The 125337-nt window shown below is 42.0% G+C and overlaps 1 protein-coding gene across 3 annotated transcripts; it reads left to right on the forward strand.

The window, feature by feature from the left end:
* Nucleotides 1-8793: 8793 nt before the first annotated feature.
* LOC133258393 (phospholipid-transporting ATPase IB-like) lies at nucleotides 8794-104878 on the forward strand. Of its 3 annotated transcripts, none has more exons than XM_061434929.1 (37): nucleotides 8801-8978; nucleotides 16121-16264; nucleotides 19315-19414; nucleotides 25223-25321; nucleotides 26411-26456; nucleotides 29026-29066; nucleotides 30671-30744; nucleotides 34318-34387; nucleotides 38779-38906; nucleotides 39247-39358; nucleotides 39668-39833; nucleotides 41622-41749; nucleotides 42871-42948; nucleotides 45896-45984; nucleotides 46258-46299; nucleotides 46965-47040; nucleotides 50331-50436; nucleotides 51020-51102; nucleotides 51442-51491; nucleotides 53650-53719; nucleotides 55814-55898; nucleotides 59538-59677; nucleotides 61181-61319; nucleotides 67422-67486; nucleotides 70713-70885; nucleotides 72673-72856; nucleotides 77673-77783; nucleotides 80055-80129; nucleotides 83032-83154; nucleotides 84421-84499; nucleotides 88635-88696; nucleotides 89624-89680; nucleotides 92495-92602; nucleotides 93082-93170; nucleotides 96942-97034; nucleotides 102189-102283; nucleotides 104389-104816. In XM_061434929.1, the coding sequence occupies exons 1-37, from the start codon at nucleotides 8962-8964 to the stop codon at nucleotides 104505-104507; spliced, it is 3516 nt and encodes a 1171-aa protein (XP_061290913.1). In that variant the 5' UTR covers nucleotides 8801-8961; the 3' UTR covers nucleotides 104508-104816. The 3 variants fall into 3 exon arrangements, with proteins under 3 accessions (XP_061290915.1, XP_061290913.1, XP_061290914.1); XM_061434930.1 differs by lacking the exon at nucleotides 8801-8978 and adding an exon at nucleotides 11547-11650 and having other exon boundaries at nucleotides 104389-104815; XM_061434931.1 differs by lacking the exons at nucleotides 77673-77783; nucleotides 80055-80129 and having other exon boundaries at nucleotides 8794-8978; nucleotides 104389-104878.
* Nucleotides 104879-125337: the final 20459 nt, after the last annotated feature.

The following is a 125337-nucleotide window of genomic DNA, read 5'->3' on the forward strand; positions in this document are numbered from 1 at the left end:
GTCCGCTCCCCGCCCCGGGGCTCCAGAGGTTGCCTTCTGACCCCTGAGCTTCTGTTGCACTGGGTCCACTTAACACGTGTGATGCCTGTGATGTATGACTTTACAAATTTCAGGAAGGGAAGCTGACTCTTCATTCCAGGAAGTGCTGATTGCCTATTTGCAACAAACACCTAGGGGTTCCCAGGTGGAGCTTAGTAGTAAAGAACCCTCCTGCCAAAGTGGGAGAATAAGAGATGCAGATTCAACCCCTAGGTTGGGAAGATGCCCTGGAGTGGGGCACAGCAACGCACTCCAGTATTCTTGCCTGTAGAATCCCATGGACAGAGGAGCCTGGTGGGCTATGGTTCATGGGGTCGCGAAGAGTCAGACACGACTGAAGTGACTTATCATGCATGCACATGAAACATTCCCTTTTAAGATTCATCCAGGGACACAAAATTTCCTCAGTTGAGGTGATTACAGGGAATCAGAAGCCAGATTTGTCATAGCACTTGGAGCACTGACGTCACTCCAGCCGATATTCTAATTCTCAAAGAGCCTGGTACCTGGCAGTGGGAAAACTCTATTGTGATTACAAGAAGAAATTAAAAGTGTGTGTGCACTCCCAGTTTGCCTAGGAGTCAAGAGGGACAGGAAGGGTAGGACAAAAATAAATAACTTTTGCGGGGGAGGGGGTAAAAGAGCTATCAAAGTCTTCTGTCCCTCTGCAGTAGACAGCTTTATAGAGATCCCCGTCACTGATGTGGTCTCTCCCTCTCATGAGCCACACAAGGTCCATATCAGTACTAGTTGTGCTTGTTTGTTCATTAATTCCACAGGGGTTTATTGAGCTCCTTCTAATACTTGCTAGATGCAGAAACAAATCTTAAGGCATGATTCCTGCCCTTGAGGAAGCCAAGGTCTGGCCTGGTGAAAAATCCCTCCACTGGGAACACTAATATGTCAAGGTAAGGTGCCAGGTAGGAGAGAGCCATACAGGATGGCCAGAGGGCCAGGGAAGGCCACAGAGAGGAAGGGGCATTTGAGCAGGAGTTTGCCAAGGGAGGGAAGTGTTAGACAAGGTGGCCTGTGCATGGAGAGGCGTGGGGCGTGGAGGGGCTTTGTGTGCTCCAGGGATGCTGACTGGTCCAGCTTTTGGATTCTGTCCACCACAAACTGGCACTGCCACGGGTGCTTGTCTTCTGCCTCTACAAGGATTACCTCACATGCCATGGCAGCTGCTTTCCTCCAACACCCCCTGAAGGAGTTCAGGGTGGAGAGCAAGAATGAGGTACTCTGTGTTCCAGGAAGCTGGCAGGAAATGTCTTCAGATAGCTAGATATCCTCAGGAGCTCATTTTGTGAGTTCAAGTCTTTGTATCATATCTAGGAAAGCACTAAAATCCTTCACGGTGACGACTGTTTCTCATGACTATCAAGCTTCACAAGACCAGCAGAGACTTTCTACAGAAAAAATATGTGCTTGGTTGCATGTACTCCCCCTTTTACCAAAATCACATATATACTGTCTTTCCCCGCTATGTCTTTGGAACAGTTTCTCATCTATCTGAGGTGCTGTCTCCCAGGCTGCAGTTCTCATGTTGCCCTGGATAAAACCAGCTCTCACGCTGTACATTTTTTTAGTCAACAATACTCATGTGAAAAGATGAAGTGACAGGAGAGAAAACCAGATAAGGGGCCAGTTGGTGAAGCGTCATATATATTGTTAAAGATTGTGTCCTTGACACCACAGACCCCTTCACAGGGTGAAGTTTTGAACTGAGAGTTTAAATATACAAACCGACATGGCCAGACCCATATGTAAAGACAGAACTCCCACCATAGTCTGCAGCAACCAGCCCAGAAATCAACATATTATGTACAGTAACCATCCCAGGAAGCCAGTCTGCTAGCGACAAATCAGACTTTGAGGATGTCAGACCTCCATCTCTAGTAATCCTCCAGGAAACCAAACAATAACCTCTGTAACAATTGCCCCCATACGACCAGGACTTGATTCCTAACTGACAGCTTCTCTAATTTTTGTCTCCACTCCCAATTTAGGACCAACTAAAGAAAGTCAAGTGGAGTTGCACAGAGTCGGACACGACTGAAGTGACTTAGCAGCAGCAGCAGAGGAAGTCAAATATACATTCATAACCACCCACATGTGAAGCCCTGCTTCTCGCGCACATCTGCAGCTTCTCAGTGCCAAGAGCCTCCCGTTAGGGTGCACCTGAAGCCTTCTCATTTTTCTACTATGAAGCTTTTCCACTCCTCTGCCTGCCTTTCAGTCTCAACAAAAATGCCAGCGATGCTGGCTTACTCCCCTCAAGGAGCAAGTTCAGAATAAGTGGCCTTTGTTTGTTCTCATCTGGTTGTGAAAGTTGCTCAGTCGTATCCAACTCTTTGCGACCCCATGGAATTCTCCAGGCCAGAATACTGGAGTGGGTAGCCTATCCCTACTCCAGGGGATCTTCCCGACCAGGAATCAAACCGGGGTCTCCTGCATTGCAGGCGAATTGTTTACCAACTGAGCTATGAGGGAAGCTGGTCTTCAGTTATTTCCACAGAACCTGGGGAAGACAAAATAGTGTCGAGAATAGACAGTTGGCTGCTGCCGTCTCCTATGCCTTGGGCTGAACTCTGCTGAACTAGTAACTTACTCTTGCTTATTTGTGTTTCATTTTTTTTTTTTTCTTGGCAGGTCCAGAAAAGGGGCCAGGGTCCAGAACTTGAGGATAAAGGACAGGACTCAATGACCACCCCCATCTTGGGGAGATAAGGATTCTCAATAGTGGTGTTCCAGGTCAGGGCTAAGAGAGACATCCAGGCAGATCTGGGGCGAAGCTGTGGATAGAGCACCATCCAAGCAGCTGTGTGTGCGCGTGTTTTAAATTGGTGTGTGATTGCCTTGCAATGTTGTGTTAGTTTCTGCTCTGCAACAATGTGAATCAGCTATATGTATACACACATGCCCTTCCTCTCGAGCCTCCCTCCCGCCCACCATCCCACTCCTCTGGGTCATCCCACAGCACCGAGCTGAGCTCCCTGTGCTGCACGGCAGCTTCCCGCCAGCTGTTTCACATATGAGAGTGTGTATATGTCAGTGGTGCTCTCTCAATCTGTCCCATCCTCTTCTTTCCCCTTTCTGTACACAAGTCTCTTCTCTTCGTCTGCATCTCTATTCCTGCCCTGCAAATAGGTTCATCAGTACCATTTTCTAGATTTTATATATATATATATATACACACATTAATATACGATGCTTGTTTTTCTCTTCCTGACTTACTTCACTCTGTATGACAGTCTCTAGGTCCATCCACATCTCTACAAATGAGTTTCAAGTTGTTCCTCCCTCTGCTTTAATTTCCCTTTATTGTGTTCTGAAAAAGCGAAAGTGCTATTTGCTCTGTTGTATCTGACTTTGCGACCCCGTGGACTGGGATTCTCCAGGAAAGAAGACGAGTGGGTAGCCATTCTCTCCTCTGCAGGCGGCGAGGGTGAGGGAGCAGGTCTTCCCAACCCAGGGATCGACCCTGGGTCTATCTGCATTGCAGGCAGATTCTTTACCATCTGAGCCACCAGGGAAACCCTTATTAGTCCTGAGCCCTCGGCAAAGCCTATCCCCAAGATAACCTTGTATCACCGTTATTGTGGAGAAGAGGAAGGTGCCTGTCCCGCTTTAGGAGGTGCTGAGAGCTGCCAGCTTGGTGCAGAAGGCTCGACAGCCCCTCAGCACTTGTGCGCCCACCAAAGCTTGGGGGACTTGATAGCACTCTGGACACTCAGCACTTAGGATGTGTTGCGTCTGTTTCTTTAGTTATTTCAGTCATACGATCATATATGCGTCAGAAAACCTGTGCTATTACTTCTATACAATCACTGATTTTGACTGTTTCTAGTAGTCAACTCACCTATAGTTAAAATGTGAAGTGTCTTTTTTTTTGTACTTTATAAAATATTAACAGCTTGATGAATATACCTATGAATTTTTACTACTTATTATGATATATTTCCTTAATGAAATGTAAGGTGGATGCATTTTAATATATTTATTTCAAGATTTGGGGTCTTTTTGTGGGCAGTGCTCTCGAACCATGGTGGTGGGGGGACCATAGCATTCAGGACCCTTTCTTTCTCATCCTTTCTCATGGATTGTAACCTGTCCATGAGATAGGTTTCTCATCCCTTGTAACCTATGCTCAGGGGTTACTATCCAGACATGTGGTTGGCGCTGGAAGCCAGCATGGAAAAGAGTGAAAGATTGGCAAAGTCCAGACCGTCTGCTGGTGAGTCGCGGGAAGCTGCTCAGCTAAGAGGCTCCTGGAAGTGGCCTGAGAAGCTCTCCTCCCACCTTAGACCGAAAGCTCCACTGAAGCTGTCACGCTTATCACCTGTGATCAAGTCTAAGCCAGTGGCTCTCATGTTCCAGGTGCTCAGTAAGTATGTGTTGATTGAGTGAGAACTTTCAGGTGCCCTTGTGATCTGCTCTGGTTTCTCTCTCTCCAGTTCTCCCTTAGGACATAGGGTAGTTGAACAGAGCAGAGGAGGTTACCTAATATATAATATAAATCTGTATGGATGGAATATCATCTCTGTAATGTCAAGAATAATCAAAAGTAAGATGATATGGAAGTTGTATGACTTATAAAATTTTCCATGTATTCTCTAGCTTCTTACATCCTGTAAAAAATTTCAGACTCACACATACCTAATTAGAATGAAAATTTGTTTACTTGTTCCTTTGCCCAAAATGTATATTAAAATTATTTTGCTGATACAAGGTAACTTAGAAAAACAGGGTATTAGTTCAACACAAGAAATTTTATGTCTTCAGCATTGTCTTGAAATGCCCTTTCATATTATACAGTATTTTTAAATCTCATTTTACTTGGGAGAATAAACTGGTCAGCTAACTCATGAATCCTGTGTGGGCACTTACTATATCACGTCCCATGAGTAGGTGTCACATGTAAAGAAATGTTTACATAATCTCAGCAAGTCTTTTTTTTTTTTTAAACTGCACTGAGTGGCATGGGGGATCTTAGTTCCATGATCAGGGATCGAACCCATGCCCGCTGCCATGGAAGCATAGAGTTGTAATCACTGGACCTCCAAGGAAGTCCCAGTGAGTCTTAACAGTCTTTTCTGCTCATGTGAAATGACTCTTCTGTGTTTTAAGGACCTCAGATACTGAGAATCGAGTTAGTCATCATCAGACTCTTTATTCACGACATAACATCATTGGTCCAGAAAGGCTACACTTTTCTCTTTCATTTTCCTTTGGTCGTTTTCTTCATCTCCTTCGTGCAGTTCCATACCCCCAAGCCATCTTCTATATTTTGAACATATTTTCTTAAAAAATATATAATAATATTTAAAGTTTAAAATTTTTGTATAAATTACTTTGTGATATACATCTCAACTAGCTTCTAAGTTTCATAAAATGTTGGCTTTTTTTGAGAACTATTTGTGTTACTTGGTATAACATGCTTCTGACTGGCATGTATGATTCTGCAGCAGTCATGCGCCATAGCTTATCTCTTCATCATCGATACTTTTGTTGTTCCCAGCTGCTCCCACTTCTACAGATCTATGCATGTCTCCTTATGAACCTACCCTGTGGTTTCTTTGCTAAGTATGTCCTAGAGTTGAGTGGCTGGGATTTGGGGGTATATGCATATTAGCTTCAGTAAGTAGTGCTGACTTGCTCTCAAGAATGGTGGTACTGTTTACTGAACCCAGGTCCCACTGCTTGCCGTCCAAAAGCCATTAAAGAGGCCAGGTTGGTGGAATTAATAAAAGTTTGCTCTATTTTGGATGCTTGCAACCTGGGGATGGAGGGAGGGTGGATCCTTGTCCAAAGGCTAACTCCCCTCTGACAATCAGGGGGCAAGAAATTTTATAGGCTGCGGGATGGGGCTACATGCAGAAATAGCAGTCAGTTCTGACAGTCATCTTGAAATTAGTCATGCAGTGGTCTGACCAGTGTCATCTTGTTTTAAGAACTGTTAGGTTTTAGTTCCAGGGTTGGTTTGGTTCCATTTTTTGAAGCCAGTTCTCAGAATTGTGGCAGCTTATATCATGGTTATAGTCTGGTCATCTTGTAGTTAACTTCTTCTACCTGGTGGGGGTTTCATTCTCTAAGATAGCTCATATATTATGGCTCAGAACATTATAGCCCTTGAGGAGGAACTAAAGGTCCTTAACTATGCTTAATGAATAAAGTGTTATTTGGTCTGCTGTGACTATTTCCCTTTGTTTCTGCATGTTCTCACTTCTCTGATTAAACCTATTCTTTGGCTAAAGCTTTTCCACAGACAAAAGGCAGTTAGAGAACCTGGCTTGGCTTTCTCTGCCCACCAAAGCAAAATAAAAAATACACAGAGAGAGTTTGGAGGAAATAGAAAGATGGCTTAATTCTCAGCCAGCGGAGAGGGCAACACAGTATGCTCAAGCTTCAAGAACTGTGCCTCCCAACCATGAGGAGTCTAGGGGCTTATATAAGATGAGGGTTCAAAGTCAGGGGTTGTGATGAGGAACAAAAGTGTTCGGATCTTGATTTCTTCCTCTTGCATTGTTTCAAAGACAGTCATAGGCTGGTATCAGTAACCCAGTAATTGGGTCTGGCGGTTTGATGCCTCTGCGGCCTTCTTTCTGATGTAACTATAGGGGGAAGGGTTGTAAGGGTCAACACCAGATACAGGATGTATTTAGCATGTAGAACCAAAGGAAAATAGATGTGAAGTGTAGCTCCTGCTGAGTCGGGGGCAGAAAAGCAAACTTAGTTGCAGGCATGCGGACTTAGGAGCAGTTAAAGTAAAACACTTTCCGTGAGTTCAGGTCTGCTCACTGTTCTCTTTATTTTCTTCGTTCTCAGAAAGGGAAAGAGAAAAACCCATTTCTCTCTTTTTTATTTTTTTCCTTTTCACTGCAACAGGACTGTAGGGCCTGTTCCATTTCAGTACCTATGTAGATTCTAATATGGTAAAGACTGATTGATAGAAGCCACATAAACAAAAGCTCCTTGGGTTCTTTGCATATGAAGAGTTCCTGAGATCTTCCAGTTTGAGAAACAATGATTTAGGCTACACCAATCCTGGCAAAAATCATCAATTATCAAATTTACTTTATGTCATGTTAAGTGAGGTATTGTCTTACCCTGATGCATTCACTCATCGATAAGGTATATTATGTATTTTTTCACCACTTAGGAGAAAGGTGAATTGGCTTCTAAGTGTCGAAGGCCTCCTTTTCAGTCTGTGAGTGAGTAAGCATGAGAAGCTTGGCCACCCCATCTCAGAAGTGCAGCATGGAGGGAAGGCGCTGAGCCCTCACAATTGTCAGAACTCTCGGAGGCCAGCTGCGGAGGTTTCATCTCATTCCTGGCGAAGGCCAGGGGCCAGTCGGGGATTACAGCTGTTTGTGCTGAGCTACAACATACATTCAAGATCTTTCTTGAAAGGATCAGCAATCCTTTCAAGGTCCTAAGTGGTCCTAAGTGGTCCCCATGGCCTGAGGCTGGTAAGTAACTCTGCAGTGCCTTCCTTCAGCTTGCTGCCCCTTTAAGCCTGGCAGCTGTCCTGCAGCAGTTACAGTAACTGAACTCAGTCAGGTCTGGTTGCTCTGCTCTGGCAGTCTGCCACTGCTCCCCTTTCACCCCAGGTTCTTGCCCTCCAGGTATCATGGGGCAGGTGATGAGAAGCTCAATCAGGGTCCTGTGTGAATGGCCAGAGAAATAATCAACTGAGATGATGGATTCAATTGTAATTTACATATTGCTTAAACATACTCTAGTGTGTGACTTGTCACTGTTAAGTGGACGCTAGCGCTATGAGATATGTGATGATGTGTGTACAAAGTTCATCACTCTATTTTCACCCTATAGAATAAACAACCTTTATCATTTTGTCACATTTGCTTCCAGGATTTTCTCTTTACATTCTTTCAAAAAAAGGAATCGTTAGGATAAAGCAAAGTAAAAGCCACCTTTAACCATTACCTCTAGGCTCATTCCTCCTGTCCCCCCTTTCCCACCTCCCACCCAAAGCAATGATTATTATAAGTGTACTTTGCATGATTGTTACCAAAAATGTAAATCCATGTGCCCAAGGCACAGTGAGGCCAATCAATACTAAAACATTGGAGTCTGGAACAGAGAAAGGTTTGTTACAGGGCCACACAAGGAGATGGGTGGCTCATGCACTAAGAACCCCAAAGTTATTGAAGGCTTTCAGTAAAGCCCTTTTCTAGGAAAGGTGAGGGAGGGGCCTTGTCAGTTGCTGCAGAGTTCAGATCCTTGTTTTTGAGGCCAGTTCATGGTCAGGTGACGATGTTCCAGTAAACCTCTACCAAACAAATGTTATTCTCTGTCCTGACAAGAAACAGCCAGGTCCCAAGCATAGCTGTTGCCCTCCCAGGTCCTGGTCCTGGCTGAGAGGAGGCAGAGCTCAGCTGGCAGCACCCTTAGGGCCAGGTCCCCAGACCCTGCCCAGTTGTCATCCCTGAGGGAGACAGGCACCCAACTCAACTGGCCCTGGGACTCCTCAGGCCTCCCACAAAGTGGGGGCAGTTCCCACAGACTATGACCCAGGCAGACAGCCGCAACCACTGAGGTCACATAGACAGTAATGAGAGAGAGGTTCACTGCTGCCTCAAGGCCTAGTCCTGGCCAATGGATGGCCCTGGCAAGGGCTCTGGAGCCCTGCAAGACACAGCCCCCAGCCTGTTCGCTGGCCACTCCCTCTCCCCCCAGCTCACCCTCTGGCCCAAGGCTAGGCAAGCTGGAGGGTCTCAGGGAGAAGGCAGGGATCTGCCCCTTACCTCATTCTCTACCTGAGGACCACAGCACCACCAACTGTTGACTGAGTCACTTCTCTAATGGCTCCTCATTGACAGTTGGTTGCTTGTGGATGGGGCCCACCAAGGGTCTGACCAATGGCTGAGGAGGACCTGTTGCCTGGTAACAGGGTGCTGAGTAATGATGCCCAGCAATGGGTACGTGCTAAGGGATGTGCTCTGTTACATGATTTTAGTCCTTTTTTAATTTCTAAAATCACATTTATAACTATAGATCTATAAACAGGACCTAATATTGTAGTTATGTATTTTAAAGCTTACATAAATGATTTAATGAGTTGGTGATGGACAGGGAGGCCTGGCATGCTGCGATTCATGGGGTCGTAAAGAGTCAGACACGACTGAGCGACTGATCAGATCTGATCTGATGTATCATTTTTATGGGCTTCTCAGGTGGCTCAGTGGTAAAGAGTCTGCCTACAATGCAGGAGACCCAGGTTTGATCCCTGGATTGGGAAGATCCCTTGGAGAAGGGAATGGCTACCCACTCCAGTATTCTTGCCTGGAGAATCCTATGGACAGAGGAACCTGGCAGGATCTAATATTGTAGTTATGTATTTTAAAGCTTACATAAATGATTTAATGAGTTGGTGATGGACAGGGAGGCCTGGCGTGCTGCGATTCATGGGGTCGCAAAGAGTCGGACATGACTGAGCAACTGAACAACAGTAACGTATCATTTTCACATCATTCTTAGGTTTTTGAGATTATCTATCTATGGATATAAGAAGAGCTGTTTTTCAATTTGTTTAGCTTTTTTTAATTTGTAAGGATAAAAGTCTTGACTCCCAAATTCTTTACACATCACACCAGAACAACTTGTAAAGTAGGCTCTTTGAGAATATTCTGTAGAGGCCATCATGTTGTTTTCTAATACAGTTCTATTTTTCCCTTTTGACTTGTTTTTCTTACCTTATTGTACTGACTAAAGCCTCCGGTACAACACTGCGTAGACACTGTGAGAAAGGACAGCCTCGTATTGTCTCCAGTCTTACAGAGAAAGCATTCAGTCTCTGGCAATTAAGTATGATATTTGCTGCAGGTTTTTCATAGAAATCCTTTGTCAGGTTGAGGAAATTTCCTTCTTTTCTTGGTTTGCTGAGAGGTTTTATTGATTAATGTTAAATTTTGTCAAATAGTTCTTCAATATCTACTGACATTATCACCGGGCTTTTCAGTCTTTTGACGAGTTTCATTATTTTGGTTTCAAATGATTCAACTTTGCTTTCTAACCCTAACCTTAACCCCACATGTTGTTCACTCAGTCATGTCTGATGCTTTGCGACCCCATGGACTGCAGCATGCCAGGTTTGTCTGTCCATCACCATCTCTTGGAGCTTGCTCAACTCAGGTCCATTGAGTTAGTGATGACATCCAACCATCTCATCCTCTGTCATCCCCTTCTTCTCCTGTCTTCAATCTTTCCCAGCATCAGGGTCTTTTCTAATGAGTCAGTTCTTCTCATTACTACCCAAAGTATTGGAGTTTCAGCTTCAACATGAGTCCTTCCAGTTCAGGACTGATTTCCTTTAGGATTGACTGGTTTGATCTCCTTGCAGTCCAAGGAACTTTCAAGAGTTTTCTCCAACACCACAGTTCAAAAGCATCAGTTCTTCGGTGCTCAGCCTTCTTTATGGTCCAACGCTCACATCCATACATGACTACTGGAAAAACCAAAGCTTTGACTATTTGGACCTTTGTCAGCAAAGTAATGTCTTTGCTTTTTAATATGCTGTCTAGGTATGTCATAGGTTTTCTTCCAAGGAGCAAGCGTCTTTTAATTTCATGGCTGCAGTCACCATCTGCAGTGATTTTGGAATCCAAGAAAACAATGTCTTTCACTGTTTTTATTGTTTCCCCATCTATTTGCCATAAAGTGATGGGACCGGATGCCATGATCTTAGTTTTTTGAATGTTAAGTTTTAAGCCAGATTTTTCACTTTCCTCTTTCACCATCAAGAGACTCTTTAGCTCCTCTTCGCTTTTTGCCATAAGGGTGGTGTCATCTGCATATCTGAGGTTACTGATATTTCTCCAGCAATCTTGATTCCAGCTTGTGCTTCATCCACCCCAGCATTTCGCATGATGTACTCTGCGTGTAAGTTAAGTAAGCAGGGTGACAATATAGAGCCTTGATGTACTCCTTTCCCAATTTTGAACCAGTCCCCACATGGTTATCATTAGTTTCCTGACACAGGAAAGTACCACAAAATTGCTGATTTAGGACAGCAGAGATTTACTGTCTCATGTTTCTTGAGGATAGAAGTCTGAAATCATGGTGTCATCAGCCCATGCTAGATCTGAAGCATGTAGGGAAGGATCATTCATTCTTTTGGTTTCTGGCCTGTGTCAGCAGAATTCCATTCTTTACGTCCATCTTCACGTGACATTCTCTGTCTCTGCACATCTTCCCTCTATTTGTGTGTCTGTCTCTGAGCCCAAATTTCTCTCTTTTATAAGGACACTAGTTACATTGGATTCGGGTTCATCCTAATGACATCATCTTAATTTAGTTAAATCTGCGAACAACTTATGCAATGGTTTTCAAGTTTGTGTCCTGCCTCCCATTCATATGTTGAAATCCTAACCCCCCAAAGGTATTTGTAGGTGGGGCCTTCGGAAGGAACTTAGTCATGAAAGTGGTGCTCTCATCAATGGCATTATTGCCTCATAAAAGAGGGTCCAGAGGCACCATAGACCCTCTTCCAGGTGAGAACACAGAATGCGCCAGTTATGAATCAGGTGGATGGTTCTTATCAGAACGTGATCATGCTGGTGTCTTGATCTCGAACTTCTCAGCTTCCAAAATTGTGAGAAACAGATTTCTGTTGTTTATAAGCTACCCTATCTGTGGAATTCTATTATAGTGGCCCAAACAGATCTAGACAATATATTTCTGAATATGATCACATTGAGGTACTACTCCAAGGTCAGGATGTCAATATATTAATGTTTCCTTTGGTGGGGAAACACAATTCCACCTATAAAAATTATGATGTATACTCATTTTGCATAGTGGTAGATTTTAAATACTTTGCTAAAGATTTTTGTGTCCATGTTTATAAAGTATTTTGTACCATTTTTTTCTTGTAATGACTTTGGTTTTGGTATCACTATAATGTGGCTTCATAAAATATTTTGGGAAGAGTTCCTGCTTCCCCTCTTATTTTTCTGTGGCTAACTTTAAGATTTTCCCTTTGACTTTTGTTTTCTGTATTTACTGCATGTGTACGTATGATTTTGTTTTTATTTATCTTATAAATATTTGTTGGTTTTCTTGCTTTTGTAGAAGAGTCGTAGCCATTGGTTCTTCACATGTTGCTTCTGCTCCATTTTTTTTCCTCCTCTCTTTTCCATGTGAGACTCCAATTAAATTTTTGTTAGATCATTTTACTTTATTGACTTGAATTTCTTTATGTATATTCCATCTATTCCCTTCCCCAAGCTGTATTTTTCATAATTTCTCAGATCTCTATTTCATCTTATTATTTTCACTTTCAGCAGCAGCCTATCTGCTGCCAAATTTGTCCACTGAATTTTTAAGTTTGACTATGACTTTCCTCATTTATAGAGGTTTTGTCTGATTCTTTTTCACACTTGTTGGATTACTTCTCATAGTTTCTCTCCTTATAGGTATGTTAAAGCTTATCTTTTTTTTTTAATATGGTTATTTTCTTTCTAAAGAAATCTGTACCTTCTAACTCAAGCATTTGAAATCTTTAGTGGGTAGTTTCTGCCATCTTTTATTCATAATGCTGATTATTTATGTTGCTTTGCTTCCTTTTTTGGCTGTATATTACTCCTTCCCCTCCATAAGTAATTTGTGGGGATTTTTTGAGGCTTAGGATGATGGTATTTTTCTTTGGAGTGGACTCCTATTTGTTTCAGTCATTTCTAGCCCTACCAGTGCTGAACCCTTTTAAATGAAGCTTGAGGTTTCTTTCAACTCTGGTGATGCCAGTTTGGGTTATTTTGCTAGACAGCCAGCCCACCAGAAGTTATAGCCTCCCAGGCTGTGTTCTCTGTATCCTTCCTTCTTTACTCCCTCCCTTCCTTTCTCTTTCCCTCTTCCCTTTTTCTCTCTTCTTCCTCAGGAGATGAATCTGTGTGATCATAGGGTTCTTTCAGATTCCCTAAGCCTTTCAGGACCTGAGCCTTGATTTATATACCCTCTATTTCTCTATAGTTAACTTTAGTAGGACTTTGCAAATTTCTTCTTGGAAAAAGTGCTTTTTTATTTTTTTTTCACCTATTTTTCTGGACTTTTTGCTTTTGACTGAATTTTTGCCCAATAATAGCTCTTATCTTGACTATTCAATGCATTCAAAAAACTAAAAAAAAAAATTGTTTTTTTTAGCATTTTAAAATGTTTCAGTAGAGAGTTTGGTCACAATAAGATTGCCCACCATTATCTAAAGCCTTACTTTTGTGTCTAAATAAATCACTGCTTAACTACTAGTCTTGATTACCAAAGTTTTTCATTCATTTCTTGGTGGGATATTCAATCTTCTGTCTCTGGCCTGAATGTTTCAGTGGTAGAGTATAAGTGTGGCCCCAGGATTCCCTTTCCTTCCAAACTTTGTAGGTGATTAAATTGGTTTCAGGGGACTTCCCTGGTGGTCCAGTGGTTAAGAATCTGCCTTGCAATGCAAGGATGTGGGTTTGATCCCTATTCTTAGAACTAAGATCCTGCATGTCATGGCAACTAAACCTGTCTGCTGTAACAACTGAGCCCTGGCGGTCCGCAGCCTGCACAACACAAGACACAGGGAGGATCCCCAGTATGCAACCAACACCCCACACAGCCAAATAAATGCATTGAATAAACTAGCTTTTGATTGAGAATAATGATTTAAAAAAAAAAAGAATAATGATCTGTTTTTCATTATTCTTAAAGTCCAGCAGACTTTGTCAGGAAGTGTCTTGGCATTGGGCATTTATTGTTTTGTATCAGATTTTCCTTAATCATGTCATACCCCTTAAACGTCTTTAATAACAAGCTTCTTCTACCATGGCTTTGAATATTTTTATTTGTATTTTTTTATTTGCATTAGTAACTGCTTAGTTAATTTTTTCATTTTTTGTTTCTTTTTCAAGGACAACAAATATACACATATTGGATATACTTTGTCCTAAATTTATAATTTTTCTCCAATTCTTTATCCTCTGTGCTCTTTCAAATTTCATCTTGCTTAGTTTTCTGTAGTATGTGCAGCACACCCCCTCTCTTCAGTTATTATTTGAGTTGCTTCAATGTAGCTTTTCATTTTCTTAAGGTATTTTGCTCTTTCATTTCTTCCCTGAGCTCTTTCAGGTCAGTTGAAAATTCTTCTGAAGTTTTATTATCACTTTACTTTTTGAAGATTTTTTTAATGTGAACCGTTATTAAAGTCTGTATTGAATTTATTACAATATTTCTTCTGTTTTATGCTTTGGTTTTTTGGCCAGAAGGCATTGTGGGATCTTAGCTCCCATACCAGGAATCGAACCTTCACCCCTTGAATTGGAAGGCAAAGTCTTAACCACTATACCACCAGGAAAGTCTCTATTATCACTTTAAAAATGATTTGTTTTGAGCTCTTGTTTCATCATGGCTGTATTTAATTTCTTTTAAAGCAGATGCGTTTTCTATGTGTTTTGTTACTTAATTCTTTTGATATGCAAACCACAATTCCCTTTGTCTTTTGTTCCTTCGACTTTGTCATATTTTGGGCAAAAGCCTGCATGACTTTGCATTGATCCTGTGCTGGATCACTTTTTCCTGCTGCTCAGTTTCCTGGACCACTCTCCAGCCCAGGTACCTGCTGAGGAAGGAGGTGAGCAGGGGCATCGCCTTAGGCTTGGCCCTTCCCCGTGGGAACAGTCGGCCACTGGCAACCTTCCCTTAGATTGCAGGTCAGCAGGCTTTACGAGGTAGCCCTGATGACACAGGTCTCTGGTTGGGTGAAGACCCAGAGCTTTGTTTACTTCCATCAGCAGCAGCTTAGCTGTCAGTCACCTCTTTTCTTGTGTTTGTCTTGTATCTTCCCCTCACTCATGGATACTTTGTTAGTGAAAGTGGGAAGAGAAATACCTAGATTAAGCTACAATTATGAGGGTCCAATCCCTGAGGCAGAGAATCTGAACATCTACTTTAACCCTGAGCTGAAAGAATTTTGACAAATCTGGGCAATGTGGGCTATGGACAGATACACAGTTACTTTCTCCATGTGGATGGTGCACAGGCCAGAGCCCCTCCCCAAGCTGGCCTCTCTTTCTCACCACAAACAAAGCTGCCTTTGGCCCTTTGGTCAAAAGCCTGCCTTCTTCTTCAATTAGTAGATGTCTGAGTAAGAAAGCTACATAGGCAAGGAAGACTATTCAAGACTCTTACAGAAAGAAGGGAGACAGAACTCAACTCAGCTGACACAAAGGACTGGAGAGAGATTTTTAAGAGCTGAGGTGGGGAAGAGGGGGATCATGGACAATCCAGGGTTTGAACATTCACTTTACCCAAAGAAAAAGTACAGCTTCTCCCCTTTCACAATAGGAGGGAGTTTTCCAGCTTTGAGCAGGGCGTCAGCTGAAGTCAGGAGTCTATGGTCCTGGATGATTGCATTTCAGAGATATCCCAGGTCCTTGAGAAAGATTCCCTGAATCTTAAAGTTGGTAAAGGTCTTTTGAGATTTACATACATTTAAAAGGGCATAGAGTAAGTTTAGTTACAATTACAGGTTATCTAAAGAGAATACTTTAGAAAAAAGAAAAGTGACTTCAAGGGCCTGCAGGCAGAAAGACACCCTGTTTGGACTTTAGTCTAGATGAAGGTCATCTTGGTCAGGGTTCAGGTTTCTGATCTGGGAGCCATTGCTCCTTAGCCAAGACACTCTTCAGGGGAGCACCCATCCCATACCCCCCTCTGCTTCTCTTTCTTCTGTCTCTTGCCTCCACCTCTTTCTAGGTCCAGCTGCTGGGTCCTAATTCATGGTCCCTCACCCCTTTCTTGGGCCCTGTGCCCACCCAGAGCCTCTAGGGCAGGGGAGGGGTGGGGTATGTGAGCTGTGGAGGAGTCTGGCTGCCCCCTCCATGCAGGACAGCAGGGGAAGGCTGCCCTATCTCTCTTGGCCCAGGTCATGATCCCTGGAGGCAAAGAACGCTGTCCTCCCCAGGGTACTCAAGAGAGGCTGTGTGTGACCCCTCCACACACACACAGACACACACACACAGAGTCCCCGCTGCCCTCCCTGGAGCTTGCCTTCACCTGAGTTTCCATGTAATATCTTGGTGCCTTCTTGTCACAGGACCCGTTCGCTTCTCTGGGGGCTGTCAGAGGTGGAGGAAAAGATGGGCTGGAGGCAGTCTCTGCAAGGAGCAGACGTACCAATGGGCCGCACCATTTACCTCAACGAACCCCTTAGGAACGCTTTCTGTGAAAACTCCATCAGGTGAGAAGACTGTGGAAGTAGGAGGAGAGGAAGGAGGAAGGAGGCTGTGGTCTTCTCCACAATAAACAACACTGTGTGTGGATGCTCCAGGCTAGAACAGCATTCTTGAACCTGCAGGAACTCACTGCAGAGAATAGGATTTGTCTCCACCTCCCCTTCGAGGCTTCTTGAAGCCGCTCTCTGCTCTGACTTGTCCCCATTCACAGGCACCCACCCACCAGCTGAATGTGCTCTAGTAAAACCACTTGCTAGGGAGCAGGGGAAAGCCCTTGCCAGGGGAGCCACCCACCAACATCACCCACTGGGGAATGAGCAGTAGCTAGGAAGAGTTCTGCTTCCTGAGGAATTCACTGAGCTGAGTACTGAAACTCTGCAGAGGCAGTTTAGATGAAAGCCTAAAAGGGACTTTTTTCATATATATGTTTATAACTTCCCCGGTGGTTCAGATGGTTAAGAATCCACCTGCAATGCAGGAGACCTGGGTTCTATCCCTGGGTCAGGAAGATCCCCTGGAGAAGGAAATGGCTACCCACTCCAGTATTCTGGAGACTTCCATGGACAGAGGAACCTGGTGGTCTATAGTCCATGGGGTCGCAAAGAGTTGGACATGACTGAGGAACTAACACACATACGCACACACACATATATATGTGTATATACGTATACACACACACACACACACACACATACACATATATTCTTTATTTTTTTAAAACCAGGCTCTAAGGCCAGAGGTTGGATACATGAGCTCAGTAGTCAGTAAGCTTTTTCACTATTAACTAACTAATCAAAGAGCTTAAAAATGTACATCACTGACTTGGCAAGAGAAAGAGGATATCTCTGAAGCCAAAAATGAAGGCAAAGCAGGAACCCAAAGAGGTCAAGGATGCTGATGTGGCTGGTTTCTGAGGACACCTGCCCAGTTCTAGTGACTTAGGGCTTCAGATTTCGTGCTCAGTGGGAGGAGGGAACTCAAACCTAAGGCCACACCTGGTGGAAAACAGAATTGGAAACCCACCACCATAATACTGGGTCTTTGGAGGATAACCTCCTAAATGAAGGGAGAATAAACATCTGATTTTTAAAAGACACATGATGAAGAAACTTAACTTCTTTTAAATTTGGCTCTGGCTTTAATATTTATAAAATTATTTTATATATCAATAGTCTTAAAAGTTATTAAATGTAATGAACTTGAAGAACAGTTTTGGATTGCTAATTATTAATTCTATTTAGTTCATGAGTCTTTCAAAAACATCCTGCCTAGGGAATTCTTCAAATTCGATGAGGATGAATTAAAAGAAGAAATATTAAATTTCCTATCTAAAAACTCCAAAAGTTTGGTAAAATAACATGCATAATATCTGGCAAATCCAAACATAATAAAGAATATAAGGAGTATATGAAAAGAAGAAAGTATTAAAGATAAGTGAGGTACCCAGAACACATTTTTTTAAATTAACCATACTTCAATAGATTTTACAAAGATATTTGAAGAATTTGATTCTTTATATTTTTGGATTTATAGTACTCTTGCTTGGAAAATCCCATGGACGGAGGAGCCTGGTAGGATGCAATCCATGGGGTCGCTAAGAGTCAGACACGACTGAGCGACTTCACTTTCACCTTCACTTTCATGCACTGGAGAAGGAAATGGCAACCCATTCCGGTGTTCTTGCCTGGAGAATCCCAGGGATGGCTGAGCCTGGCGGGTTGCCGTCTATGGGGTCGCACAGAGTTGGACACTACTGAGGCGACTTTGCAGCAGCAGCAGCAGAGCTAAAATTTTTAAACCAGTCACATCTACCTATCATCTCTCTGTCATGGTCTGAATTCCCCCAAAGTTCATATGTTGAAATCCTAGCCCTCCAATGTGATGTTTTAGGAGGTGGAGCCCTTGGGAAATGATGGGGTCATTTGGGCAGAGTCCTCATTAGTGGACTTGCGACCTTATAAAAGGGCCCCAGAGAGCTGCCTTGCCCCTTCCACAATGTGAGTTTACACTGAGAATGTCGGTGGTGAAGTGGACACCCACCAGACACTGAATTTGCTGGTGCCATGATCTCAGACCCCCAGACTCTGGAACTGTGAGAAATAAATGTTGGTTGTTTATAAGCACCCAGTTTATGGTATGTTTGTTACAGCAGCTCAAATAGACTAGACGCTATCCTAGACCAGAAGACACACTGTCTATACTTTTATACATGTTAAATAGCCTTCACCAGCGATGATGCCAGTTTACACCTACATCATCAGTTTGAGAGCTCATGTTTCCTTGTGTCCTTGCTGATAATGCTGGGATTGCTCAGTCACTCAGTCATCGGTGTGAGATGTGAAAGCCTCTCTTTGTTTTTATTCCTTTGATTAGTAAAGGTTTATTTGCTTGCTTTATGTTTACTGGCCACTTGTATTTATTCTTTTGATAATTACTTGTTTATGCTTTAGATCCATTTTTATATTATGGTAAATGTTGTTTGCTTAATGGTTTTTAAAGACTCACTGTATACCAGAGATATTAGCCTCTTTTTCCTATGTGCTACAAATATATTTTTCCTAGTTGCTTATCATTTTTCAGTCTTGTAGTGCTTTCTTTCTGAACAGAACTTATATTTTTATATATCAAAATTTTGCTCATTACCAGGTTGTGTTCCTTATTATCTTCTCATTTGCATGTGTTTATTTTTTTTTCTTTTGAATTTTTTGCTATGTATTGGAGTGTAGCTGATTAACAATTTTGTGATAGTTTCAGTTGAACAGCAAAGGGATTCAGTCATGCATATGTCTAGATAGCATGCTGCTCTCTGCTTTCAGATCCCTGGTTCTCCACATCTGCCTATGTATTCACAGTACTTCATGAAGTGGAGAAATTTTTCTTCTACCTTGGGTTTTTTTAAAGGTAACAATGAATGCTGTGAAAAAAGACAGTATCTCTAGAAAAGGCACAGCATTTTAAAACAATGTTTTATCCACTTCTGAGTTGTAACCAAATTTTGTTTTCCATTGATGTTTCCTGAGTTCAGAAGGTTAACTTTCTACCTTTCTACCCACAGCACAGCCAAGTACAGCATGTGGTCATTTCTCCCTCGATATTTGTATCTGCAGTTTAGCAAAACTGCCAACGCCTTCTTCCTGTTCATCACTATATTGCAGGTGATGTTTTGAACATGTTGTTAGATTCAGATTTCTAAGAAGTACAAAAGGTACAACAATCTCATGAGTGTGACACAGAGAATAAGTTTAAGCACTATAAAGAAAGAACTCTCTTCTTCAAATATTTAACTTACTCAGTGAGACACTAAACTCCATTTCTGGGCTGAAAGACATGTTGGTGAACAGTAGATGAATTAATGAGATATATTTGAAGTGACTTTTGTCATTTGTGCTACCTCCATAATACGATGATTTTACTCTATTTTGAAAGATATAATTCACTCTCTCATGTTAGTTTAAAATAACATCTTCCCCGCCAATAATGATAAGAACACTTAACATGAGGTCTAGCACCTTAACAAACTTTTAAGTCTCCAATCTCCAATAAAGTGCTATTACTGCAGGACCTTTGCTGCCCAGCAGATCTCTAGAACGTCTTCATCCTGCATAACGGAAGCTTTCTACTCACTGAGTAACAGCTTCCCCCCCACCCCCCCCCACCCCCCTGCCATCACCAGCCTCTGGCACCTACTGTTCTCCTTGATAATTCTGTTAGTTTGACTGTTTTAGATACCTGATATCAACAGAGTCATAGGATTGTCCTTCTGTGACGGGCTTTTATCACTTCCATAATTTTCTCAAGGGTCATCCATGTTGCACATATGACAGAATTTCCGTCTTTTCAGGCTGAACTAGGTGTGTGTACTATTATACACAGAAATAATAAGCAAGCAAAAGTACTAAGGCAGCATAGAGAGTGTACCTAGGCCCATGTCTAGAAATATAGTCTAAATACTGACTTAAAACTCAACATTAAAAAAACAAAGGTCGTGGCATCTAGTCCCATCACTTCCTGGAAAACAGAAGAAGAAAACATGGAAGCAGTGGCAGATTTTATTTTCTTGGGCTCCAAAATCACCGCAGATGGTGACCGCAGCCATGAAATTAAAAAACGCTTGCTCCCTGGAAGTAAGGCTGTGGCAAACCTACACAGCATATCAAAAAGCAGAGCCATCACTTTGCTGACAAAGGTCCATATATTCAAAGCTATGGAGCTATCCCACATTAAAGGTCAGGAAGGGTGGTGGTGAGGAGATACCCCTCGTCCAAGGTAAGGCGCAATGGCTGCGCTTTGCTGGAGCAGCCGTGAAGAGATACTCCACGCCCAAAGTAAGAGAAACCCAAGTAAGACGGTAGGTGTTGCAAGAGGGCACCAGAGGGCAAACACGCTGAAACCATACTCACAGAAAACTAGTCAATCTAATCACACTAGGACCACAGCCTTGTCTAACTCAGTGAAACTAAGCCATGCCCGTGGGGCAACCCAAGACGGGCGGGTCATGGTGGAGAGATTTGACAGAATGTGGTCCACTGGAGAAGGGAATGGCAAACCACTTCAGTATTCTTGCCTTGAGAACCCCATGAACAGTATGAGAAGGCAAAATGATAGGATACTGAAAGAGAAACTCCCCAGGTCAGTAGGTGCCCAATATGCTACTGGAGATGAGTGGAGAAATAACTCCAGAAAGAATGAAGGGATGGAGCCAAAGCAAAATACCCAGCTGTGGATGTGACTGGTGATAGAAGTAAGGTCTGATGCTGTAAAGAGCAATATTGCATAGGAACCTGGAATGTCAGGTCCATGAATCAAGGCAAATTGGAAGTGGTCAAACAAGAGATGGCAAGAGTGAATGTTGACATTCTAGGAATCAGCAAACTAAAATGGACTGGAATGGGTGAATTTAACTCAGATGACCATTATATCTACTACTGCAGGCAGGAATCCCTCAGAAGAAATGGAGTGGCCATCATGGTTAACAAAAGAGTCCAAAATGCAGTACTTGGATGCAATCTCAAAAACGACAGAATAATCTCTGTTCATTTCCAAGGCAAACCATTCAATATCACAGTAATCCAAGTCTATGCCCCAACCAGTAATGCTGAAGAAGCTGATGTTGAATGGTTCTATGAAGACCTACAAGACCTTTTAGAACTAACACCCAAAAAAGATGTCCTTTTCATTATAGGGGACTGGAATGCAAAAGTAGGAAGTCAAGAAACACCTGGAGTAATAGGCAAGTTTGGCCTTGGAATACGGAATGAAGCAGGGCAAAGACTAATAGAGTTTTGCCAAGAAAATGCACTGGTCATAACAAACACCCTCTTCCAACAACACAAGAGAAGACTCTATACATGGACATCACCAGATGGTCAACACTGAAATCAGATTGATTATATTCTTTGCAGCCAAAGATGGAGAAGCTCTATACAGTCAGCAAAAACAAGACCAGGAGCTGACTATGGCTCAGACCATGAACTCCTTATTGCCAAATTCAGACTTAAATTGAAGAAAGTAGGGAAAACCACTAGACCATTCAGGTATGACCTAAATCAAATCCCTTATGATTATACAGTGGAAGTGAGAAATAGATTTAAGGGCCTAGATCTGATAGATAGAGTGCCTGATGAACTATGGAATGAGGTTCGTGACATTGTACAGGAGACAGGGATCAAGACCATTCCCATAGAAAAGAAATGCAAAAAAAGCAAAATGGCTGTCTGGGGAGGCCTTACAAATAGCTGTGAAAAGAAGAGAAGCAAAAAGCAAAGGAGAAAAGTAAAGATATAAATATCTGAATGCAGAGTTCCAAAGAATAGCAAGAAGAGATAAGAAAGCCTTCTTCAGCGATCAATGCAAAGAAATAGAGGAAAACAACAGAATGGGAAAGACTAGGGATCTCTTCAAGAAAATCAGAGATACCAAAGGAACATTTCATGCAAAGACGGGCACAATAAAGGACAGACATGGTATGGACCTAACAGAAGCAGAAGATATTAAGAAGAGATGGCAAGAATACACAGAAGAACTGTACTAAAAAGATCTTAACGACCCAGATAATCACAATGGTGTGATCACTGACCTAGAGCCAGACATCCTGGAATGTGAAGTCAAGTGGGCCTTAGAAAGCATCACTACGAACAAAGCTAGTGGAGATGATGGAATTCCAGTTGAACTATTCCAAATCCTGAAAGATGATGCTGTGAAAGTGCTGCACTCAATATGCCAGCAAATTTGGAAAACTCAGCAGTGGCCACAGGACTGGAAAAGGTCAGTTTTCTTTCCAATCCCAAAGAAAGGCAATGCCAAAGAATGCTCAAACTACCACACAATTGCACTCATCTCACACGCTAGTAAAGTAATGCTCAAAATTTCTCCAAGCCAGGCTTCAAGAATATGTGAACCGTGAACTTCCTGATGTTCAAGCTGGTTTTAGAAAAGGCAGAGGAACCAGAGATCAAATTGCCAACATCTGCTGGATCATGGAAAAAGCAAGAGAGTTCCAGAAAAACATCTATTTCTGCTTTATTGACTATGCCTAAGCCTTTGACTGTGTGGATCACAATAAACTGTGGAAAATTCTGAAAGAGATGGGAATACCAGACCACCTGATCTGCCTCTTGAGAAATTTGTATGCAGGTCAGGAAGCAACAGTTAGAACTGGACATGGAACAACAGACTGGTTCCAAATAGGAAAAGGAGTTCGTCAAGGCTGTATATCGTCACCCTGTTTATTTAACTTATATGCAGAGTACATCATGAGAAACGCTGGACTGGAAGAAACACAAGCTAGAATCAAGATTGTCGGGAGAAATATCAATAGCCTCAGATATGCAGATGATACCACCCTTATGGCAGAAAGTGAAGAGGAACTAAAAAGCCTCTTGATGAAAGAGAAAGAGGAGAGTGAAAAAGTTGGCTTAAACCTCAACATTCAGAAAACGAAGATCATGGCATCCAGTCCCTCCACTTCATGGGAAATAGATGGGTAAACAGTGGAAACAGTGTCAGACTTTATTTTTTTGGGCTCCAAAATCACTACAGATAGTGACTGCAGCTGTGAAATTAAAAGACGCTTAGTCCTTGGAAGGAAAGTTATGACCAACCTAAATAGCATATTGAAAAGCAGAGACATTACTTTGCCAACAAAGGTCCGTCTAGTCAAGGCTATGGTTTTTCCTGTGGTCATGTATGGATGTGAGAGTTGGACTGTGAAGAAGGCTGAGCGCCGAGGAATTGATGCTTTTGAACTGTGGTGTTGGAGAAGACTTGAGAGTCCCTTGGACTGCAAGGAGATCCAACCAGTCCGTTCTGAAGGAGATCAGCCCTGGGATTTCTTTGGAGGGAATGATGCTAAAGCTGAAACTCCAGTACTTTGGCCACCTCATGTGAAGAGTTGACTCATTGGAAAAGACTCTGATGTTGGGAGGGATTGGGGCAGGAGGAGAAGGGGATGACAGAGGATGAGATGGCTGGATGGCATCACTGACTCGATGGATGTGAGTCTCAATGAACTCCGGGAGTTGGTTACGGACAGGGAGGCCTGGTGTGTTGCGATTCATGGGGTCGCAAAGAGTCGGACACGACTGAACGACTGATCTGATCTCTGATGGTATTTCCAGCAATTATGTGAGAATTGGACCATAAAGAAGGCCCAGGGCTGAAGAACTGATGCTTTTGAACCGTGATGCTAGAGAAGACTCTTTAGAGTCCCTTGGACTGCAAGGAGATCAACCAGTCAATCCTAAAGGAAATCAACCCTGAGCCTTCACTGGCAGGATTAATGCTGAAGCTGATGTGCCAATACTCTGGCCATGTGATGCAAAGAGTTGATTCCCTGGAAAAGACCCTGAAGCTAGGCAGGATTGAAGGTAAAAGGCGAAGTGGATGGCAGAGGATGAGATGGTTGGATAGCAACACCGACTCAATGGACATGAATTTGAGCAAATGCCCAGAGATAGTGGATCCTAGTGTGCTGCAGTCCATGGAGTTGCAAAGAGTCAGACCCGACTGAGTGACTGAACGAGAACTTGTCTAAATCTGGAAAACTAAAGGGTCAGACCCCAGACCTCACGTACCCTTGCATCCATCAGAAAGCAACTACAACCTCAGTTTCAATTGCTTTATTTTTCACAGTTTAGACAGTAGGGGTTAGCCCTAGAGCACTGTCCACAGGTAACTTGTACCCAGGAAACATTATTCTTCTGGGCCTCCAAAAAATTTCTCCTCTTTCTCAAAAAGAAGTAAGATTAAGATAGCTGACCATTTGGATTTAGCTATTTTGAAAAGATGCTGTTTTATTATTTTAAAATTTATTTTTTGGCCGTGGGGCTTGTGGAATCTTAGTTCCCTGACCAGGGATTGAACCCAAGCCTTTGGCAATGAAAATGTGGAGTCCTAACCTCTGGACTGCCAAGGAATTTCCCCCAAAGATGTTATTTTAAACATTGATGTTTTGAGCTGTTTCAACCAAAGCATAATAAAATGTCTATTAGAAAGGTAACACAATGACTGAAATGTTATTAAGCAGTTGCTCTGGGGACTTTTCTGTAGTGTATAACATTTAGTGTCTGGGCTTCCCTTGTGGCTCAGATAGTAAAGAATCTGCCCGCAAACGTGGGAGACCAGTTTTCAAACCCTGTGTCAGGAAGATCCCCTGGAGAAGGGAATGGCAACCCACTCCAGTATTCTTGCCTGGAGAATTCCATGGACATAGGAGCCTGGCAGGCTGTATAGTCTATGGGGTCTCACAGAGCTGGACACAGCTGAGTGACTAACAGTTTGACTTTTTGACTTTGAGTATGTAGTGTCACACTCTGGGGTGATTTTGGTATCCTGAATCCTTTTCCTTTATATTTAATGTGTCTGTTGTTGTCACGTCCTGGATCATGCTATTAGCAGTGTAACTTTCAGTATATGCAAAATATAATAAGGACTTATGAAATTAATAGTGTAACTCTATTTTGCAGCAAATTCCAGACGTATCTCCGACCGGAAAATACACAACTCTGGTGCCTCTGCTAGTTATTCTTGTAATTTCAGGCATTAAAGAGATTGTAGAAGATTATGTAAGTGTACTGTTAGTAAATGCTCTCAAAAACACTGCCTTGAATGTAAGAGGTGTATTTCTTGGTCTTTTTTTTTTTTTTTTAATTTCAGGCTACTGGTTGGAACTGTATAATTATTTAAATTCATATTTTATATGAGTGAATTAAAGTTTTGAGGTTTCACGATTTTAATCGTGTGTGTATTTGAGAGACCAGCAGGACTTCATATCAATTCTGAGAACTGTGATAGTATCTGTGGGGACACAATCCAGCCAGAGGAGAGAATCCTAGATGGCAGAGAAGGATGTGCACACAAATTGTTCTCTTACTTCGTTACTCCTATAACCTTGGCGGAGGAGTGATTTTACAGGCGCCTGCAGATTTCAGTAGGAAAATAAAAGAAGACAGATAGCTAACAGTGTTTTCTTTTGCTGCTGCTGGGGTCGCTCTAGCGTTGTCTCCTCCTCACCTACAGTCCTAATGCTCGTTTCTAAAATAACCAGTGGTGGTCATTTGTATGTTTCTGCCTCAGTCCTACCGGCTTGTTATGTCATCAGTTAAATCTGTTAGGCCTTTCAACTGGTTTACAGTATGAAAGAATTTTTCAAACTTAAAAGCTTTTGGTTAAATTGGGGCAATATTCAGCATAGCCAATTATGTGTTTTGCCAAATAGTCATTACAAACATCACATGAAATGTTAACCTTTCAAGGAAGCACTTTACTATGCAGCAGGCACTGCGCTGTGTATCAATATATCTGTGTGTGTGTGTGTGTGTGTGTATGTGAATTCATTTAAACTGAGGCACAGACAAGTCAGTGACCTGATGAGGCTGTCTCAGTCAGGGGCAGAGTTGGGACGTCAGCCAGGGCAAGCTGGTTCTAGAGGTCCCACACTTGACCACGTTGGTGGTCAGCCTCCCTTAGTGCACACCTCAGTTTAGGAAGTCATGTAAAGGAGAAAAGAAAGTGAAATCAGTTACAGCCAAAAACCTGCTTTATAGTTAGGTTTACTACCTGTATTCTTTTTAAACCCACTGTGTCTTGTATTGTGATTTGAATGATTCATTTCAAACTTTTGATATCATGGCTTTTTTTTCCCCCTGTAACAGAAACGACATATGGCAGACAAATTAGTTAACTCAAAAAACACAATAGGTAAGATATTAGATTTAGCTTTTACCCTATTTCACTCTAAGAAAATATTCAAATTCATCAAATAGATACTTTTTTTTTAATTTTTAATTTTATTTTTTAACTTTACAATATTGTATTGGTTTTGCCATATATCAAAATGAATCCGCCACAGGTATACATGTGTTCCCCATTCTGAACCCTCCTCCCTCCTCCCTTCCCATACCCTCCCTCTGGGTCGTCCCAGTGCACCAGCCCCAAGCATCCAGTATCGTGCATCGGACCTGGACTGGTGACTTGTTTCATATATGATATTATACATGTTTCAATGCCATTCTCCCAAATCATCCTACTCTCTCCCTCTCCCCACAGAGTCCAAAAGACTGTCCTATACATCAGTGTCTCTTTTGCTGTCTCATATACAGGGTTATTGTTACCATCTTTCTAAATTCCATATATATGCATTAGTATACTGTATTGGTGTTTTTCTTTCTGGCTTACTTCACTCTGTATAATAGGCTCCAGTTTCATCCACCTCATTAGAACTGATTCAAATGCATTCTTTTTAATGGCTGAGTAATACTCCATTGTGTATATGTACCATAGCTTTCTTATCCATTCATCTGCTGATGGACATCTAGGTTGCTTCCATGTCCTGGCTATTATAAACAGTGCTGCGATGAACATTGGGGTACACGTGTCTCTTTCAATTCTGGTTTCCTTGGTGTGTATGCCCAGCAGTGGGATTGCTGGGTCACAAGTTCTATTTCCAGTTTTTTAAGGAATCTCCACACTGTTCTCCATAGTGGCTGTCCTAGTCTGCATTCCCACCAACAGTGTAAGAGGGTTCCCTTTTCTCCACACCCTCTCCAGCATTTATTGCTTGTAGACTTTTGGATTGCAGCCATTCTGACTGGTGTGAAATGGTACCTCATAGTGGTTTTGATTTGCATTTCTCTGATGATGAGTGATGTTGAGCATCTTTTCATGTGTTTGTTAGCCATCTGTATGTCTTCTTTGGAGAAATGTCTATTTAGTTCTTTGGCCCATTTTTTGATTGGGTCATTTATTTTTCTGGAATTGAGCTGTAGGAGTTGCTTGTATATTTTTGAGATTAGTTGTTTGTCAGTTGCTTCATTTGCTATTATTTTCTCCCATTCTGAAGGCTGTCTTTTCACCTTGCTTATAGTTTCCTTTGTTGTGCAGAAGCTTTTAAATTTAATTAGGTCCCATTTGTTTATTTTTGCTTTTATTTCCAATATTCTGGGAGGTGGGTCATAGAGGATCCTGCTGTGATGTATGTCAGAGAGTGTTTTGCCTATGTTCTCCTCTAGGAGTTTTATAGTTTCTGGTCTTATGTTTAGATCTTTAATCCATTTTGAGTTTATTTTTGTGTATGGTGTTAGAAGGTGCTCTAGTTTCATTCTTTTACAAGTGGTTGACCAGTTTTCCCAGCACCACTTGTTGAAGAGATTGTCTTTGATCCATTGTATATTCTTGCCTCCTTTGTCAAAGATAAGGTGTCCATAGGTGCGTGGATTTATCTCTGGGCTTTCTATTTTGTTCCATTGATCTATATTTCTGTCTTTGTGCCAGTACCATACTGTCTTTATGACTGTGGCTTTGTAGTAGAGCCTGAGGTCAGGTAGGTTGATTCCTCCAGTTCCATTCTTCTTTCTCAAGATAGCTTTGGCTATTCGAGGTTTTTTGTATTTCCATACAAATTGTGAAATTATTTGTTCTAGCTCTGTGAAGAATACCATTGGTAGCTTGATAGGGATTGCATTGAATCTATAAATTGCTTTGGGTAGTATACTCATTTTCACTATATTGATTCTTCCAATCCATGAACATGGTATATTTCTCCATCTATTAGTGTCCTCTTTGATTTCTTTCACCAGTGTTTTATAGTTTTCTATATATAGGTCTTTAGTTTCTTTAGGTAGATATATTCCTAAGTATTTTATTCTTTTCGTTGCAATGGTGAATGGAATTGTTTCCTTAATTTCTCTTTCTATTCAAGTAGATACTTGTAATATGTTTTATAACATGTTATATTTAAAGAAATATAGAAATAAATAACAAAAACCAGAAGGAAACTCAATTTCCATATGTTAGAATTATGTGAATACATCAACTAGAATAAAAGGAAAGATAAAAGATGGGGAAGGGAAGAGTATTCAGGATAGGAACAATTCTTTTTTGTTTTTTAACAATTCTTACGTCTGTAAAAGAGATCTGGGTGTTACATATTCTCTCAGTCCTAGTTTTGATATGTGCTATCTCTGTATTTGATTGGAAAAATGCTGCTTTTCAGGCTACCGCCAGTATTTTAGCATGTAACAGCAAACTGTTTTCCCTTGGGGTTGGAAGTGACTTAACACAGCCTCCATCTGCCTGTCTATTTATATTATCTTATATATATCATTATCCTATCATGTTATGTTATGTATATTGCTCTTTTTGATAAAGTGCATATTAATCATTCAGTTTATATAAAAATTAAATTAACAAAGAGAATATAAAGAAATGCTTGTAGTTTTGGGGAAAATGTGTCTTTATTACACTGAATACATAGCTGTTTCTTTTTCAGTGTTAAGACAGAATGCATGGCAAATGATTCTGTGGAAAGAGGTAAGAATGTATTTTAATGCTTAACTTAGTCATAAGCACCTACCATATTTAAAGCTAACAGATTTTTATCTGTGAAGCATGTCTTTCAAAATCATTATATTGTCCATTTGTTGTTGTTGTTTATGAGGACATAGAGAATCAAAGAGAACGAGCCTCTTGTTCAAAGTTATGTGGCCAGGAAGGAGTGAAATGGATCTGAACTTAAGTTGGCCTGGCTAGAGGTCTACACACCTCCACTGTGCCTGGGTGTTACCTCCATGTTGCGGCATGGAACATTTAAAGTCAGTTCAGTTCAGTTCAGTTACCCAGTCTTGTCCTACTCTTTGCGACCCCATTGACTGAAGCACACTAGGCTTCCTGTCCATCACCAACTCCCGGCGTTTACTCAAACTCATGTCCATTGAGTCAGTGATGCCATCCAACCATCTCATCCTCTGTGGTCACCTCTTCCTGTCTTCAATCTTTCCCAGCATTAGGGTCTTTTCCAATGAGTCAGTTCTTCACATCAGGTGACAAAAGTATTGGAGTTTCAGCTTCAGCATCAGTCCTTCCAATGAATATTCAGGACTAATTTCTTTTAGGATGGACTGGTTGGATCTCATTGCTGTCCAAGGGACTGTCCAGGAGTCTTCTCCAACACCACAGTTCAAAAGCATCAATTCTTTGGTGCTCAGCCTTCTTTATGGTCCAACTCTCACATCCATACATGACTACTGGAAAAACCATAGCTTTGACTAGACGGACATTTGTTGGCAAAGTAATATGTCTGCTTTTTAATATGCTGTCTAGGTTGGTCATAGCTTTTCTTCCAAGGAACAAGTATCTTTTAATTTCATGGCTGCAGTCACCATCTGCAGTGATTTTGGAGCACCCCCTCCCCCCCAAATAAAGTCTCTTACTGTTTCCATTGTTTTCCCATCTATTTGCCACGAAGTGATGGGACTGGATGTCATGATCTTTGTTTTTTGAGTGTTGAGTTTTAAGCCAGCTTTTTCACTCTCCTCTTTCACTTTCATCAAGAGGCTCTTTAGTTCCTCTTTGCTTTCTTCCATAAAGGTGGTGTCATCTGCATATCTGAGGTTATTGATATTTCTCCAGCAATCTTGATTCCAACTTGTGCTTCATTCAGCCTGGCATTTCGCATGATGGTACTCTGCCTGTAAGTTAAATAAGCAGGGTGACCATATACAACCTTGATGTACTCCTTTCCCGATTTGGAACCAGTCTGTTGTTCCATGTCCAGTTCTAACTGTTGCTTCTTGACCTGCATACAGATTTCTCAGGAGGCAGGTAAGGTGGTCTGGTATTCCCATCTCTTTAAGAATTTTTCAGACTGTTGTGATCCACACTGTCAAAGGCTTTGTTGTTGACTTAAAGTCAACGGTTCACCGCCTGTTGCTGTGGGTACAAGACAGCATTTATATGGAGGATATCACTGAAAAATGAAAGCATCAGGAGATTCAGTTGTTCTAATGTAGGTGGATTTATTAGCATGGCCCCAGGATTTTCATCTTATACTTTTTCTTGAGAATATATGATAGATTTTGCTTTTAATTGTGATTTTAAAAATTCATGCTTCTGTGTTTTCTCTCCTGGTTTAAAAGGTTAATGTTGGTGACATTGTGAAGGCCACCAATGGGCAGTTCCTTCCTGCAGACATGGTCCTGATTTCTTCCAGGTTAGTTATGTTAGTGGGCATTTAAGGAACTTTTGTTATGAAATAGAAATTAAACAAACAAACAAAAAAAACAAAGGCCTTTTCTTCTTTCAGTCCTTTCACCATCCCTTTATACTGGAGACCAGTGATTGCAAACATTTTCTGTAAAAGGACACATGGCAAATATCTTCAGCTTTGTGGGCCGTGCAATCTCTGTTGTAGCTACTCAGCTCTTTTTCTGTACTATCAGAAACAACCAAAGGCAAAGTATAAACAAATAGAATGATTGTGTCCCAGTAAAACTTTATTTATGAAAATAAGCAGGGGCCAGGTTTAGCGTTTGGGTCATAGATTGATGATTAATATTCTATACTTTTATGATCTTTTCTTTCATTTCCCTGGACATATTTTCTTCTATTCTGATTCTTAGGTTAATTCTATCTCTTCTACAGTTTCTATAGATATTCAACAAATCTAAAATATTTTACACTTATTATCTTATTTTATTCTCATGTAATAAAAGGATATATTTTACAATAGAAACAAAAATGATAGGGTACTTAAGAACAGATCTGAGAAAACATATGCGAGTGCTTAATGGAAGACCTAAATGTATGGAGAAATATATCATGTTCTTGGATAGGAAGATTCAATTTTATAAAGATGTCAGTTTCTGCCAGACTGATCTAAAAGCTTCCTGCCATTCCAACCAAAATCTCAAACATATTTTAATGGGAATCGATGAGCTGATTATAAATACCTAATTTGTACCTGTGGGATTTGAGCTTGTGCAGGTGACTGAATGATGACTTTCAATGCCATTGAGAGAAGAATCATTATACTTCCCAAGAGAGGGCAAGATGCTCTGCCATGCAGGGTCAAAGGGGAGGCATTGAATTTGGTCAGGAGGCAGAAATGAGAGAGAGAGGAAGCCAAAGTCAGAGCCTTTAGTGAGATGTCTGGAGGAAAGTCAGGGCAGGACAGAGTGAACCATTTAGGACTGCTTAAGCTCTTATGGCAGAAAGTGAAGAGGAACTAAAAAACCTCTGGATGAAGGTGAAAGAGGAGAGTGAAAAAGTTGGCTTAAAACTCAACATTCAGAAAATGAAGATCATGGCCTCTGGTCCCATCACTTCATGGGAAATAGATGGGGAAACAGTGGAAACAGTGTCAGACTTTATTTTGGGGGGCTCCAAAACCACTGCAGATGGTGACTGCAGCCATGAAATTAAAAGACGCTTACTCCTTGGAAGGAAAGTTATGACCAACCTAGATAGCATATTGAAAAGAAGAGACATTACTTTGCCAACAAAGGTCTGTCTAGTCAAGGCTATGGTTTTTCCAGTGGTCATGTATGGATGTGAGAGTTGGACTGTGAAGAAGGCTGAGCGCCGAAGGATTGATGCTTTCGAAATGTGGTGTTGGAGAAGACTCTTGAGAGTCCCTTGGACTGCAAGGAGATCCAACCAGTCCCTTCTGAAGGAGATCAGCCCTGGGATTTCTTTGGAAGGAATGATGCTAAAGCTGAAACTCCAGTACTTTGGCCACCTCGTGCAAAGAGTTGACTCATTGGAAAAGACTCTGATGCTGGGAGGGATTGGGGGCAGGAGGAGAAGGGGATGACAGAGGATGAGATGGCTGGATGGCATCACTGACTCGATGGACATGAGTCTCAGTGAACTCCGGGAGTTGGTGATGGACAGGGAGGCCTGGCGTGCTGCGATTCATGGGGTTGCAAAGAGTCGGACACGACTGAGCGACTGAACTGAACTGAAGCTCTAATACTTTGGCCACTTGATGCTAAGAGCCAACTCATTGGAAAAGACCCTGATTCTGGGAAAGATTGAGGGCAAGATGAGAAGGGGTCAACAGAGGATGAGCTGGTTGGATGGCATCATTGACTCAATGGACATGAGTTTGAGCAAACTCCAGGAAGTAGTGAAGGACAGGGAAGCCTGGCCTGCTGCAGTCCAGAGTCATGAAAAGTTGGACTGGAACTAGCAACTGAACAGCAAAACAGTCTTGGCTTATTCTGCTGGGCTCTGGGCTATAGGTCTCCTGTTTCTGGGTACCAGGCGCTGGGATGATTTAGGGCACAAGTGTGTGAAAGTTAGATAAAGTAGGTGTTTAGGGAGCATAGACTCAGGATTGGTTGGTTTGCACATGATGGCACACTCCTGGTAGAGCCCTACTCTGTCTCTAAGGATCAATTGCCCTTGAGAGTTGCAGTCTCTCTCCAGCCAACATGATTTGTAAGATGTCAAGACATCATAAGATATAGAAATTCAAAGACAATGTTAATAGAAATGTATTTGGAAGAGCAAAGGGCTGACAACAGTCAAGGCACTTATGAATAGGAATAAAGACTCAGACAGAGAGAGCAAACTCAAAGCAGGGGAAGAAGAGGGTAGGATAAATTGAGAGAGGAGCTTGAAATATATACTTAACCATGGGGCTTCCCAAGTGGCATTAGCAGTAAAGAACCCACCTGCCAATGCAGGAGACGTAAGAGATGTGGGTTTGTTCCCTGTATCGGGAAGATCCCTTGGAGAAGGAAATGGCAGCCCACTCCAGTGTTCTTGCCTGGAGAATGCCATAGACAGAGGAACCTGGCAGGCTATAGTCCATAGGGTTACAAAGAGTCAGACATGACTGAAGCAACTTAGCACACATGTGTAAAATAGATAGGTAATGGGAAGTTGCTCTGTAACACAGGGAGCTCAGCTTGGTGCTCTGTGACAACCTAAAGGGGATGAGATGGGTTGGTGGGAGGCAGGTTCAAGGGGGAGGGGACATGTGTATACCTGTGGCTGATGCATGTTGATGTATGGAAGAAATCAATGCAACATTGTAAAACAATTATCCTCCAATTAAAAATAAATTTAGAAAAGAATAATTTGAGGGTAGTTGTCTGACTTCACTTAAAGAGATGATTTTCAATTTGTAGCAGTTTAGATGGGTTAATATTGGCACAGGAACACAAAAACTAGAATCATGGGAGGTAATACAGAATCCAGAAACACATCTGTACGTGTTGGAGCTTTGATGTGCAACAGTGGTGGCACTCTGCTTCAGTGGTAACAGGAGTTAGAGTTAGTTGCTCAGTCATGTCTGACTCTTTTGTGACCCCATGGACTGTAGTCTGCCAGGCTCCTCTGTCCATGTAATTCTCCAGGCAGTAGTACTGGAATGGGTTGTCATGCCCTCCTCCAGGGGATCTTCCCAACTCAGGGATCGATCCCAGGACTCCTGCACTGCAGGCAGATTATTAACCATCTGAACCACCAGGGAAGTCAGTGGTAACAGGACGGGCTGTTAAATAGTAATGTTTTGGAACTGGTTACCCACACAGCAAAAAGTGAAATTCCTTTCTACACAGAAACCAACCGTAGGGAATTCCCTGACGGCCCAGTGATTAGGACTCTTGGGCTTGTAGGATCAGACTGCTGAAATCCACTGGCAAGGTGGTGGTTGTGGTCCTTTCTGTTCTGAAGAATCCTTACTGATGTAGACCATATTTCATGGTTACAGTTATTGGGAAATTAATTTGTTTGAGAGATGTTGATTCAATATCATTCATTTTATTTTTTTTAGTGAACCTCAGGCAACATGTTTTGTTGCAACATCTAATCTGGATGGAGAGACGAATCTAAAAATACGGCAGGTAAAGACACCTTGATTTACCTGTTTGGCTGCACCTGGTCCAAGCTGCGGCACCTGAACTCTTAGTTGCGGCACATGGGATCTAGTTCCCTGACCAGGGATGGAAACTGTGCCCCCTGCATTGGGAGCCCAGAGTCTCAGACACTGGACCACCAGGGAAGTCCTGAGATGTCTTTCTAATTCCTAACTTTATACTTGAGTCCACAGTGTCGAGTTTTGCCATGTACAAAACTTACTTTTTTTTCATGATGAAAATGGTCTCACCACTAATAAATGGATGTAATTTATCCTCATGAGATATTTAGAAGGTTCTTTCAAAAGAATAAGCAAGAACTACATGAATGTGTCACTCACTACTGCAAGAAAAATCATAGTGTATAAAATTCAGGTCATAAAGGATGACACACCTTTATGCATTTTGTTTTGAGTTTGGTATTTCTGCTGGTGATTTGATGATAAAACTGTCCTGACTAAATATAACTAGATCAAAGTGTGTTACTCACTCAGTCATGTCCAACTGTTTGGCACCCTGTGGACTGTAGCCTACCAGGGTCCTCTGTCCATGGAATTCTCCAGGCAAGAATACTGGAGTGGGTAAGCAATTCCCTTCTCCAGGGGATCTTCCCAACCCAGGGACTGAACCCAGGTCTCCTGCATTGCAGGCAGATTCTTTACTGGCTAAGCCACCAGGGAAGTTGTCCATAACCAGATTAAAAGGGAATATAAATGAACACTGGGTGATCTTATATACCATTGCTTTTAAAACTACCATTTGAACTTTAGATTAGCATGTGATTATGAGTGGGCAGGAGAAGGCAATGGCACCCCACTCCAGTACTCTTGCCTGGAAAACCTCATGGATGGAGGAGCCTGGTGGGCTGCAGTCCATGGGGTCGCAAAGAGTCGGACACGACTGAGCGACTTCCCTTTCACCTTTCACTTTCATGCATTGGAGAAGGAAATGGCAACCCACTCCAGTGTTCTTGCCTGGAGAATCCCAGGGATGGGGGAATCTGGTGGGCCTCTGTCTACGGGGTCACACAGAGTCAGACACAACTGAAGCGACTTAGCAGCAGCAGCAGTAGCATGAGTGGGCAGAAGCAGTGTTCAATTATCTTTTCAGTAATGGAAAAAAGGGCATTGATCTTTGCTCTGTTAGTTTGCTTAACTAAGGAAGTCCCTGGTTTTATATTTGATTATTTGCATGTCTGTTGCTATCTTTACTGCAAACTTTAATTTGATTTGAAAACAGAAAACAGGTTTAGAATTTGTTAAATCTATCATCTTTGTAAAAGTAATTGAGAAAATGAGTTTATTTTGCCTCCGTCACTTTCCAAATCCCACCTTTGTCTTCAGTGCTAATCATAGTAATAGTTTGGTACCTACCTGATTTTTTAAAAATTCAATTACAGACTTCTGTTTCTGGGAAGATGGAGTAGACATTGTTTTACCTATTTTTTCCTGCCAAGTACAACTAAAGACTTTGGCTTTTATATAAAAAACAAACATAAGACTCTGAAAAACTGAAAGAAGAAGCCAGATAGCAGGACCTTGTGACCCTGGGAACAATGTGATGGCGAATTCCCTGTTCTTTCTTTGGCCTCATTTATCTCAGGGTTCACATAGTCAAAGCTGTGGTTTTCCCAGTAGTCACACACGGATGTGATGGTTGCATAATAATGAAAGTTGAGCACTGAAGAATTGATGCTTTTGAACTATGGTGTTAGAGAAGAATGTTCAGAGACCCTTGGACAGCAAGGAGATCAAACCAGTCAATCTTAAAGGAAATGAACCCTGAATATTCATTGGAAGGACAGATGCTGAAGCTTCAATACTTTGGCCACCTGGTGCAAAGAGCTGACTCATTGAAAAGACCCTGATGCTGGGAAAGATTGAAGGCAAAAGGAGAAGAGGGTGGCATAGGATGAGGTGGTTAGATAGCACCACCAACTCAATAGACATGAATTTGAGCAAACTCCAGGAGATAGGAAAGATATTCCTTCCAATGAACATTCAGGGTTCATTTCCTTTAGGATTAGGAGACCTTGTGGACAGTAGTAACAAGGCATTGCAACCCATTTAAGCCAGGAAGGTGTTGTTGAAGGTCTACAGGGTGATCAGGGCTCTCACCCTTGCCCAGCTATAACTGACCACCCCCCCACCCCAACTTGGACATCAAAAGAGGTAAGTTTGCAACTTGTATGCTTATCCCCCATCATACAGTAATGAGACAGCACTTTCATCCCCTGTCAGAGAGGTGCCAGAGGAAGCCAGCTAAGGTTTAAATGATGTCTAGTATCTCTGAGAAGGCAATGGCACCCCACTCCAGTACTCCTGCCTGGAAAATCCCATGGACAGAGGAGCTTGGTAGGCTGCAGTCCATGGGGTCGCTACGAGTCGGATACGACTGAGCGACTTCACTTTCACTTTTCACTTTCATGCATTGGAGAAGGAAATGGCAACCCACTCCAGTGTTCTTGCCTGGAGAATCCCAGCGACCAGGGAGCCTGGTGGGCTGCCGTCTATGGGGTCACACAGAGTTGAACACGACTGCAGTGACTTAGCAGCAGCAGCAGTATCTCGTAACATAATACATGTAACAGGCAAGCTGTCTGGTTTCAGTCAAAATTTATTCATCATACCCCAAACCAGAAGGATCTCAAACTCAATGAAAAATGACAACCCATGATGCTAATACCAAAATAACAAAAAATGTAAGCATTATCTGACAGAGACACTACAAGGGACATTAGAAAAAAGGCTTTCATGAGCAATGACAAAAATGCTTGAAACAAAAGTCTCAGCAAAAAAACAGTCTCAGCAAGGAAATTTGGAAATTTAAAAACTTAAAAATACAATAACTAACCCCCCTTCCCCCACAGACACACACAAAGCAACCCCCAAAGCAACCCACCAACCAAATGAAAAAAGCTCAGGGGTTGGGCTCAACAGCAGAATGTAAGGGCTGGAGAAAAGAATCTGTGAATTGAAAGATAACACAATAGAAACTACCTAATTTAAACAACAAAGAAAGAAGATGAAAAAAAAAATGAACACAGATGTATTTGTTCTTGTTGGGGGCTTTCCTAGTGGCTCATACAGTGAAGAATCTGCTGCAATGCAGGAGACCTGACTCAGTCCCTGGTTGGGAAAGATCCCCTCGAGAAGGGATGGCTACCCACTCCAGTATTCTTGCCTGGAGAATTCCATAGACAGAGGAACCTGGTGGGCTACAGTCCATGGGGTCACAAAGAGTTGAACACAACTGAGTGACTAACACTTTCATTACACTTTTCATTCTGTTCTCTTTCTGATTTAAAGAATTTCTTCATGCACTTTCAGTACATAAGAATAGGTATATCAATTGTATGTGTTGCAAATGTCTTCTTCAAGTTGGTAACTAGCTTTCAGACTTTATTTAAGGTACCTTTGAACGGAAGTTCATCCCAAACTGTTTCAATGTAGGTCCTTGAGTGTCAAAACTTTTAATACTTTGTATGCATGCCTGAGAATATTTGTACTAAACTTTCAAATTTATTTGAAATTAGAAAGTTGTAACATTCTAGATTCAAAGGTCTCTTAATTAAGTACTTAAAAATAAAATCCTCTGTCTTTAAGTATTTCCTATTGTTAGACTAATGACAATTTGATTCCAAATTCTTTTGGAGGTGATCTGCCTTTTCTCTCTGCAAGGCTGAGATCATCTCATTGGAATGAGGCATTTTCTCAATGAGTGATTCTCAAAGTGTGATCCTTGGACCAGCAGCGTCACCATCCTGTTAGAGTTGTTAGAAATGCAAGTTTTGGTGCCTTACCCCAGACCCACTGAATAAAAAAACTCTGGGGGCACAGCCCTGCAATCTGTACTTTAACATGACTCTAGGTGAGTCTGATGCACACAGAAGTTTGGAATCATTGTTCTAGATCCTTGCTAGTCAGAGTGTGAGCCACAGTTGAGCATCATCAGTTGTAGGCATAAATCTATCAAATACTATATGGTGTTTGATTGTGATAATTATAATTTCACTTCAAGGCGATGGAAACTAAACTTCATACCTCTTTTGATCTCACTAAAATTATTTGCAAAATGTTGGTATGGCAAAGCCTTCTAGCAAAGTTTATGTTAGTGTTTGATATAATTTTTTTTTTTTGTTTGGTAAGTGCAATACATTTTCAGACACTGACTTTCATAATATCCTTTTATTAGCCATTATGGCAACCCTCTCCAATATTCTTGCCTGGGAAATCCTATGGACAGAGGAGCCTGGTGGGCTACCGTCCATGGCATCGCAAAGAGTTGGACATGACTGAGCGACAGAACGACAACAACGAGACATTGAACTTTGCCATGAAAATTCTGTTTTCATTTTTTCCTGTGATTTTATTTTGTAGGCTTTATCAGAAACAGCTACCATGAAAACAGAAAAGCAATTGTCAAACCTATCTGGAAAGATAAAATGTGAAGAACCTAATTTTCATTTCAACAGTTTTGCGGGAACTTTATACCTAAATGAGAAAAGGTATCATTTTTTTTTCCTTCTCAAACATTTTTTTGTCCACTTAATCTTCCCTGACAATTACTTTTATAGTCACTCTAAGTGTAAAGAATGTTTTACTCTCTAAAATTTTTAACCTACATATCTTTGGAATGATGAGAAATGGATAACAAAGCAATTTTTTCCTGTGCTGTTTTAGAAATAGATACTTTCTTTGAAGACACATTTGTTTTTATTGCTATTTGTCCAGAAAGTTGAACTTGACAAAAGAAATTTATATATATGGTGAAAGTCTAGGTTTGTTTGCCTTGTGAAAAGAAAAAGTTCTGTGGTAATTTACTAATACTCTTTTTATTTTTTTTAGCCCTATTTCAATTGGGCCTGACCAGGTCTTGCTGAGAGGCACACAGCTTAAAAATACTGAGTGGATCCTGGGCATAGTCGTTTACACTGGATTTGAAACGAAATTCATGCAGGTAAATAATCTATGGTGACAAATAGCATTGCCCCAAGTCACAACATTTTGTGTTTTTAGGAACCCTAGGACTTTGGATTTTGAGATGATAGATCTGCTATGTGGATATGTTTCCTGTGAACTAGAGGCTGATGCTCCAAGAAGCGAGGTGGAAAACCATGGGCACACTTTCAGTCCATCCGTGATGTGGCCAAAGATGTTGTACTTTTTAACCATTGCAGTTTTTGACCTCCTTCACCATCAAACTGTAATTCACCTGTCTTGCTTGTTTTTGGTCCTTTTTGGTGTGTGGTTTCCTGCTATCATGCAGAATGCGGTCAAGTCACCCCTCAAGAGATCCAAGGTGGAGAAGGTGACCAACATGCAGATCCTGGTGTTGTTCCTGCTGCTCTTGGTCATGTCCTTGGTGAGCTGTGTGGGAGCCATATACTGGAAAGACAGATACAGAGCAGAGCCCTGGTACATCGGGAAGAGCGGTAAGTGTCAGAGCATGGGAGGAAAACGCCACTTTTGTAAGTTACTTCTCACGTTTTCATTTAAAAGGGACGGCTCTCGTTCTAACTGGAGGTTGGTCCTTTGCTTTATTTGTTTGTTTTCAGAAACTAAAGGTTAATGAGTCTTAGAAATAGAACATTTCCTTCTTAAGATTTTTTGGGAAAGATTACATGCCAGTGTCATGTAATCCTGGCATTCTGGAATGAAGCAGAGAGAGGGGGCAGACAGAGGCATGAGATGGAGTCAGATGGAGGAGGCCCACACCCTTGCATCTGTCGTGCAGTCACCAGAAGGGCTCGGACAAGGTGTTCACTTCCCTGAGCATTGCTTTCCTCCTTTGAAAGGGGACAGTAGCTGCTTCCTTCAGTCATTGCAGGGCTCCATGTACAGCGAGTGGTGACAAGGAGCTCCGAAGGGATTCAGCGGCCAGAGTGGCCTTCTGTCAGTAAGAGGTTTAAAGGTGAACTTAAAGGGATTTGACATGAAAAGTTCAGCAGTTTTGGTTCTGTCTTTCTGTGTTTTCAGGGTAAACCATCTTACAGCTTTCCACCTTTTCTAATCTGTCACCTGAGGATTCTGTGTTGCTCTAACTTCCCCTGAGAGGACCTGTTTGCGAGCATTTTACAACTTCCTTTGTGTTTAGTTAGAACTCCTTCCTCCCATAATTCAAATATGTAAATTTAATGTGTAAGTCTGAGATGCAAGTTGTCAGGAAGACATATATAAGGCAGTGCATATAGATCCTCTGAACAATTTCTAGATATTTTTAAGTAAAATATCTTTTACTTCTTTCCCTGGGTTTTAAAAAATCATTATAATAATTATCTCTTTAGCTTCAAATCTACAGTTGTTGTTGTTACTTTAGTCCCTAAGTCATGTCCGACTCTTTTGCAACTCCATGGACTATATAGCCCACCAGGCTCCTCTGTCCATGGGATTTCCCAGGCAAGAATACTGGAAAGGATTGTCATTTACTTCTCCAGGGGACTCTTCCTGCCCCAGGGATCAAACCTGGGTCTCTTGTATTGGCAGGCAGGTCCTTTACCACTGAGCCACCAGGGAAGCCCTCAAACCTACTGTTACATTAGATTAAAAAGTCCTCCTCATTAGCCCCTCCGTATCTCCTGTGTTTAGCAACGTCCTCTCTTCAATGCTTTGCTTACCGCCTTTTCTAAGACCCATTTTTTGTGCCTCCAACTTTGTGTTTTGCTGCTACATACCTCACAGAGCTTGTCCCGCTGTAGTTCCTGACTCCTCCCACTTTCTCAAGCTACATCTGAAGTTCTCTAAGGGCAGGATCTAAGTCTTGTTAGAACTTGTATCCCCATGCTTCTATGCACCCTGTTACATGGTTGATTGGTACTTAGCTAATATTTTAAAAACTATTTTATATCTGTGTCCACTTAATTATACTCTTAATAAAACATGTAAAATATCATGTATGAAACAAGTTGCCAGTCCAGTTTCAATGCATGATACTGGATGCTTGGGGCTGGTGCACTGGGACGACCCAGAGGGATGGTATGGGGAGGGAGGAGGGAGGAGGGTTCAGGATGGGGAACACATGTATACCTGTGGCGGATTCATTCTGATATTTGGCAAAACTAATACAATTCTGTAAAGTTTAAAAATAAAATAAAATTGTAGTTGGAAAAAAAAAATTTCCATGGAGAAAAATTCCACAATTTTAAAAAGTAATAATGAGAACACAGATGAATAAAGATATCGCCTGAAGCTGCAACGTGGTTCCTCTGATTTTTCTTCCGCAGATTATGACTATCACAGCTTTGGGTTTGACCTTTTGGTGTTCATCATCTTGTACCACAATCTCATCCCTATTAGTCTGCTGGTCACTCTGGAAATTGTGAAGTACATTCAGGCCCTGTTTATAAACTGGGTGAGTAGTAAATTCAGGAAATTAAGACAGTTCTCTCTTGGGTTATGGCTTTGGTTTTGAGAATCAGTGTGACTGAGTCCTTGTGGTGGGGCCAGTGCAGCTGACAGGCCAAGAGCCAAGGCTGACTCAGCAGTGCCTTGGACGCCTTTGACTCGCTCTTGAGGACACATTTTCCCTATATATATATTTTCCAGACAATCAGAAATATTTAAGAGATAGAGGCTTAGTAGCAAGTGTAGAGAAACAGTCCACTGTTAAAACTTAAGATACTCACAAAGGAGAGTCCAATAGACTTACAATAGATTTACAGAGCTTGGCAAGCATGACAGAAACAATGGCATTTCAGCATTCCTTCAAATTAAGAAAAATATTTCTTAGGTGACAACCATGTATTGACTGAAGTTGATACTTTGTCAGCTGTGACTGAACAGATTTTTAAATCTGTGTGTAGGGTTGTCACTTTTAGTTTTTTTTTTTGTCTTCATATTGTTCTTTTTTCATTGGAGTATAGTTGATTTATAATATTGTGTTAGTTTCAGGCATATGGCACACAGTAATTCATAGTAGTTTGCATTTGCTGATCTGTATTATTATTTTTTTTAACTTGAGGACAGTTGCTTTACACTGTTGTGTTGGTTTCTTCTTTGAAATAAAATTCTTTCTGGATGTCACCTTAACAGGATCCTCCCAATATGTTGATGAACTACCATCATTTGAACGGGAGTATTATTTTAGCAACCACAAAATTAGACAAAGTGCCCTCACATATGTTCTCATCTGATCTTTGCAGTAGCTCTGAGTAGTGCCGGGAGGGAGGTCCCTGTTACTACCCTTATCTGATAGACGTAGTAACTGAGACACACTTAAGGCCACACAGCGTGCCTAAGGCACAGCCAGGATTGAAAGCCACATCTATGGCTTTGCTTCTCCTGAATTGACTCTGCCAACCCGTGTGTAAAACTAGCATATATGTGTCCCAAACCAAGTATTCTGGACTCTCCACTGTGAATTCTTTATAAATGTCAAGCACATGAGAAGATCAGTGGAAGTATGGGCTTCCTGAAGAAGTTTTGAGCTTAGTTCTGTCTGTGTGGCTTGGCTATTTTGTTTGTTTCCTGCAGGATGAAGATATGCATTTTAAGGGAAGTAATGTCTATGCCATGGCCAGAACATCCAATCTTAATGAAGAGCTTGGGCAGGTGAGGGCCCCTCCAGGGCTGGGCAGTGTGACAGGAGCGCCGCAGGAGGTGGGTCTAGGGAGAGCGTGTGCAGAGCTGAAAGGCCAGATTTAGCCATGGGCTAGAGGTGATATGGGGCTTCCCCAGTGTCTTAGTGGTAAAGAATATGCCTGCAATGTAAGAGACCCAGGTTCAATCTCTGGGTCGGGAAGACCCCCTGCAGAAGGGCATGGCAACCCACTCCAGTATTCTTGCCTGGGAAATCCCATGGATAGAGGAGCCCGGCGGGCTATAGTCCATGGGGTCACAAAGAGTCGGACATGACTGAAGTGACTGAGCATGCACATAGATAATGTGACACCCTTGTGAAGCTTTAGAAATATAATTTGTTCCAATTCATAATATTGCCTAATGGGTTACAAGTAGAACACATCTGATACAGGTTATTATGTGCTTATGAAAGAGTGAAAGAGCTGGGGGGCAGGTAGGAAAAGCTACTGGGGGCTCCCAGGGCTTCAGGAACTTCCAGGGAGCCACAGGGACCCTGGAATCTGGGGGATGGCTGGGTTTCTGCTTCTTTAAGGCAGGTGACTCATAGGGGTGCATCCACAGGCTGCTGTGAAATTTCACACCAGCCAAATCCATGCATCTGCCCACAGCTCCCAGAAGGGAAGCAGTAGAGCTTCTGGATCTTCACTGAAAATGTCTTTCAATGGTGGAATCTAATTTGCAGACCAGAGAAACGTAGCCTTGGGCCTCTAGACCCTGCCTTAGAATAGACAGGCGGGAATGATGCCCAGTTACCAACAGACAGTTGTTGGTTGCCTTTTAGATGACAATGGCATCTTTACAAGTTTAAATGCAGTTTTAAAAACTCCCAAGATTATTTGTCAATTATACTATTAATATAATGAAGCTGAAAAAAAAAAACAACAACTCTCACAGTTGTATAGAACTTGAAGGAAGAAAGACTTGTAATTGTTACTTTTTTCTATCTACTTTTTGTTCTGTCTCTGTATATGTATTTACTAGATTATGATTTTCTACCTTTCAATTAAGTAAAGGCCACATATAAACCATGGTAAAAGGCAGAATTTTGAAGTTAAACATCATGAATGTGAATCCTGGTTTCATCATTTACCAGCATAGACAAAGATACCTCTGGAGAGGGAAATAGCAAGCTACTCCAGTATTCTTGCCTGGGAAATCCCATGGACAGAAGAGCCTGTGGGCTACAAAAATCCATGGGGTCGCGAAGAGCTGGACATGACTGAGCATGCATGGATGCACAGGCACCACGAGAAAAGAAAATTACAGGTCAATATCCCTTATAAACTCAGATGCAAAAATCTTCAACAAAATATTAGCAGATCAAATTCAACATTAATAAAGGACCATACATCATGATTATTTATTCTAAGAATGCAAGACTGGTTCAGTATGCACAAATCAACCAATGTGATGCACCCTTTTAACAAAATGAAGGATAAGAAATGTATGCAATAGATGCAGAAAAAGCATTTGACAGAATTCAACATCCATGTATCATAAACGTATCAGTAAAGGGACTACAGAGGGAACATATTTCAACATAATAAAGGGTGTGTACAACAAGCTCACAGTTAAAAGTATACTCAGTGAAAACTGAAAAGGTTTTCCTCTAAGATCAAAAATAAAACAAGGATGCCTCCGCTTATTAGGGTAGCATTAAAAAAATGCTGCTTTTATTCAACTTAGAATTGTAAATCCTAGCCATGGCAGTTAGGCAAGAAAAATAAATAAAAGGCACCCAAATCAGAAAGGAAGAATTAAAGCTGTCTCTTTTGACATATGACATGTTATGTATGAATGAAGTCACTCAGTCGTGCCCGACTCTTTGCAACCCCATGGACAGTAGCCTGCACCAAGCTCCTCCGTCCATGGGATTTTCAAGGCAAGAGTACTGGAGTGGGTTGCCATTTCCTTCTCCAGGGAATCTTCCCAACCCAGGGATCGAACCCAGGTCTCTGGCATTGTAGACAGATGCTTTACCTTCTGAGCCACCAGGGAAGTCCACTATGTTATGTATAGAAAACCCTAAAGACTGCACCAAAAACCTGTAAGCAATAATAAAAAAAGAACCCAGGAAAGTTGCATGATACAAAACCAATATACAGAAATAAGTTGTTTCTAAAAATAAAAATAAATGTTTCTGAAAGCAAAAGTGAAAATTTCTGCCTTTTATTATCATTTCTGGTGACTTTACTTACAAATAGCTGGCGTCCATCTTGTCTATCCAAATAATGCAAAGATCTTAAAACTTAAAATCCACATTGCTTTGCAGTATTCATTGGACAGAAATGATCACCTACAAAATGTCCATTTGTCTTTAAAATGAGCATTATATTCATGATCATGATTAAAATGGTTTTGAGTCTGGTTTTCTTTTTCATCTGAGGTGTACATATATTGGTATATCAATACCAATCTACCTACTTAATGTTTTCTAGGTACTTTTAATGAGATTTCTTATGTCAGGAAAATGAACTTGGACTTCTGAATTTCTTAGGTTTGACGACTTGAAGTTTACTTTGCATATTACTATAGAATTTCATCTCCAGTGTAAAACAAAGAGAAGAGTATGGCTTCTGAAAGAAGTAAATATTAAAGATAGAATTCTTATAGATTGAAATCCTTGTTTTCTAAAAATTCATATAATTTGAGGATTTAAAGAGAAAGAATGCCATCTTTGCTCTCTAAATACATTTTAGGTTATGTCATTTATTATGCTAAGTTTTTCTTCATTTGAAGTGAAGTGAAGTGAAGTCACTCAGTTGTGTCTGACTCTTTGCAACCCCATGGACAGTAGCCTACCAGGCTCCGCCATCCGTGGGACTTTCCAGGCAAGAATACTGGAGTGGGATGCCATTTATTATGTTAAGTTTTTCTTCATTTAGTTCAATTTAAAATGTATTTCTTCTTTGTGTAGGTGGAATACTTATTCTCTGATAAGACAGGAACCCTCACTTGCAATGTTATGACGTTTAAGAAGTGCAGCATTGCGGGTATAACGTATGGGTAAGTGTTTTTATTGCCATACTCTGTTGAAAGTTCCCATTCTTTTTTCTTAACAAAATTAAGTAGCCTTCATTTACTCTAAAACTTATCTGAACTTCTAGTACTATAGCTATATCTGAATGAGATTGCAACTTAACATACCTTAAATGAAAACTTGGAGTGTTTTTATTTTCTAAAATACAGTTTACATCTACTTTTAAACATGATTGGAATTCCTAAAGAGTTTTATATTTATAACCTGTTCATCATATTTCCTCCCTCACTTTCTCTTAGAGATCTGTCAAGCAAAAGTGATGATGGTGCAAAAGGCTTAAGGTGACTAGACAACGTTCTCTCTTCCTTTGCCGGTGTTCCTTTTCCCCGGATGTTTTATCATGCTGGAACACTGACATGCAATCACACAGCCCCCATTGTTCAGACCCCCAGTGGCAGTTCTCAGGAAGCTCCCTTGTATGGATCTTTCCCATGTTTCAGAGAACCCAGATCTATTCTTCACTTTACTGTGTTGGTTGCAAATTACTCTGCCTCAAAATCTATATACCTATACCATTTTCAACACAAGTTTAAGCGTTTTCTAACGCAGCGTGAGGTCTGGGAAGTTGTATAATTTGACGGGGCCCTGTGTGTTCAGTCATGTCTGACTCTGTGTGACCTCTGGACTGTAGCCCCACCAGGTTCCTCTGTCCATGGTGGTTTTCCAGGCAAGAATTACTGGAGTGGGTTGCCATTCCCTTCTCCAGGGGATCTTCCCAACCCAAGGATCTACCCATGTCTCCTGAATCTCCTGCATTAGCAGGCTATTTCTTTTACCATCGAGCCACCAGGGAATTATAATTTGACAGAACACTGAATATTTACTAGTTGTAAGTGTGATTTAGGGAAAACAGAAGATGGGGCTATATTTCATTGGGTCAGTGTGATTGCTGACTGGTACTACCAGGAACTTATAGTTAAAATGAATCTTATCTGTTCTTCTTCAGTCAGTCTCCTTGCTTCATCTCAGACGCCTACGAATTCAATGACCCAGCATTATTGCAGAACTTTGAGAATGATCATGTAAGTCTGCTATTTTCCCTCTATGTTGACAGGGTATTGCGATATAACTTTCAAACATACATATATTTTCCTAAAAGGAAAAGAGAGAGAGTCTTGAAAAGTTCTTGGTATTAAAATAGTAAGCAAGGGATTTAACATGATAAGTATGAGCTATGCCTTGACTTTGGAGAAGGCGATGGCACCCCACTCCAGTACTCTTGCCTGGAAAATCCCATGGACAGAGGAGCCCGGTAGGCTGCAGTCCATGGGGTTGCTCAGAGTCGGACAGGACTGAGTGACTTCACTTTCACTTTTCACCTTCATGCACTGGAGAAGGAAATGGCAACCCACTCCAGTATTCTTGCCTGGAGAATCCCAGGGATGGCGGAGCCTGGTGGGCTGCCGTCTATGGGGTCGCACAGAGTCGGACATGACTGAAGCGACTTAGCAGCAGCAGCATGCCTTGACTTGAGTGTGAATGAATTCAGACGTTATATAGGAATATTATACTATGTAGCAATCTGTAAAATCCTATCTCTATGTGCTTTTAAACTCTTTTGGTTCTATAGCATGCAATCAATATCTTCACTTATCTATTTTAAGATATTGATCTAGCTGATGGGAAATCTTGATCTTTTTTTTTTTTCAATTTTATTTTATTTTTTTCAATTTTATTTTATTTTTAAACTTTACAAAATTGTATTAGTTTTGCCAAATATCAAAATGAATCCGCCACAGGTATACATGTGTTCCCCATTCTGAACCCTCCTCCCTCCTCCCTCCCCATACCCTCCCTCTGGGTCTTCCCAGTGCACCAGCCCCAAGCATCCAGTATCGTGCATCGAACCTGGACTAGTGACTTGTTTCATACATGATATTATACATGTTTCAATGTCATTCTCCCAAATCTTCCCACTCTCTCCCTCTCCCACAGAGTCCATAAGACTGTTCTATACATCAGTGTCTCTTTTGCTGTCTCATATACAGGGTTATTGTTACCATCTTTCTAAATTCCATATATATGCGTTAGTATACTGTATTGGTGTTTTTCTTTCTGGCTTACTTCACTCTGTATAATAGGCTCCAGTTTCATCCACCTCATTAGAACTGATTCAAATGTATTCTTTTTAATGGCTGAGTAATACTCCAGTGTGTATATGTACCACAGCTTTCTTATCCATTCATCTGCTGATGGACATCTAGGTTGCTTCCATGTCCTGGCTATTATAAACAGTGCTGCGATGAACATTGGGGTACCCGTGTCTCTTTCAATTCTGGTTTCCTCAGTGTGTATGCCCATCAGTGGGATTGCTGGATCATAAATTCGAACCCAAAACAATCAAGTAAATGGTAACGGGATCATACTTATCAGTAATTACCTTAAACGTAAATGGGTTGAATGCCCCCACCATAAGACAAAGACTGGCTGAATGGATACAAAAACAAGACCCCTACATATGTTGTCTACAAGAGACCCACCTCAAAACAGGGAACGCATACAGACTGAAAGTGAAGGGCTGGAAAAAGATTTTCCATGCAAATAGGGACCAAAAGAAAGCAGGAGTAGCAATACTCATATCAGATAAAATAGACTTTAAAACGAAATCTTGATCTTCTTAAAAATAAAAGTGATCTTTGGGACTTCCCCAGTAGACTAGTGGTTAAGATTCTGCCTTCCAACACAGGGAGCATGGGTTCAACCCCTGGTCAGGGAATTAAGATCCCAAATGCCTTGGGGAGCAGCCAAAAATTAAAATAAATAAAAGTGATCTTTAAAATGTAAAACCTGTACATGTTCTTCCTTTGCTTAAGACCCTTCTGAGGACTGGTACCACATTTAAGTAGAATCCTGACTTACTACTGTGGTCCTCTCTCTGTCTCCAACCTCATTCTGTGTCATTGACCCCTACACTCAAGATGCAGGAGCCACATTTATCTTGAAGCTCCACTAATGATGAATCTGTGTCCTGATTTTGGGTCCTGGGAAAGTGCTACAACCTTTGGTGTGTGCCACCACACATGTGAACACAGACCCACAACTAACCTTTCCATTTAGGTCTTAATTTAAACATCTAAATATGCTTTTTTCCCCTTATCAGTTCAGTTCAGTTTAGTAAGTCAGTTGTGTCCGACTCTTTACAACCCCATGGACAGCAGCATGCCAGGCTTCCCTGACCATCACCAACTCCCAGAGCTTACTCAAATTCATGTATATTGAGTCGGTGATGCCATCCAACCATCTCATCCTCTCTCATCCCCTTCTCCTCCCACCTTCAATCTTTTCCAGCATCAGGGTCCTTTCCAATGAGTTAGTTCTTTGCATCTGGTGGCCAAAGTATTGGAGTGTCAGCTTCAGCATCAGTCCTTTTGGTGAATATTCAGGACTGATTTCCTTTAGGATTGACTGGTTTGATCTCCTTGTAGTCCAAGGGACTCTCAAGAATCTTCTCCAACACCACAGTTCAAAAGCATCATTTGGTGCCCAGCTTTCTTTATAGTCCAACTCTCACATCCATACATGACTACTGGAAAAACCATAGCTTTGACTAGACGGACCTTTGTTGGCAAAGTAATGTCTGCAAAGCAAATTCTGCTTTTTAATATGCTGTCTAGGTTGGTCATAGCTTTTCTTCCCAGGAGCAAGCATCTTTTAATTTCATGGCTGCAGTCACCATCTGCAGTGATTTTGGAGCCCCCCAAAATAAAGTCTCTCACTGTTTCCATTGTTTTCCCATCTATTTGCCATGAAGTGATGGGACCGGATGCCATTATCTTAGTTTTCTGAATGTTGAGTTTTAAGCCAGCTTTTCACTCTCTTCTTTCACTTTCATCAAGGAGTCTTTAGTTCTTCTTTGCTTTCTGCCATAAGGGTGGTGTCATCTGCATATCTGTTATTGTTATTTCTCCCGGCAATCTTGATTCCAGCTTGTGCTTCATCCAGCCCAGCATTTCGCATGGTGTACTCAGCATCACCTCCCTAAAATAGGCCCCTGACTTCCCTATCACACCCCTTCCTTGTTTCTTCCAGCTTTGTGAACACCTGTGTTCCCAAGGAGAACAAACATCCCTAGACAGCAGGGTCTTCCTGTTCCCTGTGGTCGCCCCAGCCCCCGCCTCTCCCCCTGACTCAGCCTCCACTCCACAAACACATTCTGAATGTGTAGTATGGTTTCTAGCCAGTGCGTTACTCTGTATGGACCTGAGGTGAAATCTCACTTGGTATATATATATATATATATGCAGATTATGTAGGACTTTTGAGTTGAGGGGCAGGTTGGAAGAGACTCATTAGCTGTGTTCCTTTCTTACAGCCCACGAAAGAGTATATAAAGGAATTTCTTACCCTGTTGTGTGTGTGCCACACTGTTGTTCCAGAGAGAGAGGGAAACAACATAAGCTACCAGGCCTCCTCTCCAGGTAGGTGCTGTGTGCCCGTGAACGCCTGGCAGGCGGTGAGCCCACAGAGGAAGGGGAGCCATCACGGATCCCCAGTTGCGCCTGCCTTTCTCCTTCCCTGAAATTCTTACCTGTTTGGGGCATTCGTACACAGCTCTGAGCCACTTTGAAGCTCTGGGGCTCCCACTCTCCACATACCCCATACACCCCCAAAGTGCCCAGAAGGCTGCAGGGTGTGGTCTTGGAGCAGGGGCTTAGAAGCAGGTTACAGTCAGTAAGCAGGCACAGGGCAGGTTAAGGCCATGCAACATTTTATGGAAGTGCTACTAATGTTGTAGAGAACAGAGAAGACCTCAGTGAGCAGGAGGAAAGTGTTTCAATTCCAGGCTGGTGGATTAGTCCCACTGACCGAGGCCCTGCTTAACCAGATTTCCTCTACTGTCAACACTCTGTTACCTAGAAGCACTGATAAACGCATTTGGCTAGAAAACCCCAAGTTCTAAAGAATGACATGATATTTTACTGCTGGAGAAATCTGTATTAAATTAAATATAATGTTAATACACTTGCTCAATCTCCATTAATACAGGCCTTTTATTGACAGATGAAGCAGCTTTAGTGAAAGGAGCAAAGAAACTTGGCTTTGTTTTCACTACAAGGATGCCGAACTCAGTCACCATAGAAGCTGTGAGTAATACTTGATATACTTTCTAGCGGTTTACATGCACCTGCTCATCCAGAGACACACGTGTACAATTTTTCTAATCATGCTGATTTTAGATTGGAGAGGTGTTTCAATCTTAATCTGTTGCTATAGGAAGCACTTTTGTTAATACTGTCCAGGTTGCAAACAATATTCTTACCAGAGGAGGGCACTGTCATCTCATCAGACTTGCAGGAAAGCTTTATTTTGAAAAAGATATGTATTTGGAGGGTGAAACTTGTTCATGATTGGGAGAGTGAGTGACTTTGTGAGACAAATACTTTTTTCCTAAGGTAAGAATATGTTGTCTTATTTTCCTGTAGATGGGAGAAGAACTCACATTTGAAATTCTTAATGTACTGGAATTTTCTAGGTAAGCTATCTTTTCGATCTGTATGTGAATTTTCCAGGGCTCTTCTTTGACTATTCAACTGAGATTTGGCTGTAAATGAAAACCTAATAACAGAATCCTGAAATTCTAGTTAGCTTCTATACACCCTTGCATCTCAGTTCAGTTCTTGCTTCTCTAAGGCCTCATTATAATAATTGTTTTAATTGGAACACTCTTCTCTGAGGCTTGCTGCTGCTGCTAAGTCGCTTCAGTCGTGTCCAACTCTGTGCGACCCCATAGACGGAAGCCCACCAGGCTCCCCCGTCCCTGGGATTCTCCAGACAAGAACACTGGAGTGGGTTGCCATTTCCTTCTCCAATGCATGAAAGTGAAAAGTGAAAGGGAAGTCACTCAGTCGTGTCCGACTCTTAGCGACCCCATGGACTACAGCCTACCAGGCTCCCCATCCATGGGGTTTTCCAGGCAAGAGTACTGGAGTGGGGTGCCATTGCCTTCTCCATCTCTGAGGCTTAAGCATTTCAATTTTACCAGGATTTTCTTCTCCCTGAAGGATATCCTCCTCCTCTCTTTTGGCCATCATTTCTATGAACTTCTTACTTCTCTTCCAATCATGGACATCTTTTTCTTGATCAGTATTATTCCTGAGGGAAAATAAAGTTCTTTTTTTTTGAAAGAGCTTGAAAACATGGAGGAATAATGACTGAGAGCCCAGCTGGTCTGTGGGACATGTTCAGAACTGTCCTCTGAGGCCCACGGTGACCATACCACGTGGAGGACTTGCAGTTGGGGCTCAGTTTAAATGACCTTCCCAATGTCTATAAGCAAATATGTGGCAGAATCAGGTTTGAAATTCAGGTCTACTGGTTCCAAAGTCCTTGGTATTGTCAACCAATCTGTGCCTCCAGAGGTGAAAGAAAACTTGCTGTTTGGTCGTTAAGCCGCATCCAACTTGTTATGACCCCATGGACTGCAGCACAGCTGGGTTCCCTGTCCTTCACTGTCTCCTGGAGTTTGCTTAAATTCAAAGAAAAGTTAAAGAATTTTTTTAAAAATGTATTTTCATCTCCACGGCGTGCATTGCAATGTATAAAGCTAAAAATATTTTTCTAGAACACTGTTCAAGGAGTAAGGTGGCCTTGATGACCGCCTGTTTGTGCGGCCTCTGCTCCAGTCATGTTGAGGGCGATAAAGAATATTGAACAGTATGACTTGATGGGGACTGTGGTGCTCCAGGAGGTGGCGGTTTACCTCTGGGGCCTGGGAGCCTGTGCCGGGAGGTGGGGTTTGGGCTGGTGACTGAACGGTGGAAGGAGAGTTAAGAGTGGGCGAATGACCTGGTTAGGGGGAAGGACTGTCTTGGCCAGTTTACCGTGACCGTGTGTGGAGGACAGAGGTGAGAGGAGATCTTCAAGCCGATTTGGGCTCCTAAATCAGGAACAAAAGCAGTGAGTTTAGGTTCTATGATAGCTATAACACACACACACACACACACACACACACACACAATCCAGAGGGTTTTGAGACGGAACTATACATTCAAAAGATTCTGGCATCTACCGAGCCAGCAATTTAACATCTCTGTGCAGGAAAACGGGGCCAGAAAGGTCTAGTTGATGAAGATGGTGTGAGGACTGAAAAACACACAGGACCAGGCCTGCTTTCACCTCCTCTCATCAGTTTTTAATCATTATATTAAACGCATTACATGTATATAAAGTTTGTGTATTTTAAGTAATATACGTGTTGTATAATGCTGCTGCTGCTAAGTTGGGTCAGTCGTGTCCGACTCTGTGCGACTCCATAGATGGCAGCCTGTACATGTGTATATATAATACATAAAGATGTTACATTATATATACATCATGTGCTATATTATAATAGTACATATTAATCTAATATATCCTAATATAATCTATTGTATATACTTGTGTCAGTAAATTCCCAAGGAAGAAAAGAATAGTAGTAGACAAAGGTGGAGATTTATAATCAGAATCTCAGTTAAAGGAAGTCTATAAAGAAGGAAGAAGAGGAGGCTGGCAATAAACGTGCCAGCCTTTTCAGCCATAGGCAGCTGAGGATTCTAACAATTAGAGTTCTTTTGACTTTGAGTTTTTGCTTGAGTGGTAGCTCCATATACTGAGGAAAGCAGAAACTAACAATGCTTTTGATATTGTTTTAGTAATAGAAAGAGGATGTCTATAATTGTCCGAACTCCTGAAGGACAGCTCCGGCTCTACTGCAAAGGGGCTGTAAGTACTGGGATTCATTATTATGTAATGAATTTTAAAATGTCGTTACTTTGTATGTGCTGTTATCACTGGTGGTTGACAGCATTAGATTGGAAAGTCCGTCTCAAGGCCGTCAAACCCACTGAAATGCCACCAGAATTTTATTAAACTTTGATGTCAGTGAAAACGTGCCGTCAGTTATTTTTCTGAGAACCAATGATTTGCAGTTTGGGCTACTACAAGTAATGCTCTTGTGACCATTTGTTTGCAACTCTCTCTATGCACATATAGTTTTATCTCTCACTGGTAAATATCAAGGAGTAAAATTATTGGATCACATGGGAGCTATATATCAACTTCTTAAGAAACCACCAAGTTGAAGTTACATTCTTACCAGCAGTTGTTGCCAACATTTGGCCTGGTTAGTCTTTTTAATTTTGCCGTTCTGATAGGTGTGTATCTCACTGTGAGTTTAATTTACATTTCCATGATGACTGATGATAGCAAACATCCTTCCATGTGTTTGTCATCTGTGATGAGGGTTCCCAAGACTACTGCTGTGCTTTCGGTGAGTCTCTAAAAGGATTCATGGGACTTAGCACATAGTCATGGACCTGAGGTGGAAATATTATTCATAACTTCAAATTCAATTTCTTTAATAATATAGAGCTCTTCAGAACATTTTTTCTAATTAGCTAGTTAGCTTTGATTTGTGGTTTTTATAGAACTTTTCTATTTCATCCAAGTTGTGGAACTTACTTATTTCATCCAAGTTGTGGAATTTTTCCTAGTTGTGGAAAAATTGTTCATCACAGTCTCTTTACTGTTTTAAATTTTACTTATTTATTTTTGGCTGTGCTGGTTCATTGTTGTGGATTACTCTCTAGCTGCAGTGTGTGGGTTTCTCATTGCCATGGCTTCTCTTGTGGTGGTGCACGGGCTTAGTTGCTTCACGGTAGCTGGAATCCTCCAGGACCAGGGATGGAACCCGTGTCCCCTGCATTGGCACACAGATTCTTAACGACTGGTTAAGAAAGTCTTAAGACCAGGGAAGTCTTCTTTGTTTTTTTTCAATCTTCATTTTTGTTTATGTGTGAACGTGTGTCTTTAAAATGTGTTTCTTCTAAGAAGCATGCCATTGGTTCTAGTGTTTTAAATCTGTTCTGGAAATCTCTGCCTTTTAACTGATGTTTAGCCCATTTATATAGTATGGTTATCTATATGACTAGGTTTGAATATATCATCTTGCCATTTATTTTCTCTTTGTCCCAGTTATTCTTTTCCCCCCATATTTCTTTTTTATTTTATACTTTCTTTTGGATTACTTGAATATTTTTTTCCAATTTCCTTGTTTTAAAGTTTTTATTTTAGTAGTTGCTTTGTGGCTTATAATAGGTATCTTTATTACATTTCTCCTTCAAGTGATATTATATTACTTCACATATAGTGCAAGAACCTTACAATTCTATATTTCCATTTCTCTCTCCTAATCCTTCTGGTATGCTGGTCATACATTTTAATTTTACAAATGTTACAAGCTTCACACTTTACAGCTAATCATTTTGTCCAATTTCTTAGAATAAAAAGAACTAGATAATGAGAGAAATAATGTATATATATATATATATGCCCATGCCAACACCATGTTCATTGCTTTTCAGACTCATATTTCCATCTGGCATAATGATCTTTTGTCTGAAGGAGTTCCTTTACCATATCTTACAACATAGATCTATTGGTGATACATTTTTTCAGTCTAAGTCAGAAAGAAAATATTTATTTCATCTTTATTTTTTCTAACCTTTTGAAGTAAATTTTTGCTGAGTATAGACTTCTAGGCTGACCATTTTTTTTTTCTTTCGGTGCTGTACAGACTTCGCTTTACTGGCTTCTCACGTGCATTGTCCCCATGAGATATTTGCTCTGTTCCTTGTCTTTCTTCCTCTGTATGTAACATCTTTTTTTTCCTGGAATTGTGCTTTCACTGGGGCTTCTGGAGCTCCTTCACTTCTATGAGCTATAACAAAAAAATGATAAAAGTTTTCATAATTCAGATGATTAGGCTTAGATAAGATGTTAATCACAGTGTGTGTTTGTGTGGCTTTTTTTCTATAGGATTCAGTGATTTATGAGAGACTTTCAGAAAATTCTCTCTTTGTGGAGGAGACATTAGTCCATCTGGAAAATTTTGCTAAAGAAGGTAAGTGAAAATTATTTAGAATTGAGTTCCCTTTTGTAATGCTGTCCTTAACTGTTGAAATTATACCTCAATGCGTGCTCGGGGGAGCTTGCTGGTATGTGAGACTTTGTATGCCTTCTGTTTGGTTAAAAATAAATGGTTCAAAAAATAAACAACTAAAAATAAATGGTTCCCCAAACAAGCCCTGTCCAGGCAGTATTATTATTTTCCCTTTCTTCCCCTCCAACAGTATTTTGTGCTTAGTTGCATACACTAAAATGTATGTTTTTACTGTGGGCTCTTCCTTGATTCCTAAAGCAGTGTCTTCAGTCTATTATCTATTTCTAGGCAGAGGATGAGATGCTTGGATGGCATCACTGACTTGATGGACATGAGTTTGAGCAGGCTCCAGGAGTTGGTGAGGGATAGGGAAGCCTGGCGTGCTGCAGTCCATGGGGTCCCAAAGAGTCAGACACGACTGAGGGACTGAACTGAACTGGAAATATAGAGAGGTTTTTTGGTTTTTTTTTTGGTTTGTGTTGTGTGTTTTGAAGTTAATCATTTTGTGTATAACTCAGAATGCTGGCATAGTTGATATTTTCCTGCATTCTTTTATCCTTCTGATTTTGACTTATCACCCATCTCTTTATGAAATATATTCCTTGAGTGAGTTTTGAAGAAGAACAACATCCATTGAAAGGTTTATAGATGCTTTGAAAAGCAAAGAGTAATACTGATTAAGATTACCTTGAAAAGTATAGTCTACTTTCTCTTTTTAGTTTACAACTGCTGCTTCCTACAGACACATGTGTGTCTTATGTGAGAGTATGGATATTTTGCAAGTTTACATTTTGGATCTTTTAGTAGTCTCTGAAAATATACCTGTGCTGTAGGTTGGTTACAATAGGTAGAAGCATATGGGAATTATATTGATCACAACTTCTATAGGTCTTCTGCAGAGAGCTGTGTGTGTGTGTGCTCAGTAGCTCAGTCATGTCCAACTCTTGGGACCCCATGGACTGTAGCCCTCCAGGCCCCTCTGTCCATGGGATACTGGAGTGGGTTGCCATTTCCTCCTCCAGGGGATCTTCTTGACCCAGGGATCGAATCCTTGTCTACTGCTTGGCAGGCAGCTTCTTTACCGCTGAGCCACCTGAGAAGCCTGTTCTGCAGAGAAACAGGAAATTCTCAAGTGTTTGAATGTTTTGCCAGAATTAACCTAAAATATTACAATCCGATTTAAAATTTTTTTCAGGCATGTCATTGTAGTTCAGTTCAGTCACTCAGCCATGTCCGACTTTTTGCGACCCCATGGACTGCAGCCTGCCAGGCTTCCCTGTCCATCACCAACTCCTGGAGCTTGCTCAAACTCATGTCCATCAAGTTGGTGATATCATCCAACCATCTCATCCTCTATTGTCCCCTTTTCCTCCTGCCTTCAATCTTTCTCAGGGTCTTTTCCAATGAGTCAGTGCTTCACATCAGTACCCAAAGTATTAGAGTTTCAGCTTCAACATCAGTCCTTCCAACTCAGGACTGATTTCCTTTAGGATTGACTGGTTTGATCTCCTTGAAGTCCAAGGGACTCTCAAGAGTCTTCTCTAACACCACAGTTTATAAGCATCAGTTCTTCAGCGTTCAGCTTTCTTTATGGTCCAACTCTCACATTCATACATGACTCCTGGAAAAACCATAGCTTTGACTAGACAGACCTTTGTTGGCAAAGTAATGTCTCTGCTTTTTAATATGCTGTCTAGGATGGCCATCATGGGAAATAGATGGGGAAACAGTGGAAACAGTGGCTGACTTTATTTTTGGGGGACTCCAAAATCACTGCAGATGGTGATTTCAGCCATGAAATTAAAAGACACTTACTCCTTGGAAGGAAAGTTATGACCAACCTAGATAGCATATTCAAAACCAGAGACATTACTTTGCCAACAAAAGTCCATCTAGTCAAGGCTACGGTTTTTCCAGTGGTCATGTATGAATGTGAGATTGGGACTGTGAAGAAAGCTGAGCGCCAAAGAATTGATGCTTTTGAACTGTGGTGTTAGAGAAGACTCTTGAGAGTCCCTTGGACTGCAAGGAGATCCAACCAGCGCATCCTAAAGGAGATCAGTCCTGGGTGTTCATTGGAAGCACTGATGCTAAAGCTGAAACTCCAATACTTTGGCCACCTCATGCAAAGAGTTGACTCGTTTGAAAAGACCCTGATGCTGGAAAAGATTGAAGGTAGGAGGAGAAGGGGACAGAGGATGAGATGGCTGGATGGCATCACTGACTCAATGCACATGATTTTGGGTGAACTCCAGGAGTTGGTGATGGACAGGGAGGCCTGGCGTGCTGCGATTCATGGGGTCTCAAAGAGTCGGACACGACTGAGAGACTGAACTGAACTGAACTGAGGATGGTCATAGTTTTTCTTCCAAGGAGCAAGCATCTTTTAATTTCATGGCTGCAGTCACCATCTGCAGTGATTTTGGAGCCCCCCAAAATAAAGTCTCTCATTGTTTCCTTTGTTCCCCCATCTATTTGCCATGAAGTGATGGGACCACATGCCATGATCTTAGTTTTCTGAATGTTGAGCTTTTAAGCCAACTTTTTCACTCTCCTCTTTCACTTTCATCAAGAGGCTCTTTAGTTCCTCTTTGCTTTCTGCCATAAGGGTGGTGTCATCTGCATATCTGAGGTTATTGATATTTCTCCCGACAATCTTGGTTCTAGCTTGTGCTTCATCCAGTCTGGCATTTCATATGATGTACCCTGCATATAAGTTAAATAAGCAGGGTGACTATATACAGCCTTGATGTACTCCTTTCCCAATTTGGAACAAGTCCATTGTTCCATGTCTGGTTCTAACTGTTGCTTCTTGCTCTGCATACAGATTTCTCAGGAGGCAGGTAAGTGGTTTGGTATTCCCATCTCTTGAAGAATTTTCCACGGTTTGCTGTGATCCACACAGTCAAAAGCTTTAACGTAGTTGATGAAGCAGAGATAGATGTTTTTCAGAATTCTCTTGCTTTTTCTGTGACCCAGAGGAGGTTGGCAATTTGATCTCTGGTTCCTCTGCCTTTTCTAAATCCAGCTTGAACACCTTGGAATTCAAGTTAATTTTCTGTTATCTCAGCATTTGTTGGGCTTACTTTGATATTGGAAACTGAAGCCTCTTATTCTTTCCTTCATTTGACAAATAGTTATTGAGCATCTATATAGTGCCCTGCAGTGTTCTCAGCTTCCAGGGCAGAAGTGAAGAAAACATAGACAGCTAATGTCCTGCAAGAATATGCCAGTGATAGATGATGTCATGGGGTGAGGAGTGCTATGGAGAGAAAATAAACAGGGAAAAGGGACAGAGCGACGAGGTGCTCTCTGTGTAGGGTGAGTTAGGTAGAGCCCGCAGGAAGGGAGAATGACAAGCCCTCAGGAGAATGCGTTCTGGGTGTAGGATGTTCAAGTCCAAATGTCGGGGAACACGAGGACCAGCGAGGGTACTACAGTGAGCAAGGACGAGGGGAGGAGGGAAGATGAGTAAGAAGACCAGGTGGCACGAATGCCTTTATTGTCCCATGGGCTCCGAAATACTTTTGGATTTTGTTTTCAAATTCTCTACTTCTATCCAATCACTGGAAGCCTCACCAGGTGATCTCTCTCTTGCAGGTCTGAGAACTCTCTGTGTTGCCTACATAGACTTAACTGAGATAGAGTATGAGCAGTGGCTGGTCATGTATAAGAAAGCCATCACAGTGGTAAAAGACAGAATGAAAACTCTGGAAGACTGTTACGATAGTATTGAAAAGGTAATGTACCCCGTATGTGTTGTCCATGCCAACACATTTGAAGAAAATGAGCTTATCAGTGTAGTCATATCTTGGTGTCATGTTAAAAGTTCAGGTAAATTTTTTTTATGAAGTATACATCTGTCTTATTGTATCGAGAATTCATAAAATGTCTTTTAAACTATTCAAAATATTTCTCCCTGTTTTGAATCATATCCGAGTCACTTCAGTCTTGTTATCCTCTGTATAGTTTTACCCACATGAAAAGAAATACATGTTTATTATAGAAAAATAAGCTAGAATAATATATAATAATCATCTGAAATGTTGGGCTAATGACTGAGTTCCAGTCTCTTCCCTTTGTTCTTTTGTGTGTTTTATATATTAGTATTCTATTGTATGTATTTATGTGTGTGTGTGTGCTCAATTGCTCAGTCTGGTCTGACTTTTTATGACCCCATGGACTGTAGCCCACCAGACTCCTCTGTCCTTGGAACTCCCCATGCAAGAATACTGGAGTGAGTTGCTATACCCTCCTCCAGGGGATCTTCCCAACCCAGGGATTGAACCCATGTCTCCTGCATTGGCAGGTGGATTCTTTACCACTGAGCCACCTGAGAAGCCCCTAACTTAACCTAACCCTCATTTAATTGGTATATTTAGACCACTATAAACATTTAGGCCATGTTTATAGTGATGATTAGTTTAATATATACTGTATTTGTAACTGTTTTTATTTGTTCCCACTTTTTAAATTTTTTTTCTTCACTCTTTTCTGCTTTCTTTGGTTCTAACTGAGCACTATACATGATCTGCTTTCTTGCTCTCTTTTTTAGTATATCAATCATACTTCCTTTAAAAATGTTTTTAGTGATTGTCAGAGTTTGAAAAGTCCACTTTTAAGTAACACTGTAACCACTTCTCTCTGGTGGTAGGCCAATACTTCACAATAGGAAGAAAAACTATAAAATAAACCATCTGGTGATAAGAGATTTATGGAGAAAATTATGAAATTTTTCTTACAGACAAAAGTAAGGACCCATACATGTGTAAGGGTTTATATATTATATGGTGGTGGTGGTTTAGTTGCTAAGTCGTGTCTAACTCTTGCGACTCCATAGACTGTAGCCCACCAGGCTCCTCTGTCCATGGGATTTTCCAGGCAAGAATACTGGAGTGGATTGCCATTTCCTCCTCCAATGGAAATTCCCAACCCAGGGATTGAACCTGTGTCTCCTGCATTGGCAGGTGGGTTCTTTACCACTGAGCCATGAGGGATGCACTATAGTGAAATAGGGACAAACAAAGAGACCAGTGGAAGATACTAGAAAAAATGTATGAGTGTATGCACATGTGGGACTTTGCATAATCAGTTATTAGATAGCATGTCTTTTATCAAAATTTGCTCTGTTTATTCCATCTTAAAATATTATCTTTACACTTGATCTTAGCCCAAAGGCCAAGAAACGATATATTTTTATCTTTAATTAGCAGTAATGACTATCTTTCCCCAAAAACATCTAGAAGTTTCTACTACTTGGAGCCACAGCCATTGAGGATCGCCTTCAAGCACGTGTTCCAGAAACGATAACAAGTCTATTGAAAGCGAACATAAAAATATGGGTCTTGACAGGAGATAAACAAGAAACTGCAATTAACATAGGTAAGAGACACAAAGAATGTTTTTTAAAAGCCTGGTTGTACATGTATCCTAAATATGGCCTACAGTTAAGAGTATATGGTTGAGCTGCCTTCAAGTAATAGTTTTTTATTTCTTCAGGAAAGTACAGAGCAGTGAAATCTTGCCATCATGTGGTACAGAATTCAAACAAACTAAGCAAAGCAAACTCTTAATCTTTCCTTCACTGTCTTGAAACAATAGATTGCAGAATGCCCATGAGTCATATATAATTTCTTGTTCTTTTCCTTTGATTCTTGAAGTTATGACATTTTTTCTCTAATGAAGTATATATTGGGTTGGCCAAAAAGTTCGTCTTGGTTTTTCCATAAAATCTTACAGAAAAACCCGAATGAATCCGAATATCTGTGTTTGAATTGTATGTTTATTCATAAACATTTTAATCATTATCAAAATATTGAGTTAGTTTTTTTCCTAAGCTCTGATGTCACTTGTTTGACTTTATAGTTTTATTATTATTATTATTATTTCACTGTTTGATGGTATGTTAGGGTTCAGATGTGTGGAAAAGGAGTTGAGCAACTTCCCTGGTGGTCCAGTGGCCAAGACTGCACTCCCAATGCAGGGGGCTCGGGTTTGATCCATGGTCAGGGAATTAGATCCCACCTGTGGCAACCCACTCCAGTACTCTTGCCTGGAAAATCCCATGGGTGGAGGAGCCTGGTAGGCTGCAGTCCATGGGGTCGCGAAGAGTCGGACACGACTGAGCGACTTCACTTTCACTTTTCACTTTCATGCATTGGAGAAGGAAACGGCAACCCACTCCAATGTTCTTGCCTGGAGAATCCCAGGGACGGGGGACCCTGGTGGGCTGCTGTCTCTGGGGTCGCACAGAGTTGGACACGACTGAAGCGACTTAGCAGCAGCAGCAGCAGCCACAACTAAAGAGTTTGTATGTCACAACTAAGACCCATTGCATCCAAATAAATAAATATTTAGAAAAGGAAAAGGAGTTTTAAAATCAACTTTTAGCCGTGAATATGTAAATTTTGATCATAAGAAGGGATTGAAATTATTATTTTTTTCATGATTATCATGGTATCCAGCTCTGGTTGGATTAACATGTATTATGAAATGACCCTGTATTCATCAGACACCCTTTAAACTATGTTTCTGCTAATTTGTCTACTCTATATTCATTCATTTAACAAATATTGAATGCTTGCTATGGTGCCAGAAAATTCTAGGATCTGGGAATGAAAAATTGAGTAATAAAGTCTCTGTCCTCAAGGAACTTACATCTACAAGACAAGACAAAGAATTAACAAGCAAATCACCAACTGTTGTAATATTATTGCAGTAAGTGTTAAGACTGAAAACAAAGCAGGGAATAGTCATGGATAGAGGAGTAATGAGACAGAAACACATTAGGGAGGTGACATTTGAGGCAGAGACCCAGATTGGAAGAAGGAGCAATCACTAGGAAAGTTTCAGGCAAACGTATGGTGAGCACATGGCTCTGGTGTCTTGTCTGAGCAGCAATGGAAAGGCCAACATGGGTGGAATATGGGGAGCAAAGCAGAGGTGAGAGCTTGTCAGGCCGCAGGAAGAAATGTGTAGGGTTTTGAGCAGGAGAGTGATATAATTTGTGTTTTAAAAATATCTTCTTGTTGTTGTGTGGAAACTGAACTAAATGGAAGGCAAGAGGTCATTTAGGACACCTTTGTAGAAGTCTATACAAGAGATGGCAGTCATTTGTACTGGGATGTAATGGGGAATATTGAGGAGGACTCCATTTGATCCTTGAATCACATGATTTGGACTTCATGGGTCTGCCTGTACTCAGATTTTTCCCCCTCAATGGCACGTATGACAGTACTGCACCATGCAGAACCACAGATTGTTGTTCAGTAGCTCAGTTGTGTCCGACTGTTTGCAATCCCATGGACTGCAGCACACCAGGCTTCCCTGTCCATCACCAACTCCTGGAGCTTGCTCAAACTTATGTCCATTGAGTCAGTGATGCCATCCAACCATCTCATCCATCCTTTCTCTTTCTCTTCTCCTCCTGCCTTCAATCTTTCCTAGCATCAGAGTCTTTTCCAATGAGTCAGTTCTTCACATCAGGTTGGCCAAAGTATTGGAGTTTAGCTTCAGTATTAGACTTTCCAATGAATATTCAGGACTGATTTCCTTCGGAATGGACTGGTTGGATCTCCTTGCAGTCCAAGGGACTCTCAGAGTCTTCTCCAACACCACAGTTCAAAAGCATCAATTCTTTGGCACTTAGCTTTCTTCATAGTCCCACTCTAACATCCATACGTGACTACTGGTGATTGAGTCAGTGATGCTATTCAACCATCTCTTCCTCTTTTGCCTTCTTCTCCTCCTGCCCTCAATCTTTCCCAGCATTAGGGTCTTTTCCAATGAGTTGGCTCTGTGCACCATGTGGCCAAAATATTGCAGCTTCATCTTCAGCATCAGTCCTTCCAATGAATATTCAGGGTTGATTTCCTTTAGGATTGACTGGTTTGGTCTCCTTGCTGTCTAAGGGACTCCTTGCAGCCCAAGAATCACAGATATGGAGTGTTGATTGTAAAGATACATGTGGATTTCTGACTGTGTGTGGGTTAGTAGCCTACCTCCACCATTTTTCAAGGGCCAGTATAAATTTGGGGTACATTTGGTGGGTTAATCTGTCAACCCTCATTGATACGACTGCAGTGAGAGTAGATGACTGTTTCAAAGAGTTTTACTGTGAAGGGAGCAGAGACCTAGCATGGTAGCCCGAAGAGAACAGAATTGATGAAGTGTTGGTTGTCTTTGAAGGAGCTATTTCATCTTTAAACATCAGTTTCCTGCCTGCAAATTGGGGATGATAATAGTTTTTACTTGATAGAGTTGTTGTGAGAGTGCCTTGAGGTAACTCCCGTGAAGTTGTTGCAAAACACTTAGCAAGTCCTCTGGGAATGTTAGATATTAATGTAATATGAAAGACTCACAAAGCAGGTCCAACCACCATGCAGTCACTTATCCATCCGGCAAACATTTGAAAACATACCATCCACATGATCTCCTTTTTCCAGCTCTCCCACGTTTCTGCTTTAATGTGCCTTGCCATGTTCCTTGAGAACCATGCACTCAATGACCACAGTAACTTAGTGCGTATCTTGTGAAGAGGCTCAGCGGGCCCGGCACCATAAAAAGGGACAGTTGCTTTCTTACCACCTTCCTCAGTTACATCTTTGCCAGGCCCACTACCTGAAACCATTGGTTTTACCTGAAACTTGAACAGTCTCTTTGGCTCAGGACTGAAACTCAACCTAGATGAGACCCAGCGGTTACTGTTAAAAGCAGAGTTTTTATCCTTATAGAATGAGACTTATTTTTGTTACCAGAAATCTACAATTCACGTGAAGGACCCCTTACTCAGAATAACTGGATCATGTTAGATAACTGCTTTATTGAATTGTACCCATTTTCAAACGACTGTTTCGTAACCATGGTGCCTTTGAAAAAAGAAGGGAAACTGTCTCCAGTTTCTTAGAGCAGGGATTGAAAACACGGGGAAGAACCAGCAGGACTAGAGTGAAGGGCAACGTACACATGTAGTGGGCAGAGGACAATCATACATGTGTAGGGGAAAAGGCAACACACACGTTGGAGGGGGAGACCATGGGGGAGCCCTGGCCCCCCGGAGGGGCAGCCAGAGCAGCCACGCCTTCTGGAAATGAGTACCCACTGTTGGCACAGGTTTTTAGCTCTTAGAAGATAATCAGAATTCTGTGCTTTGATTTGAAATATCCTGATTTATAACCGTTGCTTAATGTGTAACATGTTGTAAGGGCAAAACAGTACATGTCTGTTGACTGAGTGCAGCTTGCTATCCTCTAACCTTAAGTTCTGGGTTCTAGATTGGACTTTGCTGCTGCTGCTTCTAAGTCACTTAAGTCGTGTCCGACTCTGTGTGACCCCATAGACGGAAGCCCACCAGGCTCCTCTGTCCCTGGAATTCTCCAGGGAAGAATACTGGAGTGGGTTGCCATTTCCTTCTCCAATGCACGCATGCATGCTAAGTCGGTTCAGTCGTGTCCGACTCTGCGCAACCCTATGGACAACATCTCACCAGGCTCCTCCGTCCACAGGATTCTCTAGGCAAGAATCCTGGAGTGGGTTGCCATTTCCTTCTCAGATTGGACTTTACTGCTCCCCTTAGAGGCTACTCATGCAGAGGAGACCAGTTGAAAGATAGAATCAGTCAACTTTGCCTAGTGTATGCTGATATAATTTGTTTTCTTAGAGGCTTTCTGAGCTCTTGCTTTTACCCCCAGAAAAGCAATAGCCTTTTGTTAGAGAGCTTTCGTGTTCCTTTCATGAGTTCGAATGGCTGAGGAATAATTCAAAGAGAAAAAAGATTGAGAGCTGGTTCTGAGAGCCAACATCATTGAAGAGAAATGCATAGCAAGCATGGTGGTTGAAAAGTCAGGCTTCAGAGTTATAAAGACCAAGGTTCAAACCTGAATCTTCTGTCTCTATAAGCCCGTGCCTTTGTGGACTTTTCTAATCCTGTTTTCTCATTATTAAAACAGTCGCAGTACCTCTGCTGGTTGTGATAATTATGTGGAAGGGAGTCTGTGAAGGTTTTTCTTGGCTGGTGTATTGGATAGAGTGAGGGCTTCGTAGATGTTAGCTCCTGCCTTTATGAATATTGTGGCAGTTTTAACTACCATCACCTCTCCAGGAGCTAAAGTTGGCTAAAATGGTGCAGTTAAAAGGCTACATATAGTCTTGGACACCGGTTCCAAACAAAATTTGGCTAAGAATTTAGCAGGAGGCTTACTTTCAGAAACAAATATGTTAGGATTGTTTTTTGTCAACAGCAAGAAATGAAAACAGAGGTTACTGTCCCACATTTTTAACATATTTCCTAGACCAGCTTCTAGTTCTATTCGCTTCTGAAAGTTTTCTAATAACATGATTTGACATGGATCTGCGGCCTCTTGACCTCAGCAGCATATGTACTGTTACATTTGGTTTACCAATGAATGTGTGCGTGGTTTTTTTCTTTTGTGTTAGCTTTGCTTCCTTGGGTTTTAAGAGACTTATCACACATTCTGTTGTAAATCTTCCTTTGCACCCAGCATAAAGCTGGGTGCCAGTAAGCACTCAGAACTTGCATGCTGATTTGATTTGCATTTTGGTCATAACACATGGAAACTTTTCAGCCTTTGTTTGGATTCAGCCAGTGCGGGCAGCAGTGGCTTCAGGGAAGAGGGATCCTCATGGGGGCAGCACCAGGATCCTTGGTGGGAAGCTGGCTTGCCTGTCTATGTCTGGTTTGTGTCCCTGAGCACCTGCACAAATGTTAACTTTTTAACCTGAGTGGTAGGACAGGAGCTGCCGGCATTCAGGCAGTTAACTTCCCCAGTAACTTACTACAAAATATAAGTGGACATTACAATAAAACATGTCAGGAAGTCACTAGAATTCTTTGAAAAGCTTAGTATATCTAGTTTTGAAAAATATAGCAAGGCAAAGCGAATACCTACAAGTTTCAAAATTGAAATTTAATGACAATCATATGCTATGGAAAAGAACACCTTAGATAGGAAGTGTCAGATAAACCAACAATGAAGAGCCTTGAAAAATTATTTTCTCCTTGTATTTGTGCTGACTACAGTGGAATACATACATATAGGCATTTTGAATTATATACAAATCAGGAGACTACTTTTGTTACTGAAACCTACACAAGTTTCAGGAAATTTCAAAGAAAACATTAAAATGATATTGTATAAATTTATATTTAAATTAAATTCCAACTCTCATAAAACTGATTTGTATGAAGATTTAAATCATTTTAGAAATTTTTTCCCATAAGAATCATCAGTTATAGATGTACAGAATTTAATTTTCAAAATTATCAGAAATTTATCCATCTGCAACCTCTTGCTCAGTTTTTGTGCTGAGCCACTGGGCTTTTAAATAGTCATGAGGCAGAAAGTATGATAAAGGAAGAATATAAATAGGCTTTTTTTTTTTTTTAATGAGCTCATGTAAGGCACTGGAGCCTTCAGATATATGACATCTAAAAGATATATGACATCTTTATTTCTTTCTTTGTAGCTTATTCCTGTAAACTGTTATCAGGTCAAATGCCTCGTATCCAATTGAATGCAAATTCATTAGAGGTAAGTAATTTTTAAATATATATTTAATATGAATGTAACCAACTTGTTACTTGAAGGTTACTCAACTCCTTAAAACCTACATAAGATTGCCATTAACTCCCACTCAATTCCATTGGGAAGTCTAGGTTTGTCCCAAGATTCTTTTCACAAAGCTAAAATTTTTACTGGTTTTCTATTCCTTGTCATCCGTGGCTCTCATTATTCTTCCCTCTGAGTTAGTCTAGTCCTTTAATCACCACCACCCTCCCACCCCCCTGGTGTCACACCAAATCCAGGACTCAGATCCTTCATTTTTATAATGGAAAAAATTTTGTCTGTATAGCAGTCATTATGAAAGTTTGAAAAGATCAATGCATTTACATTGCAAGAATGAAAGGAATTTGGAATCCAATATTGAACATCCTTACCCTTAAAAGGCTAGTTTTATGAAGTATTTTTTACTATATAATTTTCTTAGACTCATTTTAAAATAATTTTAAATAGATTTCATTTATTCCTTTTCTGACACACTTGCTTTTTTAAAAAATGTAGATCTGAGTTTCCGACATAGATCATTATTCTTCTAAAATCTTTTAAAATATTTCTTACGGAGCAGATCTGCTAGTGAGGAGTTTTCTCAGTTTTAGTTTGAGAAGGTTTTTATCTCTCTTTCACTCTGAAAGATAATTTCCTTGGGTATAGAATTTGAGGTTGGGATTTCTTCTTCTTTCAATACGTTAAATATTTTACTTTACTCTCTTTTTGGCTGCAAACTTTCTGCCGAGAAGTCTGTCATTTACCTTCATTCCTCTACAGTTAAGGTCTTCCCTCCACTCTGGATTCTTGTAAGATTTCCTCTTTGTCTTTGGTTTTGTGTAGTTTTATTATGACATGCCTGGGTGTAGATTTTTGGCATTTACCCTGCTTGGTGTCTTCTGAACTTCCTGGGTCTTCGTTTCGTGTCTGTAATTAATTTTGGAGTATTCTCAGTTATTAGCACTCAAACTTTTCCTTCTGTTCTCTATTTCTTTTCCTTCTGGTATTCCAACAGCTTGTATGTTAGATCTTTAGAATGGTCCCACCATTCTTGAATATTCTGTTCTGTTTTTTTCTCTTCTTTTCCTCTTTGAGCTTCAGTTTGCTGCTGCTAAGTCACTTCAGTCGTGTCCGACTCTGTTCGACCCCAGAGATGGCAGCCCACCAGGCTCTGCCATCCCTGGGATTCTCCAGGCAAGAACACCGGAGTGGGTTGCCGTTTCCTTCTCCAATGCATGAAAGTGAAAGGTGAAAGTGAAGTCACTCAGTCGTGTCCAACTCTTAGCGACCCCATGGACTGCAGCCTACCAGGCTCCTCCGTCCATGGGATTTTCCAGGCAAGAGTACTGGAATGGGGTGCCATTGAAGTTTCTATTGACATTTCTTCAAGTTCATTAATTCTTTCCTCACCTGTTTCCAGTCTACTGTTTAGTCCATAAAAGATATTTTTCATTTCTGTTACAGTGTTTTTCACAGTGTTTTTACAGCCCTTTGGGGGTGGTGTTAAGGTATGTGGGCAGGGAAGTGTTCTACAGTGAAGTAAAGTCACTCAGTCGTGTCCGACTCTTTGTGACCCCATGGACAGTAGCCCACCAGGTTCCTCTGTCCACGGGATTTTTCAGGCAAGAATAGTGGAGTGGGTTGCCATTTCCTTTTCCAGGAGATCTTCTCGACCCAGGGATTGAACCCGGGTCTCCCACATTGTAGGCAGATACTTTACCGTCTGAGCCACCAGGGAAGCTCTATAATCTTACGTTAAATCTCAGTCTTCAAGAGATACTGTACCCCTTTGTCTTAAGTGTTTCTTAGTGCTTTCTTTCTCCCTTTAGGTGGGACAAGGAGACCACATGGGGTTGGAGTTGGGTAAATGACTTTCCCTCCAGGTGGGATAAGGCTCTGGTAAAGTTTTTAACCTCAGAGGCTAGGCTTTTGCGATGGAGAATGCTCTGGGCATATTTCCTTCTCCCTTAGAACCTTGATACCCAATTTTATGGAAGTTCACCCCATTATTCTGTTCCCATCTTTAAAAAATTTCCCCAAATTTCTCTGAACTTCCTCTTTGCTATTAGCACTTTTCCATATTTTCCAAGTAAAAATTCTCCTACTTATACGCCTTTTCAAAAATAGCTTTATTGAGATGTAATTCACATGGCATAAAATTAACCTGCTTAATATAATTTAAGGGATTTTCCTGTATTTACAGATACATGCAATCAATGGCAGAATCATTTTAGAAACTTTTCATCATCTGCAAAAGAAACTCTGTACCTTTAGCTGTCATCTCCCTGACCCTCCTTGCCCCACCCCTAAACAACACTCCTCTACTTTCTGTTTCAGTGAATTACTTATTTTGGGCTTTTATGTTAATCAAATCATTTAATAGGCAGTCTTTTGTGACTGGCTTCTTTAACCTACCATAATGTTTTCAAGGTTCATCCATGTTGTACCAGGCATTAGTACTTCATATCTTTTTTAATAGCTAAGGACTATTGCATTGTATGTATACACTTTATTTATCAATTCATCAGCTTGTTTCCACTTCTAGGCAATTATGAATAATGCTGCTGCTTGTACATTCATGTACAAATTTTTGTGCAGACATGTTTTCATTTCTCTTGAGTGTATATACACTGATAAGTGGAATTGCTGGATCATTCACTGACTCTGTGCTTAGTTTTTGGAAGAATTCCTGGACTATTTTCCCAAGTTGCTGCACCATTTCACATTCTGACCTTCAGTGTATGAGAATGGTGATTTCTTCACATCCTCATCATCACATTATTATCTGATTTTTAAATTCTAGTCATGCTAGTGGGTATGAGGTAGTATCTTGTGGTTTTGATTGGCATTTACCTGATGACTAATGATCTCAAGCATCCTTTCATGTTATTTATCTACTTTTAAATTTAATTTTTGTGAGATTTTCAAAGGGAACAAGGAGGTACACATATGCCTTAATCTACTATCTTTTTTAAAAAATTTTATTTATTTTAGTTGGAAGCTAATTACTTTACAATGTTGTAGTGATTTTTGCCATACATTGATATGAATCAGCCATGGGTTTACATGTGTTCTGCATCCTGAACTCCCCTCCCACCAGCCATCCCATCCTTCTGGGTCATCCCAGTGCACCTGGCCTGAGCACCCTGTCTCAAGGTCTTTTTATTTATATTTAAAATGGTAAAAGATAATCTCCCCCTCTTTGTTTCAGGCAACACAACAAGTGATTAGTCAGAACTGCCAAGATCTTGGAGCACTGTTGGGTAAAGAAAATGACCTGGCCCTAATCATAGATGGTAAAACATTGAAATATGCCCTCCATGTTGAAGTTAGGAAGTGCTTCCTTAACTTGGCCCTCTCGTGCAGAACAGTATTATGTTGTAGGTAAGAATATATTCACTGTTGGTTTTTTCCCTGCTATATTTCATATTTTTTATGGAAAGAAAATATAAACATGGAAATATAAGTTTTTTTCATAGACAAACTACCTTATTGGGAAAATATACACTCAAACTGAAATGCAAGATCTGAATTTAATTCTACTTGTCAGGTTTAAGATTTACTCAAAAGCAGTTTATAATTTTTCAGTGGCACATTATTTTGGTATGTTGTTTATTAATGTATTGGTCAAATGAAAGAAATCTTTCAGGCACAACCAAAGGAAAGGAAAGGAAAGTGAAGTCGTTCAGTCGTGTCCGACTCTGCAACCCCATGGACTGTTGCCTATCAGGCTCCTCCATCCATGGGATTTTCCAGGCAAGGGTATTGGAGTGGGTTGCCATTTCCTTCTCCAGGGGGTCTTCCTGACCCAGGGATGGAACCTGGGTCTTCCACATTGCAGGCAGATGCTTTACCGTCTAAGCCACAGGGAAGTCCAGGTACAACAGAGGCCCTGGTCATTTACATGGAGAGGTAAATTTGAAACCAAACCACTGAGACCTAGAGGAAAATGAATTTATGAGTGGTTATTGAGTTAATTGACTGTTGCTCAGTTAACAGATAGTTATTATAAGACTAATGTTATTTTAGGCTATATTTTCATACATGAGTGAGAAGATCCAAAATCAGAATAGTGATCATCCAGTTCTCTTCTTAACTGGTCAGAACTGACTTGGAGCTTTGGTAAAGCGTGCAGAACTGCATTAAGGACTGAGTGAAGAATTTGAGGATATGTGGAGAACTTGAGTGCCAAGAGGATGGAATTAAGATTTAAATTAAGATATGAAGAGTCAGGGGCTTTCTTAGGTGATGCTAGTGGTAAAGAACTCACTTGCCAATGCAGGAGATATAAGAGACATAGGTTCAATCCCTGGATTGGCAAGATCCCCTGGAGAAGGACACGGCAACCCACTCCAGTATTCTTTCCTAGAGAATACAAGGACAGAAAAGCCTGGTGGGCTACACTCCACAGGGTTACAAAGAGTTGGACACAACTGAAGTGACTTAGCATGCACTCACATGAAGAATCAGACTTGAGATTAATTAAATTTATTAGTTTGTTCCCTCTATAAATATCATAGTCTAAACATGAAAGTGATCATCAGACTAAATGGTGAAGCTATTATCAGTGCAAGTATTCCAGTAAAAGAATCAGTGTCTCTTGATGAGAACTAGACTTACAAATGGTTTCTGACCTCCTGTACTTCAGAAAATGTTTATATTATACCCATAATGTAGTGATGTTAACTGAATGTATTCTCTTCATTATGAAGCGAAGTTGTTTTTTTTTTTCCAACTGTGTTTCTGCCTTAAATTTTGGAGCATGTTCTAATCAAAGAAACCTCCTATCTACTCAGTTTATAATAATCTCACCTGAAGTTTGAAAAGGTTAAATTTAAATTAGTTATTAGGAGTTGTTTTGAAGGAAGAGAATGATAAGTGAGGTCATTTGCTTACTGGAATATGAAACCCTGTGTGCCCTTATTGTTTTTGATAGAAGTGTGTGTCTAACTTGCTGACTGAGTGAATAAATGAGTGATGAGTAGGGACTTCCTTATATCTGTAAAGAAATTAATGAATGAATTGGAAAATTTACCAGTAACTGCCATTTAAATGTGACTGTATGTGGATTATTGCTGACTCCTTTGTAAAGCCTTTTAGAACAGGATGAATAAAATGAACCAAAATAAAACAAGAAAACATGGTTGTTTCTTTCTTTCTTTTTTTTTCAGGTTATCTCCCCTCCAGAAGGCTGAGATAGTGGATGTGGTGAAGAAGCAGGTGAAGGCCATCACCCTGGCCATTGGGGATGGTGCCAACGATGTGGGGATGATCCAGACGGCCCATGTGGGTGTTGGCATCAGCGGGAATGAAGGCATGCTGGCCACCAACAACTCTGATTATGCCATTGCTCAGGTCAGTGGTGAGGGTGGCCAGCTGGGCATGGGGAGTGTTGAAGACCTCGGGTCCACCCCCAAAGTTTGGCCCAGTCTCTAAGCTGCTTTCAGTTTGAAGCTATCAGCACCTCTTTGAAGGCTATACTGCTCACTGATCAACAGGCTGATAAATGGAGAGAGGAGTTGTTAGGGCAAGAAGTAGTGGCTTTATTGGGAAAGTCAGCAGACTGAGAACATGCTGGACTGGTGTCCCAGAGAACCATCTTGCCTGAGTCAGAATTCAGGCTTATTTTATACTAAAAGGGAAGGGGATAAAGTCCTGGTTCTGGTCAGCCTCTGGAGGGGGATGTGTTAACTTCTTTCTCCCTGCAGCCATTCACAGGTGGGCTGTGAGCTGAACCAAATGGTATTTTAGCTTCCCCTGGGAGGCAGGGTTCCTAGAGATGGGCCATTATGTGTAATTTAAACTTATGGGCCAAGAGGAACTAAAAAGCCTCTTGATGAAAGTGAAAGAAGAGAGTGAAAAAGTTGGCTTAAAGCTCAACATTCAGAAAACTAAGATCATGGCATCTGGTCCCATCACTTCATGGCAAATAGATGGCGAAACAGTGGAAACAGTGTCAGACTTTATTTTTTGGGGCTCCAAAATCATTGCAGATGGTGACTGCAGCCATGAAATTAAAAGACGCTTACTCCTTGGAAGGAAAGTTATGACCAACCTAGACAGCATATTCAAAACCAGAGACATTACTTTGCCAACAAATGTCCGTCTGGTCAAGGCTATAGTTTTTCCAGTGGTCATGTATGGATGTGAGAGTTGGACTGTGAAGAAGGCTGAGCGTCAAAGAATCGATGCTTTTGAACTGTGGTGTTGGAGAAGACTCTTGAGAGTCCCTTGGACTGCAAGGAGATCCAACCAGTCCATTCTGAAGGGGATCAGCCCTGGGATTTCTTTGGAAGGAATGATGCTAAAGCTGAAACTCCAGTACTTTGGCCACCTCATTCGAAGAGTTGACTCATTGGAAAAGACTCTGATGCTGGGAGGGATTAAGGGCAGGAGGAGAAGGGGACGACAGAGGATGAGATGGCTTGATGGCATCACTGACTCGATGGACGTGAGTCTGAGTGAACTCCGGGAGTTGGTGATGGACAGGGAGGCCTGGTGTGCTGTGATTCATGGGGTCGCAAAGAGTCAGACACGACTGAGCAACTGAACTAACTAAACTAAACTTATGGGCAACATCCATTTAGTGATTAGCTTGTAATGGAATGCAGAGGTTCTACCCTATCTCCTTGGTTTTGAGCTGATGCATTTTGCAGCAGTAATGCATGCATACAAGCTAAGTTGCTTCAGTTGTGTTTGACTCTTTGGGACCCTCTAGACTGTAGCCTGCCAGGCACCTTTGTCCATGGGGTTCTTCAGGCGAGAGTACTAGAATGGTTTACCTTGCCCTTCTCCAGGGGCTCTTCCCATCCCAGGGATCGAACCCACATCTCTTACATCTCCTGCATTGACAGGAGGGTTCTCTACCACTGGTGCCACCTGGGAAGCCCTTGCAGCAGTAAAGGCCTTCCCTTTCCAGCTTGGAAGTTTTCAAAACTGCTGCTGCTAAGATTCTGTAGTTCTGCTCATATAACCAGGTCCCCAGTCTCTCCAATCTGTGTGTGCTTTGCTTTGTGGTATCTCTTGACAAAGACTTAAAATATCCCTATTCTTTCCCCCCCACACACACTTTTTCTTATGGAGATACTACTGCCTTTTGAGAGACATTTAAAAAAATTCAGCTTTGTTTATTTAGAGCAGTTTTATGTTCACAGCAAAATGGAACAGAAAGTACAGGTATTTCCTGTACACCCCCAGCCCCCGCCCCCTCAGCCTTCCCTGTTAACAACATCCTTTACCAGAGCAGTTCATGTGTTATAACTGATGAACCTACAGGACAGGTCATTATCACCCAAGGCCCATAGTTTACACTAGGATTTTCCCTTGTGTTGTACATTCTATGGGTCTGGACAAATGTACAATGACATGTATCCACATTATAGTATCACACAGAGCGGCCTCACTTCCCTAAAACCCTCACCTATTCATCTTCACCCTTTGCAGTAACTCTTGGAAACCACTGATCTTTTTACTGCTTCCGTAGTTTTGCCTTTTCCATAATGTCTAGTTAGAATCACACAGCAGTGTTTTCACACTGGCTCCTTTCACGTAGTTACGTGCATCTTAAAGTCCCTCTATGTCTTTACAATGTATCCAATTGTACATCTCTAAACACTATGTTTTACCTTGTGTGTGTGCTCAGTTGTGTCTGACTCTTTGCGACCCCGTAACTGTAACCCACCAGGGTCCTCTATCCATGGGATTTCCCAGGCAAGAATACTGTAGTGGGTTGCCATTTCCTCCTCCAAGGAATCTTCCTGACCCAGGGATCAAATCTGTGTCTCTGGCTTCTCCTGAATTACAGGCAGATTCTTTACCACTGAGTCTCCTGGGAAACCCTTTCTTTTAAACTTGTTGTTCAGTTGCTAAGTCGTGTCTGACCCTTTGTGATTCCCTGGACTGAAGCACGCCAGGCTTCCATGTCCTTCACTGTTCCCAGAGTTTGCTCAGATTCATGTCCACTGAGGCAGTGATGCCCTTCAACCAGCTCATCCTCTGTTGCCTCCTTCTCCTCTTGCCCTCAGTCTTTCCAAGCATCAGGGTCTTTCCAATGAGTTGGCTCTTCCCATCAGGTGGCCAAAGTGTTGAAGCTTCAGCGTCAGTCCTTCCAATGAATATTCAGGGTTGATATCCTATAGGATTGACTGGTTTGATCTCCTTGCTGTCCAAGGGACTCTCAAGAGTCTTCTCCACCACCACAGTTCGAAAGCATCATTTCTTGGGTGCTCAGCCTTCTTTATGGTCCAATTCTCACATATGTACATAACTACTGGAAAAATCATAGCTTTGACTATATGGGCCTTTATTGGCAAAGTAATGTCTCTGCATACACTGTCTAGGTTTGTCATAGCTTTCCTTCTAAGGAGCAAGCATCTTTTAATTTTGTGGCTGCAGTCACCATCCACAGTTATTCTGGAGCCCAAGAAAACAAAATCTGTCACCGTTTCCACTTTTCCCCTTTCTATTTGCCATGAAGTGATGGGACTGGATGCCATGATCTTAGTTTTTAAAACATTGAGTTTCAAGCCGGCTTTTTCATTCTCCTCTTTCACCTTCATTAAGAGGTGCTTTAGTTCCTCTGCCACTTCTCTTTTTATACCATATCTTGCAGGGGTTTAGAATTGCAGCTGCAATCATGATCAGACAGAAAGTGCGGGATCCCAGGGCTTTCTTTTCTCCCTTCCACCCACCTAAGTCCCCTCACGAAGCCAGGCACTGATGCAAGCCACTGGTCTGACTCATGCTCTGCCCCCCTTTTTATTAACAGGCTATTTCAGGTTAAGGAAACCACTTTGAGCCCCATCAGATGTTTTCTGTCTCACTTTTCCTTGAAAGTAACTTTGACTGGAGAGAGGGAGAGGGTGTCCGCCATGGTGTGGGCCATTTCATACTCCCTCGCATGTTGTCCTCAGCGCCATAGCGGACATTCTCCTATGTCTGTCCCATCCCCCCGCCCTTAGATGGGCTTCTGCCGAGGGTCTGTTGTCTTTCCTTTTCACCTCTTGCAGCACATGACTCTCACTTCCTCAGAGAGGACCAGTGTAACACTTTGCTCACAGCCTAGATCTTTTTATTTTCAGAAAAGGGTAAATTTTTCCCTTCTTCCTCTCTAAACTTCTTAATGTTTTAAAACCATCCCAAGAAATACAACTTTGACTTAGAATGTCCTTTTTTTCTCCCTGTAAATAAATCATTGCAAAGCCAAAAATAGTAATGTTGTCTATAATGACTTTTCATATCAAGTTCTAGGTGAAAACAAAAGCCATCCCTCTTGAATTCACTTGTTTCAGTGTAGCTATGTATCTTATGACTCATCATGTCCCTCCCCATCCTGACCATCCTGTTCCAAACTCTTGAGCAATCTTTTTTGAAAAGCTGGGTTTTTTTCCCCCATGTATACGAACTTATGTCACTCTAAAGTCAGTATTTAATTTTCATAGTCACTAAATTACTAAATTGCCTTGTTTGGTAGAATAATGCTCCTGAATATTCATTCATCCTAAAAAAAAATGTTTACTGAATGCCTCTCACACCCTAGGCATGTTCCTGGGTGTTTGGGATCCATCAGTGAACAAGGTGAACAGTGAGCCCTGCTCACTTAGTTTGAAGATGTTGAGTGTTACAGAAAAGGAAAACCCAGATGAGGGAAAGCAGCTGAGGGGTGCTGCAGAAATCACATGTTACCTCCTTTTTAACTTTAATTTTTCTCTTTATATGTTTACTATAGGAAATGGGGGGAACTGATTCCTATAAGACTTTATTACATGCACCTGATCAGACAGAAAAATCAGTGACTGATGTTCTTGCTTCCAGGATCTTATTTCATTAAGTAATTCTGAGTCCCTTCTCACAATTAAGGTCCTAGACGTGGATCAGATCAAATTCTAAGCCTTGTATGTGACAAGTGAAAATGCAAGCAAGATTTGCTGGGTAGAAAAGTGATGTTTATTTATTTATTTTAATAATAAGAAAAGTTAATTTCACAGAGATCTGAAAAACTCCTTTATAGTGAACAGTCATGTCAGGTTGTCTGGGAGTAGGTTTCATTCTGCTCTGTCCTCGGGAGTGGGAACTGCTAAGGTGCAAACCCTGGGAAAATGACGTTTTGTGGGGTTTGTCACTAAATGGTAGGTTCCTTTGAACTTCATTGATCGTTATTTCTGTCTTTTAGTTTAGCTACTTGGAGAAGCTTCTGTTGGTTCATGGAGCTTGGAATTATTTTCGAGTGACCAAATGCATACTGTATTGTTTCTATAAGAATGTCGTGTTATACATCATCGAGGTAAGGAATGCTTTCTTTCCTTGAGGTGTGAGGTCTTGTCTTTGATGTGGAGCTTGATAGTTTAGCGTTTTCCTTATTTATCTCCCTAAGTACTGTTACATAATGCTGCCTTAAGTTGTGGCTCACATAAAATTGATTTAATAAAAAATGGCAAGCAAAATATGTCACAACATCACGATGACTTAATCTGTTGTTTAAAAAAATAAGCAAGTCCTATTTCGAACCAAAGTGTGTCTCTGCCAGCTCCAGATCCTTCTAGTGATCAGAGGCATCAGAAATCTCTGGGTTTTTGAACTGTTTTCCTCCTGACGCTGGAAATCTGGTTCCAAGGCTATTGTTGTCTTCCTAGCATCCCACTAGGGGCCGGGATGGGCCTTGTTCTTCCAAACACCAGCTCTTTCCTTTTGTCTCGGCTGTACTTAGCCCTGGTGGCTAAAGCAAGTGGAACAAGAAAACCTCATAAGTGTTGCTTCCATGTCAAGAAGATAACATGGAAAGAACCTGTACCCGCTCTCCTTCCGTGCTGGGGGCTGCGGAGCTGTGGCTCCCATGCTGCAGCCAGCCCTCCGCCTGCCCCGGCTCCCAGCCTCTGCACTGGCAGAGCACCGGGCAGCAGGGCCTCTTTTTTTCCTGAAAGTGGACCAAAGAAGAGTTCCATAACTGCATTTTTCATGGAATCTGAGTGTTTGTCATGCCTTTATTGCCTCTGAGAAAGCGTGTTTTCTCTAGTGTGTCGTGTATAAGGGTAATGGGACTTTGGGGTGAATCTTTTATTACTGAAGGATCATTGATTCACAATATTACAGTTTCAGGTGTAGAACATAGTGATTCAGTAGTTTTACAGATTATATTCCACTTAAAGTTATTATAAAATAATGGCTGTATTTCCTTGTACTAAACAATATATCTTTGCTACTTATTGAATTTAAAATGATTACTTATTAGTTTTTAATGGATTAAAATTCATTTTAATGGTTGATTTACAGTATTATATTCATTTCAAGTGTACACACTTATTTTACACAGTGTAGTTCGTGTCTCTTATTCCCATGCCCCTTTCTCACCCCTCCCGACTTGCCTCTCCCCACTGGTAACCACTAGTTTGTTCTCTGTATCTGTGAGTCTGCTTCCTTTAGTTATATTTACTAGTTTGTTGTCTTTTTTAGATTCCACGCATAAGTGATAACATAGAGTATTTGTATTTCTGTCTGACATTTCACTTAGCATAATACGTTATAGGTCCATCCCTGTTGTTGCAAATGACAGAATTGTTTTCTTTTTTATGGCTGAGTAATATCTTATTGTATATACATACCACATCTTCTTTATCTCTTCATCTGTTGATGGGCACATTATCTACAATAGCCAAAATATGGGAGTGAATCTTCTAACTACCATCCTGACTTTAAAAATATCTGTGTAAGCTTGAAATTTGGCTGTGGAAACACATTTTTAAACATTTTATTTTGAAATAATTATAGATCACAAGAAGTTATAAAAAATATTTACCAGAGTTGTTGTGAATCCTTCACCGAGTTTCTCCCAAAGATAGCACCATATAAAACCACAGGATAATCTGAAACCAGGAAACTGATATTGGTATGACTCATTCAGAACTTATCCAGCTTTCATCAGCTTTGCACATGTGTGTGTGTGTGCAGGCGTGTCACTCTCTGTCCTTTTATCCCTGTGTAGACTCATGTAACTACCAGAGTAATCAAGATACAGACCTGTTCCAATGAAAGATACAAACTCGCCTCATCGCCGCAGGATCTGCCTCATGCTACCTCTGTATATTCACACCCACTCTGACTGGCAGTAGCTCATCTATTCTCTTTTCCTGTAACGGAGTTCTTTCAAGAATTCTCTAAAAGTGCAATCATATACCATGTAACTTTTGAGACTGCATTTTTCCCCTCAATATAACTCGTTTCCGATCCATCCAAGTTGCTGCACGAGCAATCGTTCTTCCTCTTGACCTCTGTGTAGTACTCCACGGCACAGGTGGCTGTCACTTGTTCACTATTCATTTGTCGAAGGACATTTAGATTGGTTCCAGTTTGGAGCCATCATGAATAAAGCTGCTCTGAACATGTGCATAGGTTTATGTGTAAACACAAGTTTTCACTTATCTAAGGAGAGTGTCCAAGTGTACATTTGCTGAGTTGTATGGTAAGTGTATACCAAATTGTTTTCCAGAGTGACTTTCCTATATGAGTGTATGTAGGTCAGCACTGACATAGCGGTGCACTTGGCTTCCTTCTCTTTCAGCTTTGGTTCGCCATTGTTAATGGATTTTCTGGGCAGATTATATTTGAACGTTGGTGCATCAGCTTGTACAATGTGGTGAGTAAGCACTCTCCCTCTCTCTCTCTCTGATGGCATGCGGGGCTGCACTGTTTGTGTCTGGGATGCGGAGCTAAGTCCTTCATCTGCATCCATGGCTCACATACATCTTTAGGGCCTCTGTTGCTGCCACACATCCTGCAGAAGCACAAACTCCCCACACATGGTTTCAATCATTGCAGATCATTTTATAGTAACTACATGATATTTCCCAGGTGGCGCTAGTAGTAAGGAATCGGTCTGCCAATGCAGGAGATGTAAGAGACACGGGTTTGATCCCTTGGTTGGGAAGATCCTCTGGAGGAGGGCATGGCAACCCACTTCAGTATTCTTGCCTGGAGAATCTCCATGGATAGAGGAGCCTGGCGGGTCACAGTGCATGGGTTGCAAACAGTCAGACACAACTAGAGACTTAGCAAGCATACACACACATTTATTTGCAAGGTATTTTTTATAATATTGATATTTCAGAATCTTTCTAACTCTGGCTGTACAACATTTTCGTATTTTTAAGTCAAGTAAAAATTGCTGAACTCTTCCTAAAACCCATTGCACTTAATACATATAATTTACATTTATCTCTATGTGTCTGTGTGTATGTGTGTGTGTTTATAGTGTAATTCAATGTCCTCTTAAGCCTCTTGGTAGAAAATTTGTATTTACGGAAATAGAACACACTGTGCTTGTACCAAATGCTGAATTTTTATATCAAGCCTATAGTAAATACAATTTTCCATTTTAATGGAATCTTCTAATAATAAATAATCCCATACCATTACTTGAATTATTTTGAATTCAAAAACTAGATGTTTATTAAATAGTAAAGCTGAGTGGCTTTTTACCCACATGACCTTTTAATTTTTGCTTTATTTTTCTTGTGTTATTATTCCACCAAAGGGTTAGAAGTTAGGAAACGTAACAGAAAAATGAGGCTCCCAGCAAGTATCCCATGACCTCTCTCGTGCACTGTGTTATTGCGGTGACATTATACTCTGCATGCTCTGTGCCCTTACTCCTAAAGGTCTGTCCTCTGGGAGCTGAAATTCCAGAACAGCCTGAAGTTACTGAATAGAAGTCATTGGGTGCTCAGTGCTGCTATGCATATTTACAGTCATGGGAGTGCCAGTGGCTGGGTGTATTTGGTCAGAGCACTACACCAGGGAAGCTTGGGTCCTGTGTAGAGTTGTCTCTGCCAGGCTCTTGGTCCCAAAGGGAAATATTGATAAACTTTCTTTGAAGTTTCATTAGAGACAGGAGTAGAGAGTGGCAGAGTCTCTCCTCTGGATGAGAACAATCCCTACGAATACATAAGCCACAGCTACTGACCAATGGAATCTTGCCAAGTGGAACTCCAGTGGAAAATTTAAATAATTATGAGGATAAAATATGATGACACGCTTATTAAATATCCATTGACTTATTAACTTTCATCCCATTACAAGTATATTTTACAGGTGAAAAAAAATGAAGACCAGGACATTCCAAATAATAGTTACTGGCAATGCTGGAGATGGAGTCTGTCTACTTATTTGAGAACTAAATTTATATGAGTTGTCATGCTACTTCTAGAGGTTTTATATTATTTCTGCTACTGCTTATGCATGACTAACTGCTATAGGAATTACCCTCCTACAGAAAAACTAGAATAGCAGAAAAAATGTATGAAACAATAGTTTTCAGGCACTAGATGCCAGGCGGCTCATTGCGTGATCCCCAAGAGCAGGCCTGTTTATAGGCCAAAGTGAAGGAAGATGGGCCCACAGGGGAGCCCGGCTGTCTTTACTGAGCTGAAGATACAGAGGGTGGAGTTCAGTGAGCCAAGAAAGCTAGAATTTGCCAGACAGAATATCAGAGGCAGGCAAACTGCACTGAGAAATGGAGAGAGGGAAAGAGTTGCAGACACAGAGAAATACAGAGACAGTGTTTCTGGAAATGTGTAGCTGTTCCCTTGAGCCTCTGATTGAGGATTTATCTGTATGTGCATGAGAAAAGTGTACTCAGAACTAAGGGAAACGCAGGTCTCCTGCATTGCAGGCACATTCTTTACTGTCTGAGCCACCAGGGAAGCCACTGGAAAGCAGCGGGCTGGATTTCTGGAGCTCTCTCAGGGCTAGGAACAGTTTGTATTCCCATTAGCCTGTTGGGGAAGACCTATTACACAAGATACTGGGGAAATTCCTTACGTAAGTCACACTTTTAACAATAAGGATGAATTAGTCCCATAATACGGAGAAGGCAATGGCACCCCACCCCAGTACTCTTGCCTGGAGAATCCCATGGGCGGAGCAGCCTGGTAGGCTGCAGTCCATGGGGTCGCTAAGAGTCGGACACGACTGAGCGACTTCACGTTCACCTTTCACTTTCATACATTGGAGAAGGAAATGGCAACCTACTCCAGTGTTCTTGCCTGGAGAATCCCAGGGACGGGGGAGCCTGGCAGGCTGCCATCTATGGGGTCGCACAGAGTCGGACACAACTGAAGCGACTTAGCAGCAGCAGCAGTCCCATAATAAGGGCTTCCCAGGTTGCTCTAGAGGTAAAGAACCTGCCTGCTAATGCAGGAGATGTAAGAGACTTGGGTTCTACCCCTGGTTTGGGAAGATACCCTGGAGGAGGGCACAGCAACTCATTTCAGTATTCTTGCCTGGAGAATCCCATGGACAGAGGAGCCTGGAAGGCTGAAGTCCATGGGGTTTCTAAAGAGCTGGACACAACAGAAGGGACTAAACGACAACCACCAGGTGTCTCACCCAGCTTCCGGCACAATGATACCTTAGTAATTGCAGTACATTATCAGAGCCAGGAAGATGACATCATCAGAGCCAGGAAGATGACATTGGCACAGCACTCACTCAGATACAGACTGAAAGCTCTTTTTAATAGGTTCTTGTTTCCTATGTAGATTTTCACGTCACTGCCACCCTTTACTCTCGGAATCTTTGAACGGTGTTGTAGTCAGGAGAGCCTGCTCAGGTACCCACAACTCTACAGAATTTCTCAGACAGGTGATATTTTCAACATAAAGGTAAGCAGAAGGTTATTGCCGGTCTTTCAACTTCCCTCCAAAAGGTTTTGTCTCTTTCCTTTCTGATGCTTTAGGAAAAATAATTTAAAAACAACAAGGAATGCAGCCCTATGCCATATTTCTTTGCATTCTACCTAAGGTTCCGTGAATCCTGAGGTTTTCCAGTCTGACATTAACTTTGTGTTTGAACCACCTTCTTTCCTAAAAGCTGCTTTGTGCTTTGGGCCAAAGATGTTTTTTCCACACTCTTTTTTTTTTTTTCCCTCTAGTCCCTTATCTGTAAGTCTTCCTGGCAAGCATGAAAAAAAAAAAAAAAACTGGTGTATTTATAATTGAATGAACAAAGACTTGTTTTTGTTATTTTTCTGTCACATTCTCACCTTGTGCACCCTTCTTTGATTGATCCCAGAGATATTATATTATTGAGATATCCTTTAAGAAAATTGTGCAGGCATACCTTATTTTATTGTGCTTTGCAGATACTATTTTTTTTTTTTTTTTACAAATTGAAGTTTAGTGGCAAACCTGTGTTGTCAGATGATGGCTAGCCTTTTCATTGATGTGTATACATTATTTTTAGACAATGCACACTTAATAGATTACATATAGTGTAAACATAACTTTTATGTGTACTGGGAAACTAAAAAGCATCACGTGATTTGCTTTATTATGATATTTGCATTGTGGTGGTGGTCTGGAACCAAATCTGCAATATCTCTGAGGTATGCCTGTAAATGGTATATTAAACATTATTTTGACCACAGGCAGAGCATAGATATAAAAGTACAGGGTGTATAAAATATAAAATAATACATATAAAATATATATAAATATAAAATATTTTATTAAATATGTTATATATATATATAATATAAAATATGATATTAAATTATATTTTAAGTACTTTAAGTACTTAAGTACTTAATATTTAAGTAATTTAAAGATTGAAAGTATTTTTTAATTATTTCTTTAAATTAGTTCTTTTTTGCTAGATAATTAAAGCCTTTATATGTTTTTATAATAAATACATTATCTTTGAATTCTACATATTTATATTTATTAAATATGTTTTTCAAATGATATTATCCTATAATTTCACAGTCATTTCTTTTAAAAGGAGACTAAAGATATGGAAATTTTTAGTCTCCAGGAAGACATTTTAGCTTTGTAACTGTGTTTCACACAGCAAATAAACTTTATAACATCACATATTTTTAGAGTTAGACCTGGATACTATCTTGATTTTCTTGCTTTGTTTTCTTTTAGGTGCTTTGGATTCAATGTATAAATGCTATTGTCCATTCATTCATTCTCTTCTGGTTGCCCGCAAAAATGCTGGAGCATGGTAGTAACTTCATTGTTTTCTGTGTGTGTGTGTCTACAGATAGAGAAAGCAGAAGTAGGATTAAAAACATAGGTTTATATATATTCACCTAAACTAATAGTATAATCTGGTTAACAGATTGTAGTTTGAACATTTAACAGATGGCCTTTAGAGCCCATTCTCCTTGCCTCTAACATGTATAACTTGTAACTTAGTGCTTTTATTGTTAATTTTTAATAAATGTTTGAGCCAGGAGGGCTGATAGAAAGCACAACAGTTCTACTGAGTCATAGATTCCCTCTGTCAGTGAGTTTGAAACTTTGGTCTACTATATTTATTGCTTTCATTTCTCAAACTTTATGCTTCAATTTAAACTGTAACAAGTCCAACAGGCCGTATAGTAATTTAACCTTATATTTTATTATTGGACTAGGTCTCCTTTTCCGGACTTACAGTTTTCCAAACAACACTATGTGTGAACTGTTTTGCCAAACTGGTTTGTGTATAAATAGATCCAGAAGTAGGAGCTATATTTATGAAGTGTGTTACTGATGTATAATTGGCTCATAGCCACAAATTAAGGTGTGAAATACAATTATTTTCCTTTAACCAGATTTAATTTTTATTGGCTATTACTAACAACATGTCCTAATCTTGCTGCCTGCCAAGTTGCTTCAGTCGTGTCCGACTCTGTGCGACCCCATGGACTGCAGCCTACCAGGCTTCTCCGTCCATGGGATTCTCCAGGCAAGAACACTGGAATGGTTTGCCATTTCCTTCTCCATCCTAATCTTAGGAATATATTTTGTTTAATTGAGCCTTGGTTGTGTGTGTTTATGTCCATTATACTGCTAAGGGCATTCCTTATAAAACAAATGAGCAAAAAAAAAAAAAATGAGCAAAATTTTCAAGTGATAACAATATAGCAAAGTAACACGCTGACAAAGAGTTGGTTCCACTTTCAGAATGGTAGTGTGAAGAGCTCCTTGGATGTGCTCCTCACCCTCAAAAAACCAAACCTGCAAAACTATAAAACACAACTCTGTGAATTCTCTGAAAATTATCCAAAAGGCAAGGAAGATGATCAGTCTACTAAAACTCAGTAAGAGCATCAAGAGTCTGCATCACTTGAGCCATGACCCTCTCCCTCCCTTCCCCACGGTAGCCTGGCCGGACGAAAGGTCCACTCCAAGCAGATGTAGACAGGAATATGGGACTACTGCTCCTCTCAGCTCTCAGTCAAGGGTTCCCATCTCACAGGAAGGGCAGCTCACCAGCATTTCTCATCCCTCCAACTCTGATTGAAGAGGCCAGATTTCTGATGGGTGTGGCCGAGACAGAGCTCCCTTTCCCCCAGGCAACTAACATTCACGGAACAGTTTCTACCCCATGCACGACAGGCCAAGAACCCTGGGCCCCTGGTCACTCTCACCATAACTAATATTCACAGGACAGAGTTTCTACCCCGTGCACGACAGGCCAAGAACCCTGGGCTCCTGGGGCCCACTCTCATCACAACTCACTCGTAGGGCAGGGAATTTCTGGGAGAGTCAAGCCAAGAAGACTGGTGGCTTTGTGCTAGACCACTAGCACAGAAATACTGGGTCCAAGATTTTGCCAGTAGTAAAAAAAGAGCTCCAAAACTCTTTCCCAAATAAGATGACTATTCAAAACAAAGTAGGGGAAAGTTCAAGTCTAAGGATACTCTCAAAAACAGTAGCCCTTCTTCATTAAGAGCGATAAGCTAAATCATATGCCAACTGATTTACCAGAGAGAACCAGGGAAGGAGATAGATAAAGAACTGAATGAAAACCCTGAAGTTGAAAAGTACCAAAAACTCGAAAAATGTGTTAGAGAGGCTAACAGTAGATTTGAACTGGAAGAAAAAAGGATTAGCAAACTTGAAGTTAGACCAATAGACAATAAGGGCCAGGCAGTGCTAGTGGTAAAGAACCCACCTGTTCATGCAGGAAATGTAAGAGACGTGGGTTCAATCCCTGGATTGGGATGATCCACTGGAGGAGGGCATGTCCATCCACTCCAGTATTCTACCTGGGAAATCCCATGGACAGAGGAGCCTGGTGGGCTACAGTCCATAGGGTCGAAAAGAGTTGAAGAATACTGAAGGGACTTAGCACAGCACAGTTTGAAGACAAGAGATAAAAGAGTGAAGAAAAATGAACACAGCATTAGAGAATGTGAGATGCCTTTCAGCACACCAACAGAAGCACGATGGGTATACCAGAACAAGAGGAGAAAACCAATGAAGCAGAAAAAAAATATTCAAGGAAATAATAGCTGGAAAGTGTTAAATTAGTTGAAAGTGAAAATGCAATCCACAGAATGGAGCAAAGGATACACAAGTTACAGATAACTGAAGATTTGTTTCCAGAGTATATAGAGAAGATTTATAACTCAACATAAAAAGACAAATGACCTAATTTTTTAAATGTACAAAGGATTTTAATAGACATTTATCCAGAGAAGATAGACAAATAACTAATAAATACATGTTCAACATCATTAATATTTAAACAAACAAAAAATTGAAACCATGATGATATACAACTTCATACCCATTGCATGCGTCCTCAGGCATGTCTGATTTTTGTGCACTGATTGACTGCAACCTGCCAGGCTCCTCTGTCCATGGGATTCTCTAGGCAAGAATACTGGAGTGGGTTGTCATTTCCTTCTCCAAGGGATCTTCCCGACCCAGGGATGGAACTGGCCTCTCCTGCATCTCCTGCACTGGCAGGCAAGGTCTTACCAACAGCACCACCAGGGGAGCCCAGGCTACAGTCCAAAGGCTCGCAGAGTTGAACATGACTGAGCGACTGAGTAGGCATTGCACATTTTAGTGAGTTCTAAATCAGGAGAAAACATAAATCAGGAAAATACGTGAGCCTCAAATATATGGGTGTGCTACCTGAATTGGAGTTAGGGTCAGGGACTTAAAATTTTTTTAAGTGTACAAAGGATTTTAATAGACATTTATCCAGAGAAGATAGACAAATAACTAATAAATACATGCTCAACATCATTAATATTTAAACAAACAAAAAAATTTAAACCGTGATGATGAGATACAACTTCATACCCACTTAAAAATTTCTATATCAACCAGGACCACATCCACCAATATTTATTGAGAATTTTTAAAAGTGTAAAGAAGATCTTAAGAAATTATCCTAATCTTGACATAATATTGACCCTATAAAATGAAATTTGTAAGTTTATAACAGATTTAAGAATAGTTAAAAAGTATGAAATTCTTTTTAGAAAATTCTATTTTAACTTTAAGTTATGTTAGGTTTATTATTTTAGTTATCCTGGAGAAGAAATAGTGTGAAAAATGTGATGACAAACATCCTTAGAATCCTTGTCTTGCTTTTTGGCATAACTAATTGGATTGTTTTAAAAAAACTTCCTTTTTCTTAAAAAATATTTATTCTTATCTATTTATTTATTTGGCTCCACTGGGTCTTAGTTGTGGCGTGTGGGACTTGAACTTGGCCCCGTGCATTGGGAGCACAAAGTCTTAGCCACTGAACCACCAGGGAAGTCTGTGGACTTTCAATTTATAGATTCTGCTACATGGTTTAGATGCATGTGACACTAGGCTTAATAATCACATTCACGTACTCCTTGCAATTTATTTGTTTCTAAATAGCAATGGCACCCCACTCTAGTACTCTTGCCTTGAAAATCCCATGGACAGAGGAGCTTGGTAGGCTGCAGTCCATGGGGTCGCTAAGAGTCGGACACGACTGAGTGACTTCACTTTCACTTTTCACTTTCATGCATTGGAGAAGGAAATGGCAACCCACTCCAGTGTTCTTGCCTGGAGAATCCCAGGGACGGCAGAGCCTGGTGGGCTGCCATCTATGGGGTCTCGCAGAGTCGGACACGACTGACGAAACTTAGGAGCAGCAGCAGCAGCAAATCTATCTTTGGAGGAAGTAAGAAAATGAAAAAATATCACAATTGTGGTAGGCAAAGTAAGCATTGTTGTCACTGACAGAACACTTGAGAAATGTGACCATTCATTGATAAATATTGTTGGTGTCCAGTATGGGTACCTTTAGTAAAAATAAATTTTAAAAATCTATGTTTCAGTCTTTACAATTAAAAAATGACTTTTTCACTTTTCAGATATGGTCTTGCAAAGTGGTTACACTACAGACTATTTGTTTCTTGGGAATTTTATATATACGGTAAGATCACCCATGCAGATTATCACTTTTCCTAGTGTTTAATGAAACAATTAAAGCATTATAGGACAGTAGTGACTTTTCATGAAGGCACTGTTACAATGATTGCATTATTTCTATTTCTAGAAATGTGAAGTTCATATCCATTTGTTGTTGTTCATACAGGGGGTGCTCTTCTGTGTCTTGTCATTACATAACTTGCCTTGGTGATGGCTTCAAATCAGCCCATGAAAGTCTACCTTTCAGGGCTGCTTGTGTAGATAACTCACCATTATTTATTCAACTAGTCTCCACTTAGTGGATGTGAGGGTTGTTTGGGATCCTTTGCCAGTATGAACAATGCTGCAAAGATGATCCTTTATGCTCATGAGTTAACTATATCTTAGAAGTAACTATATCTTCCAGAAGTGTAATTTCTGGATCAGAGGGTATTGTGAATCTTGAAAAGCCTGGCCTATTTATCCCCAGTAGAGTTGGCAGAAATTTAGTGATAGAAATATTTGCTTCCCTGCCATAGTTCAAGGCCAGTGGGCGTGATCATATCACACTTTCTGATCTAGTCAGCAAAATGATAGTTTTGCAGTTTTTGCTTTGAGGGTCAGCACAGTCACAAGATATTACAATCCACTGCTAATCTGAGTCAGATCTTCCACACTGTTCATAAAGAATATAAATAGAAGAGCTGAAGACATAAGCGTGGATTTTCATCATATGGTACAGAGCTGCTAAATGAGGAACACTTACTGAAAAGTGTCGCATTTTCTCCATTACTAAAATGCAGCAAAACACTTAGCAGCCTACTGACACCACAGCTCCGCAGACGTGGTGGAAAGCCACGGGGTGAGGGTCAGGAAGCAGGTGTGGAGGTGCAGATGCTGATGGAAAGTTTTAATACTTTTTCTCCTATCTCTTTCCCTTCCCATTGCACAGTATGTTGTTGTCACTGTTTGTCTGAAAGCTGGTTTGGAGACGATGTCTTGGAATAAAGTGAGTATTTGTTAAGATATTTCCTCAATCTAGTATGGTTGTTGGCACGCTGATGTCCTTCTTCAGCTTCAGAAAAGTAATAAGCATTTTTTTTCTGGTCTCCACATTTTACTTCTTGTGTTACATGTTTGAATGATGATTTAAACCAGAGGAAAGGCATACTAGCCATCTAATGGCTGCGGAATATTCATTTTCCTGCTTTACGTTTGAAACAGATTCAATTTATCATGACATTAATTGAGACCCTTAATTCACTATTATCCAAGTACAGAATGATAAGAGAGAATTTAGCAAATACAGACAAAAAGAAAAATACATATTGCTTATTCCTTTCAGTGTCAATGATGTTGACATTTTGGCTTCTACTCTTTGTCTTTGTTCTATGTAGTCTTCCCCAACCCCTCTATAAAAACAAGATTATAACGTACTTAATATTTTATAAATTGCTTTTTTTCACTTAATGACAGATATTTAATATTTTTCCAAATTTTTAATTTTTATGCCTTATTAATTGATGGAATAATGTTTCAGCACATGGATGCTTATTATTTGCATTACTTTATTTATTAAAAAATTTTGCATTATTTTTAGAATTATTTTAACTTTAGTTACTGTAAACGATATATAATCAATACTGTTATCAATACAGATGTACTTACAGATATGAGTAATGATTTCCTCAGGATACTATTACAAGTGTAATTTCTGATAAATTAAGCAGAATTTTAGTTTTTATGACATCAATAGTTTAAATAAATTATATGTGTACCTGCACATACATACTTACATCTATAAATAAGTTGTGTCTCAAGTTGTGCTCAAAAAGTTTCTGAGAGAAAATGAATTTTTATGTGTTTGTCACTTTTGAAGAACTAAGTTGATGCAGCCTATGATATATTCCCTTTCTGATGCAATCAATTCAGAGTTCTGACTGCCACCATCCCTACTGGACCCCAACACTAAGTTGGAACCAAGGAGTTATGAACAAAAATATTTTATTACAAATCATAAGGCAATCGAATTGTATTATACCATATTCATGGAGCATAGATACTTCCATCATCTGCATATACTGAACCTCATTTGTGAATAAGGCAATAGTTCAAGGCCAAAGCACACTTAGAACTATACGAGGTATCTCTTCTGGCCTAAGATGGATTGGGCTCCTGCCTTCCAGCTCCCCTGGGGGCTAAGAAGGAGTAGGGATGGAGGCAGGAGAGAGAAGGGCCTGTTTCTCACCTTTGTGCTGATGCTGCCCTGCCTATAGGGAGGGCCGAGGAGGCAGTGTCTTCACTGGGGAGGAGGGTGATGCTGGAAGTCACCGATCAGGTGCAGAAAGCAAGCAAGAGCAGAGACACAGAACACAGCTCTAAGCAGCAGTGGGGGCTGGCAGCCCCCAGAATGTGATGATCCCAACAGAGAGTTGTCTGAAAATACTCTCGAAGCCACACAGAAATACCTCACATTGCATATGATGCATGATGTCGACTCTAAGGGAACTCTTACAGGAAAACTCACTGCAGTTCTGAAGAGTCTGAAGTTCATAGCTTCAAACTGATCCTCTTCTCCATCTGTGTTACCACGAGACAAGAGTTCTCAAGAGACCAGTTCTGTTTACTCTAATCGGAGAAAGAATTGTTTGGGTTAGAGGTTATTTTTAAGGAGTGTGAAAAAGTGCCCTTGAAAATGACTCCTAAACAAATAATATATACTCTGAGAAGTAGCACATTTGGGGTTTTTTCTCTAGAGATGACTAAGTAATGGGCAAAAAATATTGAGGAAAAGAACCAAAATCCTATTAGGATAAGAGGGCTTCCCAGGTGGTTCAGTGGTAAAGAATCCTCCTGCCAATTCAGGAGACACAAGTTCAATTCCCAACTTGGGAAGATCCCCTGGAGCAGGAAATTGCAGCCCACTCGAGTATTCTTGCCTGGGAAATCCCATGGACAGAAGAACCTGGTGGGCTACAGTAGACAGGGTCTCAAAGAGTCGAACACAACTTGACAACTAAACAAAAACGTTTAGGATGAGAACATTTGGTCTAGTCTAGCCAGTTGCCTCATTATGTACAGATAATACATCTTGGGCCTGCTCAGTTTACGAGGTGTACCCACTGTGGCCAAGGGTAGAACATGGGTCTCCTTGTCGTTTTCCTCACTATTCCCCTGCTAACACCAGCTGCTCAAAGCAACAGATCACAGATCCACAGAAGGGTCTACTATTTTAGCATCTATCATTGGAGAATCTGGCAGCAGTTCCCAGACTCAGGCCTGGTCAGTGGTCCTTCAGCTGCGGTCTCAGCCAGAATGGCATATACAGTTGATACGTACACAAGACCTACCAGTTCCGGCCAGTCTAAGGATCACAACTACTGACATTGTTCCACAGTTATTCACATGGAGCAAGTATGATACATTCAAATGTTTCTCTCTCAATGATTTGTATTTGAATTTTTTTTTACTGTAAAGAACTTTGTATTAATAAACAGACAGAAGCCCAAGTCGCATTAAATCACCCACCAATTGTAGTGAACCACATCTATTGAGAGTTGATCTTTTCACTGAAGACTCTCAACACCACTTGGCTTGGGTGAACAAGGTACAGTTGTTTTTGATACTTGAGTTCATAGCAAAGTATTCTGAGGAAGATGTTAGGAAGTCTAAGATAGCAACAAATTGAAAAATTATCAACTTCTTCCTATGAGACCTTACGGTTTGGACAAATGGATTTTGGTAGTTGATTAATAGCGTTTAAAAAAATGTCCTTTTAAGTAGAGGAGGCTGAAGTATTTGCATGCTGCTCTTCTGTCTGCAGTTCACCCATTTCGCTATTTGGGGCAGCATAATGATTTGGCTGGGGTTTTTTGCGGTTTACTCCTCCCTCTGGCCCACTGTTCCTGTTGCTCCTGAGATGACAGGACAGGTGAGTGTGCTCTAAATCTCTCCTTCTCGCTTTCGAAAGACAGTCTTGCCAGAAACTGGGTTTCTGTTTGATAGGAGTTTTCTTTTAGCACTTTGAATTTATGGGCCCAATGTCTTCTGGCCCGTAGTGTTACTGATGAGAAATCTGCTAGTGATCTCACTGACGATCCTTGTATGTGCTGATTTACTTCTCTCTTGCTGCTTTCGAGATTCTCTTTTTGCATTTTGAACGTTTCAATGAAGGTATTAAATTAAGTTAGTTAATACTATATTTAGGTTTTATATACCTGTTTATTTAATTGATTTAGTAGTTCTAGATTCATAGGACTGCAGTCATATGGATTCACATCCATGCCTTTCCTGACATCTCCGGGTTGTTTTTTTTGTGGCGGGGAGGAAACTGAAAGCTGCTCTTGGCACTCATTGTTGGCAAACTAAAAGATTCTTATTGAAATGTCCCTTATCTCTGCTTATTTGCAGGGCAGTATGGCTCTGGTGTGTCCACACTTTTGGCTTGGTTTTTTCATAGTCCCGATTGTGTGCCTGATTCAAAATGTAGCGTGGAAATCGTAAGTTGAAAAATGAAGTGGTAACCAGAGAATATATTATCATAGTTAATTATCCTTTACAATTGTATGGCTCTCAAATTAAACACTTAGTTTAATGCCACCCTGTGAATATTAAATGTCATGGAGCTTTTAAAGGAAGAAAATGCCCTTTGCTTTTTGCCACTGGAGATTTACCAGCAATCAATTTAGGAAAAAAAGATGGAACCAAGTGTATGAGAGGCAAATTTGGTAGAAATATTATAAAGTTCATATTTTTTTTCTGAAAAGAGGTCCATTTCTTCACTCTTTAGTGTGGAACTCTTATCTACTTTACAGGAAACAAAATGTGATACCAGATGATCACAGATTAAGAATTAATGATAAAATAAGAACTAGAAGGGAAATATTGAAATCAGAAAGTCATTCTTTACTTTCAAAAAATTTGGCATAAGAGTCTTTCAAATCCAATTCTCCCAGAATATTTAAATATTAGATTGAAAAAGTGTTAGACATTCAGTCGTGTCTAACTCTGTTGCAATGCCATGGGCTGTAGCCCACCAGGCTTCTCTGCCCATGGGATTCTCTAGGCAAGAATCTGGAGTGGTTAGCCATTCCCTTCTCCAGGGGATCTTCCTGACCCAGGAATCGAACCTGGGTCTCCAGCATGGTAGGCAGATTCGTTTATTGTCTGAGCCAATATTATTAGATTTGTTGTTTTTCAGTTGCTCAGTCATGTCTGACTTTTTACAACCCCATGGAGTGTAGCATGCCAGGCATCTTTGTCTTTCACCATCTCCCAGAGCTTTCTCAAACTCATGTCCATAGTGTCAGTGTTGGTCAATAATGTCATCCTCTGTTGTTCCCTTCTCCTCCTGCTTCAATCTTTCCCGGCATCAGGGTCTTTTCTAATGAGTCGGCACTTCACATCAGGTGGTCAAAGTATTGGAGCTTCAGTTTCAGCATCAGTCCTTCCAGTATATATTCAGGACTGATTTCCTTTAGGATGGACTGGTTGGATCTCCTTGCAGTCCAAGGGACTCTCTAAGAGTTTTCTCCAACACCACAGATCAAAAGCATCAATTCTTCTGCAACTCAGCTTTCTTTATGGTCCAACTCACATCCATATATGACTACTGGAAAAACCATAGCTTTGACCAAATGGACCTTTGTCTGCAAAGTAATGTCTCTGCTTTTTAATATGTTGTCTAGGTTGGTCATCGGAGAAGGCAATGGCACCCCACTCCAGTAATCTTGCCTGGAAAATCCCATGGACGGAGGAGCCTGGTAGGCTGCAGTCCATGGGGTCGCTAAGAGTCAGACACAACTGAGCGAATTCACTTTCACTTTTCACTTTCATGCATTGGAGAAGGAAATGGCAACCCACTCCAGTGTTCTTGCCTGGAGAATCACAGGGACGGTGGGCTGCCGTCTCTGGGGTCGCACAGAGTCAGACACGACTGAAGCAACTTAGCAGCAGCAGCAGCAGGTTGGTCACAGCTTTTCTTCCAAGGAGCAAGCATCTTTAAATTTCATGGCTGCAGTCACCATCTGCAGTGATTTTGGAGCCCAAGAAAATAAAGTCTGTCACTGTTTCCATTGTTTCCCCATCTATTTGCCATGAAGTGATGGGACCAGATGCCAGGATCTTAGTTTTTGAATGTTGAGATTTAAGCCAGTTTTTTCACCCTCCTCTTTCACTTTCATCAAGAGGCTCTTAAGTTCCTTTTTGCTTTCTGCCATAAAGGTGGTGTCATCTGCATATCTGAGGTTGTTGGTAGTTCTGGCAATCTTGATTCCAGCTTTGCTTCATCCAGTCCAGCATTTCTTATGATGCACTCGGCATATAAATTAAGAAAGCAGGGTAACAATATATAGCCTTGATGTACTCCTTTCCCAATTTGAACCAGTTTGTTGTCCCATGTCTAGTTCTAACTGTTGCTTTTTGACCTGCACATAGGTTTCACAGGAGGCAGGTAAGGTGTCTGGTATTCCCATCTCTTGAAGAATTTTCCACAGTTTGCTGTGATTCACACAGTAAAAGGCTTTAGTGTAGTCAATAAAGCAGAAGTAGATGTTTTTCTGGGCTTCCCCAATGGCTCAATGGGTAAAGAATCAGTTTGCAATGCAGGAGACACAGGAGATGCGGGTTTGATCCTTGGGTGGGGAAGATCCCCTAGAGAAGGAAATGGCAACCCATTCCAATATCCTTGCCTGGAAAATCCCATGGACGGAGGAGCCTGGAAGGCTACAGTTGATAGAGTTGCTAAGAGTCGGACATGACTGCACGACTTCACTCACTCAGTCACTCAGATGTTTTTCTGGAATTGTGTTGCTTTTTCTATGATCCAGTGGATGTTTCAGTTTGATCTCTGGTTCATCTCAGTCAGTTCAGTTCAGCTCAGTCACTCAGTCGTGTCTGACTCTTTGTGATCCCATGGACTGCAGCACACCAGGCCTCCCTGTCCATCACCAACTCCTGGAGCTTGCTCAAACTCATGTCCATTGAGTTGGTGATCCCATCCAACCACCTCATCCTCTGCTGTTACCTTCTGGTCCTGCCTTAAGTCTTTCTCAGCATCAGGGTCTTTTCCAATGAGTTAGTTATTCACATCAGGTGCCCAAAGTATTGGAGCTTCACCTTCAGCATCAGTCCTTCCAGTATATATTCAGGACTGATTTCCTTTAAGATTGATTGGTTTGATCTCCTTGCAGTCCAAGGGACACTCAGTAGTCTTCTCTAACACTACAGTTCAAATCATCAATTCCTTGGCACTCAGCCTTCTTTATGGTCCAACTCTCAAATTCATACATGACTACTGGAAAAACCACAGCTTTGACTATATGGACCTTAGTTGGTAAAGTAATGTCTCTGCTTTTTAATATGCTGTCTAGGTTTGTCATAGCTTAACATCTGGGAATTCTCACTTCACATACTGTTGAAGCCTAGCTTGGAGAATTTTGAGCATTACTTTACTAGATTGTGAGATGAGTGCAATTGTGCAGTAGTTTGAACATTCTTTGGCATTGCCCTTTATTGGGACTGGAATGAACATTGACCTTTTCCCATCCTGTGGCTGACTCTTCGCGACCCCATGGACTGCAGCCTACCAGGCTCCTCCATCCATGGGATTTTCCAGGCAAGCGTACTGGAGTGGAGTGCCATTGGCTGCATTGGGTCTTAATTATGGCACGCAGGATCTTAGATGTGTCATATGAGATCTTTCGTTGCGACACATGGATTCTTTAGTTGTGGCACACAGGCTCAGTATTTGTGGTGTGCAGGCTCAGCACATACTCAGAAATATCTAGGCTTTCACAGAAAGTCAGCAGTGTTTGAAGTGGCTGGTTGCTAATTCACATTGTCCACCTCCAGAATGCTCTCAGGGCTTCCCAGTTGGCACAGTGGTAAAGAATACACCTGCCAGTGCTGGAGACATAAGAGATGTGAGTTTGATCCCTGGGTCGGGAAGATGCCCTGGAGGAGGGCTTGGCAACCCTCCAGTATTCATGCCTGGAGAATCCCATGGACAGAGGATTCTGGGGGCTATAGCCCCTGCGGCGGCAGAGTCAGACACGACTGAAGTGACTGAGCAACAGCAGCAGCAGCAATGCTCTCAGTTACCAGAAAAGTAGACGCTGCTGTTCACACGCAGACAGGACATGCTGCCTTGCATCCCTCCACACTGCTTGTAGCCAAGGGGTGTCCAGCTGTCATCCAGGAGGGGAGAAACCATTACTCCCAGTGTGCAGAGCTCATGTCTTATGTCCCTTTTCTCTTTCCGTCTCTTACAGGATTAGAAACACCTGCCACAGAACTTTGCTGGAAGAGGTTCGGGAGATGGAAAGCAGCGGAGTTCAGGTACTTCGCAGAGACTCTGTACAGAGGTGAGGCAATTCCCTTTATCCTGACTTTTGTGAAAAACCTGTTTCCCTTGTTCTTTCCGCTTCCTGCCCTTTCCCTCCCAGGGGTGTGGGGATTGACCCGCCACGATTTCCCAGGTCCTCTCGGCATCTTGAGCATTGAATCCCCAGGAGGGCAGGCCCCTCTTCTGCTGCACCCCTCCATGGTCTTCCTTTCAATCAATGGCTCTTGGCCCCAAATCCCGAGGTCCTCCTCACTTCCTCTTCCTCACATCCCACACCCACAGTGTCAGGAAATCCCATTCCTCTCATTAAGACTTTAACCTCTGCATGCACACCAGCTCCAGAGAGAGATCAGTTCCAACTGCTTGACATAACCTGGGAGCTGTTCTGAGTGAAAGGACCACAGGTCTTCTCAGTAACCATGTCAGACGTTTGTTCTGGGCTTTCACTGGAGGCCTGAGCGTGACCTGGTTTCCAGTTGGCATTCTCTGAATCTGGAGTGTTTTTGCAGGGGTTCTAAGGCAAAGAATCAATCTTTGGAATATGCTGAATACCTACTACATTTAAGTGCTTTGTTAGGCTTAAAGGAAAGGATGGAAAACAACTGATGGTGTGGCTTGGGTAAAGAGACCCAAAAGCACATTTAAAAGTCCTAGGGGGAAGCAACATTGTAGTACAGGCAAATCTAAAGCAAATGAATGGGGTGATCAACCAATATCCATGTATTTGGCACCTACTGAGTATGTAGGTCAGTTTTCATTCCAATCCCAAAGAAAGGCAATGCCAAAGAATGCTCAAACTACCACACAATTGCACTCATCTCACATGCTAAAGTAATGCTCAAAATTCTCCAAGCCAGGCAATACGTGAACCATGAACTTCCAGATGTTCAAGCTGGTTTTAGAAAAGGCAGAGGAACCAGAGATCAAATTGCCAACATCCGCTGGATCATGGAAAAAGCAAGAGAGTTTCAGAAAAACATCTATTTCTGCTTTATTGACTATGCCAAAGCCTTTGACTGTGTGGATCACAATAAACTGTGGAAAATTCTGAAAGAGATGGGAATACCAGAGCACCTGACCTGCCTCCTGACCTCTATATGCAGGTCAGGAAGCAACAATTAGAACTGGAAATGGAACAACAGACTGGTTCCAAATAGGAAAAGGAGTTCGTCAAGGCTGTATACTGTCACCCTGCTTATTTAACTTATATGCAGAGTACCTCATGAGAAATGCTGGGCTGGAAGAACACAAGCTGGAATCAAGATTGCTGGGAGAAATATCAATAACCTCAGATATGCAGATAACACCATCCTTATGGCAGAAAGTGAAGAGGAACTAAAAAGCCTCTTGATGAAAGTGAAAGAGGAGAGTGAAAAAGTTGGCTTAAAAGCTCAACATTCAGAAAACTAAGATCATGGCATCTGGTCCCATCACTTCATGGGAAATAGATGAGGAAACAGTGGAAACAGTGTCAGACTTTATTTTTTGGGGCTCCAAAATCACTGCAGATGGTGATTGCAGCCATGAAATTAAAAGACACTTACTCCTTGGAAGGAAAGTTATGACCAACCTAGACAGCATATTAAAAAGCAGAGACATTACTTTGCCAACAAAGGTCCATCTAGTCAAGGCTATGGTTTTTCCAGTGGTCATGTATGGATGTGAGAGTTGGACTGTGAAGGAAGCTGAGTGCCGAAGAATTGATGCTTTTGAACTGTGGTGTTGGAGAAGACTCTTGAGAGTCCCTTGGACTGCAAGGAGATCCAACCAGTCCATCCTAAAGGAGATCAGTCCTGGGTGTTCACTGGGGGGACTGATGCTGCAGCTGAAACTCCAGTACTTTGGGCACCTCATTCAAAGAATTGACTCATTGGAAAAGACTCTGATGCTGGGAGGGATTGGGGGCAGGAGGAGGAGGGGACGACAGAGGATGAGATGGCTGGATGGCATCACCGACTTGATGGACATGAGTTTGGGTAAACTCCGGGAGTTGGTGATGGACAGGGAGGCCTGGCATGTAGCAATTCATGGGGTTGCAAAGAGTCAGACATGACTGAGTGACTGAACTGAACTGAACTGAACTGAGTATGTACCATCAATAGTATCAAGTGTGATGAGAATGAAGAGTGGCTAGGACTCTCGTACAATCAGTTTGGATAACTGGTCATTCTAATCCATTTAAGCAAACACCTATCCTGTGACCCTGCAGCTCCATTTCTAGGTATTTACCCAAGAGAATTAAAAAAAAATATATGTCCACATATTCAGATACATGAAGCCATAAGAAAGCCTGAATCAGATTCAACCCCTAAAATATTTCACTGAGACTCATTAGCAAATTATAGTCTGCCAGGCTCCTCTGTCCATGGGATTCTCCAGGAGAGAATACTGGGATGGGTTGCCATTTCCTTCTCAAGGAGATATTCCCAACCCAGGGATTAAACGCAGATCTCCTGCACTGCAGGCAGATCCTTTACCATCTGAGTCACCAGAGAAACTCTGTGTTATATATATTTTATATATATATGTAAAACTGTGAAAAATCAAAGATGAAGAGAGACTCCTTGAAGCTGCAAAAGAAAAGAAGTTAATGATACAAAAGGGGATGCCCATGAGGCTATGAGAAGAAATCTTCCAGGCTGAGAGAGAGTAGGGTGTCATGCTGAAGGAAAAAAAAAGTACCAACCAAGAATACTTCACTCAGCAGAGGTATACTTCAGAAGTGGAGAAGAGATAAAGAGTTTTCCAGACAAGCAAAAGCTGAAGGCATTCATCACCACTAGACTGGTCTTCAAAGGGGGACTCCCCTGGTGGTCCAGTGGTTAAATATCCATCTGCCAATGCAGGAGAAATGGGTTTGACCCCTGGTCCGGGAAGATTCCACATCTTACAGAGCAACTAAGCCTGTGCACCACAACTGCTGAGCCCACACAGCACAGTTGTTGAAGCCCACGTGCCCTAGAGCCCGTGCTCCACACGAGAAGCCACGGCAGTGAGAAGCCCACACACCGCAACTAGAGAGCAGAGCCCGCTCGCCACAACTAGAGAAAAGTCCGATGCAGCAGCGAAGACCCAGTGCAGCCAAAAAAAAAGAAAGAGAAAGAAACGTTAAAGGGACTTCTTTAAGCCAAAACAAAAGGGCACTAAGAAGTAAAAGGAAAAGGTGTGACAGTATGAATCTAAATGATAAAGGTAAATAAATAGTAAGATTCAGAATAATCTCATGTGAAGGTGGTGAGTTTAATCACTTATGAACCTGCACTAATGTAAAAGTTAAAAGACAAAAGTAGTAAAAATAACTAAAACCACAATCATTTGTTGATAGATACACGAGATAAAAATAGGTAAATTGCAACATCAGTAACCTAAAGCACTGTTGTTTGTTTTAGTTGCTAGGTTGTCTCCAACTCTTTGTGACCCATGGACTGTAGCCCGCCAGGCTTTCCCAGGCAAGAACACTGGAGTGGTTGCCATTTCCTTTTCTGGGGGATCTTCCCAATGCCAGGATCAAACCCATGTTGGTGAAAGTGTAAAGTTTTAAAATGCACTCTAACTTGAGTTTTTATCAACTTAAAACAGACTGTTACCAATATAAATTGTTTTATGTAAGTGTCATAGTAGCCACAAAGCAAAAGCTTATATTAAATACACAAAAGTAAAGAAAGAGGAATCAAGCTTATCACTATAGAAAATCATCAGTTCACCAAGGAAGAGAGCAAGAAATGAAAAAGTTGTAGGAGTTCAAGATTCTTGGTTCTCTCACTGTTGACTTTCCCGCGCGGTCCCCCAATCAGCCTTGGGATCTGGAGAAGCTTTCACGCCCAGAGCCAACCTGTCTTGACATACACTGTCAAGAGTCTCAGACTGGGACTTCCCTGGTGGTCCAATGGTTAAGAATCTGCCTGCCAATGCAGGGGAAAACAGGTTTGATCTCTGGTCCGGGAACTAAGATCCCATATGCTGATCCCTGGTCTGGGAAGATTCCGCATGTCGCAGGGCAACTAAGCTCACACTCTACAAGTACTCTAAAGCCTGTGCACCACAAAAAGAGGAGCCACCACAGTGAGAACCCGCACTCACAAAACTAGAGAAAGCCTGTGCAAAGCAACCAAGACCCAGTGCTGTCATAAATAAATAATTTGAAAAAGAATCTTGAACCACTCTAGATGATGGCTTTGCTGTAAGAAAAGGAAACTGGGGCAAAGATTCTGAAAATACATGCCATAAGATCTCTAAGGTACTCTCAGAGGCCTGAGAAAAACAGGACATTCATTGTCCAGTTCAGCTCTTTGGAGAAAACAGGAGGGCTGTACATGAAGCAGTCATGTACAGATGTGAGAGTTCGACCATAAACAGGGCTGAGTGCCAAAGAATTGATACTTTCGAATTGTGGTGCTAGAGAAGACTCTTGAGAGTCCCTTGGACAACAAGGAGATCAAACCAGTCCATCCTAAAGGAAATCAAGCCTGAATATTCATTGGAAGGGCCGATGCTGAAGCTGAAGCTCCAATACTTTGGCTACCTGATGCGAAGAGCCGACTCATTGGAAAAGACCCTGATGCTGGGAAAGATTGAGGGCAGGAGGAGAAGCAGGTGACAGAGGATGAGATGGTTGGATAGCATCATCAACTCAATGGACATGAGTTTGAGTAATAGTGGGATATGTGTATCTGGGCTATAGTGAAGGACTGAGGAGCTCGGCATGCTGCAGTCCATGGGGTCACAAAGAGTTGGACACGACATAATGACTAAACAATATAAGAGATGCTCACAGCAAAATACTATTTTAGAAGCATCTTGCCGAGAGTGTCTGGATAATATCCATTTTATTTTAAATGTAAGAACATTCTCCAAGTGGTAAGGAAGTTTTTTTTTTTACTTTTACCTTGAAACTTTTTTTTCCTCCAACAAATCCCTTTAAATCTGCTTCCCAGGTGGCACTAGTGGTAAATAACTTGCCTGCCAATGAAGGAGACACAAAGATGCAGGTTCAGTCCTTGGGTTGGGAAGATCCCCTGAAGTAGGAAATGGCAACCCACTCCAGTATCCTGGCCTGGAGAATCCCATGGACAGAGGAGCCTGGTGGGCTACAGTCCATGGGGTCACAAAGAATCAGACACGACTAACACAACTTAGTACGCAATGAACTAAAGCCAGTCTGTGTTTGATTTAGGTCCAAGGTGGAGGAAGTGAATCTCCAAAGGTCCGCGAGTCCCAGGCCCTGTCAGGTGATCTTCCGGAACAACTCTGTTGACCTAGGTGCCCCACGTAAGTCACGCGCACAACATGGAGATGTCATTGACTCACAGAAGGATGGGCGGTTAAACGTGAGGTCCTCCTCCTTGAAGGCACATGCTGAGTGAAATAAGCCAGGCACGAAAGGACAAGTACTGTGTGACCCCACAGACATGAGGTCCCGGGAGCAGTCAGATTTTCAGAGGGAGAGCAGGGTTTCCAGGGGAGGGGCGAGGGGAGTCTCAGGTTGCGGAGGCAGAGAGTTCCGGGGCCAGAGGGTGGGGGTGTCTGCATAGCCTTGTGTCTGTTCTTAGTGCCACTGAACTGGACACTTCATGTCCTTAAGATGGTAAACTTTATGCTACATGCATTTAACCACGTTTTTAAAAAGGTGACTGCCTGAATTTTTAAAAACCATTAATGCAGAACAAGGAGACCATTTAAAATGCGAAGACATCTTCATTTTATAAGGGTGAGGCTGTTCTCATATTTTTATTTTTCACAGCCCTCAACATTTAAGATAAAGTGAAGGACAGTGGTTTTTCCTCCTTCGGCAGTTTGCATTGCTGACAGAGCCTGGACTTGTGCTTGGGGGAGGCGGGGGGGGGGGGGCGGCACTGTGCTCAGAAAATCTTCTCAGGGACTTGCTGCCACAGGGCACTCCCTCCTGTCCCCACAGCCACGCAAAGAATCCGTGACACGTGAGAAGTGCCAACCCAGATTCCACCTTGAGATTCTGGGTGGATCCATCCCGAGTGGGAGGAAGGTCATCCCTGGGAATGGGAAGCCACTGATACCTGCATCCAGTCCAATACCATGGTGAAAATGGCCTAAAACAGTGGTGCTCCATGCACCGTCCTTAACCCAGGAGCAGAAGTGTCACCCGGGAAGTTGCTAGAACTGTTGGCTCTTGGGCCCCACTGCAGACTCACTGAATCAACTGTCTGGTGGTGGTGCCCACTGTAGTTTGAGAACCACTGGTCCTGCCTTTGTGCGGGGTACCAGGCTTCTTACCAGCTCCTGGGCGGCTCTCCATGCAGAGAAGGCTGTGGACCACCACATCCCTCTCTCCTTCGACAGACAAGCACATAAGCCAGTTCACAACACATGGACACAAGTTACGTTTTCTTCTGCTAAAGAGCATGGCTACTCACAAGTAAATCCACTGTCACCAGTGAGCCATAGTAAAGCTTGGGAGTGTGTGGAAGCAGCATGTGCTTGCTCAGGGTCGTGTTTTAACCTAAATGTATTAATATTGTTCAAATATGAGACTGCTCTAGGTCTGACCTGCCAAGGTCAGAAGTTAGAGAAGAGCGGAAATACTCATCAGCTCTCCTCATTGCCCCACAAGAGCTGGTATCGCTTTCAGAAATGATTCTAGGATTGATTCTCCCAGAGAGAGAGAGAGTGCTGGTCATGAGTTATTTCCTCTGGGAACTTCTACCCATGACCCTGTTATTCATGTCAACTCAAGTAAACCACTTTGAATACTTAGTTAAAATCAGCTAAATTTTTAAAACAGAGACATTTCCAGCATGGTGGACTTTTTTTTTTTTTAAATCAAGTTTAATATTAATATTGCATGTTGTCCCCCAGCATGTTTTCAGCTTCAAAACTTACCTTTCTGGGTTCCAGTTGTAGGTTTTAGTTTCAAGACTCAGACTATTCCAGGGCCCCTTCTCTTGAATGGTGGTGGGAAAATGTAGTGAGGGACCTGTGGGTCCCCTCTTGAGCTGCTCAGACTGGGCTGGGCCACAGGCCCATAGAGACAGGCATGAGCCCCTGGGCCCCTTGGCCAGGCTGCATCCTCCAGGACATGGCTCTCAGGGAGCATCAGGCACCACATCAGAATCCTTGGGAGAACTTTAAAAAGCACCCAGTGATGTCCAGCCATGCAGACCCATTGGCCCCAGAAAGAAGGATGCAGAAAGGGCTTCGTCAGTGGTTCTGATGCAGCTAGGTTTGCAAACTGCTCCATCACCAAGCCCTCCCCAGACCTTGCCACTCTCCCTGTCTCAGCCATCCCTGCCTGAGGTGGCCAATGTGCCCCAGATGGGGAGGGGTTTTGATTTCTGTTACCAGAATGTTCACTGTACATATTTACCTTCTAACAGCGTCCCCATGCTTTGCTCTTTCAGATGGATATGCGTTTTCTCAGGTAGAACGAGCTGTGATTTCTCAGGAAGAACTAGTCCGATCTTATGACACCACCAAAAACAAACCCCAGAAGACTTTTTCTTCTGCCACCTTGGAGTAAGAGCTGGGGCCCCGAGTCCTACCCTTTTGTGTCTGTTCTGGGGACAGCTGCAATGAGCCAATGCTCCTCAACACTCCTCCTGTGACTCCTCCTCCCTCCTGTGACTCTGGCCAGTTTGTTATTTCTATACTGATTAAATCACTATCCTTGGGTATAAATGATGGGGAACCCTATATGCTTTTTCTTAATTTGTCTTCAATGTTTTACTTTATTTTTCCTGTAGCTGTGAGATGATTTATCAGTTGAGCCTGAAGTATAAATTCAAAGTATTAGTTTTACCAAAATTTAAACTTTGGTACAAGTTGTTTTGGGGAAAAAAGGTCAAGGATGTTATGTTGCATAATAAGCTTGTCTTGCTTCATTGGAAAGGGGTCATGCAGAAAAGTCACAGACTAAGGGGCACAGGCAGCATATAAAACATTTTTCTAAGTAGAATGTCCTGTCCTGTCGTGTTGGAGTTATATCTGGTGAGTATGAGATGTGCACCATATTCTTGGTTTCAATGAACTTATCTAACGAGTATAGTGTAGACTGATCTTGGGCCTCAAAACCAGGTGTGCGAGAACGACTGTATCTCATTCTCCCCTGATTCCCCCACACATCAGGGCCAGTAGAAAATTCAACCTCATTCTTTTTTTTTCACCCTCAGTCATTCTTGTGCTTCTGCCTCAGGTGTGTATGAACTCTGCAGGGTTTCAGATGCTGCAAAGCACTGGGCTCCTCCATTCTTCTGTCATCTGCCCACACAGGTCACCATTAAAGACACATGCTTTCTTTTGGCCTGGCTGTTTTATGAGGCTTCTGTGCCAGGGATAGGGCACCGGAGCCTCTGGGGAGCTGGGCCCCCATGCCCATGGTCTACCATTCCTGTCTTGGGGCGCACTGTCTGCCCAGTGCACTCTGAGGGGGCAAAGAGATGTCTCTCAGATCTCTCCCGCAGTCCAAGGCATAGAGCCCCCTTCCTCAAGCCCTGTTCTACCTCTTGAGTTTTTAGAAGTGAAGACCAAGAATTCTTGTAAACTATGTCAATTTTCTGTGCTGCCAAAGACCCTTCTGAGGAAACAAACAGAAAATCCCGAGACCTGTTTGAATGGAAATAAGACAACAAGGAAAACACTGGGAGAAAAGCCCATAAATACCTCAAAAAGTTATCCACAAATATATAAAATGTGGTATAGCCATAATATGGAATGTTATTCAGCTGTAATAAGAATAAAACACACACAAAATGGATAAACCTTAAAAACATTATGCTAAGTTTAAAAAAAAGCCAGTCCTAAGGGGGCTCATGGGCTTCCCTTGGGGCTCCGTGGTAAAGAATCCCCCTGCCAATGCAGGCCACATGGATTCAATCCCTGGGTCAGGAAGATCCCTTGGAAGAGGGCATGGCAGCCTTCTCCAGTACCCTTGCCTGTGAAATCCCATGGACAGAGGAGCCTAGTGGGCTATGGTCCATGGGATCGCAAAAAGTCAGACACAACTGAGCGACTAAACAACATCAAGTGGCAACATACAACACGATTCCATTCACAAGAAAGTCATAAGCAAATCTATAGATGTAAAGTAGACTAGTGGTTGCCTAGGGCTGGGGGTGGAGGGGTTGAATGGAAGGTGGGGCGATTGCTCAGGGGCACAATGTGTCTTCTGAGGGTGATGAAAATGTTGTACATTTGGATGGTGGTGGTAGTTGCACAATTCTGTAATAGTCTAAAAATACTGAACTATGCACTTAAGGGTAGATTTTCTGGTATACGAATTATAGCTCAATAAAACCATGAAGTTTTTTAATCACCTATTTCAAAAGTGATAAATTCAGAAATTTCAAAGCTACCAGGTCCATGCTTTTATGTGCTTGTAGCAAAAGTTTATTATGCAGATAGTACAGGCTGCACACTTTGCTAGGGGTACCAGTAGGAAACAAGAAAAACAAGTTGCCTGACACCATGCAAGTTAGAGTGTGCTTAAGGAAAAAGAAAAAAAGAAAGAAAAGCCACCAGGGCTTCCCTGGTGGCTCAGAGGTTAAAGCTTCTGCTTGCAATGCAGGAGACCTGGGTTAGATCCCTGGGTCGGGAAGATCCCCTGGAGAAGGAAATGGCAACCCACTCCAGTATTCTTGCCTGGAGAATCCCATGGACAGAGGAGCCTAGTGGGCTACAGTCCACCGGGTCGTAAAGAGTTGGACACGACTGAGTGACTTTACTTTCACTTCACTTTCTAAGGAAAAAGTATTACATGCCTACTTTACTTTGACAGCATCTCACCTGTTACCTGAAAAATATCCCTTCTCCAGCCAGTGAGGCTTACTGAGAAAAGATTTCCTGACCAAAAACCAACCCAATGATGGACTATCCTCTGTTAATTATTTGGTAAAATGTCTTGTTCCAAAGCTCCTTGTTAAAGCCTCATTTCTGGGCAGGAAGCCTTTTTGGGAGGCTTCTGTGTGGAAAGGAACTTATTAATATTAAAGACATGTGCGGTCTCTTGCTGGCCTGCGTTTTCCAAGGCTGGTTGCTCAAGCTTTCCATCCACTGTTGCTGTTTGATTGGTTTCTTAAGAACTAGGACACCACGTGGTCTGTCCATTTCCTGGAAATACAGGCCAGCCTCAGCTTCAAGCGGCTTCGGGGATTTGATCCTTTCTGGGGATGTCTGCACTTGGTCCACTACTGATCCACAACCTAGTATTAATAGAATGAAACACAATATTAGCCGGAAAATAAACGATTGTACACCCACGCTCTGAATGCCAACCTCTCAAGTTGGGTTTTTTGTCTAGTTTCCTTAAAGTTTTTACATTTATGAACTGTGCGCAGAGACAGCAGCCACATTCAATACTCTGAAAACCAAAAACAAACAAAAATTGAGTAAGATACCCTTGGACAAGTCACTTCTCCAGAATTTTGTTTCTGCAGAACACGGATTCCCTGCGCGTTCATCTCTAGGGCGCCTCTTTTCTGCGCACGTGGCTAGAGACCCAGAACGCTCTGGGAATCCAGGCGCAAGGAGCGTGCGCAGGTGCGCCTGGTGCGGCGCGGGGCGGGGCCGAGCGGCGCGCGCTCGGAGAGCGTGGTGTGCGCGCGGGGTGGAGTCTGGGTGGTTCACTGAGAGCCGGCAGGTCCTTTCAGTTCGCGAGGCGAACGCCACACCCGAGGGCAGGAAGCAGGCCTCCCGAGGCGCCCCCAAATTTCAAGCAAGGGGCTTCCCCGGGCAGCCACACCCTGTCCCAGCTCCTGAAAGGCCACTTAAGTTCGTGGCTCCCTGGGCTCTTTTTCCCAACCTCGGTCCCTCGAGCCCCACCAGTTGAGTGCGGGACGCCGGGCCGGCCGGGCCTAGGAGGGGGAGGGGGTGACAGGCTTCGAAAGGGTCGGGGCTCGAACCGATGCGGGGGCGACTTGGGCGCTGGAAGGGCGAGACAGGCCTTCCCTCCCTCTGCGCACCCCCTTGCAGTGCAGGTGAACAGGTCCTCAGCGGGCGGTTACGGGGAGTGGAGATGGAGGTGGGCGCAGGAGTGTGCACAGGTGTGTGCGCTGCACGTGCTTGTGAGTTCGCTAGAGGGGAGAAGCGCCCCGACACCCCGTTGGGCATCGCATGTCCTCAGACCCAGGGGTGGGTCAGCCGCAGCCGGGCCCGTCTCTTCCGAGGTCCAAGCTAGCGGCTGTTCTGCGCGTGGACGCGCAGCTGGGCTTGTTTGAGACTCAAATTCGCGGCCCACTCCGCTACTTGCGGAGTTGGAAATTCAGCGTTCCCCGACGTGTCTGTGAGTTAGCCAGCTAGTTCACTTGGAGTCCCCACACGCACGATGCACTCCGGCCCGCAGGGGAGAAAGCCCGGGTGCCCAGCTGTGGGTTTTTGCACGCGAGGAGTGTGCGGGGCCTCGGACGCACCTGCTAGCAGATCTTAGTTTCCTGGCCCCTTAGGCGCCCAGGTCTGGCTGAGCTTCATGAGAGTGGCCAGGACCCAGAAAACCGTGTCAGCAGTGAGTGCCTGGTGCCCAGTTCAGAAAGAGCATTGTACGTGCCATGGGTCTCTGTCTGGGGTGGCCCTGCTGTTGGAAGCTGCTGGGTTGCATTTGCAGAAGGGAACCCTGAACCCCTGAGCTTTTCAGAGCAGACGAGGGCTTCAAGGAAAGAAGTCTTTGGATTTAGACAGTGGGGATTTAGACCGTGGGAAGCGTGCTATCCTCCCATGGCGATACAAAAACAATTTGCAGTTCCTCCGTGGTGCAGTTAATGTGCACAGCTGAAGGTTGTTTTACTCCACATCCTCCACCTTTGACTTGGGAAAAGGATTGGCTACTGTTTACACCTGCCCCCTGTGGAGTGGGCAGAAGTGTTGGGGTCGTGAGGGTGTCCTCCCTAGACCAGGAAAACCTCAAGCACGAGGTTGAGGACTTAAAACTTCTAGCTTCAATGGAAGCAAATCCTTCTGATTCTTTGGGTTCACCTAAGTCAAAGGGGGGAGTATTATTCAGTAAAGGCACGCTATTAGTTTTCTTCTGCCTTTCAATACATTGTGTTTGAAAACAGCTGGGTGACCTCATCGTGGAAAGATAGTTTTGTTGGCTGTGAAGCCATAGGAAAGTTTTGGGCAGCCACACAAATCCTTCTTTGAAAAGCAGTGCCTTGTGACTTTGGGCAGAGAGAAGCTGGAGGGGTGGAGCAGGTGGAGACTGGCAGCAAGGTGTTCCCCTAGGCGTGTCCCAGAGGGCTGGGTGGGTAAATCCCAGCAGAATCCACCCCAGCACCGGGGGAGCCAGCTTCTCAAAGTGATCTGACCTCCTGCCAATTGTGGTGTTGATTATTTAGTGTCGTCGCTGGGAGACCAGTGTCTTGTATCTGTGGGACCTCTTGGATGCTGTGGCATTTGGCCTGGGTCAGTCCAAATTGTGCAAAAACAAACCCTTCCTGGGATGTCATGTGCACATCTGTGGTCCTCAGACCTCAGGCTTGAAGAGCTGGAGATGTGGCTCTTGAGGTGGCAAGGAAGGACACTGATTCTTTGAGCCCTGTGTTCTGTTTCCGCCTCTCACCAAAAATCATGTGTATGAAAAATGCTTTCCCAGAGCCTGCTGTCTGGCTTTTAGTTTTGTTCCTGTTCTTTAGCTATTTGAACTTTTTAAACATCAAATTCCTGAAGCGTCTAGTGCAAGTGGTAACAGCAAATAAATGTAGACCATTCTCTACACTCTTCTGATCACATTATTTTGATTATTTGTCTGAAGGGGGCTTTATTTTCTTCATGGCCCCTTTCTGTTGGTTTGTTTTGATAGCTGCTTATTTGACTGCCTTGGATCTAAACTAGGTTAAAGCAACATTCAGAACTCCCAGCTCCACACAGCTATCAGCAAACTCAGCCTCCCGTCGTTTGTTGTTGTTCGGTTGCTAAGTCATGTCTCAGTCGATGACCCCATGGACTGCAGCCCACCAGGCTCTTCTGTCCTCCTCTATCTCCTGGTATTTACTCAAATTCATGCGTGTTAATTCATAAAGTATCTCATAAGTAAGGATGGGGAATTAAAATTCATTCACTGTTTTAGAAATTTTCTGAGTCAGGGAAAAATCTACAGAAATCTTTTCCCTTGAAATAGTGATTCAAAAATTCTAGAATGCTGCAAGTCAGGTGGAAAGACAGCAGGGGGCAGGAGAGACCCTTTTCCCTCTGGTCAGCAGCACTTTCTCTGATTTAGGAAGAAAGAAGACATGTCCAGTGTTGACGTTTGTAGCTTCTCCACCTACCAGATCTGCATTTGTTTTGTCCACAGTTTATATATATTTCTATTCCTCCGTCCCCCCGAGCACTGGGTGAAAATCAAATTGGCTGTATATTAACAGCAAATCAAACATCTGGGCTGACAGTGAATATTTGTTTCACATGATTTGCTCCCAGAGCAGCAGCTGAGGCCTGGAAGAGCGTTCCATCCTGGTCATGCAGCTTCCTTCTACTTCAAGGTATTAGGTTGTGTTCAAAGAGGGTTTTCCACTTCCCTGGTGGCTCAGACGGTAAAGTATCTGCCTACAATGTGGAAGACCTGGGTTCAATCCCTGAGTCAGGAAGATCTTCTGGAAAAGGAAATGGCAACCTACTCCAGTATTCTTGCCTGGAAAATCCCATGGACGGAGGAGCCTGGTAGGCTACAGTCCATGGGGTCACAAAGAGTCGGACACAACTGAGCGACTTCACTTTCACTTTAAAGAGGGTTTTAGGGGAAAGAGTTGGACACGACTGATCGACTGAACTGAACTTAGGGGGAAAAAATGGTACCTTTGTGTACAGAGTGGGAAATATTTCCTAGAAAGTACTGCCTGGGAAAACAAATGCCAGTAATTCAAACAAATTGCAAGTGGTAGGCATTATATTGTGTTCAATAATTGTTAAGGAGTTGTTGACTCACTAAGTTGTGTGTGACTGCAACCCCATGAACTGCAGCACATCAGGCTTCCCTGTCCTTCACCATCTCCTGGCATTTACTCAAAACTCCTTTCATCCTCTGTTGCTGCCTTCTCATTGTCAAGTTACCTGAATGAATTTATAAAAGGTGCTTTGGAAACAGTAGTATTCAACATTTTTAACCCTGTATACCCAGTGATTAAAATAATTTTCCTGTACCTTCTTGAATGATGTTTCAAAAGAAACTTCAAAAGAAGTGGTTTGTCTGTTTTCTTCCTATCAAAATTTTTTGATTGGTGTATAATTGCTTCATGGTTAGTTTCCTCTTCCAAGTAGTCAGTGATCTGAAAACAGTGAATTTTATGCTTGCCCACCTCAGAGATTCAGAGGTGTCTGCCTGCTTTGGTTGGAAAGGAATCAGCTCCATGTTGGGTGCAACGAGGACGTATCCTGTGACTAACAGGAGACAAATGTTAGTTTGCGTCTCTTGTCTTTGATCAAGCCCCTTGCTCTCTTTAGTTCACCTCTCCAGGCCATCTTCAGATCCTGGTAGAGTTATCACAATGACGTAACCTTGGCAACTCTGCCAGAGATGGTTGAATCCCCCTGCCCCAGCCTACCCACATGCAGACCCCCCTGCAGAATCCACCTGCCTGACCTCCTTCCTGCCTGGGGCTCCAGCACCTCTCCACGGGCTCATCCGGTCAAGATGCCCTGCTGTCCGTTTTCAGACCTGTGTGTCTTTGCAGAGGCTCCAGTCCCGCCTGAAATGTACCATCTCTTTCCTTCACCCAACCGAGATGTCTCCCTCCAGTCTCCTCTGAGCTCTGCTTGGACCTGTTTTAACATCACATACTTTGTCTCCATCCTATGGACTAAGAGTCTCTTCACTCACATTTCCAGGGCTGCACGTGTGTTGTACATTTGGTAGATGCTCAGTAAACCCTTGCTGGATAAATAGAATTCTGGCCAGGTCTAGGGCTGAACTTTTCTGCAGGTTTAGTTTGGGTTCTCTGGCCATGAGTGGTCCATAAACTGGACTTTTAAAACTCATCCTTATGGAAGGCAGAGGGAAAAAAAAAAAAAATCCAGGTCTGAGTAATCACTTGAACCATTATCTTTATTGTATCAGGCACTTTTGATTTCCATCCTGTATTTCAGACAGAGTTCCTGAATGCATGTAGTCAGCTTGCCCTGGCCGAGCATTCAGCAAGGAGCCCACCTTCCGTCGCATCTGTAGCGGCGGCTTCTCGTCTTCTAATCCCACAGTCTCTTGATTCCCAACCAGCTGAACTTCTTGATACTGATTTCAGAAATAGCTTTATCACAATTAACTAAAAGTTAGGCTGTACCAACAAAAAGCACGTTTCTTCTACTGGGTGTGCCATTCTTTAACTTGGAAGGAAAGTTTTTTTTTTACCTTTTTCCTGTACATAACACACAATTCCCTTCCTCTCTCACACATGCTTCTGCTGTTTTAAAATAGCAACTACAGCTGCCAGTAGAGACTCTTGGGGGAATTTTTAAGGCCACTAATCAGTTTCACAGCTGGAGGCAAAGCACGATGCTGGGGAATATTTTTCGCATGACACACCAGGTGCTTTGACCTTGTTGGGGCAGCCAGAGGGTTAAACTTAAAGAGTAGGGGGAGCGAGGGCCAAGTGATGAGACCACCAGAGGCTCGGCTCCTTCCTCTGACCCCTGCACTGTGCAGAAACTGAGCCAGGCACCAGGGGGATCCCAAGTCCCCCACGAGCCTCTGGGGGCATAGAGCTGGGGACATGGGGACCGCCCCCGCCAAAGTCCTCCCAGAGTCTCTGGAAGTGCTGGGAAGATCAGAGCTCTCAGTTCCCCCTCTGAACTGAGCACAAGCCCCAGACTTAAAATGTATGCAGGAGCAAAGTCCTTCTTGAAGGACACCTCCTCCTACCAATGTTGCTCAGCCTCCAGGGGCATCAGAACCTTGGAGGGTTCCTTGGTACATGGATTGCTGGGCCTCAGTCCAGACTGCTGTCTGCATGGGCCCAAGAATCTGCATTTCTGACCCATTCCCAGGCGACTAGAAACCACTGTTAGAACTTCTTTTCTATCCAATCAGTTTAGTTTCTTTCACTCAAGTATTTACTCACAAGAGAGTTTGTTTCCACCAGACAAGCAACGTGCTTGCGGTGAACAGAGCAGATGAAGAGAGCAGAGCAGTGGTTACCAGAAGCGCCTGTGGGAGAGGTGGCGACTGGCACAGGGGGTCAGTTGTCTGGTGACTACAGAAACAAAGGTTTTGGTAGCGAGCATGTTGTAGGGTATTCAGAGACCCAGGATGTTCTGGGAATCCAGGTGCAAAACTTAACTCACAACTCTCAAGTTGTACATCTTTTTAGTCGACGGTTTTGGTGACCATGAAGGTACCCAGAGTGGACTTCCTTCCTTCACCTGAACTCCATGAAGAACCAGAGCTTTGGTACCAGCAGCGGCCCCTTGCACCCATTCGCCTTCTTGGGGAATCCAGACGAATATGGGTAAATCTCTCCTGGTTCTCAAATCTCCTGTATTGGTTGAGATTCTGAGTTTTATTTGGCAGCGGAGCAGGTTAGCTGCTCCTTCCCAGTTGGAAAGATACTGGCGGGGGTGGGGTGGGGCTTGGGTGAAATATCCGGGGCATACCCACTCATGGTCTCGACACTGAGTGGGGTTCAGTTGGAAGATACTGAGAAATTCCCACCCAGTCGGGTGGGAGCTGGGTGAAAAAGCCCAGCAGAATACCCAGCCAGTGGAAAGGTACTGGTCGGGGGCCTCGACTGAAAGAAATCAAGGCATACCCGGGGCTCAGTTGAAAAGATACTGAGGTCACTCCATTGTAGGGGATTGAATGATCTTGGCTGAGTGCATAGGTAAGAGGCTGATCTGACACTTCCTCAATTCAGCTGTCTTTATAGAATTTGTTGGGATAAAAGTGAGGAAAGTACATGAGAGCTTTGCTCCGAAGAGAAGGGACAGGACTCCTCCTGGCCAGTTACGGTTTTCTCAGGTGACTGAGAAATTTACTGGAGTGGTGGAGGCATAGTCCTCATACCATGCAGTGGTCCCATAGGGAAACCCACTCATTAATTAAAATACTTGCTCGTCCAGGGGTCGCACATAAGAACTGGCCATCTAGCAACCTGAGCAGCCGTGGTAGTCTTAGATTTCTGGAGGCAGAACCCGAGACACATAAGAGGGTGAAACGACTCTAGGGTGACTCCTAAGAGTTAAGCTCACAAGCAGCACACGGACCCACTACACAAGTTCACTAGTGATTTTTTATCCCTGACAAATTCAGCTTAAAATGGGAAATACAATCTCGCAAAATCAAAAAGGAGGAGTGTCAGAAAGCCAACCTCCGACTAACACCCCGGCCAAATTCATGTACAATATGTACAGAGTGCATACTTGCAAGTACCTAGTTAATTGGGGAATTTATACTAAAGGAGACCCAAACTTAAAATGGCCAAATTGGGGTTCTTTCTGTATTCCAAAATTGATATTTTTGCTTGCAAAACTAGAAAAAGCTGGCCATAAGATCAGACTGAATGGAATGCTTACTTTGGTATCTAGAAGCTTCTAAAAGAGGAAATAATAGAGTAACTTCTTTGCAGGAAACCAACAAAAAATTGCTTGATATGATATCAGAACTAGGAAAAGCCACTACTGCTAACTCTGTCTCTCCCTTTGCTCCTCTTCTATCTGAACTGCCAGACACTTTATCTGTCCTTCAGCCTCCTGCTGCTGCTCTTTCCCCAGCAAAGGAGGATGAAAAATCAGAAGTGATTATCGTTCCCTTTAAGGAGAAACCTATCACAGGGAGAGGTGACTCATCTTCAGTATTTACCTTCACATTCTGGACCAGTACAGAACTTAGAGCCCTAGCTAAGGAATTTCCTGATCCCAGTCAGGATCCATTGGGATTTTCTAAGGAATTTGAATTAGCCATCCAGGCCTACAAACCTGGGCTTTCAGATCTATATCAACTAATTCAGCTATTAGTTTCTGAAAGTAAAGCAAGGGAATGGAGAAAGCCGGATGGAAACACCCCTTAATGGATTTTGAATCCCACAGTCCACAGGCTCATACTGAATGCAAGGAATTGGCTCAGAAATTACTCAAACTTATCCCAGAGCTTTTTTCAAAGACTGAGGACTGGACAAAAATTCAACAGTGCAAGCAGAGACCAGATGAATCAATTCCAGATTATTTTGAGAGATTTGAAAAAACTTTTAAACAATATTTGGGTTTGACGCCTGAATCATTCTCCAGCCCCCAAAATGATCTCATGCTTAACTCCACCTTTTTAGAAGGTTTAGATGAGGATTTGGCTACTTTGGTCAAAAGACACAGTCTAGGTTGGTCTGCGTTGTATACCAAGGGTCTCGTTACACTGGCTGACCAACTTTTCAAAACCATTAGAAAGAAGAAGGATTATCTACCAAAATCATGAACCTTCAGCTGTGCCAGTTAAGTACTCAAAGCCAGCTGAAGGTCAACCAACCCCCATTTAGTTCTCAACTGATAGGAAAACAAAGAGTTTGTTTTTACTGTGGGAAACCAGGACATCAGAAAATGAACTGTAAGCTAAAAAGAAAAAGGCTAGAGGAAGAACTGGGTTTTAGACCAGAATTCCAAGTTAAACAGGAGTAGGGCTGCTGCTCCTAGGGAACATGGGGAGCTTTTCCCCTCCTCCTCTCTAATACTCTGGGGGAAGTAGAAATGATTATAAAAGGAGAAACAATTAAAGCCCTAATAGACACAGGGGCCACCTTTTCGGTTTTAAACCCTACCAAAATTAAAGGCGCTCTCCTTCAGAGTGATACCTCAGTACAGATGGTGGGGGTTTCTAATGAGCCTGTTAAGGCTCCTAAATCATTATCCTTAGAGTTCTACTTAGGGAAACTTAAGGGAAGACATTCCTTTCTTCTGGTAGAAAGTGCTCCTGTTCACTTGATAGGTAGAGACCTATTAGAAGTTTACAAAGCCCATATTTCCTTTATTCCTAGGGAGAAATGTTTCTAGATCTAAAGGACAATCAGATTTCCTTCATCATATAATGTTTGTGACTCATGTTGAGGATGATGCTGAACAAGATAGGTTGCTAGCCTTAGTACCTAAAGAATTATGGGCACTTGATTCTACTGACAACGGATGAATACATTCTGCATCCCCCATCAAAATTACTATAAAGATAAGCCTCTGCCCAATATTTGCCAGTATCCATTAAGGTAGGAGGCCATAGAAGGAGTAAAACCTTTAATATTAGCTTACACCAAGAAAGGGCTCATTGTGCCTTGCACAAGCCTTTGTAACACTCCCATTTTGCCAGTTAGAAAACCAAATGGCCAGGGTTGGAGATTTGTACAGGATCTGACATCTATCTATGCTATTATTATCCCTCGACATTCTGTAGTGCCAGACCCCCCATACTTTAGTGTCTTGCATTCCTAAAGGCAGTAATTTCTTTTCTGTGATAGATCTCTGCAGTGCAGCTTTTAGTATCCCTGTACACCTTGATGATTAGTATCTTTTTGCCTTTACTTGGAATGAATGGCAATATACGTGGGCTGTAATGCCACAAGGATATACTGAAAGCCTCACTTCTCCCAGATATTGAAAGCTGATCTAGATGACCTGGACTTCCCTCATAAGTCCGTGTTGATATGATATGTAGATGTTTTGCTGCTGTGTTCAATGTGTTTGGCAAACAGCCCACAAGACACCTTGTATTTACTCCAGAAACTAACCTTAAAGGGACATAAAGTGTCGAAAGAAAAATTGCACTTCTGTAAGACTGATGTAAAATATTTAGGACATAGGGTGGTGACCCAAGGACAAAAGAGCAGATGAAACCAAGGAGGGTCTTGGAATGCAGGAACAGAAGAACCAGACCCTTATCGTCCTTCCCTCCCCCATGTTGTAACTATTAATGGAACAGTATAAGCTGTCTCCCCTCCTACCCCATAGGGAGAAGGTATTTGCCCTACTCTTCCCCCACCCAGTATACATGCCTCATCCAATCAGCAAATGACCCACAAGACCCCTATCCCACTCCTTGTACCCTGGGTATGAAAGTGGACTAAGGAATCCCTGTTCAACGTTGGTTCTCCCTTGGGCTGGCCTGCTGTTCTAACAGCGTCTCCCACTCCAATAAACTTTATTTCCCTCTCATTCTGTCTCATGTCTGGAAATTCTTTTCCAACCTGCGCCCGGACCATGACACATAGGCTCTCTAAAGGAAGGGCTTCTGATTGATCTGGATAGAGTGAAGGGCATTCTGGCCTTCACTGCCCCAAAGACAAAAAAGACAACTGAGGGGATTTTTAGGACTTGCAGGCTACTGTAGAAACTGGATTCCAAATTTTTCCTTAATTGCTTAACCATTATATAACCTACTCAAACAGGACCAACCTGAACCACTTTGCTGGAATGCGGAACATTCTGAGGCCACGGAGAAAAACTGGCTAAGGCCCCAGCCCTGGGGCATCCAAATTATGATCTACCCTTCTTCCTCTTGGTTCATGAAAATAAGGGAACTGCACTAGGAGTACTAACTCAACAACGTGGTGCTTACTACCGGCCCATAGGGTATAATAGCCAACAGCTAGATTCAGTAGCCAGAGGCCTCCCCCTTGCCTCCGGGGTATGCTATGTCAGATCACAGAAGAGACAGTCATGAGTCACCTCACTATCTTTGCTCCTCATTCTGTGCAAGCCTTACTAAATTCTCATCACACACAACATTACTCAACAAGTAGACTACCTTCCCATGAGATTGTCTTGCTCTCGCCGAATATAACTATTCACAGAAGCTTAACCCAGCTACCTTGCTGCTGGAGGAATCAGGTATCAAAGATGAAAAACATGATTGTATTGTTTTTTAACAAAATCTTTTATCCCCCAGGATTGACCTCTGAGAAAGCCCTATGGATAATCCTGATTTTATATAATTCACTGATGGGTCATATTTGCGAGGACTTAATAGGAAATACCAAGCTGGTTATGCTGTTTCTCCAGTATCAATCCTTGAGAATGGCCCCTTACCTGATGTCTCTTCTGCCCAAGAGGCCAAATTAATAGCATTAACCAGAGCCTGCCAACTGGCAAAACAGAAATCTGCTAATATTTATTCCAACAGCCGCTACACATTTGTGGTGGCACATGATTTTAGCATGCTTTGGAAACAAAGAGGATTTTTAACATCTGCAGGGCAACCTATTAAAAATGGGAGACAAGTTGCAGAATTATTGGATGCAATTCTGCTACCAAGTGCATTAGCTATCATTAAGGTATCAGGTCATTCAAAGGCTGACACTGCAGAAGCCAAAGGGAACTCTTCAGCAGATCACACCGCCAAAACAACAGCTCTGCAAAATGATAATAATCAATTAACAACTTATTTCCCTTTTCAGCTTCCTAGTAGTCTTACTAACACCCTGTTAAATTTTCAGGAAACAGCTCGGAATGGAGAAAAAGATACTTAGAAACAAAAAGGAGGAAGGTTTGACTCCAATGAAGGGCTGTGCTCACTTGGTAAAGAATCTGCTTGCAGTGCAGGACACCTGGGTTCGATCCCTGGGTTGGGAAGATACCCTGGAGAAGGAAACGGCAACCCACTCCAGTATCATTGCCTGGAAAATCTCATGGACAGAGGAGCCTGGTGAGCTGCAGTCCATGGGGTCGCAAAGAGTCGGGCACGACTGAGCAAATAACACTTAACACTAAAGGGCTGTGGATAGGCCCAGATGGAAAGCCTATCCTTCTGTTTGGAGCTCAATACCCCACTTTACAATATATTCATGAGTTGGCTCACTGTAACCCAGATAAGATGGTACTGTGGGGTAAACAATATTATTGGAAGCCATCTATCACTATAGCACAGAAAGTTTATTCTAGGTGCCCCATATGTCCGAAATACAACTCAGGAAAGCCACTACATAGTTCTCAGGGACACTTTGTGTTACCAGCTGGCCCTTTTGAAATTTGGCAGATCGATTTTATCCAGATGCCCCCTCTCAAGGTTACCGGTACGTACTTGTCATGGTTTGCATGTTTTCACATTGGATTGAGGCATTCCCATGCAGACGGGCCACCGTGCAGTTGGTAGGCAAATTAATCTTAGAAAGAGTGACTCCCATTTGGGGAGTCCCTGCAGAAATACATAGTGATAAGAAAACCCATTTCACTGGACAAACTGTTAGGGAAATTTGCAAAATCTGGCCAATTATGCAGCATTTCCACTGTGCTTACCATCCCCAGTCCTCTGGGCTGGTGGAAAGTACAAATGGAACAATTAAAATTCGGTTGGCTAAAATTGTAGATGCTTATTCCCTACCCTGGCCAAAGGCTCTTCTGTTGGTTCTCCTCAATGTAAGGTCTACTCCCTTTGGGAAGCATCGTTTGTCTGTCTTTGAAATTGTCACTGGGAGACTAGATGCAGGATTGTATGAACCTATATTATTAAAAGGGGATATGTTACATTATCATAAAGTCTTAAACTCCTAAAGGAACATTCTAAACTTGTTTCTGAAGCTCATCATAGTAATCTATCTTTGGATGAAGATAAGGTATTGCATGATCTGCAACCAGGAGATCATGTGTATTGGAAAAGACATCATATAAAGGACTCACTGAAACCCAGATGGAAAGGCCCTCATCAGGTACTCTTAACTAACTCATGTGCAGCAAAATTCAAGGGAATTGACTCTTGCTTTCATTTTTCCCACTTACAAGGGGCCCCTGCTCCAGACTGGACTATAGAAAGGGCTACTGATCTCAAACTCACTTTAAAACAATGCTTGAATAGAGGAGGAGCTACACTCACTCCAGGATGAGAAGGTGACGACATCAGAGGTAGACAGCTTGCCCAAGACTCTGGACCTGACCCATATGATCATTTATAATGTTTTCCTGACTTCTTGGACCTTTGCATATGAATCAAATGTTTTCATGGCATGGGCACAATCCTATGCTAATTTTAAAAATCTGTCCAATTGTTGGTTTGTAGGCAGTTAACCCGCAGCTAGTACTTCTGGGTTGCCTTGGTCTCCCCTTCAAGGCTCTGATTGCATATCTCTTAGGGAATTTATTTTAAAAGAAAGAGAGTTCAACTCTGTTTTGTCTACTCCTGATATTACTAGATGGGATCCTCTCAATTGGCCAATTAATAATACCTGCTCTGACCCTGGCCATAAATTTAAATTTTCTGTTAGGATTACTCAAGCTCCTTCAGAGCAACAAGCTAAATCGCAATCAAAAACTGTAACTTCTCGTCTATTAAAAGGAAAACTTCCACATTATGGGATGGATCCATGTGGTTAACACCAGGATATGGTCACTTAAGTTTAAAAGCTCCCCTATGTTGGGGACAATTAAATCATACTAAGGATGATCAGCCTAGTAATATCAGGAAACTAGGCTGGTTGCCTTATGAACAATGCCTACATATTATTACCCTTAGAGAGAGTGACTGGTATGGAACTGACTGGGTCAGATGACCAGAGATTTGCTGGGTTGTACCTAATGGAACTCAGTGGATTTGTGGTACTAATTTATGGCCTTGGCTTCCATTGGGATAGATAGGAAAGTGTACCCTGGGATTCTCATGGATGCAAGGTCTTATACATAACAAATTAGAGGTAACTCTAGCCAATCTACCATTGATGTGAGCCTGATGGGTCAAACGGTCTGTATTCCACCGGTATGATCATTTAGCAGCTATTCTTGTGCCTCCAGTAGGATTAGAGGATGTAATTGCCCATTTGAAGCCTTAACAGCTTTCACTCAACAAGTTTTAAATGGTAGTAACCAGGCTATTAGCCTGTCGACCTCTGAGGTCTCTACGATGAGAAAGGAAGTGTTACAAAACCACATGGCCCTTGACATCCTTGCAGCATCTCAGGGAGGCACCTGTGCCATAATTCAAACTGAATGTTGTGTTTTTACACCTGATGAATCCTCTAATATAACACATTTGATGAACCATATGAAAAATAAGATTTCTGCCTTAGGTGACCCACTCCCTAGTCTTGATGATCTTTTAAAATACTGGTTTGGTGTGGGATGCTCACGGCTAAAACATTTACTTATAATTTCACTAATGTTATTAACTATACTATTGTATTTTGCCTGTTTTACAAGATTATTATTTCTTGTATTACCAAGTGTATGACCGAGCTTCCAATCAGATTAATGATGACTAGACTTGAAGCAGTTGATCAAATGTATAGCTCTGTTTGTGATCAATGATTGTAGCCTAAGAGGCAGCACCTCAGATAGCTCTGGAGACCATTCCAAAGAGGTAGTAGGGAAAGGTCAATATATAGGATTTTGGTGAAGGGCGGGGGGAAGAGTTCAATACCATTAAGCATTCCTAGATATGGGAAGATGCAATGATAGGGAATACTTTTCTGGACCATAACTAGAAGACAGGTGTCCAGAGAACTTTAACTATGAAGACCTAGTCCAGTAATAGCACACTGAGTGGCTTATCAGTGAAAACCTTCTTCAGAACTGGAAACGAGCCTCCCCAGCAACACAGGACAAAATGGCCATGAAATGCCCCTGAAAGTATGGTTGGATTTATGACCACAAGGGGGCCGTGTCAACTACAAATTGGCACTTGCCAAGACTGTTGCCGATGATTGTACAACAAGGGCATTCGCCATCTGCCTCTGCGGAGACCAAACCCTGCACTGTTGCAGCTGTTGACCTTCAACACCTCCTGAGGGAGTTCAGGGTGGAGTAAGGCACTCTGTGCTCCAGGCAATCTGGTCAGTTCAGTTCAGTTCAGTTCAGTCACTCAGTAATGTCCAACTCTTTGCAACCCCATGAATCGCAGCACGCCAGGCCTCCCTGTCCATCACCAACTCCTGGAGTTCACTCAGACACACGTCCATCAAGTCAGTGATGCCATCCAGCCATCTCATCCTCTGTCGTCCCCTTCTCCTCCTGCCCCCAATCCCTCCTAGCATCAGAGTCTTTTCCAATGAGTCAACTCTTCACATGAGGTGGCCAAAGTACTGGAGTTTCAGCTTTAGCATCATTCCTTCCAAAGAAATCCCAGGGCTGATCTCCTTCAGAATGGACTGGTTGGATCTCCTTGCAGTCCAAGGGACTCTCAAGAGTCTTCTCCAACACCACAGTTCAAAAGCACCAATACTTCAGCGCTCAGCCTTCTTCACAGTTCAACTCTCACATCCATACATGACCACAGGAAAAACCATAGCCTTGACTAGATGAACCTTTGTTGGCAAAGTAATGTCTCTGCTTTTCAATATGCTATCTAGGTTGGTCATAACTTTCCTTCCAAGGAGTAAGCGTCTTTTAATTTCATGGCTGCAGTCACCATCTGCAGTGATTTTGGAGCCCAGAAAAATAAAGTCTGACACTGTTTCCACTGTTTCCCTATCTATTTCCCATGAAGTGATGGGACCAGATGCCATGATCTTAGTTTTCTGAATGTTGAGCTTTAAGCCAACTTTTTCACTCTCCTTTCTCTTTCATCAAGAGGCTTTTTAGTTCCTCTTCACTTTCTGCCATAAGGGTGGTGTCATCTGTATATTTGAGGTTATTGATATTTCTCCCAGCAATCTTGATTCTAGTTTGTGCTTCTTCCAGCCCAGTGTTTCTCATTATGTCCTCTGCATAGAAGTTAAAGAAGCAGGGTGACAATATACAGCCTTGACGTACTCCTTTTCCTATTTGGAACCAGTCTGTTGTTCCATGTCCAGTTCTAACTGTTGCTTCCTGACCTGCATACAGGTTTTTCAAAAGGCAGTTCAGGTGGTCTGGTATTCCCATCTCTTTCAGAATTTTCCACAGTTTATTGTGATGCACACAGTCAAAGGCTTTGGCATAGTCAATAAAGCAGAAATAGATGTTTTTCTGGAACTCTCTTGCTTTTTTGATGATCCAGCGGATGTTGGCAATTTGATCCCTAGTTCCTCTGCCTTTTCTAAAACCAGCTTGAACATCTGGAAGTTCACGGTTCACATATTGCCGAAGCCTGGCTTGGAGAATTTTGAGCATTACTTTACTAGCGTGTGAGATGAGTGCAATTGTGCGGTAGTTTGAGCATTCTTTGGCATTGCCTTTCTTTGGGATTGGAATGAAAACTGACCTTTTCCAGTCCTGTGGCCACTGCTGAGTTTTCCAAATGTGCTGGCATATTGAGTGCAGCACTTTCACAGCATCATCTTTCAGGATTTGGAATAGCTCCACTGGAATTCCATCACCTCCACTAGCTTTGTTCATAGTGATGCTTTCTAAGGCCCACTTGACTGCACATTCCAGGATGTCTGGCTCTAGGTGAGTGATCATACCATCATGATTATCTTGGTCATGAAGATCTTTTTTGTACAGTTCAGACAGGTCTTTAGATTGATGTTTTAGGAACAGATTTTATGATCTCAATCCTTGCATCTCCTCATATCTAGAAAAGCAATAAATCCCTTCATGGTGACATCAGATCCTTGTGACTAGCAGAAAACTTTTTGTAAAAAGAATGCTTAATGGTATTGAACTCACCCCTTCACTAAAGTCCTATATATTGACCTTCCCCTACTACCTCTTTGGAGCAGTCTCCAGAGCTATCTGAGGTGCTTTCTCCTGGGCTGCAGTTCTCATTTTGCCCCAAATAAAACTTAACTCACAACTCTCAAGTTGTACATCTTTTTAGTTGACAGCCGGGAGAAATATCAATAACTTCAGATATGTAAATGACACCACCCCTTATGGCAGAAAGCAAAGAAGAACTAAAGAGCCTCTTGATGAAAGCAAAGAGGAGAGAGAAAAAATTGGCTTAAAACTCAGCATTCAGAAAACCAAGATCATGGCATCTTGTCCCCTCACTTCATGGCAGATAGATGGGGAAACAATGGAAATAGTGAGAGACTTTATTTTGGGGGGCTCCAAAATCACTGCAGATGGTGACTATAGCCATGAAATTAAAAGATGCTTGCTCCTTGGAAGAAAAGTTATGATCAACCTAGACAGCATATTAAAAAGCAGATTACTTTGCGGACAAAGGTCCATCTGGTCAAAGCTATGGTTTTTCCAGTAGTCATATATGGATGTGAGAGTTGGACAATAAAGAAAGCTGAATGCCGAAGAATTGATGCTTTTGAACTGTGGTGTTGGAGAAGACTCTTGAGAGTCCTTTGGACAACAAGGAGATCCAGCCAGTCCATCCTAAAGGGAATCATTCCTGAATATTTACTGGAAGGACTGATGCTGAAGCTGAAATTCCAATTCTTTGGCCACCTGATGCAAAGAACTGACTCATTGGAAAAGACTCTGATGATGGGAAAGACTGAAGGCTGGAGGAGAAGGGGACAACAGAGGATGAGATGGTTGGATGGCATCACTGACTTGATGAACATGGGTTTGAGTAGGCTCCGGGAGTTGGTGATGGACAGGGAAGCCTGGCATTTGGCAGTCTGTGGGGTTGCAAAGAGTTGGACACGACTGAGCAACGGAACTGAACTGACATTACTGATTATAACAATTGGTGTGTTCAATTTAACTGTCTTGAAATTGTGTTACTTGCTCAGTTGTGTGGACTCTTTGAGACCCCATAAACTGCAGTCTGCGAGACTGTGCATGGAATTTCCCATTCAAGAATAACTGTCTTATGGACAACTTTTAACCAGAAGATGGTGCTCGAGAGCCAAGATAGGAAATCTTGGCACGTTATGGCTTTCATTCTCTGGAGTCATACTCTTCAGACTAGCCCTTGAGCCCAAAGTTCAGCAGCCAGATACATGTGAAGTTAGCCAAGCTAACTTCAGGAATGGGTCCTCCAACGATGTTTTTTAACAAGCATACGATTGAGAGTTAACAATTTGTTGACAATAAGGAAACGGATAAATCAATCACCAGCATGAGAAAATGAGACTTGGGTCTGTTTTAACAAGCAGTGTACAATTGGTGATGTTGGTGCTATGGTCTACATGTCTGTATGGTAGATCACCCCAGATCCGAAGGGGCGGGGTAAATCTATTCTGTGACTCATTGTTTTGGCCATAAGACAGATTGCCTGAATGTGAACAATTGCTGACCACGGTAAAAGCGGTACAGAGCAGTGTTGTATGCCATTCTTATTCATGCAACTCTTTCTCCAAGTTTAAAGTTATTTGCAAGTAAAAAGTAAAAACAAAAAGCAAGTTTCCTAGTTTACAGAGTCAGTCAGACATGACATGATTTTATCATTTGGATAACAGTAGCGCTGACACTGCCCTTAGCTTACTTCGTAGGAAAAGGACACTCAAATACGGGAGTTGGCGGAAACCTACAGCCAACTGTGAAATGATACGTCATGAGCATTAATCAAGGGAGTTTAAAGATTTGATACGTGTCAGTGATCTGAATCTCAAGTGCTCACAGTCCGAGGAATCATAGAGTCTCCAGTGACCAGAGACGTG

This window comes from Bos javanicus, chromosome 12 (assembly GCF_032452875.1).
Source record: "Bos javanicus breed banteng chromosome 12, ARS-OSU_banteng_1.0, whole genome shotgun sequence".
Classification (NCBI taxonomy): Eukaryota; Metazoa; Chordata; class Mammalia; order Artiodactyla; family Bovidae; genus Bos; species Bos javanicus.

What these genes read in the sequence shown, in the direction of transcription:
- LOC133258393 (XM_061434929.1), top strand. An exon ending in TTGAAACGAAATTCATGCAG is followed by an intron (nt 39,359 to 39,667) that starts GTAAATAATCTA and finishes GCTATCATGCAG; the next exon opens with AATGCGGTCAAGTCACCCCT. An exon ending in TGAATGCAAATTCATTAGAG is followed by an intron (nt 67,487 to 70,712) that starts GTAAGTAATTTT and finishes TCTTTGTTTCAG; the next exon opens with GCAACACAACAAGTGATTAG.